Source organism: Triplophysa rosa, linkage group LG10, assembly GCF_024868665.1.
Source record: "Triplophysa rosa linkage group LG10, Trosa_1v2, whole genome shotgun sequence".
Taxonomy (NCBI): Eukaryota; Metazoa; Chordata; class Actinopteri; order Cypriniformes; family Nemacheilidae; genus Triplophysa; species Triplophysa rosa.
This window is the reverse complement of record NC_079899.1, coordinates 12,428,173-12,572,351: the sequence shown is the minus strand read 5'-3', so window position 1 is coordinate 12,572,351 and position 144,179 is coordinate 12,428,173. Positions and strand designations below refer to the sequence as shown.

The window sequence follows — 144,179 nt, the reverse complement described above, 5'->3', positions numbered from 1 at the left end:
AACTGATTGGTAAAACTTTGGGGAAAGGGTGTAATGCATGTTTAAGGAAGTTTAAAAACAGAAGTGTGAGATCTTTTAAAGTCTCAATTCTGTTGAATATTTGACATTAAACTAAAGACCGTTACTTACTGTAAGACTCACATGTTTTACCATATCTCAGCAGTCTGCCCAGATTTACCAAAATGAATAGCAAAGTTGTCAGTGCAAATGTGTTTACTTGTCTTTACATTTTACATTTTTAAATTTCTTGTAATAAAAAAAACTATGTATCCATATGCTGTCCATATACACTGTTCACTCGTGTTGTTAAAGATTTCTGATTCTCTACTGGAACAAAAATTGACATAATGTTTTTGATTTAATGTCTCATTTGTGTTTTTAATTTCTTCCAAAATTGTAAAAGAACTGAAAACATTTTCTTTTTTAGATTTTTTGTCTTGCATAAGACCCCAGTGTTCTCCCATGTGAGTTTCAGGAGAGATTTCAAACAGCGTTAATCATAGTTTGTTCTTTTGAGTCCAAGCTCATATCTCTATTTTTATTCCTCACAAATAATCTGGAGAAAAAAATTGAGATCCACTGAAATAAGTTCACACTTGAATGAAAAACAAATGACATAGCAGGAGACGTGCGGCAGAATGATTTAGTGGGACAGAGGCAGTTCGCGGGCTCGAGCAGCGCGCGTGTGTTCACAGGACAGGAGACTCGAGGTGCGCGCGGAAGGGGTGAGTGAGTAAAAGTGTCTCAGGTGCGAGTCAGGAGTTTCAGCTCAGCGGCTCTCTGATCAGCCAACAAGCACATCACGCCGCGTTAGCGCTGGGTAGGTGAACAGACTGTCGCATCGTGTAAAGGAACGGACATCGTTTCCTGTGGTTCTAATGCCAGAACTGAGTGGGGTGCAGGGGTGTGAGAGAGAGAGAGGGAGGGAGTAAGATAGATAGATGGAGAGGGAGAGCGCGTGCAGACAGATGGAAATTACCCTGGCAAGGTATCAGAGAGAAGCGGCAACAAAGACCTTTGTTTAGTTGCTTTCGAGTCCTGTGTTTTTCGCAACAAATAAGATGACGGACATGCATATTCATTCGCTTATTTGCATGCGAACTTCTGGTCGTATGAGGATTTGAATTACATTTTTTTTTTTTAATGCCGTTTCATGTGGCGCGTAACGAAGCGAACCACCTTGGGCAGCCTCGAGCGTCTTTTCAATTAAACACAAAACGAATGTCCGAATTTGACTCTTTTCAAGACTTTGTGTTTGATCGCCTCTTATAGGCCTATGCATAAGTATGCATTGCAGCTATTCTAACTGATGTGAATATTTGAATGCAGCTGTTGTGAACGTGTACAAATACGCAGTCCTATCAGAAGAACGATGTCATGCGTTTCACTTTAAAACAATTTGAGCTTTCTTGCCTCCAGGGTTGTAATGTAAAGGCAGGCCCGGTGTACATGGCAAAACACAACAAGCTATTTCACACTACCAATTAGCAAATGTAACATGCTGGCTCTCAAAGCCCCATTAAAATCGCCTGTGGCGTAGGGTACTTCCTCCGTTTTAATAGCTTCTGAAACCCTTTCGGTTTCAGCAGAATGAGCCATTGAAACCTCAAACAGCATAAAGATGGACTAGATGTTTCGTCGCTGCTCTGCCGCATACACTCGGACATCTGGTCAGTGGGACATTTGAGAGCGGGCCTGGATCAGAGAAGCAGGACACCTAGACTTCTGTCCAAAGTCAAATGAGTATTTAGAGAGGCTTAATATGAGAGTTCAAATGGCTGACTTCACTCTAATGCTGCCTGGTTTGTCAAGTACCGAGAGTCAGAAGTTAGTGACATTACAGGAAATTGATCTGGCAATGGAACAAGACTGACACCAAATGTAGCAGTGCGTTAGCAGACAGAGTGCTTCAACAATTCCAACTCAACAGCCAACAAAAGCATGATTTCAGGGCTTTTAGATGTAATATAAACTATATAAATGAAGAAAAAAAAACATTCAATTTAGCATTAAGTAAATGGTGGGTATCCACCTGCATGCACGAGTCCCTTAATGTGCACAAACCCTGTGTTTAAATGGGATGTTTTGGATAAGTGAAAGTGAGTGGTAAACAAACTTTCGTAACATAACGTTGATTTAAATGTAAATATTCCTGCCATTGCATCAAGTTATAATATAAAACTTTAGCGGAACATGTTTTTTTTATATTTGAAGTGAATGTCAAGTTGCCATTACTTATAACACTTAAGTTAATAAATGATCAACTTATTAGACGTGTGCAATGCATTCATGCAGTATTTATTAGTCAAGCCCCAGTGCATGCTGGGAGGAAACCACAAAACAACTTATCAGTCATGCAGGTCTGTGTGACTTTGAAAAAACAAAACTCACATGCAATGCTTGTTGCTTCTTAAAAACCAGAAAGAAAATCAAGGTGCATTAAAAATGTAATAGTAATACATCTGAAAATAAAGAAATGCTATAAAAAAGATTTTGCTCATATTCAGTATTATTGACTTGATCAAAGAATTATTCTGGCAAATGACACAATCTGACAAATCCTGAATACACACAGGTAATGTGTTCTGAGATGGAAAAAAAGGTGTGAGGAGGTTTGATTTCTCTCTCTCTCCGTTCCATTTAGCCGCCGTTTTTCAATTCACTCTTACGGATATATAAAAAATGTGATCACAGGCAAGTGTCCATCTTAAACACACAAAACACACACACACATACAGATGAAAAATATACACAGTTTTCTCCATGCATATCCAGCAGAAGTGAACTGTAATTATTCCTTTGTAGCTAAAAACAGTATCATTAAGAATAATGGCATCATTAAGTACTAGAAGCTATTACTGTGGGTGAATTTGCTGCATTGATAATGAGGCTTCAGACAGGAAATGAAGATACTAATTATGGGATAAACCGCCTACTCAGTTAATTGGAAGCAAAGAGCGAAGTGAAAAGAAAAGCATTTGCACAGAAAGGGCAAAAACTGTACAAGATAAGTTCTTGACCTTTTTCTAGCACAGAGTAATGGTACAGTACAGATCGCAGGCTGTGATTCACATCTGTGACCTGATGTTATGCTTAGAAAATGACATTGTTGTGGCATGTTCTCCTCAACAAGACACATGCAAGTTTAGACCATTTCGAAATTACATTTTTAAGTTAACATGAAATCAAAATGGGCCCACTTTTTTATATTGGATGTTTCTAACTTTTTAACATTTTTATATTCTGCTGATGTCAATTGGCTGTCAACAGGTTCCCGTTGCGTACAATTTAAAAAGGTTGCCGCCGGAACGTCATCTTCGATTGTGAAATGGCATTGGCTCTCATGTGCATTAATAAATAAACTACTAGACAAGTTCTACCCTTGTTTCTTAATATGTCTGTAAAGAAGTCAAGGATTCTGTCTGTAGTTCATCTATGCATATTTTTCAGTCAGGAACAGCTGTCACTGTGACAATATCTCGAAAACCACTGACAGGTCTTCAATCCCCATCTGTGTCCCAGTCTCTTTAAGGTGTCAGACGCTTCAAGCAATTGTCACTGCCCAAGACGTAAGACTCTTAACCTCACCTGCTCTCTCTCCTCGCGTCATCTGTATCACTCAAGAGAGGTGCCCAGCGCTGGCATATGCCCGAGGGCACCAGTGTTCTACTTATACTTTCTTTGCCTCAGTCAGATACTCAGGAATGTCCTTAAACTTGGCAGCCCCAAAATATTACTATTAACATAATTCAGAAATACAATAGATACAGTGTAGAGGCATGTTAAAACATTTAATGTGGCTGACATTAGTGAGGAGTTTAGCCTAATAGTTTTATATTCTGATGCGACTAATTTTATCTTTGGATATTATATGGCTTCCTGGAATACTTGATTCTGATTGGTCAATCATGACAATTGGCAGTATGATCACTGATCATTCATGTCTTTTGTATCGCTTCCTGTTATTTCTCATTTCATACCAAAGCAATCTAAAATAGCTAAGTGGTCCTACCTCAAAGAATTCTTAATGTACTCTAGTAAAAATGGCCGTGGACAACTTCTGTATTAATTTTAATATTTGGTTCTCGTTCTCGTTTAAAAAATGATGTTACATTGTAGCTACTGTAAGTATGTTAGCTAACTAATCTATAAAAGAATGTGATTGTAGATTTAAAATGATATATAAAGTAACATTGAAATATTATAGCAGTCTTCGCCTTGTTAAGATGATTGTTTCTTATGGTAGAAGCTTAAAACTAATCTTGCAAGTACAGAACAAAAATTCAACAGAAACCTCAAATCAATATTCCATGTCAATGTAATTTATTTATTTGGTAAGCAGTACTGTAGTATATGGCATTTAGCGTAACATATAACCCTTGTAGTTTATTTTGCAGTAATGACTTGCTGTACATTATCCTTCAGCGCAGAGTTTTGTCAAATATTGTCTTTATGAATACATAAAATAACTCAATCATATCACAATTTTTTTTCAACATTTCCATAACTGCACTGTTTTCCAAGCAAGAAATCTGTGATAAATAAAAATAGTTAGCACTGTTCCAAACGCGCCCCACACCGATGCAAAACGTGGCATGTGAAATGGAATGTAAAAAAACAAATGAGAGAAGGTCAGCCAGGAATTCAAATGGAAGACATTTGCAGTTCCAACAAGACCGGGATTGTGAGCACACATCTGAACCTCAGTCCTTGCTGGAATAATTGCGGGAGCACATCTGGTGCACTTTGAAAATGAATTGGCCCAGCACTGCTATGATAATGACTGCACGGGAGTCTAATAAGTTAGGGAATGCTGCATTCCAAATGTCACCCTGGGTCGGTCCAGCACTTACTTAGTTCATTTGCTTGCATATAGTTTGATTCCAGCTCCCTTAGCTACAAAGTCTATTCCCTGCTGCATCTGTTTTGCCATTGCATTTAGCAAAAACACATATTTTGCCATTTTCCCTCCACAGGTTTGATTCTTAATTACTTCAGTTTTGTTTGTTTATTTTTTTTGCTTTTTAAAAAGTAGAAAACAAAGCTGCATCCTAGTTCGCCTACTTATACTACGCCTTTAAAGTATGTACTGGTTTTGTTATGGAAATGTATATGCTTTTAATTGTGTAGCAAAACAGTATGTAGACATTGGGCCATACACAGCAAAATCGCCAGTGTTAAAAAAGGTCAAATTAACATTTACAGTGTTTATATAATCCACACTTTGAGAGTGCAGTGTAATGTCACTAAACTCCGTCCTCTCATGGGGGTTGTAGGTATAGCCATTTGAGTCTCCATGGATCTACACAAATTTTCACCGAAAATAGTAAAGCATCCGGGTATTTTAGGAATACTCGTTTCAACATACTATGATTTGGGACATACTAATTTTAATTTCAAACACAATTTAGGATGGATAGCATGCGAATTGGGATGCAGGGCAAGTCAACACTCAAGTTTAAAGTCCCCGGGAACTTGAATTTGCGATCGTTTTTACTTCCGTATTTAGATGCATTTCGGAGTGAAATGGAATTTCAAAAGAGAAAATTTTCGTCTTTCTCTGGATGTATATAAACAGCTGTTGCATTTTGAAATGGAACTGGCAGCAGACTGACAGTTGAAGAGGAGGAGTTAAGAGATGACCCGCCCAAACCGTCTAACATACGTAATTTAAGATGGACAGTCATTACAGGAAGGAAGTGCATTTTCAGATTTTAACTAAAGATTATGAGAGCACAATTTTAAAAAGAGAATGACCCACATTGATAATCTATTTATAATAAACGCTACAACATTTCATGAAAAAATAAGCGTTGTAATTTTTTATTTCACTGGGACTTTAATGCGTCTGGAGCATGCATGCTAACTGCTATTCCAGTGCTCTGTCTTCAGTAATATTAATGTGTGTTAAAATAATTTTGTCATTATTTATTTTACCTCATGTCATTCATGTCAATAACAATTGTTTTTCAGCATTTATTAATCCTTTTTAATGTTAGTTAATGTCAATACAATTGTTCATGTTAGTTGTTGCATGTTAACAGACAGACACAACGTTTTATTTTGAAAATGTTTTGGTAAATGTTGAAATTAGCATGAACTAAGATTAATAAATGCTGTAGAAGTATTGTTCAACGTTAGTTCATGTTAGCTAATGCATAAATTAATTGTTAACAAAAATAGCACCTTATTGTAAAGTGTAACCTGTTTTTTTCTGTTAAATACAAAAGGTGAATTTTTAGAAGGAATTTTATGCAGTTCTTTTCCTTACTGTTTACAAAAAGTAGGGGAGTGGGGCACAAAGTAACGCGGGGTTAACTGTAACATGGATGTTTTTCATAGTTACACGAGTTGTGCTTTCGGTCGTTTTCTCTCATTGCAAGATGACGATCATCTGTATATTTTTGAAATGTTTTGATGTGTTTTCATGGAGCTATTGGACAAATTGTGTTTTGGCAGCATGTAAGTACATTTCTTCATCATACAGTGTGTCATACATGTGTTTTTCAGTTTCTCATTTGTAAGTCACCAAATCCAACCTTTTATTATCTTAATCACTGTCTTGTTGCCTTAAACATAACACCATTGAAACATGTCAGATACTCTTAGCAACTGTAAACTAGGCTTCGAAAATATGTTTACACATCGGGGTTAGTTGTAACACATTGTTACAATTAATCCCAATTTGTGAAAATGTATACAAGACAATGTGATTAAAACAATATAAATTCCATTAATCAAAATCATAAATCTCCATATGTATAATAGAAGGATGGTTAGATATATGGGTGGATGCATGATAGATGTGTAGATATCTGTCTGCTATAGACAGATGTACAAACAATATCCACCTTTAGATTATAGACAGAATAATATTGAGTTATTTATGTTTGAATAAAATCATCTAGCAAGGGTAAATTGTAACGTTTGCCCTTCTGTCACTTTTGCTGTAATTGTACAAGAACAGTATGTTCTAGAAACACACTTTAAGTGTTCATTTATAGCAGAGACGTGTATGTTGCTTTTGTAAGAAATCTGATTAGTCAAGCTTAAATATTTTTTGAGTGATTGAGCTACGACATTACATTGTACCCCGCTCTCCCCCTACTACAAACCTTACAATGAATGAAATAATTTATACTAACTCAAGTATTATATTCAAAATCTTCTGAAACAAAGCAATAGCTTTGTGTGAGAAACACTAAAACTGAAATTTAAGTAACTTTTAATATTTATAAATCAGATAATTTATACAAATTATAAAGCGCCTTCAAATCAAAGGCAAAGTGTGTCTCTTTTTTTGTATATGTGTATGTTTTACTGACAACATTACAGCATTCAGATTTGAAAAAACCTGGGTGTTTGTACAGAATGTCAGTATATTCATTTTTGGGTCAACTATTCACGTTATGGTTATGCTTTCATAGCTTAGTGGTTAGAGCATGGCGCTAGCAACGCCATCCCAGGGATTTCACATACTCTTCTACAAATGTAGAGTATAATGCAATGTAGGTCGCTTTGGATAAAAGCGTCTGCCAAATGCGTAAATATGAATGCTTCACTACTTAAAGAGCACGTTGAGAATATGCCCAGACTGCCTGCACATTGCACAACATTAAGATTTGTCAAGTTCCTAAACTTCTTCAAATCTGCAAAGAACAAGCTGCAGTATGTAATTGTAAAGCTCTAATTTGGCATCAAATGCAGTTGTAATGTGTTTGTTTGTGAAGCCCAACACAATATTGGTTTAACCAGTGATGTGAGTTTGGGGCGACGCTACCTGTTTGCTTGTTTATGTCAGATGTGAGGGATTGTTGAAACTTCAGTTGTTCGTTATTTGTCTAACGATTATTTGGCAGTATTTTTTGCTACTTGTGCAATAAGTAATGCTGAAAGCTGCTTGAGGCAAAAACCCTTACTCAATCTACACATTCACCATTTGTTCCAAGTCAACACATTCCTTCATCCATGTTTCCAAGTGACTGTGCCAGTTCCAGTGGCATACTTTCACTTTAAGGCCTCAGTGAGGGTCCATGTTGGCTGTTGATCTGCAGTGGGCCGCTTGAGCTCTGTTAGATGCCCTGAAGGCAGCTACAGTCCCAGTGAATACCACCAGTCCACTGTGCTTTGCCTCTGCAGGCTGGCAAGCATCTTTATCAGCTCACTCATTATATCATCATCCACGCTTGGTAGTCTTGCAAGAAATCTTGTCAGGCTGTTACTTACCATCCAATTAGACAGCTCATCTGCACTCTCACTGAGCTGATAATCTCATGTGTGTGTGCGCTAATGACGACCCGCTGCACCACCTGCCGTAGGGAGCGGTGGCCCTGTGTCACGACGCCTTCTCCATACAACATCTGGCCGGGCCTAAGGCACTGGTAGAAGAGACCAGCAGAGCAGAATAAGAAGGAAGTGGGTCCCCTCATAGCAGCGCACAGACCCGGGCGAGAACCCCTTCTGTCAGATAGCGGTGCCGTGGATGTGCCATTCCCCACGATGCCTTCTCGTTAGTCCATGCAGTAAATTAATACAATTAAGCACAGTTTTTCTACAGGGCCACGTGGGTATTGTTCTGAGCGTGTGCACACTGAAATCTCAATCCCCCAAGCCCACGTGTTTTACAAGGAGAGAGCGTGCGAGAGAGAGAGATTGGGGGGATAAGGTGAGTTGAGGAGGCCAGCCGTTCGTTTTCAATGTGACACAGATGTGTTCATTTGTAAGATGAGCATTAAGTGCTTGCTAATTCATCTATGTTCGGGTACATCTGGCAGACATCAAGCAAGGTAAATTAAACAGCAAAGTTGTGCTCGCGAACTTAGCAAAACGCTCACGCCTCGCCTCATGCGAAATCGTTCCACCGGCGAGCCGCCGTTACGATTTTCACCTTGACCTTCCCCCTCCATCTTTGGAATCGTTCGCGAGCTCGTAATGTTGTGTGTGAATCTGGCCGCTGGAACTTTGTCCACATTGCTTTGTAAAACGTTTAACTGGATCAATGAGAAACGACAGCACCTGAGCTTTTTCCACAATCGAGTCGATATCATTGGCACTCCCTGGGTACTTAGCAGATGTAAACTATCCCACGGTCAGGCTCATGCTAGTCTTAACCTTCATTTGCTCAGTGTGTATTTAAGTGTGTCTTTTTCACCCCGCCAAGAGCTATGGAAAGCGATAGCAGTCAACAAAAGACACAAACAGTGTGAAGCACTTAAAACAAGCGCTCCTTTCCAGGCGTGCGCTACTTCCCCTTTGGCTAAAAGCTGCCAGGACACTGGAAGTACCAGGAGAAGGTGGTGTAAATAAAGCCACCCCCTGAAGCCTGTAGCTTGCATCACACTGTGTCAGCTCTCTCCAAGTATAATAGAGGTGGAAAAGCAACAGAGGCCCGAGAACAACGACGGCACGTGAAGCGCAGTTTGTGAACAAACAAGAAGCGCAAAAACAGCGGCTGTTTGATGCAGTTAAACCGCCGCGGCGTATCGCTAGGCTAGGTCCTTGGAGACGCCGTCGCCGCGCAGCGGCTAAACGTTGTCAGGATTCGCGGTTGGGGAGGATGGTCTTTTTTGTCCCCACCGAATCCCCCCCTCCCTCTCTGTCGTTTCCTCTGCCCCTGACAGAGAACAAAAAGGTCAGTTGTACCCTCGGCTGCCTTTGGAGCACGCTGCGCGCCGTGTTTATCAAGCACGCTAATCTATTCTTGTTACTCTCCACTTCAGAGGCAGGCACTCATCTGCGCCCTCCCTCCGCCCCAGCCTCCACCGGTCCCCCAGGGGCGGCGCTGATGGCATCTGGCCGGCGTCCAGCCAGCGCGGGAAAGATGGCACAGAGCTGCCATTAAAATCAATTACATGGGTCAATGTTTTTATTAGAGGATTTCGACTCAAACTAAGTCATCAGGATGGCATCGCGACTGCTGTTTCCCCCATCACAGACCCCCCTCCTCACCCCCGCGACCTTTCTGTACCCGCCGCTAAAGACTCAGTGAAGTGGAGGCAGGAGGAGGATCTGAGGCCATCGAAGGTCGCGGCGAATCTTTTGTTTTGCTTTGTGCGATGCCGTGACTACAAAGCAGGTGCGGATCTGATGCGTGGTGATGTCATTTGCATTTGAGTCTGGGCTATAGCTTGTGTCTTTAAGATAGTGTCCTCACTTGAGAATGAAAGAATATGATCATTCCTTGTCTTGGTGTACACACGCTGCCCTTGCACATTGGTGGACGATGTTTTGAAATGGTTACTGTATATACGTATATTGTATACAGTTAAGTCACATACACAAATAATTTAATTAGAACGATCCAGAAAAATCTATATCAAAATAACAATCTAACAAAATTTTTTCAGTTTTGATTGATCTGTATTGTATTGTATTTTTTTTTTCTACCAAATAAACGCACAATACTTCTATCATCGGGGTTTTCTCATAGGTTTTTATGTGTTTATATCACCTCTAGATCACTACAATCACTACCACATGTAAAAGCTGCCCCACCTCCAAAAGACAAGAGACTGCAATGGTATGGACAAAAGAAACGCGGTATGCATAAAACACCGAAAATTTGAGACTTAACACATTATCGGAGAAGCGTTGTGGCCTTGAATTAAATTTATTACTGTTATTACAGTGACGGTTGTTTTTTTCCGCATGTTGAAAGCCAATTACTCACTGTAGAGTTTCGAGAGCATTTGTGATTACTTTCCTATTGTTGTAGACACATACATACATGCCTGTTAGGTGTGAATCCAAAGAGGCGCTTTGACCAAAAGAACACTCATAGACCATTGTGGTCCGTCTGTCTTTTATTGGAGTATGTTTCTATCGTTGAAGTGCTTGTGGTGAGCAGGGACAAGTAATCCAGCAGGACCTGGATTCAAACCACAATTATTCATCTCATGGTGCACAAAAAGATTATTCTAGACAATTGTTGATGTGTTCTTACTCTGTACGACTAAATTCCACACCAATTGTTCTGTTATTAGTTTCAATTTCCCCGTTTTGGCTGTTTTCTCTTCTTTTGAGCCTGATATTATTTTGCATCTTATCAAAATGAAACACGGTTTTTAATGGGTGGGACATTTTATGAACTTCTTAGCTGATGGAAAGAGATTTAGAAATTTTGCTTTATCGGAGACACAGATGGTGAGTAAATAATGACAGAATTTGTACTTTAAAGCGACAGTTCACCCAAAAATAAACATTCTGTCATCATTTATTCACCCCCACGTCATTAAAAATCTGCATATGACTCTTTTTTTTCTGTGGAACACAAAAGAAGATTTTTTGAAAAATGTCTCAGTGGTCCATATAAGTCAGTGGGGAAAAATGTTGTTTGGTTAGCAACATTCTTCAAAATATCTTCTTTTTTGCTTGGCAGAACAAAGAAAGTCTTACAGGTTTGGAAGGACTGAGTGAGTAAATGACGAAAGAATTTTCATTTTCGGGTGAACTATCCCGTTAAAGTAAATCATCAGTGGCAGGAGTCACTGAAATATTCTAATTTGATCTCACAGGAAAACTTTTGTGAAGTGGCATTTTCATATGGATTTGTTTGTAAATTATACAAAAAAAACGTATGATTATTAGAAAGGAAACAAGGGTAAATGCTTATCTCTAAGAACCACTGGGGTGAAAGTACAAATGACATTGTATGAATGTGAATGCTTGATTTCTGCCAAAGCATTTTGGACAAACACCTCTCTGTACTTACAATAACTTCAATTTATGAGGATGTTGCAGTTAAAATCCCCTTACAGTAGTTAAAAACTCAGTGGGGGCACATGCCAAGTCAGTTTGAATGGGCATGACGCTGATGACAATTTGGCTGGCCTCTTTCTCGCTGAGATCTTTTGTCTCAAACTGGACATCCAGACACCTCTCACATGCACGCCAAATAGGGGGCAGCAGGATGGGGTCAAGGAGGTAAGTAAATTCCCCTTTGCGGGTCTTCCAAAGTCATCAAGGCCAACAGCCGGGGGGTGCGAGAGCGTTCCTTTTCCCTGTGGAGATCACCCCTCCTGTGCTCTGCAGAAGGCCATGCTTCAAACAGACCCACTCGGAGCCCTGACCTTTGAGAGAGCGCAAAGATAGAGGGAGAGCGCAGGAAAAGTGAAAGACAGACGCTTATATGGAGAGAGAGAAAGAGCACGAGCGAAAGTGAGAAAGAAGCATGACTCCATATGAGATTTCTCAGCAGTGACAAAAATCTGTCAATAACTCAACATGATAACTCTACATTCTTCCCCGAGGCGCTGATAATGGCAATTTGGAAAGGATCTACATTCAGAAGACTCTGATCTGCACACACACAACTACCAGACTGTATGCTGTGACTGAGAAAAGCTGCTGTAGGAATGCTGAGGGCACGTCTGAATCCAGTGTTTGTGCCACATTACTGTACTATAGGTCAACTGGTGGAGAATGACACAAGTAATGTCAATGTCAAAGAAATGGGTTTGATTCCCAAGAAGCACGTGAAGTACATACAATATATACATTGAATATACTGTCACCTTAAATAAAAGTAAATGTACAGATTGTCTGCTTAATTGTCCTTGATAAAGGAATAGTTCACCCAAAAATAAAAATTCTGTTATCATTGCTTCACCCTCATGTCAATCAAAACCTGTACAATGTATGACTATTCAGTAGAACACAAATGAAGATATTTTGGAAAATGTCTCTGTGGTTTTGTGTCCATAAAATGGAAGTCAATGGGGACAAATATTTGTTTACCGACGTTCTTCAAAATATCTTCTTTTGTGTTCTGCAGAGGAAAGAAAGTCATACAGGTTTGAAATAACGTTAGGGTGAATAAATGATGAAAGAATTTCCCCTTTTGAATGAACTGTCCCTTTAACTGCTTGTGTAATCCCACAGTTCTGTGCATGTTGACAGGAATAAATAAATATATTAATGTCTAATATTATAAAATGATGACATTTTTTATTAAGAGAAAAACAAGAAAGTTGACTTGGCGATCTTTGAATTATTAGACTAATGTTTTGGTGTTTTGGAAGTCTGTCTAAAGCCAACGTCCTTCATACACAAAACGCTTTGACATCATCAACTGACAATGCAGCAAGGCATCTGCCTTTACATTCGAACCAAGATCAAGCTCTTCTTCAATCTCGCAGGTCCCACAACCCTTGGACCTCCTCACGGTCACCATCCTCATCCCTCTCAGCGCACGCAAGTTTCGCTGTTCTCCTTGTCTGGCCTCTGACCCACTCTCCCTGTCTTTTTTTGACTTCTAAACAGGTGTTGGCTAAATGATTATAAATTGGTGGCTGAGTAAACATTCATCGTGGATCCGTGCAGGGTCTGGGCTAATATAATTAGAACCCAAACATCAGGACAGTGAGACCGCCCCATCTGTCCATTCTGTCCTCCGCCATACAACTTTAAGGAAAAACGGATGAAAGGATGGGGAAAAAAGATGAGCGCCCGTCCCCTGTCGCCCTCTGCCAAAGCATCGAACAGCATGCTCGATTTGTGAGACGTGGCAGCTGGCCTATACCTGCGAGCATCTTGAGGAAGGACGTTAATTGTCTGGAAGTGTGTGTTCGGGGGAGTGTGTGCGCGTGTACGGTTCACTCCACAGCCCAGAGGATGGGCAAGGAGATGGCAGGTTCCTAAGGGATGAGGAGGAGATGTTTCTCAAGGACACGCTGCTCATCCTTCTATCTCACCCTCCCTTTACCCCTCACTTTCTCCCTCGCATGTGCCTCACCTTGCCTGCATTAAATTACACTCTGTCAAAAACTTATTTTGGGCCCCATCTCCCAAATGCGCTTGACTTCATAAGTCACTTTCACAACATGAGGGAATATAATTCAAACCCATCAAGCCAATTTCAAAGTTTTATCGCTTAATTATTTTAGATAAGGGCAACAAAAACAAGCCATTGATGAAAACAATGTTAATCCAAAATAGAAAATGATGACCCTGCCGACCCTACACCAGCTCAGCTGGTTCAGTGGTTGACCAGCCAAAATGAAGTCATTTTACTGATGATTGCAGGTGGATTAAAGTAGTTAAGCCAAGCATTCAGGGTGCTCATGGAGAAATTATTTTTATTATAGTATAATGTATGAAGACGACCCACAGTGAGCTCCAAGGTTGTGAATTGATGGTATATGCCTCTATCAAAGCCATGCCTTATTCAACTTCAAGCTTCAAGCACAAGTTTAACAACAAAGCAACAAAAGTTTAACTAAACAGCACCACCCATGATCCTGCACAGAAGGATACAACCAATCTATTGTGGCAACTAATGCAATGCTTCATGGATTGTAGTTAATTGCTTTTATTAAACATTGTAAGGTACACCATAGATATCATCTATATGTCACATTATCTATTGGTCACTATATGTAGGCCATTTTTGAACGCGTCTACGTAACTGAAGCGTTCATGGCATCTAGTTATTGATATCTATGAGTTACAAATTAGCTGCATCCCAATTCAGAGGCTACATTCTTCAAAGGCGGCATTCCAAGACTGTATGCATCACAGGGGCAAGACAAAGGACGCGAATGACACAACGAATGGATCCTTCATAGCCTAGCCTATCCCAAGATTCATGTGCTGGTGACGACTGGATATATTTAAAGGAGTCATATGGCGCGAATACGTGTTTTTCTGTGTCTTCGGTGTGTTATAAGTTGCCCATGCATGTATTAGATACGTAAAATTGCAAAAATTTAAGTGTCGGAACAAAAGATGCATTCTATCTAAAAGCGAATGCTCACCCAGACCTGCCTGAAACGCCTCGTGTAACCACACCCCCACAAATCTACGTCAGTTCGTGGTATGATTTGACTAAGACCGCCCAAATGTACACGCAAGTAAGGTGGGCGTACCTGTCAGTACAATTGCTTTGGAACCTGATGTTCCAAATATGGTAAGAGGCGTTGCATTTCCGTCACACGCTTGCTGTATTCGACCAATCACTACGCACTGGTTAACTGGCCAATCATAGCACACCTCGCTTTTCAGAGCGATGAGCTTTGTAAAAAATCTGCGCGTTTCAGAGAGGCGGGGCAAAGAGGAGATACAAACATGCACGGTATGTGGAAAATACAGCGTTTTTAAAGAACCTTAAATCGTGTAAACACACATTGCATTACATCTAAAACAAACGATAATATTCGTTTTAGCCGTGTCATATGGCTCCTTTAAATAAACACTGTTTCACTATAACTTATGATGTTTTTACATTAATATTACTGTTGGGAGGGGGGCTGTTACACTGTTTATTCCTGCTGGAACCAAAACACTGTTAAAACTGGACCAAGCTCTTTTATGGTTCTTTCTTTCTCGTCTGGTTTTCTAGCCTTCTCAGACTACAGTAGTTTAATCTGCTGGTTTTATGGGGTTTTCAGACCAGTTAAAACAGATAAGCCAGATATAAAAGGGATCAGTCATTCAGAGAAACTAGCTAGACCAGCTCAACTCAAACCAGTGTTGAGACCAGCAAACCGACTTAGGCTGTCAGTTTTTTAAGCTGTGGTTGAGGCACTAGAGAACAGCTTTTTGTTGTGTTCAATAATAACTATATCTAGTGTTAAAGCCATTATTCAATGTGATAAAAGATAGACGTTCAGATGTTCAAATATGCATGTACATATTTTGAATATAACTGTAGACTATTTGGTTGCTGATGAAAAAGCCACTTGGTGCATCAATGTAATATGTCACTGTTGTGCATTTATCTGTATCTCACAGTTCATCTGATCAGAATTTAGAAGACTGACAGACTAACATACTACACTACACTAGCGACACTCTGGTCTGCTCACAACATTAACCACCTTGTCCCAGTCACAGAGTGATATAAAACCAACAAAGACCATATTGGAATCCAAGCTGTGTTTTTTCAGCAGGGCAGAGAGTTGGCTTATCTACAAACCACCACTTTGATCATCTAAAGGCATTTTCAATACCTGCTTCACTTTGTTTTTCCTCAAAGCCACCAGCCTTTTTCACCCACTGCCACCATGTGTCTTTTGGTCTTCCACCCCCTCCCGTTCTTTCTCGTACCAGAAGAAGCTCTTCTGCACCGCTGAATCTTCCTCTGAAACACTCAGGCAGAAAAAAGTTGGGAAATGAACACCAGTCTGACCAGCGGAGGCCTGAAGGTCTGCCATCTGCCACCACGGCTGAGTCGCGGTGGCGGCCACCTTCAGAACATATGCATCAAAGCCTTGGGTGAGTGGACTGAAGGAGTCCCGCAGAAAGCCAGCAGAAGTCCCGCCCCAGGGCTGAGGGACGAAACCGGGCAGCTCGGCAGAAGGAGGAGCTGACGGTCTCTTTTTCTCCAGTAAGGCCCACCAAGGTCAGAGGGACGAAGGCCCGCCGGCGGAGGAGGAAGAGAGCTTGGCAGCGACTGTTCTCTGTGTCTGTCGGGGCCTCGGGCGTTCTCCTTAACAAAAAGCTCACAGAGGGGAAAAAGAGTGAAACTCTTTTATCAGTTTTTTTTCTCTCTCATGCTTGCAGAATGCGAAGGTGGTGCTGGGAATGCGGCGAATGCGGATTGGGCTATTTGTTGCAGTTACAAAGAAGTTTTTGTTGTGTTGTTTATTAGTTATTAAGTCATGTTTATTTGTGAGCTGCTTGACCTGTGGTGTTTGTGTTATAAGAGGAGCATCGTGTGTACTTCTGAAAGAACAGCTTGCTGTTTTTTTAAAGTATTATGGATTAAAATGCTTAAAACGCTGCAATTCCAAAGTGTCGTGTCCTGACAGATTTCCTGTATCTTTGGAGAGGTTGAAATGTATTGGAGCGTCTCCTCAGAGACAGATGGGGGTTTGTGGGTGGCATGGCAGTGGGCAGTCCTTCCTGACTTAAGGGTTAATAGCCAGTCAACGGGGCTGATCCACCTGCTTTTTAATTAGTGTTTTCAGTGCTCATTGGTCCATGCTCGTGTGTCAAGTTTGTGTGTTAATATTACAGGTTGAGCAGTGGAGATAAAGTTATAACCCAAATCAGTTTGACAGCTGGTGGTACTCCTTCAACAAATAGCTCACAGTTAAGTCTGTCAGTTAATTTATAGAAATGTGATGCAATTAATTATAAGCAGTTAATTAAACAAATTAACTAAATGAATCAATTATGTCAACTATGTAAGTCCACAAAAGATTATTATATAAATGATATATTATAGATTAAAGTGCTCAAAATGCCACAATTTGCGACAGATTTCATGTATCTTAACAAAATGAATCGAATATGCCAATACTTTGTATATTACTTTTGTATATATTTTGTAGGTCCTTAAACTATTGTTGTGGAGGTCGAAAACACTGAATTGACAAGACCAGAAGTGGCTTTAAAAGTCAATATATTGATTGTTTTATTTCCATACAATCAGGGCTGGAAATCAGGAGGTCTTTAGGGGGGACTGATTCCAGTGCGAGGGGTCCTAGTGGGTCTGCTGTGAATCGCACACAAGTAAAGAAGTTTAAATAATGACTAGCGATGCCAATGGTTTTTAAATATTAACATTGAGTATTTTGGTATTGAAATTAAAATTAAACGTCATTAATATAATGACAAGGAAAATAAAAACTCATTTTTACTAAAAGAGAATGAATGTGTATTTTTACATTTAAAGTGGGTTTTGGTGGGTCTCGAGACCATCATGGGTCTTGGAATAAAAAAGACACTGGTTGGGGGGGAGTGATTTTCAAGGATGTTCCAGATCAAACTGTAAGGATTTTCATCCTTTATCTAGTAATAGTCTCCAAAAGCTATGCAAATTTCATTGATAAATAATGGGCTCTATAGTTTATGGTTAGAATCTATGGTTTAAAAAGTATAAATCATAACCCTGACTTGGGTCCCACCAGTGAATCTCCACAACTGAATATAATTAAAATAAGGCTATTTGTTTGTTTATTTATTGAAATATGTAGAGAAAACTATTTTGCAAATAATGTTTGTAACACATTGACAACAAGGAGACTGTGACAGTAACAACAATCACAACAGCAAAATGAAAAGCCAGCTATAATTGAACATGCTCGGGTAGTTTATCCACATTTAATTGTTGCATCACTGCCATCATTTATGCTTTTTGACTAATGACAGACACAAGTTTTGTGTATTATTACAATTATACCTGAATTTGAATTGTACTGATAATAAATATAATTTAATAAAAAGAAATTAAAAAATATATTATTGCCATTTCTCACATACGTATCTATCCATCAATATATAATAGAAAGATGGTTTGATTATGAATAGAATAGATGGATCTTTTAGGCAGATGCACAAACAATATCCACCTGTAGTATACAGAAAAAATACTTTTGAACTATTTGTGTTCAAATAGAATTAAATAGAAACAGACTTTAAGACTCAAATATTATTTTGGATGATTAAGCCAAAACCAAAACGTGTTAGGATGCGCCTTGCTCTCCCCTACTTTTCATTCTGTAGTACCATCCTTTCAGAATCAAACAGTGACTTCTTTTTTTTAGACTGCCAGAGGGGTACAGGTGAAACGTTTGCCCTATGTGGCACTAAATAAATCAGCACAACCTTTGGCTTGACCTTTTTTCATCCTGCGAACTTTTCCTGACCTTACAAGACATGCTCGGATTAAAAGCTCTTTTCTTCTAGCTCACCGGTGACCCAGCACCTCCGCCCGTCCACGCCCCACCTATCTCCCGTCTGACTTCACTGTCTCCCCTCCCCTGTAGGCAGATGAAGTTCAATCCGTCCCTACTTTTGTTTCATATCCTTAAGATCTATCACTTCAAAAGCCGTGGCTCGCTGCGGCCGCCACTGAACGCCGCGAGAGGCCACTCAAGAATCACCTCCATCAACGCTGTCAGGACCCTGAAGACCTTCAGCTGCACGCTGGGGGACCCTCCGTCTGCCTCGGGGGGCCCCCTAAGCCCTGTGGCACCCGGGGGCCCTGTAAAGGATATCAAAGATGAAACATCAATGGGAGCCACTTGAAGGATGCGCAACAGAGCCGGAGAAAAGGCCACGGCAGAAAATGTGACGCCATGATACACGGCGGGAATCGAAGAGGGAGGAAACATTCTTCTTTTGAAACACCCAAGTGAGGATCATGACACATAATACGCATGACACCCTAAAGACATCATTTAGGTCAACCTTTCGCTCACATTATATCAAATGTTAAATATCAATGATCTAATTGCAGCTAAATGCGCAAATATATTTTATTGAATGTCTTACAGTATCTTGAAATATCTTGCAAACAACACTACCGGTCAAAAGTTTGAGTGAGTTTTTCATTATCTCAAAAAGCCTTTGATCTGAAATGTCTGAAAGTTTCGTAGACAAAAATATTATTGTGCAAATATAAACTTTTCATTACAAACTAAAATGTCTTTGAAGTGGATGACTTTGACTGAATAATAAAAAAGCAGCCAATAAGAGCAATTGTTTAAAAAGAAGCACCAAGAATCTGTTTAAATTCCTTAGTAAAAATGAAAAAATCTGTTATTACAGTAAGTACAATAAAAATAATGTTTAAAACTGTCTCCTTACTTTACCTACACTCACTCTTAAGAAAAATGGTTCTAAATGGTACCAAAAAAGGGTTCTTCGGCTTGTAACAATAGCAGAACCCTTTTTGGTGCTATATAGAACCCTTTTTATGAGGTTCCATAAAGAACCCTGCCTTGAAAAGTGCTATATAGATCCTCAGTGGTGCTGTGAAGAACCCTATCTTTATCAGAAAACAGGAGGGGTTTTAATTTAGGTGTTTTTATTAATTAATTAATTTAATTTTTATAGATTTTATGATTTTGTATTTCCGTTTAACCTTATAAAAACAATAAGCAAGACATGTAAATCAAGTAATACTTTTATTTCCTACTGGTCACATCATTAAATGTCATGCAACATTCAATATATTTGTACATATTAATACCTTTTACAATTTTGCATTGTTGCAAAGCTTTACAGAAAAAAAAACATATTAGCCCTAAACAGAGACATAGGAAAAAGTAAAGAAATAAGTTTTAGCCCATTTTAGCACAAAGGCAGTAGAAATGTGAGAACAAAAAAAGTAAAAGTTTTTGAGTTTCTGGCCAAACAAAAGTAGGGTCTGGCATGGGGCTCAAATTGCAGGCCATGATCATCGCAGATTTCCACCACTTTCCATCTATGGCTGTGGCCGAACCAGAGCTGTGTCTGTCAGTCTCAGGTGTTTTCAGGAGCCTGAAGATGAGACATCAAACAAGCTGATGTTAGTGTAAAGGTCACTCTCATATGTAAAAATGATGTCATGGCAGAAGTTTGGTTGAGCTGACTCCTGCAGTATAAACATATTTTTGGTAATAAAGATAATGTTTGGCTAAAGATTAATTCGTAAATTTTTATTACTTACCTTTGAATGTGTCACTGAATTTGCCTCAACCTTTAGAGTACATATGTACATACAAGTACTATTAGAACACACAAAACTTAATTTCCAAAATTATTTTAACTGTAAATTGCTATCATTTTACTGTGGAAAGGATATCAACTTTAAAAGAAACATGAATATATCACCTTTAAAACATTAAGTATGACACAGTTGTCAGACTTCTGAGCTGAACTTCTACTTGCTTAGCACCGCGAGAAATACCCGTCTCTTCCAAGTTCACTCCCAGCACAAGGTCATATACGAAACTCTGAAATATCAATAAATAAACCTAAATACAAGTTGTACAACATACTGTTGAAGAAACATCAAGATAATGTGCATGCAAATATTTTAGAAAAATGGTTTATGGAAGTTCAGCCAGTAGAAGTAAATAATGATTGATGCTAGGATAATATTGTTAATATAATATTTGTTTTAAATATTAAGTAGAGTATATACATTTTAACTATCCTAAATAATTGGTAAAGCAGATTCCCATAAATTATCTAACCATAGAATATCTTAAATGATCAAAAAACATCAAATATATGATTAAAAACAGTCTGAAGCTTACCTGTGGGGTGTATCAGTCTGCAGGCACCTCAGCAGGACTGTTAAATCAGGACTTTGGTTCAGGACAAACGACCAATCAGGAGGCAGCTTCTAAATAACTGATTTACTTTAAACCAAAAAAGGCGGGAATAAAGAACCCTTTCCCAATACAAAGAACCATTTCAGCTGAAAAGGGGTTCTTCAGAAGACATGGTTCTAAAAAGAACCTTTACCATCATTAAAGAACCTTTTAAGAACCATCATTTTTTAGAGTGTAATATGCGAAAGTAAACTTATAAAACATTTTTTCAGTAATAAATCAAGTTGATTATTAATTTAAGTTAAGCTTAAATTATTAAGCATTTGAGTATCATGCGAATAATAATAATAGTACGATATCATGTGACTCAGAAAGATAAACAAGCAGCTAAAGCAACATGTTTCTGCAATGTTTCAAACAGAGATGGCGACAGAGAGGCAAAAGTTACAGAGTGCAGCTTTAATTAATTTAAATAACACAGAAGGCTTGTCTTTTCTATACAATAAACAGCCACATTATGTTTTTTAATCAGTCAATAAGTTATTAAAAACGCTGATTACATATTCCAGAGAAAACAGGCAACTGTCATGAAAAGGCAATCCTCTCAGTGTTTTGTGATGGCCTAGTTTATCTAAAAGTTCTCCCCAAGCAGCGGCTAAAGGAGTCTGTCCAAGCATTTGGAAAGCTGCTAAAGGATCACAGTCCTCTGATTATGATCCTCTGCTATTCTACTCCAGCCTTCTGGGTCGGCCTGCTTGCACCCATTTTTTCATTCAGGCAAGTGAACAAAGAACAGATCTGGCATTGTGGATTAGCAATGTACCTTTTTTCACCTGACTTGGAAGCTTTTAGCAGAGAATGTTTTATCGTACTATCCTATTAATATGGCTTCTTTGTTTTTTGATGTTGCAGCCCTGTGTCCTATTTAAACCGAACATAGCGGTGGATGGAAGGGAAGAATCAGTGATCTGCTTGGCCGCTCGCTGCACCTCCCCGCAATCCTTCGGAGGGCGCAGGAGGATCACAGCAGAAATACACTGATTAGCCGATTGCTAACACCTTCAGGGGTGTCGGAGGGCCTCTCGAAAAGCGTCCTATCTTGTGTTGAGCTCTGAGAGAATCTTCTCTCCACAGGTCCCGCCGCAGTCTGCTGGTGTTGTGATAACATTGTGAGTGTGTCAATAAAACGATTGCTCTGAATTTACAGATCGGTCGAATGCTCTTAGCATTACTGCTCAAAAGCAGCTCATGATTTTAGTGAAGGAGGGTGGAGGGCAGGCAAGTGAGAGGGCCATGTGTTTGTGAGAGGAGATGGCTCCCCTCACAAAGCCGCACACACACACACACAAGCCAGACTGCACCGGCCAAGATGAGCAGCTTTTTCGGAGCCAACGGAGAAAACATGGCACAATATGTTGGGAAGTCTGGAGGTGACGAGAGAGGGAGCTGATAAAAGATGACCCGTGAAATCCTGCATTTGCAAACAAACACACGGCTGTTTGATAAAGCTTAGCGCGACACAACAGACGCAGAGAGAGGGGAAACAGATATTATGACGAGGCGTCTCTTTCTGTCTCTCTTGCGATGCCGAGATATGGCTGTGCTTCTGATATCATGCCTAAACTTTCAGCCAATGAGAGATGGGGAGAGATTTATGGGCTGAAATGGAGTCTGGTTCATTCATTTTCATATTTGAATTGTTGTGAATGAGTGTGTGCGGGTGGGGAGGTGTACCGTGAGGAGAACTTAAAATGTCCTAGAATGTTGAGCGCTGCCAGTTGTTCCCACAGAAAAAAAGATTAGTAAACAAACTGAAAATGTTTATTTAAAACCTAAAAATTGAAGGGTTTGATAAAATGCCCTCATTAGCTCAGTAAAGAATGCTCTGTGATAGAAAACAAATTACAGGATTTGAAATTTAAATGGATAGTTCGCTCAAAAATACAAATTCTGTCATCATTTACTCACCCTCAAGTTGTTCCGAACCTGTACAAATATATGTTATTTATTGTGTTGAACACAAAAGAAGATATTTTGAAGCAAACCAAACAGTTTTTTTTACTATGGTAGTCAATAGTGCCCCAAAACTGTTATAAACATTCTTCCAAATATCTTTCTTTGTGATCAGTAGAACAACAAAATGATTACAGGTTTGGAACAACTTGAGTGTGAGTAAATGAAGACAGAATCTTCATTTTGGGGTAAACTGTTCCTTTAATGAGGGCCAATTTTTTTCAAAGGCCTCACTAATATCAAACATGTGAAATGTGTTGAAAACCAACATTTCAAGACTATTTGAAAGGATCAAAAATCATCCAAATTGTAAGTTGCTTTAAAAAATAATGTCCTCAGGTCTGTGTCAGGTTTAGGATTGTGGGTATATAGTAATATCATCGTCATAATATAAAAAACATTTAATTCTTAATAGAAAAATATATAATATGCTTGATTTTTAATATACAATAATATCTATCTTCTTACTGATATAGCTTCTAAGAGTGTGCGTGCGTGTGTGTGTGTACAAATACCATGGAGCAGGAAGATTTAGCTGTCCCATTATCTGTGTGTTGACTAAACATCTAAATCCTTTTTTGACAAGAGACTTTATTTCCATATTCCAGAAAAGGAAAAACCAAGCAGTGCCAATAGCATCTTGCCTTCTTCTTCTTCATTCTTCTGGCACCTCATTCGGCAGGCTGCCACACAGAATGGCATTCACTTACTATAGATACAAGCAACCATCAGATTTGTATGTGTGATTTGATATAAAGGATTTCTCGGTGTGACTCTGCACCCAAGGACCCAAAAAAGTATTTAGACACTTAAAGGGATAGTACACCCAAAAATGAAACTACAATTTATCCTCATATTTGAAACAGAAATTACGTTCTTTCTTTAATTCAACACAAAAAAGCAAAATGTAAGGTACTGGCAGCCTCAGAACCTATTCACTTTCAGTTTTATTTCATCTTTTGCCCATACAATAAAGGTGAATGGTGACCCAAGACTGTAAATTGAAAAATATTGCATCTGCTTCATTCTTTCACACGGGACATGTTCAGAAGGTCAATAGCATATACCGATGACATTAAAGTTAAAGAAATGGACTAAAAGCTATGAAGTCTTTAAGAAATATTAATTAAGAAATAATATTATTACATTTAATCAAATGTTTGAATTACTCTTAACCAACTTGCGTCAAGGTCACTTTTATGCATGTGTGAAGTCAGTTCCCCTCATGTTACATGCGCATGCTGTAGCTGTCACAGATAAATAAGCACAGCCCGAGTTCACCTGAAAACTTAAATTATAACAATTATCCAAATGGGTTTTTTTGTGTTTTTAATGTGTTACGCAAAATAAAATTAAATACTTAATGCAATGACGTTTACAACACATTTTGACACCGGTACTCTTATAATGGCCAGTCACATAAAATGTTGTTTTTGGTCTTTTATCATGACGCTTTTTATTCGTTCACATTTGAATAAAATGCATTCCCCATCCTTCATGACGACGCCTAGAAGGCTAAAAGGCACAATCTGTATCCTTTTGTGAAGATCAGCATTAAAACAAAGCCATCTCTGTCATCCACTCTGCCATAGGACAAACAAAATGCTGCTTGCCTACATTGCAATTAAGATCTTTTAAAAGAAAAGCAGCAATGGAAAACAACAATCCCTCGACTGTGAGCACCTACGATTTGCACAAATAAGCATAAAAACAAACAAATAGTCCATTATCTCCTTTTGAAATCTATAATGTGTAATTTCTTTATCTTCCTGATTATGGTACTTTGTGATGCTTGAATGGGAAGCCTTACAACCTCCCCCTTTCTCCCCACTACAACAAATCGCCAAAAAAATAAATAAACGGAGAGTGCATTGAGATCCACGTGGGTAGAAAAAAATGCTGGGGTGAGAGCGAGTATCAGGGTGTAATGATAACCTTGTTGGAATGATCTCTCCGCTTGGGTTCCATTTTCTCCAGCTGCATCGCTCGGCTTTCTCTGCATGAATGAAGGTAAATCTGCAAGAAACCTCCCACTTATTTTGTTTTCTGCTCACTTTCCCATAATTCCTCCCCCTAAAATTGTTTGCACAACAATGCGGCAAAACATCTGCAAAAACAGATAATTAATGTGTCAAGTCAAACTAATGCATTTTATGTGAAGACTATGCTTCACTGGTTGTAATTATAACACATTTCTCTCTCTTTCTCTCTCTCTCTGTCTCTCCCCACATACACCTTCTACCCCTTGGAAATGATTACTTGTTTGATAATGCCTGGCATCACATGGAAGCACTTATTCATGGTGGTTGTGTGCTAAAATGTGTTAGTCACCTCCACCTTGATGGTTCGCTGAGCAGAAAATACACACTCCATCTCCAAACCTGTGCTCTATGCTCAACTAAAAAACCTGTCGTCTCCGAACATGTGCTCCATGCACAACTAAAAACTTGCTCTGCTCTTCTCTTTAAACGTGCTCTGTGCTCATCCCCAAACCTGTAACCCATTTTTCGAAACCTTTGTTCTGTGTTTGTCCTTAAACCTTTTCCTAACAATACTAAATTTCATTTAAAAAATAATTAGCTAATTATATTTATTAAATATTAAATTATATTTTCATAATTGTCAAGCACACATCTAATTGTAATTGTAATTTTTTTTCATTTTAATAAGATTGTTGAGTATACATTTCATAGATGCAAACTGGCTTCTGACAAATAAAGATGTTTTTATGATATGTAACGCTAAGTACCTAGTTAGATTACTTCTTTTTCTAAAACCGTTTCATTAACTTTAATTTCAGATAAATTACATGTTTTTCACAAATGTATAACATGTATTTTCACAGTTATTCATACATTATTAGTCATACTATATATACCTTTTACAAAATAGTTATTATTATTCATTTAGAATATATCTGTTGTTTACCTGCTAAGCCTGATTTGTAAAAATGAACACATGAAGTTTAAATATTTTCAAAAATCATGAATAATGTTTTTATTGTGCATTCCATGTAATGTCAATCAAACTGCAGTTGAGTTGTTTTGATTAAGTAGTAATAACTAAAAAAAATACAACTAACACAATAAAACAATAAAAACATGATAACATAATAAACAACATTTTGAGTTATCTGTTTTTGCAAACAAACTCTTCATGCACAAATCCATGATAAGTGCCTAACTTACTAAACACCATGACAACAGTCTTCATAAAACACTCTGGTATTTCCTCTATCAAAAATGCTATATGTTTCTTATATCGCACAAATATTTTACCCAAAAGTTCCGTCACCACACAAATTTACAGCTCCAGGTGTGAGAGTCATTCGTTGAGTGCAGGAATCCAAAGCAAGCGGATCCCTGGCGAGTGGCTCCTTTTCACCCGATCTGTAGGACAGGAGCCGAGTGAGCCAGCGGCCCAGCAGGAGTCAGACCCTCCTGGGGTAAAAAGCAGCTCCTGCTGCCCCCGCTACACAGCGTGGTTCCAGAACTGGGGGTGAGACAGAAGGAGGCCACATCTATTGGGCAGGAGGTTCACCGTCAGCCAATAGGACAGCGGGGAAGAATCTAATGCCAGGTGCTTCATCTCCAACTACAGGTGGCTGCAAATACATAATCAATTTTGTTATTTCTCACCTACAACTGGGAGTTTGGATCGGTGTTAGACAGCTTGAGGTTGATGTAATGAGCCCAGGGATGTGGATATTTGAGAAAAATTGTTTTATTTGTGAGTTTCTAGCTTCTGTTAAACATATTTATAATTTGGACATTGATTATTTTTGAAGACTTTTTTACATGTAAAAGGGTAAGGGAGGGGCTTCTGTATTGTTATTTTCTAGTAATATTATGTTTTTGTACGTTTCACATACATTAGCCACCCTAGTGAAATAGTTATGAATTCCCGTGAGATCAGGTTGATTTCTCACATAAATGAATAATGTGGTGTTGGAAGTGTTCTCTGCGCTGTGGGTCATTTCTTAAAATCTATCTATCAAATATGGCAATTTAAAGTCCGTTCTGCATCATCACCCAAATACTAAGGTCACAGCAGGCAAATGAATTTAACACAAATTACATATGTTAGCCAATTAAAGAGGAGGTCAACCTCAAGGGAGGGCCTTTTATGTATTAATACACCCCTCTATCTGATGTATAACAAAATTGTTAATACAAAACAACCAGAACTGCAATGATCAATTGAGGTTGCATGTAGCTATAGTGCAAAGGAATAATGAAAAACATGCTATTATATTTCTCCGTTTGTACATCTATTTTGGATGTGTGAACAGTTTTACAACATCAGGTTCTCCATAGGATCAGTGTATGATACATTTTTTGAGGTTACAGCTGCCACAGAAATATTCACAAAATACATTTTCACATATAGAACAACCAAACCAATACAAAGAAACATTTTCACATGCACTAAAGCATATCCGAATACAGTAAAAGCACATATTTCGATAATTAGCCACATTAATTGCTACACGGCCATCCTCAAGGAAATTAAACGTATAGTCTAAATAACAAACTACTCGAGTAGACACATTATAATGCTTATGTTACACACAATCAGAAACCAGTTGGTACAAACATTCTGTTATAACCATCCAGCACCAGAAAACATTGAGATTGAGGAGAAAATGAAGAGAGACGCTCTAAAATATCATGACAACATTCTCACATTTAAAATGACCGCAATTTGCATGTAGCTGTGAAATCTGAAAATAAACAGAGGACTTACTGAATTCAATATATTTTTGTTTCATTGTCTGACTTTATATTGTCACGTTCGTCTGTTGAATACACAAATGTTTACATTTGTGCCAGCATTATTCTAAATGCATTGATTAGTCACCACCAGGACTGCAGATCAATGTTGAAATAGGTTTCTTGCATATTAAACATCTCTCACCAAACCATCAATCAAACCATAATTAAACATTGCTGCAGTATTCAAAAGCTGACTGAAGAAAGCAGGTTTGTTTGTTTAGATCTATGATCGATAATAAAAACTTTGCTTTTAAACATGATGTGAGCCAAAAAGAGTTTTTCTGTAAGTGGAACATTTGTAAAAATAAATGGAAATTTAGCACACCAGAGGCATTTAGTATAGGTCCTAAAAGGACCAGGAGATTATTTTAATGGCATTTCCACAAAAATCAGATCCACTCACACATACAGCTGGGTGAAGTTTAATGTATTTACTAAACTTCTGTATGTACCTGTAAGTTAAGGGGTAACGGGACATAATTGTGTATCTGTCTGCAACCAAGCTGAAATTAGTAGAATTTGTGTAAAGTGTGTTAAAGACATTTTACAGGAAAGAAGTGCAGTTAAAAACTCGGTTAGTGTTTAAAATATCGAAATATATTCAAAACAAATAAGAGAATAAATAAATTCACTGTGCTCTTAAGATGCAATGGATCAATGAATAGAGAATGCCAAGAACCTCATCTCTAATTACAGATTTTGCGCCAGCAAACTGCATCCATTACCCATTTAATCCAAATCTTTTGCCTGTACTGAATGAGTGTTTATTTATTTGATGTGTATTAGCCTTTTTAATGCTGAAGGAAGATAATACACCTGTGTAGCGGCCAAAGATGCCTCATTGATACAAGTGCTCTAAAACTGAACACAATGAACTTTTTGGCACACTCAATTCACCGAAAGTAATTTATGACCTCCACACACAGAATTTTCCTTGGCAACACGAGAGCGTTAATTAATATGCCTGAGGTAATTTGCAGGTGCACATCTTGATTTATTCTTAGCCCTTTCAGTACACAATACCCCTGAAGGAGCAGGGACAGATAAAGAATAACATTTCGAAATCAATTCAGTCAGGTATATATATATAAACATATATAAAAGCCATTTTAGCTGAAGCGCACTTTAATAAACTGACTGTCCAGCCTTTATTTGGGATAATTTATTGTGATAACAGAGGTTAAGCGACACACTCAATGTTTTATTAATCAACAATATGCAGATAGTTACCGACACATTAAAAACTAGAAACATTTCATTAAATCAAATTAAAGTGCATACTTCATCTGTTTTTGCAAGCTATTATCACCTCATAAATAATACATAGTACATACTACTCATGCTCACAAGCACAGTTTTGTGAGTACAGCTCAGCGTATGGGGATTGAAAAAGGATTGTCTTAGAGAGACCTCTGCTGTTCTAAGCTTATAAATGCAATATTAAATCAGAAAATCTTTTTCATGCCTCTCTGAGCACGCCTCTAAAAGTTTATTCTCACCTGAAGAGTAAAATGTTACACAATAATCTATTATGGCAGTATGTTTTGTATTTTCAATTTAGTTTTTCACTTAGTTTTTGGTTTTTAAAATGTCTGTACTTTTGCCAATAAAGCGTGATCTCGCAAGAATTCAGAACTATTTTACGAATTGGCTAAATCCTCTACTTGTAACTGAGATCAAACTAATTTACACAAATTAGCTATCTCGTAAAATAGTCACGTATTGCCGTGAGATTTTTTTATAAATCCTCTCATCATTTACTCATCCTCATGTTGCACTCATGTTGCTGTTTCCTCTGTGGAACATAAAGAAAAAATGTTGCTGATGTGTTGAATCTGCTTTTTTTCCATGCAATGAAAGTCAATGGAGACTGAGTCTGTCTCTAAAATTTTGTTAAACACGTCGTTTTATGTTACACAAAAGATTAAGTTATTTGGGTTCGGCATGACATATGGGTGAGTAAATGATAACAGAATTTTCATTTTCATTTAGGGTAAACTGTCTCTTTAAATCCAATAGCTCATATAATTTAGCAGATTCACATGCCTAATTTTGAAGCAGCTAATTCGGTCAATAATGACTTACAAACTGGGCTATAAAGCCATGGATATAACCTTGCAGCAGCATCTCATCCAAATCTTCTTTTCACGGATTAAAAATGCATCAGCCAGCTGTGAAGCCACGATGAATAGCAAGAATATGTAAATGTTGCTTAAACATTGTGTAATTGTATTGAATTTGTTAGAATTCCAATAGCCATGCGATTAAGCCACATACAGTATAACTGAAACAAATATAACCAAGATTTAATTGTGAATTATTTTATTTTCCTTCATCTCATTCAACTTTTTCATTCAAAGTTATACCCCGCTGACTCTGAGAAAGGGAACAAATAAAGATCACTGAATGTAAAGGATGCATTAAATTAGAAACACCCTGAACCTCCCACCACCTGCATCTCTCATTGACTTCCATCTCTCAACTCATCAGTATTCCATAACAAGAGAGCATCTCTGTTTTGGTGCTCTCCCTCCTGTGTCTCCTCAGACTGATGTGGAGGACGGCGAACAAAAGTGGAACACAATCAGTGCCGAGCAGCTGCTGGCATCATGACCCCCAACCCCCCCAACCTCTCTGTCTCCCTCTCTCTCACACACACACACACGCACGCACGCACGCAAACACACACACACAGCCTTGAAAATGACCACATAACCTTCACCAAACTGGGAATCTCCCTAGGCAACTGACGGGGTTCTGCTCCAGTGGGACTGTATTCCAGTAAATCATCTATGTCATGAGCTTACTGTACATGCTGTACATTCACCTACTGCATGTACTTCATACTGAATACGAGAGAGAGAGAGAGAGCGAGAGAGAAAGAGAGAGAGAGAGAGCGAGAGAGAGAGATAGGACAGACGGACTATCCTACTATGGGAGTCAATGGGGGGCAAAATCTGTCTGGTTATAAGCATTCTTACAAATATCTTTCTCTGTGTTCATCAGAACAAAGAAATTTATACAGATTTGGAACAACTCGAAAGTGAGTAAATGATGACAGAATTTTCATTTTTGGGTGAAGTATCAAGGCATAGTTCACCCAAAAATGAAAATTCTGTCATCAATTACTCACTCTCTAGTTGTTGCGAACCTGTATACATTTCTTTGTTTGGTTTAACACAGAGAAAGATATTTGGACGAATGCTCGTAACCAAACAGATCTTGGACCCCCTTGGCTACCATAGTAGGAAAAATGACAATAGTAGTCAAAAGTGCCCAAGAACTGTTTGCTGTCCTACATTCTTCAAAATATCGTATTTTGTGTTCATTGAGTGCACACTTTAACATACTTTGGAGATCTTGAACATTTCTGTTTTGTAAAAAAAATTGATTCATCTTTGAGAAAATATTCAGATTTTTTGAGAAACTGGATTATTTATTATTTTTTTAGCTTTAAGTCGTAGCAACTTTGTGCGTAAATGAATCTAGAATATAAGAAAGTTTGCTTTTTGGAATTAAATTACAAAAGAAAAAGATATATAATATTCTATTTTTTAGATGCACTTTAAACGGGGTCTGGGCCTTTGACTTTGCCTTTTAAATCCAGTAGATGGCAATCTTACCTCACAATGGGTGTGCTCAAATATTTTCCTCACTCATGTTTGTTTTTAATCCACACCTGAAGTCTACCCATACTATATACATAATTCTATACTGTATCCACACCTACATCCACCTTTAAGTGTCACCCATAGCGATCATAGGAAAGCCTGTTCTTCTGAAAACCTGCACTGACACGCCTCAAACACTTCCACAACGTTTTACTGCTAAAAAGCACAATGTATTTAAAATAAACCCGTATTCGCATGCGTCAGTGTTGGAAAGCGTGTTTTTTCCCCCAAAATGTAATGAAATCGTGATATGTAGTGTTTCACTGCACTGTGTCTCAACAGTTGTTTACATGCTCTTGGCTGGGCGGTGAGTTGGAGGACGATCCTTTTGGCATCTCAAGAAGTCATTTCTCGGCCAATGTGCTCAAGTTTTCCGGCTCTGGGTCTGGGGAAGAGGACGAAACGTCTACATTTCTAACGCCCATCGGGTTTTTATGGGTCAGATAACAGGATTTTATCGAGCGAGGTTTCGCTAAGCGGTAGCATACATGTATTGTATTGCTGCTGCATAACCGGGGCAAGCAAACGCGAAATTCTTGCTGCGTTTAGAGATAGAAAGGGTTGTTTAACAACGTTTGCTGATGTCGCATGTTAATGGTGATTAAATAATCGATACCACGATGGCAATGAAGGTAAGTTTTTACCACATCGATATAAACACTAATGACGCGGCGCGTTTGCTGGTGTAGCGAGTCGACGAAATGCACCTTGTGCAGTTAAGTCACAACTGTGTTTATGTGAGTTTTTCTTAAAGAATTATACCAACTTTATAAAAACGTAAACATTTGAAATAAATGTAGACTATAGGCAGTAAGTTTTTTTTAAGTCGTTTATGCTTATCAATGTGTTTATGTGACAAATTCAGCTGATCTTAGGACTTGCTAACGTCATTACACCGCGCTACACTGTTTGAGAAAACGGTTTCTAACATGCTTGGGACATTTGGCAGCTGTATAGCAGGAAAACAAAATACATATTTTACTAACCATTCGCGTAAGTATTTATTCAGCATGGGTAGTTAGACGCGGCCTGTCAACAACAAACTGTCACGCACAACCCTTAGGAAATAACCATATTGTACTAGTGAATGTGAACCAACGATCGCTAGGTGTTTCTGGCAGATGGATTACCATTTGTTTTGACGTAGTTTAACTACATATATCATGTTTAAACTATGGGTATTGTACAGTGAGAACGTAGTATTTTACTACAAAAATGATGGTAATATAGAAAAAGCATGGTTGCCATAAAAGGAGCGCTTAACGCGTCTAAAAATACCACACTTTTATATTATTTGAGGTAATAATATATACTAGTCTAGTAAGTAGTCTCTTTAGACAGCATGTATGGATATTATTCTGAGTTGGATCGCGCGCCAGTTACCCCACACATCCATTTCACGTCTCCTGCATGTGTCCAGTCTGTTGCTTTGAGCAGGAACATGGTGCATCCTGTTTGGAACAAAGCCCGAGGGAACTTGTCATTCAGTGATAGTCAATTTTGTAAACCGAACAGTCAGCCAAATCATTCCAGTAAACATGTCATATTGATCTGAATAAACACTGAATATGGAATATGAGCTAGGTCAGAGGCCGTGTCACCTAGTAAACCACTTCTTCATATTTTTGGCCTGCATGCTTGCTTTATTGTTTGTTGGTTGCTGGTCATTTAAACAACCCTCATGTGTGTGTGCATGCGGAACTTTCTGGAGGTGTGACATTGCCGTCAACAAATGAAAGGCGCAAGTGTATGTTTCTTGACTTGGGAACTGTTTATAGTAAAGGCATTAACAGGATCATTTAAATCGCTTACATTTTTGCTTAGTTTTACATATTATTTGATGTCATATTTATATATTTAACCTGCATTTAAACAAAAAATGAAATAAGTAAGGGATAATCCACAGCTAGCCGTGCGTTAAAGGGTTATAATGCACGACGTGGAGTCCAAGAACCACCCGACGCGAAGCCTCTGCGAAGTGCATTAGAATCCTTTAACACACGGCTAGCTGTGGATTATCCCGCTTATACCATGGTCATTTGCCAAGTTAAATCTTTTATTGATGTTTACAGTGAAATTCAACAGGGTGAAAATTACAGTGATTTTGTCAGTTACATTTCAAATGTTATCAAACTTACTGGAGCTACCTGTGCGTTAAAGGGTTTTAATGCACACCTTCCAGCCAATCAGAATCGAGTATTCAAAAAGACCATGGTATAAAGCCTATTAATGTTTATGAAAGGTTTATTTCAGCGTCATTCTACATAACCTGTTGTCTATACCACACTAAAATATTCATGCACTTATTGTTAGACGTTACCCATATGTTTGGCTTGTGCTTTGTCTACAGGCCCAGGTATTGTATGACTTCACCGCCGAGCCCGGCAACAATGAGCTTACTGTTCAAGAAGGTGAAATACTCACGGTCACTAACCAGGTGAGTAAGCTCAGCGATGTAGTTCTAACATTTGAAATGATGCTGTCAGCTGGACAAGACTGAATGATATGCGTGTATATTACTGTTTATAGGTATGGTAAAATTATCATATTTGTTTCATTGTGTGAACTCTTAACAATATTTCCCTTCAATTTCAAATAAAAAATATTCCATTCCGGTAAATGAAAACTGGAGAAACAGGTCAAAATAGCAGACCTCAAAAACTGCAAAGAAAACAAATTCATATTCACTTTTAAGCAATACAGCACCACATGCATTTAGCGAAAGTTCTTTTTAATTTTATCACAGTTTTCATGTGTCTTGTCATGCTGTCAGTCTTTCACATTGCTGTTACTTTGAGGTTTGATTTTGTTGAAATTCAACTGACACGACTTGAATGGCCACACTGCATCTAGAAATGCTGATTCAATTAAAATTTGGAGTGTTCTGCTCATTTTTTTCTGTGGCTGTTTATTTTGTGTTGTGTAGATTGTTGGTGGTGGCTGGGTTGAAGCTCGAAACTCCAGAGGAGACACAGGCCTGGTGCCAGAGGACTATATTGAGGTAAAAGAACACTGTAATCATCATCTACAACAATTAAGTGTGGGTTTATAGTATACCTGGGATGGGAAAAACAAAAATAAAGTAAACATCTCTTTACTATCTAGAGACCACCCCACTGAGAATGTTTTCTAAGGAATTTTACTGGTTTTTTATTTCGTGCATTTTTTCTTTAATACCGTCACAAAACGTTATTCATCATATGAAATCATATCTGAGGTGTAACTGGCAGGGATATGACAGAAATACACTTAATTTAGTATTGTCATTTACTGTATACCACTCCAAATGTCGAATATATTGAATATACAGGATTCTCAAATATATTTTCATGTTTGCAGCTCAACCCCGGTAGCGCAAATGCAGCGCCGACGGAGCACAACGACGCTTACAATCGTGATCACAACAACAGCTCAGCAAATACTCAGGTACCATTGTAAATGAATCCACACATTAGTTAAATCAGTTTAGTTACATTTTTTGGAGAAACATTCCTAGGTTTTGAGTCCACAGATAGTTTTGAAATGTAGTTTGAGATATTTGTTACAATTCCAGTAATCAAATCTCCCTGTCGTGCTTCAGTACTTCCTCAAATGAAATGTAAAGCAGGTCTCTATGAATAGCCATGATCACAACTCAAATCTCGGTTTTTCTTCCTCATTTCCCCTGCCACCTTTTACTTGAAATCTGCATTCATTTAATCAGCACTGTGGTGAGCATAACATTGCATAAAGGCCCTGTGTGTCATCCACAGTTGAAATCCATTTCCTGTGGAAGCAGGAAAATGAGAGTAAATGGGACTCATTATAGCTGTAGACATTAGGCACGAGGACCGCTCTCTCTCTCTCTCCTAGTAGGTTGTCAGATGTCCACACTTTGTTTTGTGCACTGCAACAGTGCGTATGTAATGGCGTTTGATTGTTCGGCAGTCTGTTGGCAGTCTGCGGGGATGAGAAGTGAAATCCATTCTCACCATTAAGCTTGGGCCAGGTTGGTCGCAGATGGAGAAAAATTTGGCAGAATTTTAGCAAGAATGCAGTCAGTCTGATAATGGTCTTTTTAGACGAGAAATCTACTCTACCAGTCATGCTTGGTCACACTTCCCTGAATGTGTGTTTCTCAAAGCTTTTCGGTCTTGAATCTAATGCATAAATGATTGAAATTAGTTTTGTAGAACAACATAAAATGTGCCTATGAATTGATTTTTTATTCAACTAAAATTGTAATTTTGCTATGTTTTAATGGATAAGTTGGAGCGGATGGTGAAGGAAAAGCAGCCAACAAGTGGCCATCATAAATTGGAACACCCTCAGTACTGTTTAGAAAGCAGCCCTGGTTGGCACATGTAGTTGGTTGATAGAGTCCAGAAGATATAAGATTGTTTTCATTGGTCATTAAAAGAGTCAAATACTTTAATATATGCTTTATTTATTTAATAAATGTATTTAATTGAAATGTATTGAATTGAATAATGTCACCATGAAATAATAATGGATGTTCACTTTTAGTATAAAATGTGAGGTAAACTAACTGTTTTAAACTAAAAACTGAAAATGGTTAATGCGTTTTGGCTGTTCATTTACTTAACAGCGTTTTGGGGACTGAATGCGCAAACTTTTGAAAACGGGTCTAAAAAGTGCAAGTTTTTGAAGACGACTGCGTTATCGCCTCCGTGTAAACTGGCGTTTTTCAAAAACGATGACGTTATACGCATGCGTAAGGCATTAAGAATGTATAGTATGAGTTCATTTAAACTCTTGCTTTTTGTGTGCATGTATTTAAATAGGATGTTTTGATTTTATGCTGTCTCTGTAGTTTCTCTGTAGTGATTCTCTGTCTCTGTAGTTTTTGAGTGTTTATTTAATTTTTTCATTAATTAAAGTGACAGGTTACAAATTCTGTCATCATTTACTCACTCTCTTGTTACAAAACCAACGCAAGTGAATGGGTGCCATTGCTTTTCGATTAACAACATCCTTTAAAATATCTTCTTTTGTGTCCTTTGGAAGAAAGAAAGTCATACAGGTTTGAAATTACAAGGGAGTGAGCAAATGATGACAGAATTTTCACTTTAAATCTACACATTGTCATTTGACACATTATACTACGTATAAATATATAAAGTGCCCTGATGGAATATTTTTCACATTTGATTGCCATATTTTGCATTTATCTCAATGGGTGGAAAATTGTTTCTTTAGTAAAGCACATTTGCAGAGAAATTGAACAAATTCTCTAACGTTTCCATCAGCATCTGAGTCAGTCACATTTGGGGGGTCCACAACACCAAAGCATTAATGATGATAAACACATGAGTAATGTTGTGTTCAGGGCAAATTGGTGTAGGCTGTCTTAATAAGTGAAGCCAGGAAGCAAGAGAAATGGTTTTGCGGGGCTGTGACTTCGTATTTACTAGCATCAAGGTCAGGTGTATTGATGAAATTGGCCATTAAGTTGTAGACTAATGGACAAAAACAGACTCGAGAGCCTCTGGCCTTTAGTACCTAAAGCACAACTAGCCCTTTTCTCAGCAGGCAACTTTTCGAGAGACATATTTTTATACCTTATGTGCAACTCATTTGTGACCATTTTTCCAGGTATGGAAGCTTGTTGTTATTGACTTCTTCGTAATGAACGAACAAAGTCATGGTTTCAACAAACAATTTTCCGCGTCTTGACATAAAAACAGAAGTACTTTGGATTGTGGTGACATTAAAAGCATCTCAGAAACTTTCCGTCTGCTTAAAGTAGGACTAGGAATGGCTATAAGAATTTGATTTTGTAATGAATTATAACTAGTTTAGGTTACAAGGACCATTTTGATGACTGAAACATGCAAGAAACTGTGAGAATTTAACAGTGTAAACCATAAGGCAGCCATGTTTTTGATAATGTCCAAGGATTGTATGCCATATATAGACAGTGAATTGTTGTAATCTAGTTTTGAGAAACATTTAGCTCTAGTTTTGTTAAAGGGGTCATATGACTATTTTCGAATATTTTCGTTTGTTTTAGATGTAAGGCAATGTGTATACTAGGGTTGGGCAGATAGACGATGCCATCGTCCATAGACGATGCCATCGTCCATCGCCGATGGCTGATAGACATCACGATGGTGAGCCGGTATCGTGATTCGAAAAAAGATTTCACTTTTGTCACGTGACGCTCGCTTCTCTGTGCTGCAGGCTTCAAATCGCGTTGTAAACAAATATGAACAAAGCTAATGGGCATAAAACCTGACACTGTACAGATCAGACTAGCCTGACTTTTTAACTGTGGAGCTCGCGCTGTAAAAAAAAGGATGCGCAGTTTGCGCTGACCCGCCTGACTTAATAACTGTATAAAGAAGACGCTTGTCTTCGCAGCCCACGTTGTATAAAGACATCGCGTGTCTGCACAGCTCGCATTTTATAAAGAAGATACGCCTCACTTAATAACTATTTTATTGAATATAACATCACAATAACAGTGGAGCTCGTGCTGTGTAAAGAGGACACGCAGTTTGCGCAGACCCACCTGACTTAATAACTGTATAAAGAAGACGCATGTCTTCGTAGCCCGCGTTGTATAAAGACATCGCGTGTCTGGACAGCTCACGTTTTATAAAGAAGATGCGCCTCACTTAATAACTATTTTATTGAATATAACATCACAATAACAGTGGAGCTCGCACTGTATAAAGAGGACGCACAGTTTGCACAGACCCACCTGACTTAATAACTGTATAAAGAAGACGCGTGTCTGCGCAGCCCGCGTTGTATAAAGAAGACGTGCCTCACTTTATAACTCTTTTATTGAATGTAACATCAGAATCAGTGTTGGGCAAGTTACTCTGAAAAAGTAATTAATTACTAGTTACTAAATTACAAATTCAATAGTGTAATTAGATTACTGTACAAATTACTCTCTCCAAAAAGTATTTAATTACTTATTGCTAATAACTTTAATTAGTTAAGTGATTCAAGGATAGACATGAAACGGCTCTTTTAATTCATTCAAATAAATACTATAAAACTACATAAAGCAGTATTATTAACTGACCAAAGTATTACAAATGTGAGAATTATACATTAAAGCACGATTTTAAAGTTAGATTTTGAATTTTGATGTTAATTCCACTATTTCACACACATATTACACAAAGTATTTAGTTTAATTACTGTACATCAGAAGTAACTGTAATTAAATTACAGAAAAAATAAGAGAAATCCCTTACTTTACTTTTTCAAGGGAAAAGTAATTAAATTACAGTAACTAATTACTTAGTACCTAGTTACACCCAACACTGATTAGAATAACATTGGAGCTCGCTCTGTATAAAATTTATAACTGTATAAGGAAGATGCGTTTCTGCGCAGCTCGCGTTGTATAATGAAGACGCGCCTCACTTTATAACTCTTTTATTGAATATAACATCAGAATAAAAATACAATCTAGCCTCACTTTATAACTGTGAAGCTCGCAATGTACAGATGAAACACGCCTGATTTTATAACTGCCCAGCTCGCGCTGTACAAAGAAGATGTGTCTCTGAGCAGCTCGTGCCACATGTGACTCACTTTATAACGCTGCAGGGCGATGTCATCGTCCGTCGCGATGTTTCACTGTAGCATTGTGTGATGCCAATTTGATAGACATCGCCCAACCCTAGTGTATACACGATTTAAGGTTCAAAAACGCTGTATTTTCCACATAGCGTGCATGTTTGTATCTTCTCTTTGCCCCGCCTCTCTGAAACACGCAGATTTTTTACAAAGCTCATCGCTCTGAAAAGCGAGGTGTGCTATGATTGGCCAGTTAACCAGTGCGTAGTGATTGGTTGAATACTGCAAGCGTGTGACGGAAATGTGACGCCTCTTACCATATTTGGAACATCAGGTTCCAAAGCAATTGTACTGACAGGTACGCCACCTTACTTGCGTATACATTTGGGCGGTATTAGTCAACTCATACCACGAACTGACGTAGATTTGTGGGGGTGTGGTTACACGAGGCGTTTCAGGCAGGTCTGGGTGAGCATTCGCTTTTAGATAGAATGCATCTTTTGTTCCAACACTTTCATTTTTGCAATTTTACGTGTCTAATACATGCATGGGCAACATACCAAAGACACATTAAAACACATATTCACACCATATGACCCCTTTAAAGCTAAATTCATCTGATGTTTTTTATTGTAATGGGTGAGGCATCTAGGATAATAAGCTTTTTCTGGCCCTCATATTAAACTACCTGCATCTTATGTTGGGGTTTGTGTGATCAGATTCAGGAGCGGTGTAGAGTGGGTACAGTTGATCTTTTGTATAATTTAGCTGAAAGAAACCACTTGAAATCCAAAGAAATAATAAGCTCCAGAAAATACCGGATCAAATGTCTAAAACGTCAGCACGTGTATAGTGGGGGATGATGACATGAATGCTTTTCATTTAGGGGGTTAATGGAAATGAGGCTTCGACCGCCACGACATGGTCCAACAACTGCACTGCAGACAACTGGAATTACACTGAACAGGAAACAGCAGGCAACAATGGTAGGAGAAATAGCCTATCATCAACTACAATCTCAATGAAATATTTGAAATCTGAGCTTTTTGTTATAGGAACTTGGAAACTTCTCTCAGTTATCTGAAACATTCAGCATGCCTCAGAAGAAGTCCTTTAGGTTTCTGAAGTAGTCAAATATAAGCAGCAAGTAATTGTCTTTGCTTGTGCTTCCTACATTTGAGAGAATTATTTGTGTTTGAACTTGGATTCCCGTATGAATATGATTTATCTCTAATTTACATCTATATCCTGAAGGGGAACTGAACTACGGTAGCAGACGGTGTACAAGGATGTTAGTTAGTATGAAAACTATTAATGCAAATGTGTATTCCTATGTGTTTGAACTACAATTATTCTTTGTGTTTATAGGCACAATTATTTATTTTTAAGAATAACAGGTAAAAAATTTTAGGTAAAAAACATTGTAAATTCTGATTTGATGAGCTGCCTTTAAACCTGCGAACACGCATTCTCTATTCAATAGGTTTTACATATTATCATACATTTTATTCCCTGTGTCAACTTGAAATCAATGACCATATTTTTTCTCCATAAATTAACAACTAAAATGCTTTAAGAAAGGCCAGTTTTTAAATGTGGTAGTGTATTATTCCTGCTGTATGCTATGTTGATAGGTGCTGATGTTGTGTTGTGACCCTCAGGTTCTCTCTATTCCTTTGATGACGAATGGGACGATGATTCTGATGATGGAAAGTCCACTGGCGGCTATGGCGACCCCCAAACAGATGATGGTGGAGCAATGCAACGGGGTGGGGCTCACTCCACAATGAAGATATCTCTAAACAAGTAAAAGCTGTTTTAATACTGTCAAAAATGATTACAGTCTGGTCAAGAAATATAAAGTACACATTTCTTTAAAGGTTTGACTTCATTTTGTTGTAGGTTTCCAGGGTTCTCAAAGACCCCAAACCCAGAGGTGTATTTGCTTACCAAGCACGTTGCCAAAGGAAATGAAAGACTCCCAATTTATGCAAGTTATTTTTGGTTTTCTCACATTTAAGACGTGTACTATACTTTATACATTGTTATACATTCAAAAATCTTAAGATTTCAATACTGCATGATGCATAAGAGAAAATGCTGTTCTTTAGCTTTTCATTGTAATTGCAGTCGGGTGAGGTGGGTCCAGTTTGGTTGTACCCACAAGCTCAGTTAGATTGTATGGTGGCTGATCCCAAAAAAGGTTCAAAAATGTACGGTCTGAAGAGCTACATCGAATACCAAATCACACCTAACGTAAGTTTCCTTCCAACACCCCTCTGGAACTGCTTCTTTTTTCTTTAATGTTATTTATCTCGGTTTATTTGAATGTTTTTCAGACTACAAACAGACCAGTCAATCACAGATACAAGCACTTTGATTGGTTATACGAGAGGCTTGTGGAGAAGTTTGGCTGCGCTCTGCCCATCCCATGTCTTCCAGACAAGCAAGTTACAGGTGACAAAATGAAAGCAAAGCTAGTCTTTTTGTTTTTGTTCTTAGGGATGCCTAACATCTGCTGTCCATTCCTGTTTAGGTCGATTCGAGGAGGAATTTATCAAAATGCGCATGGAACGCCTGCAGGGCTGGATGTCCAGGATGTGCCGACATCCGGTTATCTCAAACAGTGAAGTTTTCCAGCTTTTCCTTAACTACAAGGATGAAAAGGTGCATTTGCTGTAATACAAAATACAGAACATGTGCAATGCATAGGCCTACATTCTGACATAAATATGAAGTCTTGCATTCAACCTAAGATTTGAACATTGAATTTTTTTTAAATGTGGCCAGTGATTATGTTAAATGTGATGTGTTGTTTTTACAACGTTAGGATCCGTTGCAAGTTGTGACATCAGCTGGAAACACTGTGGTGCTTTCAAAACATTTCTCTGTTTGTTTGGCACATAAGCATACATTTGGGGTGGGACTAAATCTTTACCAATCTCTTGAAGTTTTCAGGAAACCTGTTTTAAAACAGGTTTCTGTGTATTATTATTTTGATTTAGTTTGGCGATAGTGACTTGAAAATGACACGCTCCATTTGAAAAAAAGAATGAATATGAATGGATTTTTTTGAATGATTTGTCCACTTGTTAAAAGAAATCTACTAAGCCTCAATTACACAAAAATGAAAAAGGTAAAGAGCTCTTGTAATAAATACACACAGGCAAAAGTTCTTCCAATCTTTCAAGTTCTTCCATAGCTTGAGTATTTCCATAATCAAACTTTTGAGATCAAGTCCTTGATAGTGATGATCTTATACAGTATATTGTATGTTGTATAGAATTTATCCATGTTAAAGTAAGATTTACTTGTATTTTTTGTATTATCTATCAGGATTGGAAACTAGGGAAGCGAAAAACGGAGAAAGATGAAGTGGTGGGCGTAAAAATATTCTACACGATAGATCCAGAGCTTCCAGAGCTTGATCCAGCTCAAGTGTGAGGCAATATTTAACTTTACGTAAAACTTATTTAAAAAACTTTGGTTTGACAACACAGTGGTCTTCTCTGAATTTGATTGTAGGGAGCAGAAGTGTGAAACGTATAATCAGTTTACTAAATCTATGGATAACAGTGTTAAAGAACTTCTAGCTGTTGGTCATCTTCACTGGAAGAGATGTACAGGCCGTAAGTTCTTAAATCTCCTCCAACATTACAGTATATGTCTCATGCCAGGGTCCTGAGATATTTTATTTGGATCATGGTGGTTTTGATTCGATGAATTAATTCATTTATTAATTGTAACACCATGTAGATACTTCATAATGTTTTGTGCTAATGTTTTATACGTGATACATAATGTTCTGTTTTTGATTCAACAGCATTGCAAAAGGAGTATCGGCAGATTGGAAAAGCATTTCAGAACCTGTCCTCCGTTTTCAACACCAGTGCATACCCAAGTATTTTTACTTACAGTTATCTTATTTAACTTATTGTCAATTATAACGCTACAAAAAAGCCTATAGTATATTATTATATTTCACATCTAAAGTTGTAGGCAACTCGGACTACTTTGTATTTTTATGATTGTTTGTTTGATATTTGCTTGACGTAATTTGTTTCCTTTTTAAAGGGGAATCGACACTTACCGAAGCGTTAACCGCAACAGGGAAGACGTATGAGGAAATAGCAGAGATCGTTGCTGGACAGGTATCATGCAGTAAATCCAATCTTTTGAAGTCCTTGAACTCTTAACAGTTCCCTTCGTCCAAATCGTTCTGCTTGCTTGTATCCTGCTGCTGTTTCCAAATGTGATAGAATTGTAACAGCCAAGGCCGGCCAATAATAACGCAACCCCTGACTGCTGTTTTTAGAGCGTAAGCCCTTGTTTAAGAATAGAGTAAACCACTCATTTTGGAATTCTTTTTTGTTTATCAGCCAAGAAAAGATCTACACTTCCTGATGGAAACAAACACCGAATATAAGGGACTACTGGGCTGTTTCCCTGACACAATGGGAGTTCACAGGGTACGAAACTTTCACCTCTTTGGTATTTTTACTGATTGCTTGTTCTATTAAAATGGTCATAAATCTAGTGTGTATGATAATGTACACTGAGGCCCAAATGTCTGAGACCACATTACATTGAAAATCTGAGAATAATAATCCACACGAAGTTCATGCTACTAAAGAAAAAAGGGAATAGCAAATTATTTAATTTAAAATTATACATTTTGTATTAAATGAAAAGCATGTTCTCAGACTTCTGGACCACTGTACTGTGAGTCTCATGAACACATTTTAGTCTTTAACAGATAAAAGAAAAGCTGCTATTTTTATATTTCCTCAGGCTGCCATTGATAAAGTAAAAGAAGCCGATCATTTGGTGGCGACGAACAAGATCAGTCCACAAGATAAACGCACAATGGAAAAGAATCTTAGCACGATGTCTTACACATTACAAGGTACATTTGTACAACGTTGTCTGTCAGCCCTTTTATATCTGTGGTTTGGTAATATTACGTTTATTTGTGCATCTGTGTGCTTGTAGTGTTTGTCCCACGCGTGTAATCTTAGTCTTACCATCTGTTTCTCTAGCGGAGATGAATCACTTCCATAGCAACCGTATCTATGACTACAACAGACTGATGCAGTTCTACCTGGAGGAACAGGTGAAATTCTATGAGACGGTGAGTAACAATAAAACACAACAAATATACAGTCTACATTGAATATATATAATGCACTGTGTATGTGATGTCCTGTTGTGTTTTTGTTGGGTAGATTGCAGAAAAGCTGAAGAATGCTCTCAGTCAGTATACTACCATGTGAGGACACGCCCTCAAACCGTGTTTTGTGAATTTTTTACTTATGGCTGCTGGTGTGCTTTTTAACACTCACAATTAACCATCTTGTTTTCACGTAACAAAATAAATGATGCTTTATTTCTTTATAATATAAAACACGTAAAATACAAGGGAGCAAATAATATGTGTACGCATACATAAGATGGAAATCATTAACCAAACATTCCATTCAGAGGAATAGAGGATTATAACTGTTACCGCGGCTAACATGAGTTAACACGCTCCTGCGTAAAGACGAGGTCTCTCAGGGACGCATATGCTCAGGCTGGGCCTTCTACCAAATTACTTTATTAACTTTTAAATTCAATTGTAAGACATGGTTTTATTCTCTGGCAGTGTGTGATTGTAAACAAGTCAGATGTTTATATGTGGTATGTTGTGGATAAAAGCAGTATGTATTTTACCTGTGGTAAAACATTCTATGCAAAAAATCTAAAAATGTCTCTGTCACATATTTTAACTAGCCCTCCAATGTGTAATAAATCTTTCTTTATACTATTCATTGTGCTCCGTGTTGCTTGTATTATTGTCAAAATAGATTTTGCATAGCACAAAAATATCTAAATGTGACTTTTCAGTCTAATCTGCGAGTTGTTTTGACATTACGTTATGGTCCTGGTCAAGGAAGCTGGTGGGTCAGAGTCAGTTTTAGGGAATTTGAAAGAGGAAACAGATCTTTGGCCTTAGAAGGGAAGGGAGGAAATAAGGAGTATAGCGATCTCAGTGTGTGTGTGTGCGCGTGTACAGGGTTTCTGTGGTGGTTATACAGTAAGTTTAGGGGTATAGTATATTAAATATCTTAGTGTAAAAACCTCTATGAAAGTCCTCACACATATAATTAAGCGATGATGCTGTAACAATAATCAGTAATAGTAATCAGTTTTGACTTTATTGAATTTTTTTTCAATTTTGACGATAAATGTTTTTCCGTTTTTGTTTTAACTGATGGTTTGTGAAATGAAATGGTAGAAAAATGTTGAGTTTCTAATCCGCTCCACCCACTTCTGATGCTGTGTGATAGGCAGTTAGTCTTTATGCATGGTACAGATACAGTATGTTATCATAGCAGAGCAGCACAACACAGGAAGTCATCCAATATTACTGTAATACAGCTGCTACATTTGTCAATTAAAAAAAAGTAGGTACGAAATGTAAACAATATTGTGAAATATACATTTAGGCAATAAGTACATGAGCATATGTTCTGCACACATAATAACATTACGCTGTCAATGCCAGTAATGCACTGAAATACATTGTCTTGAGTGATGTCTATTAACCCATTTAATCCCAATGTTATATATTTATTCAATTAAAAAAGTTATTGGGTCTTATTGAGCCAATCTTGGTGGATTTTCACTTTAGTTTCCAACCTGTTATAGTTGTGACCAAGAACACAGCAACTTGTAGTATCTCATACTTTGGCCTTTTAAAAAAAAGGCATACAGTTTGTTTAATTGGGTTCAATCCAAAATACTGTGAGATTACTGTATAACCTCACTTAGCACAGAACATTTTGGGATGAAATGGTTTCGTAGAGCTTTTTTAGATTCGTTGCCATGTCCTCAGACAATGCTGCACTCATTTTCACAAAAACAAAATATATATATTTTTCTCAAATAATCTGAAAACATACCAAATAGACATAACTGTCAAAAAATTACATGAAATTACATTCAATAACGGGATGACTGGAATGCACTGAATTAACTCATTGTGTTTTATAAAAACATCCTGGTATTACATCGTTTTATTGAATTCACATTGTAGTAATTTTGTACTTCAAGCAAAAGGATTTTGAAAATGATTGATAAAGGTGGATATTTTAATCTTAATGTGCAGTTAAAACTTTAACTACAGTTTGCACAATTGCTTTGACATAAGAATCAGCAATGGCCCTATGACGTCACCTCAATATTGTTTTACCTTGTCCTAAAGTGATGTTATGGAGAGAGGCGGGGCCTGTATGTCCGTGGGCGAATCATCATGCTCACTCTCTTCAGCGAGTAATAATCTGAGTCCTTCCATGAGTACCACACAATCCCATCAGGCCCCAAAAGATTCTTCCCTTTGGCAGAATAGCGCCCCCACTGTTCATCCAGATTAACACAACGCCAAGTCAGATCAATTATTTGGGATACATGACTTTAATAGATGAAATTAAAATTTTGATTGCTTTATTGGTATCCTACCTTATAATAAACTCCATTCAGATGTGCGAAGAAGCACTGCTTGTACCACCAGCCTCCGTGAGATATCTCAGCACAGATGTCACCAGTGTCAGGTGTGCTGAAGCTTTGCTTGTCGTGATACCAACCAAACGAGTCTTCAAATGTACCACTAAACCCAGACACATGGAGACGGTAGTGGTTTTCCACATTCTCCACCCTGGTAAACCAAGCAAAGCATTATCTTATTTGGCCAGCTTGTGGAAGAAATTGTGACACAAACATATGAACATTACAAAGACAAAGACTACATTTTAGACCAGGTGCCCAGAACATGATCACACCTAATCTGCATATAAGTGATGTTTTTTCTGATACTGCTTTATTTTATTTTTTATTTCCGATCTGCGTTGCGTTTACCAGAAGTTTTGGTACAGTGCATGTTTGTGCTTGCCATTCCAGTCCTCAAGGTCAATGCGAAGGGAATATTCTCCCTGGCTGGAGATGGCATGAATGTGGTCGTTTCCCAGCCAGAATTCTGCATGCAGATCTCCAAAGCCGTCCCTGTATTCTGTCCATTTGCGTAAAAATACCAGATCTGTGGATTCCATTGTAGTATAGGGATGCACAGTCGATTGGGCAGTTTCTTATGTGTTGACCCTCTGAATGAAAAAACATTTTTTACATTATAACACTATAATTTTACGCAAGACTGAATTAGATTCAGCTTTTGTCCTTAAAAAATCAAATAATATTACAGCATATACTGTATTATGATATATTATACAATAGTGCAACTGTTAAATGTAATAAGGGTCCAGTGTATGAAATTTAGCAGCATCTAGCAGTGAGGTTGTGAACTGCAACCAATGGCTCACTCCACCCATCCCTTTTGAAAGCACTATGGCGACTGACACAGAACTAAGATGTAGTCAAGCTTTCACTTCTGTGCCGAAGGAGATAACGTATTTACGAAAGGCGCTCTGTAGAGCAGTTTGTCCATTTAGGGCTACTGTAGAAACAACATGGCGAATTCTACGTAAGGGGACCCGAGGTGTATGTACAGTAGATAGAAATAGCTCATTCTAAGATAATAAAAACATAAAACTTTATTATGTAAGGACTTTATACACCTCTAAAGACATAGTTATGTATATGATATTGCATTTCTGTCAATATAGATCCTCCAAAAAATTACATATTTGATCTTTAAATTACTACTTTATTACAATACAGTGCAAGTGTTCAGAAGACCATGTATGGTACAGAATGTATATGTATTGTTGTATAAGTGTATTGTTTATACTGTAAATGTTTAAATGCATGTTACATTTTATATTTAGAAATTTTATATAATACTGTATGCTGTAGAATAAGTTATGACATGTAAATATAAGGCAGTGTATGAAGTATTCATATTTATGTTCTTTAAATATAGAATGCACAGAAATAATAAAATGTGTAAAAGGAAGAACAGTGGCAATAGTAAACACTTCTTGTAATAAAACTAATGTTGCAACTCCACTTTTAAAATAAGAGTCCTGCTATATAGACCACTTTGCAAGATTGATCCAGAAGCACCTCCAGCTTCAGTTATTATTTATTTATTGAAATCTTACTTATATAATTATATCATAAATACATTTGTTTTACATTTTAAATAGGTTATACATATTCTGTTGTTGTATTTTGTGTAGTAAAACAAGAAGTTCTTCTGGACCAGCAAGGGTTGATTATGTCATCCGAAGTGGTCTATAGCAATAACTCAGTGTTTGCTAATAATTTAATTGAACATATTTAAACATGGTTGCGACAGCAGTTAATGAGCTATGAATCACATTTCAAAACATAGTGTTGTAGATAAGCTCTTCAGTATCGAGTCATTCTGACCTGGGTGAAGGGTGTCTTGAGCACTGAGAAGCTTGTTCGAGCGGATGATGTTGATCATACAGCCAGGATTGCGCCGTGTGCGATCCACTATCTGTGTTAGGTTGCGGATCTGTGCTTGCATGTCATAGATGAGCGATCCGTGGATCTGCAGCACTGTATTCGTTTCTTCATAGATTTGCTGCAGTGTGTGCAAGTGATGCTCTAAAGAAGAGTTTGTGTCGTATTTCTCTTCACTCTGCCAAAAACAAAAACAAGCACGTTAGTTCTATATTTCCCTTTTAGCGCAGATATTTGAATGCATATTATATTGAAAATATGAAAAACTGCATTTTGAGGACATATGTTGTACATAAGTTGTTAACAAACATGTACACTTGAATGGAAAAGTGACGCTGACTATTCTAATCTTGTCAATTAGTGCAGGGGATTTGAAAGAGGTCCATCCCTTTAGAATATCAGCAAATACGAGCATTCAATAAGGGAGAAAGGATATCTATTTCACTCAGTTCCCATTAGGCCAAGAATGCTTAAGATAAAAAATAAGTCTTATAATTATTTACAATGCATGACGCAAAACACAGTCTTGTGTATTAGGTGTAAAATATGTCATAGTATATCATTTAAGCAGTAGAAGAAATACAAAGTAAAAATTTAGAGAGAAAATTTAAAACAATTTCATAATTGTCAGGTAAGTAAAAAAAGATATTTACGTATATATTAGGCATATAAGAGGTTTATGTCATGATGACAGATATATAAGGTTGAAATGTCCCTTGAAGAATGTACCTTGAAGATCTTGATCTTGAAAGAAATTGTAATGAGCAATCGTTTTCCCTTGAACGGGTAATTATCCGCAATTATTCATTAGTACTTGAGTACTTAAGTTCATATTCCTCTGAATTTTCAAGAGTACAACTGAAAAAAAAACGTAATTGTAGGCTACATAATTTTTCTGTTCTTTTTTTTACATTTTTATATATCCTATTATTCTGTAATTTTACAGGAAAAATATATTCCAGCAGGCAGAAAAGTTTTTTTAACTGAATTTTTTTACCGTGTAGGAGTCAAGTCAATAAAGTGCTATACATTAAAGCAATAAGCCCCAAGAAGCAGTGGGTTACAGTGCATTTTATATAGGGCTGTCAACGTTAACGCGTTAACGCATGCGATTAATTTTTTCAAATTAACGCGTGAGAAAATATTTATCGCAATTAACGCAGCATCCGTTTGTTTTGACATTCTTTGTCTAGCGTTACATTATGTAATCACGCTCTTATTCGTGTACAGGCTTTTAAACCACTTAAGCGCGATTTGAAACAGTTGCTTTGACGCGTTCAATGAAGATAGACAGCTTCTAAACTGTGGGACGCGGCAAAACGCAACGCGAGGTCCAGTCTGGTGTAAACAGTCATGGGCTGAAGGCTGCGTCGGTGAATCTCTGTCAGACAGCGCATCCGTGTTCAGTTCACTTTCGTGCTTGAATGGATAAAACCACACAAGATTATGTCAGAAAGCCCGTTTTGTCTAGCATTTTCTTAAGCAAGACCTCAAAGTGTAAAATAAAATCTTAAATGAATGCAAAGAGTTGTGAAAATGGGAGTTCGGTGACGGTCAGATCTGCGTACTGAGACAGCTCTTAAAGGGGCCGCGTTCTTAAACGTGCTGCTGTGACTCCTGTCACTAATGTTAATCAAAGAACAAAATAAAAGAAGAAATCAATGTGATTTTATAGCTTTATTGAGAATTCTTCTGCATTTAATTTATAATTTAGCATTAAAGACTGTAAAGTGTCCTTCAATTTCCTACATGAGCTCTCAATTATGCTGTTGAATGGCTATAATTAATGTTAAAATAATCAATTTAATAGAGACATCAGTTACAATACTAATATCAAAATGTTAGCTTTCATAAAATGATGCTGTTAAATAAATATGTTGTTTCTACATCAATTTGAAGATTAAATGTGAAATTATTAAAATGTAAAAGTATATTTTAAAATAAAATTGTTGTGTGCGATTAATCGTGATTAATCACAGAAAAAATGTGTGATTAATCCGATAATTTTTTTAATCGATTGACAGCACTAATTTTATAACAGCTAAGGGCGTTGTGGCACGATGCGAAGCGGAGTGCCTAAAACCCCGTAGCTGTTATAAAATGCACTGTAACCCACTGTTTCGCGGGGCTTACTGCTTTTATAAAACGGTTATTCCATATGCTTAGCAAGGTTTCATAAAATAAAGTAAATAAAATGATATTTAGGCTATGTGGTGCGGTCAGCCGTTATATATTGAGGTATTTGTAACGGCTTAGAACTCCTCTCAGCCAATCAGAATCAAGGACCAGAACTGACCGTTTTATAATCTTGAATTTTGTAATTGTAATTGTCATAATTGTAAATGTGCAGGAAAAGGAGACCCCATGGTGTGAGTCGGGGTTGTACATGGGTGGAGTTTCAGTTGTAAAGAGGTGGAGGCAGAGTCAGGTCTAGGGGGGGGCTAGGGCAGCATTTCCCCTCAGATTTTTCTTGGGCCCCTCCAAAAATATCCAGATGACAATTAAAACAATTAAAAACGAAGTACTTCTTATTTGTATTATTTATTAAATAATGTTTGTAATATAATGCATGTAATGAACAATATCAGCCCAACCAGAATGTATGATTGCCCCCCAGTTGAGCCAGGCTAGTACCAGGCCTGGGTGGAAGCTATCATTTGTTTTTCATTTAAAGCTGTACATAACTGGAAACATTTGAAAATACTCCTGTTGAGATGGACAGATTAGTAATGTATTTAGATTATTTACACTACAAATGCAATTTCTGAACCCATGACAACATATTTAGTCGCCAAAACGCATCTCAATACAAGGCATTAAGGGTGTCTGTGTTATATATATGTGGTACATGTTTAAATTGTTGTTACTTGCTCACTGCTGATCATGTGGTCATTGAACAGATTCCTGCTCTAATCCTGTAATTGATCAGGGTTAATGAGGCATTAGTACAGATCTAGCGTGCTAGAGTACTGAAACATTATTGTCTAGATTCTGTTTAACTGCAGTGAACAATGTAGAAGATCATTATTTTTGCATGGCCAATAAACCATGAAAACTCATTTTAACGTAAAACAATTGAATTTTATAGTGGGCCTATTTTTTATATCATCAATGATGACACAAGACTTTCAGGCTGGACAAGTGGACAGCACACCAGGACCCACACGCCACTTCACACCTTCAGATCTTACCTGCAGTTCCAGCACCTTGATGCGATGCCTGTGGTTCCTCAGCTCCTCCTGAAGCTCTGAGATGGTTTCTTTTAGGTCCTGCATTTGCTGTTTGCGTTCCTCATTCTCATGCAGCCAGAAGGAAACCTCATCCGTACATCGAAACATATCAGGGCATCTCTGCTCTTCCAGCTGTGGTAGTGTGGCTATTAAACGGCACTGCCCGTTTGGCATCACTTCATTGCTGTATTCACCACACTGCATTAGTGCGCTGCTAACACGATATGTGTTAGTCCCAGATGTGTCTGTTTTAGTGGAGACTGCGTTTTGAGACTCTTCGACGTCATCTTTAGATTTGACAGCATTCAGGGCCCAGGCAGACATGAATAACAGACCGTACAGCAGAGATAACTTCATTCTGCTGTAAATGAAAGTTCTCCATATAAAGTAAAGAGCAAAATCCAATATAATCCGGAACTTGTTTTGTGAAACCTGTTTGGGTCCTCCTGATTAAGCTTATTTCCTCATGGTTCAATATTGTCTGCAGACTTCTTCGGGGCAGATGGGAAGTAATTGAGATGGAGAAAGCTGATTGGTCAGACACTGGCCGGAAATCCTCAACAGATTGGAAAGCAGCATTCTGCGTAAATAAATAATAGAATTAAATAATAGTATCTAAGCCTAAAAATGTTTTATATACCCTGTAAAAATATAATAAAGTGTATTTTAACCTCTATAAACAGTTGATTTTATAAACATTTTAATACACATTTTGTGAAGCGAAGACTGAAAATAGTGGTAAAGCAAAATGCTAAAACATTCTGAAATAAAAATATCATTATATATTTTTGAAATTTGGAAAATGGTTTGAACCTGTAAAAAATGTGGCTTTATATTCTTTTGTGTTATAAATCTTTCATGATTTGCAAAATGCAGCATATTTATTGAGTCATGCTGACCAATGAGTCAAACATTTTCTGCTGTTACAACACAGAGAGTGGGTGAAATATTATAAATTCACATCACACATTAGGATGAAACTAAATTAAATTAAAAGCCGCATGGTGAAACGCAAACAGCTGCATAATAATAAACTGACTTCGAAAAAAGATTTTAAAAAATGCAAATTGATGAGATAAGCAAGAGTTACCTTTCACCAGACAGGCATATCCCTCATTATTAGAAATGTGACACGAAATCTGCCTCTCATTCTCTCTCTCTCTTTCTCTCCAGTACAGTAACGTTGTTCTATGAGCCATGCAGTGTTACTATGGATTGACAGACATCCTATCCTGTAAATCTTTTCTAATAGGATTTCTGTTCCTAACACTGCGTGATGCCGGTGAAATACGCACACCCTGTTAAATATATGCTGGGTCTATAAAATACACATCCGCAGGGTTCTCCCATTATCACGCATAAAACTTGCATTTCATATTGTGGTTCATTTTATTATAGCTATATAAACTATTTCTATATAAAAATATTTTAATGTATATCATTCATTATGGAAAAAGTGCATTCTTGCTTGTTTCTCAAACAAGCTCATTTTACATTTAGATCAAGTGTACCCCTCTAGAGCTTTCTAAAGGGCTCTCTGAGACAAAGCAACCAGTAACATAAAAGCCAGCAAGGTCAGGCCTCCGATATAATGATGTGGCCCTAATGGAAAATTCCCTTCTGAAATGTTTTGCTCTAAGCAATAGTTACCAATGTAAAAACACTTTCTGAATGAATAGAATCACTTAGCTGAGTGACTGAGCACATGTTTATGTGTAGCTGAAATATGGCCAGTATTTGACAATTGATTCCAGGATTTAGTTTTGGCCACGTTATCATTAAATGCATCCAAACCAATACTTTTATCAATCTTTTTATTTTACTGTCTGAACTTTTAGCACCCAAATGCTTTCCCAGATGGCTTCCCTTTTTAAGTCCCTCACCTTCCAATTAATTTTCAAAGAAAGATTAGCACCTGTGTGTCCAAACACAAGCAAAACACATGCACTATAATTGATTCGATGTGAATTGTCACCTTTCATGACGGAAGTCCGGTAAACCGACACGTGTGCCCTTCAACACAATGGCCATCAAAATTATGATTTGACAAATGGCACGTCCATGTAGATCCCGCACTAATCTTGCATTCATTCACATGGGGCCATTTGGACGTCGCCTGTCAATCTTCCATCGATTACTCATCTGCAGGGCAGATGATGCATTGGAGTTTCCTACTTTGCACCACCCATAAAAAAAAGTGACATGACATATCCTAGAGTTTGGTGGCCTTCAGGAATTGACGCACAGGTAGCTTATAAAAGACAAGTAGTGAAGAGTTTCAGACAGCATAGACGAGCAAACGCTCATACACACCCAGAGAGAAGAAACTGAAGCAGGACCATTAGAAGACTGATTTCTCGCTGTGCCACAGGTAGGTAAGTTATGATCTTAACTTGACAAACTTCAACTTTGCCTTTTCAACTTCAACTTGAAAAATTGTTTGTTTGTTATTTATGAAAAACAAGATAAAACAAAATCTGTGTTTCTGATTGTTTGTCTCAACAAACAGTACGTTTGAAAGATGGAAGATGTTAATTTCATTACTAAACTTTCATTATTATTTATGGATTTTCTTTTTTTCGTTTTTATATCTTAAAAATGATGCATGAGCTAACTTTTTGCACGTTAAAATGTATTTAATGCGAATGAGCATACCTAAGGTTGTTATGTTATAAATACTGTCATTAAATATGGTGTGTTGCTGTGTGGTTGTACAGATATGGTCAAGGGATTGAGGATGTTGTGCCCACCTTGGCTCTTGGTTTTGGCTGTGCTGTGTGCGGGTGGATCTGACGTTAGAGCTCAGTGCTGGGAAAGCACTCATTGCCGGGACCTCAGCACTGAGGAAAGCATTTTGGTGAGTTGCAATGTGAATACTTAAGAAAATAATCAGTATTACTTTTGCCTATATTTAACATTCAATTATCATTCAAAGCCTGTAGCGCATATGGTAGGTTATGGTATGTTATGCACCCTCATGTTGTTCAAAACCAGCAAATGGCTCTTTCTTCTGTGGAGCACAAAAGAGGAAATTGTGAGAAATGTCTCAGTGGTTTTGTATCCTTACAATGGAAGTCAATGGGGGCCAGTGTTGTACCAACGTTCTTCAAAATATCTTCTTTTGTGTTCTGCTGAAGAAAGAAAGTCATACAGAATGACATGCTGGGGAATGAATGATGAGAGAATTTTTATTTTTGGGTGAGCTATGCATTTATGGTTGTTCCAGTCCCTGACCCTATAGGTATTAATCTTTCATAATAACTTTATGTGCTTCGGACACACAAAAAAATCTTCAAATGGCTTTATCATCTAATTAATGAACAAATGCTACTTGCTTTGAACGGAAGGACCTGAGTCTTATCTGGGGATGTCCAGAATATATTTTTAACTTGAACTAGTAAACAACCTTCCAGAACGCCCGATAACCATCTAACAATGCTTTAGCAACCATATCCCTGCTGAATAAAAGAATAGAACCCTGCCCAAACACAATAGAAACTTTCATGGATTTAATGATGTGAATTGTATTGGTTTTAATAGAAACTATATGTCTAGTATGTGATGGATTTTATTGGTGGGTAAATCCTATTGGAATAATACCCAAAACACACCACAAAAAGGAATTTTTAATGGTTTTAATGGAAACCATTAGAATTTATGTGATGGTTCCTATCGTTTTTAGCAGGTGCCATTGTGCTAAAATGCCACGATTTATGTAAGGTTTTTAGAGTATAATGTTGCTAAGATTTTTAAATACTTATAAACAATTATTTGGAAGTAAAAAATTTAAAAGCAATGCTTTTAAATCTCACTCTAGCATCATGTGAGCAAGTTTTTAAAATGTAAAACTTCACTTTCTTCTTTTAATGCTCTATCTAAGGAATGCATCCAGCTCTGCAGGTCTGATCTCACAGATGAAAGTCCCATATATCCAGGAGAAAGCCATTTGCAGCCTCCTTCTGAGTCAGAGCAAAACGAGATCCTTGTACCGCTATCCCCCCTTACATTCACCCCCACCCTGGAACAAAGGGCCCCTGAGTCCAGCCCCCGGCACGAGCACAAGCGCTCTTACTCCATGGAGCATTTCCGTTGGGGCAAGCCAGTGGGACGCAAGCGCCGGCCCATTAAGGTCTACACCAACGGCGTGGAGGAGGAATCTGCAGAGACCCTCCCAGCTGAGATGAGGCGTGAGCTGGCCACCAACGAGATCGACTACCCCCTGGAAGAGAACATCTCTAACCAGCAGGAGAAAAAGGATGGGTCCTACAAAATGAACCATTTCCGCTGGAGCAGCCCGCCCGCCAGCAAGCGCTACGGAGGATTTATGAAATCCTGGGATGAGCGCAGTCAGAAACCCCTTCTCACGCTCTTCAAAAACGTCATCAATAAAGACCACCAGAAGAAGGACCAGTGAGGGGATGTAGGGATTGTAGAGAATGGTTTTAATATACCCAAATACATTTCTTCCTAGTAAGCTTCTAGATCATAAAAGAAAAGGAGGTGAGATTTTTAGAGTTTATTTGCATTGTAATCAACAATAAATTCTGAATACTGTACATAGAAATGCTGTGGTGATTAAATACCTGTTAGGCTAAGGAAATCATTTTTATCTTATTTATTGAAATGTACTATACTGTAAATTTTGAAAATGCGATACATAAAATGATTCTGTTTCAAGCAGAAAAGAACAAATTGATTCATTTACACATGAAAATTACATTCTACTTAAACAACAAACAAACTATGAACACAGGCCAGACTTTCATTTCATAAAATTAGTCTTTAATTGACTTAATCTTGTCACACCACATATGTACATCACTTAAGAATAAGTTATTTTATGCAAACATTTACAGAACACAGTTCTGAAGTTATATCAGTTTGCAATGACAGTACCCAAACACATAACCGTTACTCAATTGACATGAATTACAATCCACAGTGATGTAATGCTCTCAACAGTGATAGAGAATGAAATGACTCATTTAATTTCATTACTACAAATGTAATGAAAAATGGTAAAAGCACAGACAAAACAACCAGTGCATGCAGCAACTGACACAGTTTCTAAGAGGAAATACTAAACTTTTAGATTTGATTTCATACATGCAGAACAACTTCAACAACCTCTCAAGTCTTGAATATTCCATCATACCCACATAAACCGAAAAAGCAAATGTTTACTTTTTGCTTTGAGTTTAAAGCCAACGAATCAATTCACTGCAAGAGGAAGGCATGAGAAATGAGAAAATACAAGATAAAACATAACGGCATCAAACGATAAAGATATAAACATAGAACATAAATTAACACATTCTTTACACACATGCCAAGATTAAATTTCACACAACATGTATCGCATTTTTTTTAGCATATGTCACATTTACACAGTGAGCTTTAAAGTGCTGCGATATATTAAAAGTGCGCCCATTTAATCTAAATAATAACCAGGATATAAAAGCAGCCTCTTCTTCCCAAGGTCGGCTCTTTCGGCATCCCAACTCCTCTCTTTCTCCCCCTATATACAGTATATATATATTTTTTTTTTGCTTAAAATCATCAGTAGTACTCCAATGGGGGGATTTGAGCTCGCTTAGTGTATAGCGGACAGCAAGCCAAAACTGTTTACCACATTACCGCACTAAGATTACATGGACATACAAACTCATATCCAGAGAACAAAAACCTGACATGATTTATAGAGAAAAAAGGAAACAAAAGCAACAAAAATGAAACAACAATGGCCCCGCGACCCTGAAAGTAGGAAAATACTGTATAAGACATATCAGTTTAGAAAGGAAAACGGTTCATATATTAACCAAATAAAACTCAACATTCACTTAAATTCAGTCAGGTTTCGATGCACACAAATTTTAGGAAGATGTAGTGTATTGCTGTGACTGTGGGACTTACTAATGTACTTGTGAATACACAAGGTCATCAATTCAGACTGCTTTTTCCCCCACATTGTTTACGTTTCATCCCTCATAATGTTTCCTTTCTAAAGTCATTAATTATTGCTTTAAATACAAATGTTATTGCAGCATGTAAATACATTGGAAACATGCAAACAAATGTAAATAAATTGGCCTTACACGTCATTAACTTTCATCACTTTCACTTTCATCATTCAAATAATGGACACATCTGAAAACACCATTTCTTAAGACAAGGACCTCAACTTAAAATACAAAATTTAAGGCAGCTTCACTTAATTTTTACAAGAATCCTGACCGAGACCACACACTTATAGTACACAGTAACCTGGCGGACATATGAATAAGAAAACTTCATTCAGCTATGTGCTATCAGACAACAGCTTGATAGTATACAGATACCGTACATTCAATCCTTTTGCATGTAGACTAAGTTTTTGTCACGTTTAGTTTTAGATCTCTAGTGCATATTGATCCAACATAGAGTATATTTTGTATTTGTTTTTTAACACCACCTGACTACAGTCAGAGATTAATATAGAGGACATGTTTCTGAAGTTTACATCTGGTTGAGCACCTGGACATTATGAAGGATTGGTATTAGCGAGATGTGTGTAGTTCGGGGCTCTGTCAGTACACACACAGGTCTGGAAACTTCATTTCATAGACGGGTATGGAGCGTGTCCGGCCGTGTCCGTTCCCGACAGAGCCAGATGGACTCGGAGGAGGCCTTTCCACCACAAAGAGAAAGAAGAAGATTAAACTTATTTGTGTTTCAATCAATAAAACACACAATACAACCTTTTTCAGCTGGCTATTTCCAAACTAATAGACTGAAGGAAGCAGACAAACCTATGAAAAATAACAATTTAGATGAGAAAGTGTCAGAATAGTGGTCAGGAAGCAATTCAAATTCCAGCCGTATACTTACTTGTATATAATAGTACATTTATTACTATAGACCAGTGGTTCTCAAACTTTTTCGTTGTAAGGCCCCCTTCGTGTTAAGTGCATCGCTTTGCGGCCCCCCATATAAAGACGTATAATCTTAAACTTAGAATTTTTATTAAACCAAAAACATTCAGTTATACAATGCTGGAACCTCAATTCTATTGGTTGGTGGTGTCATTTTTCTGATGTTTGATTGCATAAAATCTATGATAAATTTCTATATTTCATAAAATGCCACAAAATCTGTGGCCCCCTGGATCCATCTTGGGGTCTCCCAGGGGGCCACAGCCCCCAGTTTGAGAACCACTGCTATAGACCACTTCAGAAAACGTAAACAGCGCTGGTCCAGAAGAACTTCCTGTTTCAGTTTTTTATACTACACAAACGTTTGAGCAAAATGTTAAATGTTAAATTATATTTGTAAGATTAAAAATAAAATCAATGAAGTAGTTCTGGAACAGTATTTGTGTATATGGAACAACTTCTTGCAAAGTGGTCTATACTACTATCCTACTATATGCATATATACATGTTCTTTACAATTGTTAGTATGCATATATACATAATACATAGACTGTATATTTAATCTAATAACATCAACTATTATATATAATAGTAATTAATCACAATGCAAATAATGTATGTTAGTATTTACAAAGGGGAGCAGACAGTGGGCTACCACACTTATTCTTAGCAAAAGAGGTTTCTGTCTATTTTTTATGTACAATAAATGTCTTTTATGCTTGATTAAATGTTGATGACAGCTAGTATATAAAATGTCTGTGTGATGTTATATACCTGATTGTGATTTCAAAGATTTGGTTGAGTTTACTTTGCAGCAGGGAAGCCTAGAAAGAGATTTTGTCATTGTTGTTGTTTGTGTATTGTTTATAAATATTTATATGCAAATGTTTGAGAGTACAAACAAACAACACAAACTCCAAATATCCAAAATATAACAAAGATTAAAACTTTGGGATAAGTGCACTTTGCAGTCAGTCCGCACAGACTCACCCTGGCACCACAGTGAGCGGCGATCTCCTCAAACGGAGCATTTTGAAACCTCTCCACCACCTGCCTCCTGCGCTCTCTCTCCAGCTCCTCCACATTCACACTGTCTACTGAACACAAACACACACACGTAAGGCATTTTCCAAACGGCATTCATGGGCCCTTGAAGGGCCCTTGGCGAAGGGGACGCCATTTGTAGGGGCGTTCCGAACAAAAGTGAACACCTGAATCCCTTCGCGAAGGGCCCTTTCAGAAGTCCGTTAGCGCAGGGTACATGCCATGGTCACTCCGAGGAAGTGAGCTACGTTTGTGATCACGTGATCTTGGATTAAGAGTTCTCGCGACGCATTCTGAAGCAAATATGGTGCGGGATTTTGACGTTGCCTAAATGTAAGTACAACAATTTAGTTTGTATTTGTTTTACACCATTTTTGTCAGTGATAAATGTGATTTAAGATGGTTAAAATATAGTATAAGATAATTTTGTTATTTAAGAAAGTCTGTTTAATATGTTTAAATGTTTATAGGTTTCCTTTATCATACATTTCCTTTATTAATACCAAGTGGAGTGAAAAAACATGGTGAAATAAGACATAATTACACAATATTCAACAAGAAATATTACAAATTTAGTTTATTTTCAACAAACGAGCGCTGGATTCAGAGTGCACGTGCGGCGTTGTCAAGGTTACATTTGGCCAGTCGTTCCCTTTGTGACGGGAGTTCCAAACACACGAGAGACAGTAATGCCCTACACCCTTCAAAGAGTTCACTTCAAGGGCTCAGAGTAGGGCATAGCGATGCTCAATTCCATCACCAAAATGCCTTTTAATGTAATGGCAATTTATTTGGCAGGATTGTACCATTAGATTTTCATAAAGGACCTTTACATTTTACATTTTACAGATTTATTGTAGTTCTGCGCCATAACTGTAACAGGTAAATTACTTTAATAATTCTGAATTTGCAGTTTGGTGAAACACTTACCAATGGCTTGTTTAAGGGTTTCAAATGTTATCTGCTCTGCTGTCGATCTCTGTAAAGATATTGACAGTCACAATAGAGCTGAAATAGATCTGAATGTACTGTAAGGCAAGCAGTTATATACAGCCACAGAAAAAATTAAGAGACCATTTCAAAATTATGTTTTTTATATTTACTATTTATAGGTATGTGTGTTTAGGTAAAATGATCATTTTTGTTTCCTTCTGTGAACTACTAGTATTATTCTCCCAAATTTAAAACAAAAATATTGTTTCTAATTACATTTATATGCAGAAAATAAAAACTGGAGACAGGTCAAAATAACAGAAAAGATGCTCTGTTTTTTTCAGACCTCAAATACTGCAAAGAGAACAAGTTTATGTTCACTTTTAGGTATTACAACAATAATATTTGTACATGTATTTAGGAAAGTTTCAAAAATTAACCTCGATATTTCTCACAGTTTTCATGCTGTCAGTTTTTCACATTGCTGTTGGATGACTTCATGTCACTCCTGAGGTTTAATTTTGTTGAAATTCAACAGACACTGGACTGAAATGGCCACAATACATCTAGAAATGCTGCTAAAAAGAAAATTTGGAATGGTCTCTTACTGTAATTTTTCCCACGGCTGTAAGTAGGAAGACACATACACATTGAGCAATGAAGGTGAGGATGTGTACCTGCTCTTTTTCTGGACTCTGTCTAGACTCCATCTCTAACTGCAAAGAGACTGTGTCTCCAATGCTCTTCCTCTTAGACAACCTGTCTTCATCTGTGTTTAAAGTCAAATAAAAAATCACAAAGAAAGATGACTACTTCTGTTCGTATTAATTGCTGTATGATCAATAGCATAAATACTAATCAATTAAATCCTTGCCGCATTGAAATATTAAACTGTAACATGTATTATCTAAAAAGGTTTCATGTAAAAAATCAAAACACCAGGGGCCAAGCTGAGGATCAGACCTGTGATCTGAGGGATGTATGGGGTGGCCAGTCTCTCCGTGTTATATCCAGAGCCGCCCAGCATCTCTGCTATCTTAGCCTGCACAAACAGCACCTCACCCTCCACCTTCTCCAGCTTCTCTGGAATGCTGAGTCAGTGAGAGACGGACAAAAAGGTAAATGTTTCATGAGTCTAAGACTTTTTTATTAGCATTACCTCAGTATATCACCGCCAAACATGACTCCAGGATGATCATATTAGCGTAATTCAAATACAACGGAAAGACCAGTGTTCCTTAAAGGAACAATGTCGATATTTTAGCGGCATCTAGTGGTGAGGTTGCGAATTGCAACCAACGGCTCACTCCACCCCTCCCTTTCGAAGGACAGCGGAGACTGACACAGGACAAACATGTCATCACGTTTTCGCTTCTTTACCCGCGGTGTATGTAGATAGAAATAGCTCATTCTAGGGTTCTTCATACACCTCTGAAGACATAGTTATGTATATTGTATAGCATTTTTGTCAATAGATACTCTTGAATATTACACAAAGCACCATTGAGGTTACGGTTATAAAGCGATGTACCTTATTATAAAATACGGCTGTTAGTGTCAGTGTGATGTAAATAGAATTTGCTTTATACACATATCATAGCTCACTTTGAGGTTTCAGTGAGCACATCCTCTGGTAGCAGGAAAGAATGTTCTTTCTTTCTGGATTCAATCACCTGTGGAAAAAGACAACACATTTACTCACTCCATCGTACAAAATGAAATGAATTTTCACGATAGTCCTGACTGGTTTATACTGGTTATTGTTAACCAGCACAATGTATATGGTGAATCTGGCATTGATGAAATGAATTTCACACAAGTCACACAACAGATTTGACATTATCTAATTAAATGTTCATTTCATTTTCAATAGTGGGTCTTTTTCTATGTTTCTTCTGCACTGTATTGTACAAATGCTACTAACTATTCTCTTCACAGTCATGTGATGTGACGGGTCTCTGTATAGCTGACCTCATGGACGTGCTGACAGAAGGTGGGCACAGTTGTCAGCTGGCTGATGAGGTTCAGGTATGCTGCTGACAGAGCATGGATGGCACAGCGGTTATACACAGGAAGTGCTTCATCACACAAGGCCAGATCCTGAGGAAGAGGAAACATCAGTGGAAGCTTAGTCATATTGTTTAGTCTAATAGCAGCTGACAGACACCTTTATGATGTGTTCACATAGCACAGCGTAGAATATTTAGTACGTGGGCATTATGTAATGTGAAAAATGAGATGTGAAAATAGCCCGGTGGAAGCCCATTGATATGAGGTAAAGGCAAGAAGAACTTTTAAAACTTTTCAAAATGAGTTGACAATGACTTTGGAGTTTCTGGTTGATTCAAAGCTTTGTTTTGTTTTACTCTTACTTCAGATATGAAACAGTTCACGTGGTTTTATTGTGGGTATACGTTGCATAAAACTGTATCAAATGATATAATTTGGAAATTCTAGATAAGGAAATGATAGGTTTGCATTTCTCACATGAATGTACTGTACATTAAATCCAGTGGGGTACTAAAGTCAACGATAACTACAAATTCTTTTGCATTAAAAATGATTCAATTACAAATGATATTATTATCAATGTTCTTGTGCTCTCAATGAAAGCAAGAAAATCTGACAGGCAGGAACTCCAAAACAACCATAAGCACGTGTTTACAATTCTGTATGAACAGCAACAAAAAAGCAGGACAAACATCAAGTATATTTATTTGCTTAGTTTATACCTGCAGTCATGCACATATCTACTCTGATCAGGTAAAAGAGTGCAAGAAAGACCTGTAAGGCCAAAGCCAGTCGAATGAGATCCCCCACCACCTCCTCATTGGCCAGCTCCACACACATCAAGCCCAGCAGCGTATACTGAGACTCAAAGTGCCGCTGGCTGCTGCTCTCCTCTTTGCAGGCCAGGTAAATGTGGCGGTAAAGCCTCTGACTGTGTTTCTTCATGAACAGGTTATCCTGTCTAGAGCATTTGTCTACTTTTAGCTTCAGTACGGAGATATCTGATATAATCCTGCAGAAGAAATACAGAGAATAAAAACAAATTAAAAATGTTTTGTCAGGTAGCCTTCAGAGACACTTGCTTGGATAGTTTACCCCAAAATCACTTCATGATTATATAATATTATACATAATATGACTCAGTAAACCAGACCACATAACATTATAAACCAGTGAATGAGCTGCCGGGCAGCTCCATAACAATTTCACTTTTTCAAAGTAGTTGAAGGAATAGTTCTCCTTCAAAATGTAAAAAAAAATAATTGTGCGTTAAAGGTCTGAAAACACTGAGATTGTCAATAAACATACCTGACAGGGGAGAATTTCTGGCGGTTGTCATGGCGATCGATGATGCTGATGAGGATATCAAGAACGAGCAGACGGATCTCCGCATCCTCCATCAGAGTAAAGGACAGCAGCGGATCCAAGAAGGACGTTGGCAGAGCTGTCAAAATATTTGTAGACTTGAACCCTGCTGTTACCTGAAAGAGAAAGAAAGAGAGGGACTGACGTTCAAAGGCACACAGGACGTTTTACATTACATCAGCAAGTGTGGGCAGTGTGAATCAGCAGGGTAGTAATTGGCAAACAGCATGCGCTCAAGGATCGACTCACCTGCAGCAGAGATTTTAGCAGCATAATCTGTATCATTCTGCTCCCTTCAATCCTACAAACAAAAACACACGTTTAAAAGCAAACTACGAACGAAATCTATTTCGCATTTCATCTTGGCTTAACAAAATGCAACTGAAATGCGTCTGAATGGTCAAATCCAGGTGGTGATCTGTCTCACCCTGTGTTGGGTGACCCCAGAGCAGGATACATGCCTGGCACAGGAATTTTACCAATAATGAACAACATGACTTCAGAACGCTGGTAGGTGGGCAGCGTGTTGGCAAATGAGCCTTTAGACAGAGAAATACAGTATGTGAGATAATAAGAATAAGAAATAATAATGTTCAGTCCATGGATTGGATAAACAAGACCTCTCTGCTTCATATATAAATAAATAGAAACACCAACACATGTAAGAAATCGGATGCCTCTGTTAACATTCAATCGACATACAGCGTTTACTTACCAATAGTTTTAATGACGGCTTCTTGCAGTTGTCTTTCCTCGTGTATTTTAATAACCTTGGACCCCATGTTTCCAAAAGAATCATAGGACCCAGTGAGCTCGTAATCAACGCTGAGTCTGAGCTGCTTCAGTAGAGTATTAAACACTTCCAGTACTGTAGGTCCTGTGGAGAAGAGAGTTACACGGTCAAAATGACTTTTTAAAGAACGATGCATGTTTGTACAGTAGTCATATAGCTAGAAATCCCAAGATTGGGGGTGCATCTTAGGATATGCATATACTGATAAAATCAATAGCCTAAAGGGAAAGTTCACCCAAAAATGAAAATTCTGTCATCATTTACTCACCCTCTTGTCATTTCAAACCTGTATGACTTTCTTTCTTATGCAGAACACAAAAAGAACATACCGCCGTCGTTCTTTCTTCTTTTGTGTTCTGCATAAGAAAGAAAGTCATACAGGTTTGAAGGGACAAGAGGGCGAGTAAATGATGGGAGAATGATCCCTTTTAAGTTGTTTAAGTGTCTGCCATACAGTATATACAGGTAAATACAAAATGAAGAGAGACCACTCCAAAATTCTTTTCAGTTTTAAGTCTTTAAACTTTAGGTATGTTATCCGGTAGTGATTTTGTTTCATTCCGTGAACAACTTACAACATTTCTCCCAATTTCCAGATATAAATTAGGTTTTTTATTATTTGCATTTATTCGTAAAAAATGAAAACTGGACAAACTGGAGATGCACTATTTTCAGACCTTGCAAAGAAAACAAGTTCATGTTTCATATTCATGTCCATGTATTTAAAAATAGTAAAGAAAATGAATGGATACAGTCTTTCAGTCTTTCATATTCCTGTTTCCTTACAGAAAAGACACATTTTTTTGACATGTGATCACATGTGGAGACATATCACCACATGTTGCACATGTGACCCCATGGTTTTTTTTACATGTGATTCCATGGGTTTCACATGGGATTCACACAAAAATGTCCCAAAAACGCACATTTCACGTGTCTTTTCTGTAAGGGTTGGGTGACTTTATGTCACTCCTGAGATTTGCTTTTATCGAAATTCAAAGACACTGGTATGGAATGACAACAATACACACAGTAATGCTGAATAAAGGCACATTAGATTTTTTTCAGAGCTGAGCTATGGGTTTTGCAACGTTACATCAAATTAAATGTTAAACATACTGTATAAAGATCCATGAATATGAACAACATGGTACAATGAGAGAGCTGTGTTTCTGATGGTTTTAGTGGTCCCTCTAGTGGTCTTAAGAAAGTCTGATACCTATGGAGCCACTGGCCTCTATTACAGCCGCCTCGGCGATCACCTCCACTATCCCAGCACGCACTCTGGCTGAGTTTTTACTGTTGGCATCCAAGTGGCCCAATAGCTGCTGAATCACCAAATGTGAATGCTGAGACTAACCGAGACAGAAACGGTACATAAGGTTAATTCCACAGACGGAAATGCAAATCACTTTTACAGCGTACTCTGTACTGACAGAGAGCCTGGTGTTCATTTACTGTACTTAATATAAATATTGTAAATATTCAAGCAATAAGCATTTTAAGCAACTGTTTGGCATTAAATCCTGCACAACACACAAATGGTCTTGTATGCCAAATCAGAAAGTTGCATTATAACATTTACAACCACAGCTGTTAGTAACTACCTGAATGGAATACATAATGATTTTGAAACAGCGCACTGCAAATTGCTTTCCCTCCCATAGTGAATGATTATCGAGGTGCCTGGAAACATACATACAAGAAAATTAATGATTAGCTTCAGCAAACAAAACTAGAGCAGAATACAGCACACAAAAAGGTCATAAAATAAGGAGTGTAAAAATAAGAGAAATCTAGGTCAAATCTAAAAAGATGCTTTTAGCTAGTATGTTCGGTAACACTTTAGTATAAGGACCAATTCTCACTGTGAACTAGTTGCTTACTGTATTAGCATGCCTATTATTGGCATATTGGCTGTTTATGAGTACTTCTAAAGCACATATTCTGGATGACCATATTCTATATCCCAAATCCTAATACCTAAACCTAACTACTACCTTACTAACTATTAATAAGCAACAAATTAGGAGTTTATTGAGGCAAAAGTCATAGTTAATGGTTTGTTAATATCGAAAATCGGACCTTAAAATAAAGTGTGACCGTGTATACAGTACGTTCGGTCTTTTGTGACTTGTGAGTTAATCAATTATTTTTATTATTCTATTATTATAGCCTAAATATATTTTTTTCATAAAAAAAATAATAAATATAATAAAATAAATAAATATGCAAACATTTCAGTCAATGAATAACGATTGAAGATACTACTATTTCAAACTGTTGCCTTTTTCATTAATAACAGTTACTCACTAAACACTGCCAAAATAATTTTGTCCCATGAAACAATAAAATAGTTAAAACGTTGTATAAAATGAACTGAAAACATACACAAATGTAAATAAACATATCTGTGGTGCCCTCTTGTGTTTGAGTACATGAACACTCACATAAGCACGGGTTTCACCGCATTCTTTATATTGCCATATACAGCTCGCCCCAGCAACTCTCGAAAGCACCTCTCCGTCAGCTCCACTGGACTTTCCTTCTCGGTTTCTGGGGAGGGAGATCTATTGACAAGAATCAAAAACAAAAAGACGCATTAAAACACAGCTTAGTCAATAGACCATGTGTCGTTGGCAGTGCAGTTATTGTGGTCAGTGATTTCCTTAAGGGCAAAGCTGCTGTGAGATCAGGTTTTACGGTCCTAATTTTATCACACAGTTGAAGTCGGGTTTTCATGTTGTCTCTGCCCTCAAGGCACGTTGGACGTATTAGGGTTTTAGCCAGTACAGCAGTAAAATAAACAGGTCTGATACCTGAGCTCAGCTGCAGTCAGTGTTTGGTAATATCACAGCAGTTCTGGTTTGCATTCGATTAGCAGTTCATTAGTTTCATTACACACACTGGCTAACGGCTATTAACAAGACTTAATTTCTCAGCACCTCTCTGGTGGAAAATTCACTTTATCCATTAAGGCAAAAGGGGTCTGTTTTTCTTGATGTGTGATAAAGTGTAGGCAGTGTGTGTGTGTGTGCGCGTGTTAGACCTTTCTATGCCTTCTTCCTGTTGTAGGTTGAATAAGAGAGATGGCACAATTTTGTCCATGTGCTGGGGGTCCCAAATATTTGCTTGGAGCTCATCATTAACAGTTTTTCTCACCACCCCTTGCAGGCCTCTGATACCTGCCATGCGAATCCTTACATACAACAAAACATTACTTCATTTTTTTATTTCATATAAAAACACAACTGCTGGAATACAAAAACATTCATTTATATGAATATGTAAAAAAAAAAGCATGCAATAAAAAGCACGATGACACACAATCTGGAAGACGTTACAGTTGCAATGCAACTCACTTTGTGCGGATGTCTGGATCTTCGTAACCTGAGTGGCACATTTCACTAAAGCGCGAGACAAAGAAATCGTAGCTACGATGGTATGATGGTGTGTCCTCCTCGATGTTTGCAAACTTCACAAACTTAAAGAAAAGAGAAAAAAACTGTATGAATAAACATTACGTTAAGTCTAAGCATCTAGAAAATGGATGCAAGAAATGAACATTAAATTGTTTAAAAAAAATAACAACAGTATCTTCTATGTTTTATAATCACAGTACCAATGAAAATTTATGTTTTAAAATAATATAAAATCATTTACAAAACAGATGTTGTGGATGAGAATAATACGCAGAAATTTCTGATTTTAATTCCAACCTGAGAAAACAAAAATCTGACCAATATGAGTCAACATTTTTTCCAGTACATTGAATGCCTAGAATGAGGAGGACACTGCACAAACTACTGACACAGTTTACATCCTGTATTTATTATGTTAAACTGTATGTACTTATCTGGTTAAGATATACATTACAGTGCTACAGATTAGTATCTTCCTGATTGGGATATCTAAAGATTTATCCAGCCATTAAAGTTATACAACTATTGCGGACAGTACAGTACAGAGCACAATACCAAAACAATACCTAAAAATAAAAAAACTCTCAAAGGGCGAGATGAAAACTCTGCATAACCCATAAATTCTGTAAACATGCACACAGCCACGTTTATAGAAAATAGGCTTTAAGCTCTGCCCCATCTGGCCTAGATAAGAGAAAACTAATCTCGCTTTAATCTTTAAGCTCTTATATTTCAGAACCATCACATGTGAGTGTTGGTGAACCCTGGAAGATGATATTCATGCAAGAAACAGCTGAAGTTTCGATTTTGGCTAAAATGAATCTTTGTGTTCAATTTTTGGGAACGTATAATGAAGTCAAACATGCTTGGGGGTTAAAGGTCAGATGAGGGGAAAGGTTTGAGGTTATGAAGCGGATACTGTTAAAAAAGCGTTCAAAACTAAACACATGATATGCTAAATATGCAATCACAGGAAAAAATAAGAGACCATTTCCAAATGATTTGCAGTTTTTTCTGAATTTACTATTTTCAGGTACGTGTTTGGGTAAAGTGATCATTTTTGTTTCATTCTGTGGACTACTTATACAATATTTCTACCAAATTTCAAATAAAAATATTGTTTTTAATTGCAGATTTATTTGCAGAAAATGAAGAAACAGGTCAAAACAACAGAAAAGATGCTCTATACTTTTTCAGACCTCGAATACTGCAAAGAAAACAAGTGTATATTCACTTTTAAGCACTGGATGGCCACAATACATCTAGCAATGATTAAATGAAAATTTGGAATGGACTCTTAATTTTCTGTGGCTGTAATAGTAATAAACTATAGTAGAATACATTATATAAACAAGAAGCTGAATATAATGCTATAACATATTCTAGTAATAGTTGTAAAAGTATAGACAAGCACATTAAAGAAAATGACAGAAAAAAACAACAATACTTTCATAGCAATAGGGAGTCTGCAAATGAAATGGCTATTTCAATTTAAGGTTTATTCATTTCCTATCTTTACTTGTAGGTTTGAAACATCTTTTCTGATTTGGAATAGTTCGATAGATACAGAATGTTACTGAATACGTTTCTAAAGGTTAGATTCGATTTCACTGGGTTTTCATAGGGTCTTATTGTGTTTTAAAATGGAAATGTTTTTTTTTAATGAAAAGTTTCATCATCAAAATATGTTTTACATACAATTTACTTCTTTAAAGAACTTTGAACTTGAATTAGAACTAAATTAAACTGAGAGTCCAATCATTTTAGAAGACATGACACTGTGGGGACTTTATTGGCAAGTAAGGCTTTATTTTTAATAGAGTTTAGATGATCTTGACAGAGGCGAGGCCAAATTTTGAAAGCTCTTCTACCTTTTCTACTTTTTTTTTGCTTACACAGTAAACAGTATTAAAAACATTTATTTATTAAGCAATCATGTTGCTAATTGTAAGTCTGTGAAATATCAATATAGTCCATAATTGTATTTGACTAAATACACTTGTATTTGACTTCACTACACTGTGTGTAGTGAAGTAAAGAATACACTTCACTTACCGAGTTAGTGCCCAGGATCTGTAAATTGGGTTTGTAGTCTGTGAAATATCAATATAGTCCATAATTGTATTTGACTAAATACACTTGTATTTGACTTCACTACACTGTGTGTAGTGAAGTAAAGAATACACTTCACTTACCGAGTTAGTGCCCAGGATCTGTAAATTGGGTTTGTGGTCTGTGAAATATCAATATAGTCCATAATTGTATTTGACTAAATACACTTGTATTTGACTTCACTATACTTTGTGTAGTGAAGTAAAGAATACACTTCACTTACCGAGTTAGTGCCCAGGATCTGTAAATTGGGTTTGTCTGCCTCCAGTAGCTTGCGCACCATAGTGAGGAAGCTCTCCACAAAAAGATTTATACTCTGACAGTGACAGGCCATCAGAAGCTGGTCCAAGGCCTCCATAGCCATACAAACATACCTGTGAGCCACACAAAAACAATACTTGCCCACTAATCGCCTGATTGTATTCCAGAAACTATTTTCTTTTATATATATTAGCTTACCCCTGATTAAACAGAACACAAAGAACAAACACCAACAAAGAAACGGCAAAAATAAAAAAAGAAAGAGATCTTTGAAACACTTCCCTTATTGAGACAATGTTACTGTCAGGATGAACAGGGTGCTTAAACCAAGTGTTGTTGGTGCAGTTTTTAAGAAATTAACCTACAAACATTTGATTTACAGTTGACTCTGCACATTAAACTGGGATTGATGCATTCATCAAAAAATGCACACTTCACCCCTAAGTGCACTCTAAATCTTACAAATATAATTTCTCAGAAACTCTATCATATCTTGTTACATAATCAATGCCGTATTAAGTGTCCTTGATGTTGACCCCCTTGGTAAATGAAAATATTATTTCTTCCTGATTTTACCCATATCTGTGGCGAGCCACATCTCTGGACAGTCTCTCTGACAGGTAGGCACCGATACGATCTAGTTTCTCGGGAGCAGACAAGGCATAAAAAGTAAGTTTCTCCATGTTTGCCTTCACCAGACCATCCTTGAAAGAGAAAGCCAGGAAAAAAACAAACAAAGATGAGCTTCCAAAAAAGAACTTTCCATATCACAGTTTTCCCTTTGTTCTGAGTGTAAGAAAGATCCAAAATTCAACAGAAAACAGATAAGACAGATAGAGTCAATCACTGTTCTATGTTATACATTTTCCAGATCAAATAGAAAACACGTGCAGTGCATCTGCTCTTAGCAGCGTGGCTTTAAAACTAATACACGTCTCTAAATCAGTGCATTGATCACTTATAACCACTAGAAATCTCAACTCAGCACTCTTTATATAACCTGACTCTGAGAATGAGGTCTAACCTCAGGGTCTTCTGGAAAGATGTTATCCACCAGCCTCTTATAACGGGGTCTCAGAGCCCCACAGCACCCGCAAACACCTGAAGCAAAAATAAGAGTGAATCAGAGCTGCGGTCACATGAAAGAAACATGACCACACACACATAATCTGTTTGAAGGATAAGTAACATTTGGTGAGCATCATCAGAGCTCATCTTTTTCTCATGTCTAGGTTATAGGGCCCTATTGATCAAGGGCCTGTGTAATTATACTTAATGTGAGGTTTATTTATTACATCCACACATTAAACAAATTAGACTTGCATGCTGTAATCTAGTAAGTGAGGCCAGTCGATCTGGGGGAAAGGCATTAATCTGTATTTAGAAGACGTCTGGAGCTTGGTGTGCTGGTTAAATGGATTCGAAAATAATCTGTTGAAAGCATTTAGAATTGTTTTGGTTTCACGCTGGCAACTGGAAGTGCATAAAAGATCTTATGAAGGTTTATAAAAGCACACATTGTAAGTCACAGAAAGAAATGGTAAAAATTGAAGACACTTCAGTTGTAAAAAATTATAATATGTGTTTTTATTATTCAAAAACATATCCACGGCATGACTCTAAAAATCCCTTTGTTGTTAAAATTCTTAGATATGCAAGATAAACTCAATTACGTATCTCCATTATTTTACTCATACAATGATGCCAAAATTTTGATTAAAATCGCTGAACTGTTAATATTTTCATAAACTATCTGACTTAGGCCTAATTTTCAAAAATGTTTTGCTGTATCCCATCTTTTGTGTGCAACCGTGTTATCCCATATTTTTTCCACTACAAAAAAGGTATATTCCTTAAAATTGTGACAAACAAGAAGTAACATCAGTTAGACTCTATCAACAGTATGACAGAAAGTCAAGTCTCATTTCAGACTGTTAACTTTTACCAAAACTGTCTAAATGCTAAACGTCATGCTTAACCATTCACCCCTGTTACCCAAGTCATTGTTTTATTACTACAAACTCAATAACACTCCTTCAAAGCTTCTTAAAAGAACCAGTTCTTTTCTACTTTTTCATAGTCTAAACAACATTTTTCTACAACATAACCTTGGTAAAACAGAACGTTAAAGGTTCTTTATTTAGTTAGTTTGATTTTGAAGTTTAAGCATAAGTGTGTGATAAAAAAATGACTCTATTATTTTAAGAGTTTGTAAAGTGGCACACACAAACACATTTAACCCAACCCCCTCTGGGCTTATGAGTCAGAAGCAACACCTTGACAGGACTCCTGGGACGGACAGGGCTGCTATTATCAGCGCGTGTTAGACCTTTCTATGCCTTCTTCCTGTTGTAGGTTGAATAAGAGAGATGGCACAATTTTGTCCATGTGCTGGGGGTCCCAAATATTTGCTTGGAGCTCATCATTAACAGTTTTTCTCACCACCCCTTGCAGGCCTCTGATACCTGCCATGCGAATCCTTACATACAACAAAACATTACTTCATTTTTTTATTTCATATAAAAACACAACTGCTGGAATACAAAAACATTCATTTATATGAATATGTAAAAAAAAAAGCATGCAATAAAAAGCACGATGACACACAATCTGGAAGACGTTACAGTTGCAATGCAACTCACTTTGTGCGGATGTCTGGATCTTCGTAACCTGAGTGGCACATTTCACTAAAGCGCGAGACAAAGAAATCGTAGCTACGATGGTATGATGGTGTGTCCTCCTCGATGTTTGCAAACTTCACAAACTTAAAGAAAAGAGAAAAAAACTGTATGAATAAACATTACGTTAAGTCTAAGCATCTAGAAAATGGATGCAAGAAATGAACATTAAATTGTTTAAAAAAAATAACAACAGTATCTTCTATGTTTTATAATCACAGTACCAATGAAAATTTATGTTTTAAAATAATATAAAATCATTTACAAAACAGATGTTGTGGATGAGAATAATACGCAGAAATTTCTGATTTTAATTCCAACCTGAGAAAACAAAAATCTGACCAATATGAGTCAACATTTTTTCCAGTACATTGAATGCCTAGAATGAGGAGGACACTGCACAAACTACTGACACAGTTTACATCCTGTATTTATTATGTTAAACTGTATGTACTTATCTGGTTAAGATATACATTACAGTGCTACAGATTAGTATCTTCCTGATTGGGATATCTAAAGATTTATCCAGCCATTAAAGTTATACAACTATTGCGGACAGTACAGTACAGAGCACAATACCAAAACAATACCTAAAAATAAAAAAACTCTCAAAGGGCGAGATGAAAACTCTGCATAACCCATAAATTCTGTAAACATGCACACAGCCACGTTTATAGAAAATAGGCTTTAAGCTCTGCCCCATCTGGCCTAGATAAGAGAAAACTAATCTCGCTTTAATCTTTAAGCTCTTATATTTCAGAACCATCACATGTGAGTGTTGGTGAACCCTGGAAGATGATATTCATGCAAGAAACAGCTGAAGTTTCGATTTTGGCTAAAATGAATCTTTGTGTTCAATTTTTGGGAACGTATAATGAAGTCAAACATGCTTGGGGGTTAAAGGTCAGATGAGGGGAAAGGTTTGAGGTTATGAAGCGGATACTGTTAAAAAAGCGTTCAAAACTAAACACATGATATGCTAAATATGCAATCACAGGAAAAAATAAGAGACCATTTCCAAATGATTTGCAGTTTTTTCTGAATTTACTATTTTCAGGTACGTGTTTGGGTAAAGTGATCATTTTTGTTTCATTCTGTGGACTACTTATACAATATTTCTACCAAATTTCAAATAAAAATATTGTTTTTAATTGCAGATTTATTTGCAGAAAATGAAGAAACAGGTCAAAACAACAGAAAAGATGCTCTATACTTTTTCAGACCTCGAATACTGCAAAGAAAACAAGTGTATATTCACTTTTAAGCACTGGATGGCCACAATACATCTAGCAATGATTAAATGAAAATTTGGAATGGACTCTTAATTTTCTGTGGCTGTAATAGTAATAAACTATAGTAGAATACATTATATAAACAAGAAGCTGAATATAATGCTATAACATATTCTAGTAATAGTTGTAAAAGTATAGACAAGCACATTAAAGAAAATGACAGAAAAAAACAACAATACTTTCATAGCAATAGGGAGTCTGCAAATGAAATGGCTATTTCAATTTAAGGTTTATTCATTTCCTATCTTTACTTGTAGGTTTGAAACATCTTTTCTGATTTGGAATAGTTCGATAGATACAGAATGTTACTGAATACGTTTCTAAAGGTTAGATTCGATTTCACTGGGTTTTCATAGGGTCTTATTGTGTTTTAAAATGGAAATGTTTTTTTTTAATGAAAAGTTTCATCATCAAAATATGTTTTACATACAATTTACTTCTTTAAAGAACTTTGAACTTGAATTAGAACTAAATTAAACTGAGAGTCCAATCATTTTAGAAGACATGACACTGTGGGGACTTTATTGGCAAGTAAGGCTTTATTTTTAATAGAGTTTAGATGATCTTGACAGAGGCGAGGCCAAATTTTGAAAGCTCTTCTACCTTTTCTACTTTTTTTTTGCTTACACAGTAAACAGTATTAAAAACATTTATTTATTAAGCAATCATGTTGCTAATTGTAAGTCTGTGAAATATCAATATAGTCCATAATTGTATTTGACTAAATACACTTGTATTTGACTTCACTACACTGTGTGTAGTGAAGTAAAGAATACACTTCACTTACCGAGTTAGTGCCCAGGATCTGTAAATTGGGTTTGTGGTCTGTGAAATATCAATATAGTCCATAATTGTATTTGACTAAATACACTTGTATTTGACTTCACTATACTTTGTGTAGTGAAGTAAAGAATACACTTCACTTACCGAGTTAGTGCCCAGGATCTGTAAATTGGGTTTGTCTGCCTCCAGTAGCTTGCGCACCATAGTGAGGAAGCTCTCCACAAAAAGATTTATACTCTGACAGTGACAGGCCATCAGAAGCTGGTCCAAGGCCTCCATAGCCATACAAACATACCTGTGAGCCACACAAAAACAATACTTGCCCACTAATCGCCTGATTGTATTCCAGAAACTATTTTCTTTTATATATATTAGCTTACCCCTGATTAAACAGAACACAAAGAACAAACACCAACAAAGAAACGGCAAAAATAAAAAAAGAAAGAGATCTTTGAAACACTTCCCTTATTGAGACAATGTTACTGTCAGGATGAACAGGGTGCTTAAACCAAGTGTTGTTGGTGCAGTTTTTAAGAAATTAACCTACAAACATTTGATTTACAGTTGACTCTGCACATTAAACTGGGATTGATGCATTCATCAAAAAATGCACACTTCACCCCTAAGTGCACTCTAAATCTTACAAATATAATTTCTCAGAAACTCTATCATATCTTGTTACATAATCAATGCCGTATTAAGTGTCCTTGATGTTGACCCCCTTGGTAAATGAAAATATTATTTCTTCCTGATTTTACCCATATCTGTGGCGAGCCACATCTCTGGACAGTCTCTCTGACAGGTAGGCACCGATACGATCTAGTTTCTCGGGAGCAGACAAGGCATAAAAAGTAAGTTTCTCCATGTTTGCCTTCACCAGACCATCCTTGAAAGAGAAAGCCAGGAAAAAAACAAACAAAGATGAGCTTCCAAAAAAGAACTTTCCATATCACAGTTTTCCCTTTGTTCTGAGTGTAAGAAAGATCCAAAATTCAACAGAAAACAGATAAGACAGATAGAGTCAATCACTGTTCTATGTTATACATTTTCCAGATCAAATAGAAAACACGTGCAGTGCATCTGCTCTTAGCAGCGTGGCTTTAAAACTAATACACGTCTCTAAATCAGTGCATTGATCACTTATAACCACTAGAAATCTCAACTCAGCACTCTTTATATAACCTGACTCTGAGAATGAGGTCTAACCTCAGGGTCTTCTGGAAAGATGTTATCCACCAGCCTCTTATAACGGGGTCTCAGAGCCCCACAGCACCCGCAAACACCTGAAGCAAAAATAAGAGTGAATCAGAGCTGCGGTCACATGAAAGAAACATGACCACACACACATAATCTGTTTGAAGGATAAGTAACATTTGGTGAGCATCATCAGAGCTCATCTTTTTCTCATGTCTAGGTTATAGGGCCCTATTGATCAAGGGCCTGTGTAATTATACTTAATGTGAGGTTTATTTATTACATCCACACATTAAACAAATTAGACTTGCATGCTGTAATCTAGTTAGTGAGGCCAGTCGATCTGGGGGAAAGGCATTAATCTGTATTTAGAAGACGTCTGGAGCTTGGTGTGCTGGTTAAATGGATTCGAAAATAATCTGTTGAAAGCATTTAGAATTGTTTTGGTTTCACGCTGGCAACTGGAAGTGCATAAAAGATCTTATGAAGGTTTATAAAAGCACACATTGTAAGTCACAGAAAGAAATGGTAAAAATTGAAGACACTTCAGTTGTAAAAAATTATAATATGTGTTTTTATTATTCAAAAACATATCCACGGCATGACTCTAAAAATCCCTTTGTTGTTAAAATTCTTAGATATGCAAGATAAACTCAATTACGTATCTCCATTATTTTACTCATACAATGATGCCAAAATTTTGATTAAAATCGCTGAACTGTTAATATTTTCATAAACTATCTGACTTAGGCCTAATTTTCAAAAATGTTTTGCTGTATCCCATCTTTTGTGTGCAACCGTGTTATCCCATATTTTTTCCACTACAAAAAAGGTATATTCCTTAAAATTGTGACAAACAAGAAGTAACATCAGTTAGACTCTATCAACAGTATGACAGAAAGTCAAGTCTCATTTCAGACTGTTAACTTTTACCAAAACTGTCTAAATGCTAAACGTCATGCTTAACCATTCACCCCTGTTACCCAAGTCATTGTTTTATTACTACAAACTCAATAACACTCCTTCAAAGCTTCTTAAAAGAACCAGTTCTTTTCTACTTTTTCATAGTCTAAACAACATTTTTCTACAACATAACCTTGGTAAAACAGAACGTTAAAGGTTCTTTATTTAGTTAGTTTGATTTTGAAGTTTAAGCATAAGTGTGTGATAAAAAAATGACTCTATTATTTTAAGAGTTTGTAAAGTGGCACACACAAACACATTTAACCCAACCCCCTCTGGGCTTATGAGTCAGAAGCAACACCTTGACAGGACTCCTGGGACGGACAGGGCTGCTATTATCATTACCATAGTGAAGGAGCATCGTCATTGTGAAGAATAAACAAACAGAGCAGGTGGAGTTATCAGACAGCAACCATCACAAGTTAAACTGGGTTTTCATTCTGGTCATTAAACAGCATATAAAGGCAAAAGTATAGTCCGGCCGTATGACGTCATTTTCATCAGGAGGGTCCACGGTCGTCTGCACACCCTGTCCGCGTGCAGCCCCTCTTTTTGAGGCCGCGCCTACAACAGCGCATGCATGAAAAAATGTTGAATCAGCAAAGTCCACTCGGTGACGTACTGCGCATGTGTCGAACTCGTCTTTCGCGTTTATGCACGAGACGGACACGGAAAGTCAATTATACCCGGCCCTTAAGTATAATATGACCAAATAGAATTGAACAGAAATCAATTATTAATTATGTCTAAAATTACACTGTACTTTTTCAAATTAAACAGAAAATACACATGAATTTCACATGTTTTTACATGTGTTTCGCATGTGATCACATGTGTTTTTTGCACATGTTAAATGTGTGTTTTTTGGAACATTTTTGCGTGAATTCCCTTGTGAAACACATAGGATAACATGTAAAAACCTATGGGATGACATGCAACATGTGGTGACATGTGAAGAACATGTGACCACATGTGGTGACATGTGAAGAACATGTGACCACATGTGGAGACATAACACCACGTCACACATGTCATCCCATGGGTTTTACATACTATCCCATGGGTTTCACACCAAAATGTTCCAACAACAAACATTTCACACGTGATCACATGTGTTTTTTGCACATGTGAATTTTGTGTGTCTTTTCCGAAAGGGTTATTATGTCGGTATACTGTGAGTTTAATGAGTCAAGCCCTGCTGTCGAACTATCTACAGTCACGCTTTACTAAGATCGTGATCGCAACTACGTTGAGATCGGACGGATGGAAGCGGAGCTGTGAGTCACACGTCGGCCCACCTGCCAGTGTTTTGACACATCAGCGTGACACCCTCTATGCCTGAAGCACTAGAAGCAAGAGGCTTGAGTGAAAAAACACACTTAACAGTTGACGCTGGATATTTCCACCCACACTGCAGTGAATTCTCGCTCGCCCTATTTCTCACTCCCAGAGTGTTTCACAGTCAGGAAAAAATCACTAATGACTTTAATGTGTAATCACTATAAAACTGATAAGTAAACAAACAATTATGGACTTTCACTGTCCAGTGGTTCTGCATGTGTGTGTCTGCTCAGCAAAAATACTTTTTTATTTAATAGGTTTTGACCTTTGACCTATGTTTTGCTTTTTGAAAATGAAGCACAAAAAGATCAAAATCATTTAGCACAACAAATGTACCAATCCTTCAACAATGAATCAAAATATAAACAACAAATTCATACACTGAGTTCCTTTCAAGAGCTTCAGGAACTGTTTTACCAGACCACACAATGTTATAGTGTTTTATAAAAGGCAGCTTGGGCTTTCTATCTCTCTGACAGGGTGGTAAATATTACCTTCTCTCTTTCCTCTCGTTTACACTCTCAATAATTTCTTTTATGGCTGTATACCAACCTCATTTATTCACCTTTCAGGTTTTGGAGACTGACTGTCCCCAGGGGCGAAAACTCCTGCTTTCAACATTATTACTTTTGCTCAGGTTGTAAGTCAATCTTGCCATAGCATTTAAGTTACTGGCAGATGTGTATTTTAAGTTGAGGTAATAAGATGTTAACAGATAATTGTAAAACGTTAGGCTCATAAGGCACAAACTCAATACAGTCAGTAATTTAAATCTGGACAGCACCATCTACACTCCATAGTAAGTGCGCACTTTACTACCAAAAACACATTTATACGGTATGCAACTTGAATACACTCCAACACAATGACTACAGTTGGCACTGAAACAAGAAGGATCAGGTCATAATAAAGACGTTATGCTCGGATGTGCTAATGTGGTAAATATGATATCAGCAAAACTGAAGGGAATCCTAGAAGACATTTAGCTTTAATATGACTTTGTCAGTGCAATTACATAGCATACAACCCCATGCATGTGAATAAATCAAACTTCAGTCTGTGGCAGTCAGTGCACGGAAAAAATCTATCTTTCCAGTGCACAAAGAGCAGACTCCGGGCACCTCGCTCTCACTTGTTTTGACGCAGTCACTCTAAATACAGTTCCCTTGAATTATTAGAGCCTCTTGAAATGGCAGCTAAATGTAGAACTGCAACCATCACAGATGCCATATCCCTTTAGAATGGCCAAAACAGGGCACGATATCAAAGCCGCTCAGTTTTTACAGCGGTTTCATAGCGAGAAACACATGGAGTTTACAGTGGCAGATGCACACAAGGGGAAATTGTTTTTCCACAGGAACAAAATACAATAAGCCAACAGGTAATAAACTTCCACGGAACGGGTACAGAACTAGTATCACAAAATACAACTAGACCAGACAACAAACCCTGGGTAAAGGGAGAACATATAGTGTCCGGTTGATGAGGTGCAGGTGAAAGTCATTAGCATACGGGTGAGCGGGAACAATCGGCCGGAGGAGTGCAGGTGCAAGGCATTATGGGGGATGAAGTTTGTGAGTTATTACAGTACTCCTCCTCCCGCAGGCGCATCCTCACGCCACAACGAACCAACCGGGGAGGGGGGGTGGGGGTTCAGGAGGTGGGTGAGGCATAGCCAAAGGGTAGTCCATAGGGCTGGGATGGTGAAGATAGAGTAGGATCCAGGGGTGAGTCCAGTGCAGGAGGAGCAGGGTGATGACCCAGAGACCAGCCAGGAGGAGGAGGTCCCAGGGAGGAGTTGAAGGAGGGAGGAGCCACGGTGGAAAGCAGACAGATGTAACCCTGGGGACGAGCGAAGGAGACGATGACGGTGGAGTCCAGGGTGGAGCCACGCAGACGGAGAGCCTGGGCGACACCGACGGTCCGGAGGGCTGAGGCGAAACCGATGGCTCAGGCGACAGAGGAGAAGGTGTGGCCAAGGCAGACCGCGGCAGAGCCAGAGCGAGTGAGGATGTAGGTGGAGCTCGAGGGAAGGAGGAGCCTGACGAAGACAGAGGGGCGGATAGACGGAGCGTAGTTGGATAGGACCCCCGAGGTGGCTGATGGTCGACGACTGACCAAGGCTGAGCCGGAGGGACGAGGGAGCCTGGTGGAGCTAGAGGGAGGACGGGTATGAGCCGAGGTGTAGCCGTTGGGTCGGAGGACCGAGGTGGAGTCTGGGTCTCGGAGGCCAGGGGAGGAGACATGGGATCTTCAGGTGTAGTTGACGGCTGGAGATCCACAGGCTCAACCAACCCAACGGCGCTGACATGCTGAGGGTGAGCTGAGGGATTTCCAGCTGTCAACACCTCCAGAGCTGGACAGCTGGAAGACGAAGGCAGAAGAGGCAGAGGGAGGGAGGGTGGGAGCTTGGGGACTGGCGAGGGAGAGTTGGCTGTAGAGGAAGGGCTGGGCGGGACCAGCAGGGGCACGGACAGGCTGGGTGGGACCAGCGGGGGCACGGACAGGCTGGGCGGGACCAGCGGGGGAATGGACAGGCTGGGCGGACAGCGGGGGCATGGACAGGCTGGGCGGGACCAGCGGGGAAGGGAGCAGCCAAAAGTCAGTTTCATCTTTCCAGTCTAGGAGTTCAGAGCCTGTCTGCAGCTCACCCTCGGGAGTGTGGACGGGACTTCCCTCGAAGCCCTCAAAGTCCACCAGAACTCCCACGGCGGCAGACGATGTTACCGGCTCACGAACCTGGTCAGATGCACCTCGGAGCTCCGGCCCCAGGACGAATGCTGGCTCAGTCGCTGTGTCTTTTGCCGGCTTCTGTGTCGCTGTGGTTTCTGCGTCTCCATCTGCAATGACGTCCGACGAGTGCTCCGTGATGAGGGGTGGTGGCTGACTGGTCTCTCTGATTCAGGGCGGGATCCAGGGGGTTTGGAACACTAGACTGTGGAGGTTGGAGGCACGCATTCCGGGTGGGCCGAAACAACCCCGCCATTTACGGCCAGGACCGGATGACTACTGTACCCGCACTCACCCCGATGCAGAATTCACACCCCGCAGCCTGGAGGACTAGGTTAATGAAGTCCTCCAGGGGGTACTCATCCGCGTTGGGAAGCATAATGAGGGCGAGTAGCTCATCATCCAGTCCCAACAAAAATAAATGGTTACATGCGGGGTCGTTCCAACTCACCAGCGAGCACGCCTCGAAAAAGTCCTCCGCATACCTCTCCAGAGACACGCCGTCCTGGCAGAGCTGCAGTAACTGGTTCTCTGGAGAGGTGAAGTCGTCCAGGTCCGAATAGGGGTCAGTGAAGGGTTCTAGGGTGGTTAAGGGGTCCGGTGATGAATATGGTGTTGCCATCACGTTGTTTAGGTCTGGTCTTCTGTAACCGTTCACAGATAATAGACGATGCCACAGGGGTAAAGTAAAAGGTGAAAGGTTTCAATATTCAAAAGGTGAACTCAGGAACAAAAATAGGGTAATCCAAAAACAGGGAAACATCCAAGGGAAACAGTACAATCGACAAACATCCACGGGAACAAAGTACAATAATTCAACAGGTAATAAACGTCCACGGACCAGGGGGTACAGAACTAGTATCACAAAATACAACTAGACCAGACAACAAACACTGGGTAAAGGGAAAACATAAAGTGTCCGGTTGATGAGGTGCAAGTGAAAGTCATTAGCATTCGGGTGAGCGGGAACAATCAATATGACCGGAGGAGTGCAGGTGCAAGGCATTATGGGGGATGTAGTTCGTGAGTTGTTACAACGTGCACAAATTGCACATTTACCATTTTAAATCGTTTGCACAATATATATGAGAATTTTTGCTTCAATTGATGCACACATTCTAAAATCATGGCTGGGACATCCTCGGATCTTTGCTGGAATAACATGGATCATAAGGTTTTGCTCAAACTTGTGGGGTCTATGCAAACTCAGGTGCTGCTGTCATTAAAGCAAAATGTGTGACATAACAAATACCAACAAATTCTACTAAAATGGATTACTTTCAATTTAACTTTCGTTCAAATGGTGATGCTGTTGATGAAATTTAAAATTGTTAAAATGCAAAACAGAAGTATTTCCACGTCTGGTCTCACACACACTTGTAGTTCACTATTTAGAATGTACTAAGTAATATAAAAAGTGTAATCTTTTTAGAAAAGGGGACACTTAATGTCTAATTAGCATTTTTTCATTCTAGCATGATGCACAGCATGATAAAAATATTTAACAAGTATTTATTAAATGATTTGTCACTGCTGATGACCTAACCTCTGAGAACTCTTGTAATGAAAAAGAAGCATGACAGCAGCATAACAATCTATCAATGTGGATAGTTGTGGCATGTTTCAATGAGTGAAAAACTGTTGGAAATGCAATCGATTCCATTTTTATAAGCTCTAGATCAAGTCGCTTGTTCTCTGAGGTATCCACGCTGTGAGGATTCAAAGTCACAGAGTGACTGCCTGCAGCTCGCTCAAAACATCCTTAACCATGCGTGCTGGTAGCTCTCACACTGGGCAAAATCATATGAATAAAGCAGGAGAAGTACATGTTTATGTAAATACCCTTAGAAACAGTTACAGGAATGACTGTATTCTCATTGCAGTATAGATCTGTAGATCAATGTGTGTTTGAATATTGGGTGCAAATATACATGAGTAGCATGAGCCTAAATCAATGATGCACAGAATACAATACGGCTGAAATAAATACAGCAGATCTGAAATACCGCATGCAATCTGTTGCTTCAGAATCCTTGTGCTGTCAATGCCATAATCTCTCATGATGCACATCAATTCTGTATACCCTAATACAGGCAGGAAATCTTTACCATACATATGCACATAATACACACACACACAAACGCATACACAAATTCTCTTACCGTACATTGATGGAAAACCTGATGAAATTGTCTATTCTTTGCCTGAAGCCTTTTTCTCTGTCACATAGCCAGAGAGAGACACACACACACACTCACAGACACTCAATCACACACATGCACGCTCGCATACGGAGCATGTGACTAGGCTCCAATGACCTTGGATTTTCTAAACAGCACGGCACAGCTTTCTCTATCAGGAACAATGCTGGTTTAACACACAGGTGCACACACACAACAGACACACAAATACACACTCACACTCGTGCAGCCCCTCCTCAGCAAAAATGAACACATGCACACACCTCCTGACCATTCAACAATGAGAGAGGGAGAGGGGAGGAGATGAGGAGGGCGTTAGATGGATGGAGAGTGAGAAGACACACGATAAGAGGGGGAGAGAATCAATAGGTGCAGCCATCCATCAGTCAGCTAGGAGACCGCCTCCCACTGGCAACTCTCGCTAGATGTAGATACAGTACATGTATGGTATTTGATTGTTGCCTATTATCTATTCTGTAGCCAACAATTCAACTTCATTTTTGCAAGCCATAAAATAAGTAATTCAACAACATTCTTAACAAACATTTTGTCAAAGCTTGGAATATTATATTTGATTTACAAACACAAGAAAAATTGTGTACATTAAGGGGGAAATTCCATTCGCGTCTAGCGAACATTTATAATTATTGACAGGCAAACATTTACATTACTTGCCCAAAATGAAATATAAAATGTTCGGTAAAACGCTAGAAACTAAGTTAAGTTTTATAATTATTTAATAATTATTCTATTTTAACCATTTGAGGGAAAATTCAGATCAGGAGAGTGTTCTGTGCGTGTTTCTGACCTGATGGAAGAAACCTTGCGTCTGATCCCTGGCATGTGATACGGCTCACTAATAATCTGGCTAAGTTTTAGTTTTACATACAAAACTGTGTGAACTTTTCATGAAAACACAAAGATGATCATACTTACAGTATGTTAGAATTGTTGCAGGTACTAAATGTTTCTTAAAGTATTTCAAATGTAAAATCACAGTCCATTTGTTTATACACTGAAATCCATGTTATGTATTTCTTTGCAGAATGTACATATAGTCTCTATACACTCTAAAGATGCTTGGTTGTTCAGACAGAAAATGTTGATTTATAAAGTATCCTGTTGAAGATACTTAAATATTTTTAAATACATAGATGTTTACCTTCCCCAGTATTGTTGCACTGTAGGAATAGTGGTTTAAGCAAGGGAAGTTTGTATAGTGCATTGTATTGCATACTTGCACACAGCAGGTTTTTAAGAATCCTACTGATCCCCTTGATCCTACGCTAGGTTGTTTCAACCCAAAATGCTTGGTTGTCAGAAAAAGCATTATGTACTGTACAAATTTTACCCAACAATATTTTAAAAACAACCTAGTATTTTTTCTGTATGCATCCAGTACAGTGTGTGCATGTTTTGTGTATGCATCCAGAACATTAATTTCTGTTTTAAAACAATCAAAATTCTTGGATCATGTAGAGACTCAAAGTACAGATATTTTAGTTAACTACTAATCTGAAACATTTAAATAAAACTCATGTGTTATATATTATGGTAGGCCTATAGGGGAACAGGTAAACAGATTTTATATAACCTACAAAAATACTTACCACCTCCAACCTGATGATCCAAAAGAACACTACAGTCCATGCGTAATCTTCTTGGACTTCTTGGAAATTAAGGAAACTTGGCAGAGGCATCTCCTTAGGTATTTTTTTGCCAAAATCACTTATCAGGAAAAAATAACTCTTCAGGGTTGTTCCAAGCACCCTTTGTCCCTTTAGGAAAGCACGTGAGTCCTGGACTACAAGAAACTGACTTGTAAACTTTCATCCACTGTAAGCTTTTTAATCAGAGTTTACAACCCCCTCCCTATTTTTATACTGGCCTGTATTTCGACCTTTCTCTCTTTCCATTTCATTGTCAATCACTTGGTCAAGAAATCAATTTAGGGAAGACAGCAGACAATTCGTCATTCAATTACTTCGCAAATGTATCGAAATATTTTAAACGGCGGTCTATGGCTTGTTTGATTGACGAATCTGTCATATCTTTACTATAATGTGTTCGACTTCATGCGAGGCTGCGCAAACCGATCGGTCTATGACATTATAGTACCGCGAGAGCGTATCGAAACCACTCCTTACGAATCGCTCTCGCGGTACTTAGAATGCCATTCGATCGGCATACGCAGGACTGCATAAAGTCAGCCAAAAGTGTTACTGTCGCCATAGAAACCCTCATCAGTTTGCCATATATGGGGGTTGTTTTGTTAATACAAGTTACACATATTTATTAAAATAGTCAGTACAATATTTAGCATACTATATTTTATACGAATTATTACAGAAACGTACATTTGAAATAATTTATATTTATCACGCAAACGACTTTGTTGAATCAGTGGTTTCCAATCTTAAACCAACAGAGACAGCTGATCAAACAGTCGTTGCTAAGGCAGCTAGCACGTTAGCACATTAAGTTTAGCTGTTATATTCGTTTAACCAGCTAAAATTCCTGTTGTTATTGTCAGCGACTAAAGCATGTGGTATATGTGCTCAGAGTTTATGGAAAAATGTCCATAATTAACTGTAACATGTTATACTTGGTTATGTGTTGTTAGCCATATAACGTTACTGTACCGAGCTGCTGCTCACTTTTGACAGATCGATACTACCGTAGCGCAGGCATTCGTGATATTATAGATCTATATTTCGGTTCTTTCGTTTAATCGAAGTTCGGGAGTAAGTGCAATATGGACACGAATGTTCAGAAAAGGCGAGAAAATAAGAAGTCGTTACGGGTGAAGGTAATCAGTCTGGGGAATGCAGAGGTGGGGAAGGTAAGAGTAGACTGTAGACAAACCTACAGAGACCACTCTTTAACAAAAAAGACATATGTTTGCATCTTTTTATTCATACGCATTGGTGTTATATACCAGTATGTTCTATGTGAAATGTAACAATTTTTTTAACCAGATTTTCTCATATAACTGTCTTTTAGGGTCTTTGACAGCTTTGATCAGGCGTAAATGGTAGAACATGTGTTACACAGATTGTAATTGGTCAGTTTTTATACCATAAATCCCCGCCAATAATATGTTGTTTTGGATGATTCTGCAGGTTTTTTAGGTTATTACACTACTTGCATGTAGAGATACTAACATATTTATGGTTTATGTTTAAGTAACCATGTTAGAAATATTTCCATAAAGCACAACCATTTTATTATTTCTTCATTTTTTACAGAGTTGCATTATTAAGCGGTACTGTGAGAAGCGGTTTGTGCCCAAATATCTGGCCACTATTGGAATAGATTATGGAGTAACTAAGTAAGTGATGTGGGTTTGGCAAAGTGATTGATCCCTGTCCCTGTTTTCTCAGATGGGAAATTCAAGAAGCAATATTGTAGAATTGTATTCAACAGCCTTCATTTGAACTTCGTTTGTTAAAATTTGTGCTTTGGTTAATGAGAATTCTTTAAAAGTTCTTTAAAAGATGTTACAGCATCTTCAAAAACAAATAGGTCTTTTGCCAATAAAGATAATATTAAAAATTACAATTTCTTTTAATCGTTATTTGAGTTAGCTTATATATTTACTAGGGCTGTCAAACGATTAATCGCGATTAATCGCATCCAGAATAAAAGTTTGTGTTTACATAATAGTATATGTCTAAATCTAAATCTATATGTCTGTGTGCTCTGCATATTAATTTTGTATTTATAAACACATACACATAGGTGAATACATATTTAGGAAATATTAACATGCACATTTATTTATATTTACCAATAATTTAACTTGTATATAGGGCTGTCACGATTATTAAATTTGGCTGATGATTAATTGTCTAATAAATCGTTGCGATTATGACGATTAATTGTCTGTTTTAGAGCTTTGACTTTTAATTCTCATACATTTTTTATTCAGCTTTGAAATTACCATATTTTTCTGAATATAAAGACTATGTTCTTTTTCTTGGAAATACATAGGAAAAAATTGGGTCATCATACTTAAGGTTTAGGCTTTTACCTGTCAATAACACAACCGCCAAATACTTGTAAATTGATCTGGAGTGAATTTAAGCCACCATTAAAATGCTATCAGTCATAGAAAAGCTTCTAGTCTGTTTTTTTCTCACTTGCAAGACTACAATAAAAGTTTACTTCTATGTTAATGAGATTTTGGTTGTGGTTTTCACACTGAAATAATATTAAATTGTACTGCAGGTTATTTTTATGGTATATGCTTTAGTTTTTTTTTAAGTGATTGTGTTGTGGTGGTACATTTTACAAGTATTACCATGCTTTAGTTACAATATATACAATAAAATATGCAATATGCAGATGCACTACAGCTCCCCCTAGTGTCTTCTATAGAGATGTGCAATAATTGCGATGATCTGAAACCATCGCGATGAGGTCAAACAATCGAATTATTTAATAATCGTGACAGCCCTACTTGTATATAAATGTTTATTGATTTTTATATGTTTCTTAAATATATGCGTGTATGTGTATGTTTTTATAAATACAAAATTAATATGCACAGTACACAGACACTTATTATGTAAACACAAACTTTTATTCTGGATGCGATTAATCGCGATTAATCGTTTGACAGCCCTAATATTTACTAGTTTACTATCTGTGTGCCTAAATGTATCATTTATAATTTACATGCTATGTGTAGGCTATTTATTATTTATGATGAAATCATGTTATTATTGAGATTCACTGTAATGCAGCTTTTTCTTTCAACTCAAGGGTTCAGGTTCGGGACAGGGAGATAAAAGTAAACATTTTTGATATGGCTGGACATCCATTCTTCTATGAGGTATGCTTTACTTATTTTTATGTGTCGGCACATGACATGCTGGTGTGTTTAAAATGGATACAATGTTTACACAAGCAAACAGCAATGTTGTTTATATGTATTTAGTGATCATACAGTGTCAATGTTAGTACTGTATGGAGACAGCTAACTGACCACAGTGTGGTAGTATTGAGCTGCTGTCAATATTTTATCATGCCTGAAGAACCTTATTGTTGCTGCATGAACATTTGACCTGTTATCATTATAGAACCAAAACCAGACTATTGACTTGTGTGGGACTTGTGATATTAGAGGGGATTGACGCTGTGTGTTTTACAGGTTCGCAATGAGTTTTATAAGGACTCTCAGGGGGTGATTCTGGTCTATGATGTTGGGCTGAGGGAGAGTTTTGACGCTCTGGATAGCTGGCTCACAGAGATGAAGCAGGAGATGGGGTCACAAGCTAACATGGAGAACATCATCTTTGTTGTGTGTGCCAACAAGGTCCACTTAATATTAATTACCTTTTATTACCTATCTATAGTAATGTTGCTGAATTTTCACTGCACATCAAAATTGCATAGCAATATATATTGAACAGTATAGTATGCAAACCTAAAGTATGTACTGTAATTGTAATAAAATATTGTTCTTGCTCATAGGTTGACCTGACGAAAAGGCGGGTTGTAGATGAAAGTGAAGGAAGGCTTTGGGCCGAGAGCAGAGGATTTCATTACTTTGAAACTTCAGCCCAGAGTGGTGAAGGCATCAATGAAATGTTTCAGGTGTGTCTTCACACACGTTGCTTATATCTGCACCTGCTCAATAGAAGTAGAAATGATGGCATTGTAACAACATTTCTGTTTATTATGTTCAATATGACTACAGCATTCTGTTTAAAAGAATGACCGGTGTTTATCCCCAAAGGCCTTTTTCTCCTCTATAACGGACATGTGTGAGAATGGAGGAAAAAGACCCACTCCGGAAGTCAATGTAGGTTTTACAAAAGAGCAGGCCGACACCATTCGACGAATCCGCAATAGCAAAGACAGCTGGGACATGCTGGGCGTCAAACCAGGGGCAACAAGGTCAAACAAACACCCTTTTATATTATTTATTATTTTTGTGACTACTGTGATCACTATACACCTTAGTTTGTGTTTTATATGTAATCTTATGCAAAATGACTTCACTAGTGCTGTTAAACTTTTGTACTTTAAACTCTTTGCCCCGGATGAATGAGTACATAGATGTTAACTGTACCATACGCTGTGTTGCACAATAGTAAGGGCAGTGACAAACACACACGTGTACTTCTCAAAGGATAAAAGCTTTCTCCAATTTAAAGCATGTCATTTAATAATAATGTAGTGTTTTTACTACATTGCTATGCATGTATTTATGAGTGGGTAATGCAACTCTTAACACTTTCTTTTATTTACGTTTGTAGTGTTTTGACCTGTGTTTAAACTAATTGTAAACTGATTTATTATGACATTTTATTTGGTACAAACTAGCAGTGAACCAGTACGTGGTTATGGCCACTTTATATATAGATACACGAAGGAAGAGCGAGAGAGAGAGAGAGAGCGAGAGAGCATATGCACAATGGCTGATGTACCATGCCATAAGTTACGTATAAATATTTATAAATAAATGTGTTGATTTGTGTGTATAGTCCTATTAAATGTAACTGTATCGTACTGGCTTTTTAAATCTTGAAATTCAAAGTGGCTATCTAAAGGTATTTTCACATAATTGCTGTGGAGGTTGTAAGCAACTTTAGAACTTTATGGCATCAAAAGTCTGGCTAATGATACTAATGAGACAAACAGGAAGAGTTTTCACCTCATGCCAAAGATTTAAAAATAACAGATATCACCTTGAATGAACCACTAGTGTAAAACCTGTTGGTGTTGCATTTGGATTAGGAAGTTGATTTGGCTCTGTCCTTAAACCCCACTTAAGCCCTCCAAAGGTATAAGAGCCAATTGATGTCAATACGTTTGTCTTCCATTCTGAAATCCTTTTATCTTTTCCCCATCTCTAAGGAATTCTTTGTTTACAGTATACACAACCCAGTGGCATACATTATACCAGCAACAGAGAGTGTGATGTTTTGTATACATTGCATTTATAACTGCACTGCCAACATGTGGTTTATGCACTGTTGAATTGTATAAAGAAGAAAACAAACATGCAACAAACATCACATTGGTAATAAAGCAAAAGAGCAAATGTTATTTAAAAAAAAATTTAACACTATGGGATGCTGCATTTACACTGCAGGGTTGTATTAGCTAGGTTTAATCGTGTGGGTCAGATCATTAGAGATTCCCTCCAATCCAATTATTATTCCTAAAATCAGTCCTACCAGACTAATCGGGCTCTTTGTGACTTTCCCAGCACCGTGATGAACCAATCGTGAGCTTGTGTCATTCCTCCTGACCATTCAAGGCCCTCACACTGTGTGCACAAGGACAAGCTTGTTAACATTGTCTGATTCTTCATTGTGATCCTTCTTTATGTACTGCAGTCTTTTGCAGTTTGAAGGCCTGTTTGATGTGTCTGTCTAAAAGGTTTGTTTTTGATTTATGCTTGTAGGGAGGAAGTCAACAAGGCATACAGAAAGTTGGCTGTACTGTTGCATCCGGACAAGTGTGTGGCTCCAGGCAGCGAGGATGCGTTTAAAGCCGTGGTCAATGCTCGCACTTCCCTGCTCAAGAATATCAAGTAGGACATATGCCCATACACACGTGCATCTCTTCGCCTCCACTATTTAAATCATTAACATGTCTGGGATATGACATAAAACAGAAGATTTTCTTTCATCTACTGTGTGCCACAAGAATGTTATTGTAATGAATTTTGTTTGTTTGGTTTGTTTGTTTGCTGTGGTGTTTTGTTTTTTTATTTGTGCTGTATTTATTTATTATGATTCATCAAGGTGCATTTAAAAGCTTTTACTAACAAGAAAACTATTAAGAATATCTACAGTTTAAATATATATACTGTAAAAATGAATATATAAGTGCAGATAATATTGTAAGGCCAAATATGATGTTTTTGACCACCTTTATTTTGGGGGTAAACCAGTGATCCGGGACCCCCATAAGGCATTAGGGGCTCCCTATAAGAGGTAAAAAATTGACTTGGGGATCCCTCAAATAATTTTTTTAAATAATAATAATGACAAATCTAAAATTTGATAAGATATGGGAAATGTTGTGAATACATTATTTACTATTTTAAAACAAGCGTCAATATTTTTGGTCCCACTCAAGAAAAAACATCACATAGTGGGGACTCCCCATAAGACATCTGGGGTAAATATCCCTTTCCTGACACTTAACCATGTTACATCCAACCTAACCAACTTGTTCATGTCAAGAGTTACAGTTGCCATAGATGTTTACTAACTGATTACCTATTACAAATCAGAGAATTCAAAAACACCTCACAGGGACAAACATGGGAAATCCCCTTTTTTTTACTATTAGTGCAATACAATATGGTCGTCTATCTTATGACTTTAAAAACCAGATCACTCACTGGAGTGCTGTAGTTCATTCGTCTGTTTAGAGTATATGTTTAATATCCTGTATTATGCAGCTCCATTTGGTAATTGCACCCGTACAAGTTAGTAAACTTGAGTACAATATTTAGGTTTTGTGATAATGGATTTACATAGTACAGGTTGTGGTCACTAGTGCCAAGTCTGCTGTATTACAGTATACTGTATGTGTTTGAGTATATACGGTTTACCGGTCCTTGAAAAACACTTGGTGTTTTGGAAACTATAAAACCATTGATGTTGACATAGTAATTTAGTTTTACTGTAAGTGTGTTAAGCATGAAAGTGAGTCTGTGTCAGTGATGGGATCTGATCCCAGGATACTGTAGGGCAAAGGGTCTTTGTTTACACTTTAAAAAATGTATTGAGAATGAACTGTTACACTAGAAAAGTGTCCGACAAAGGTGTGTAGATGTGCCAACATGCATTAGCTTGACTGCTTTGTTGGTTGTTGTATATTAAAACTTCTATGTAGGTAATCACTGTAATGCAAGTATATCAAATATTGTATTTTTTTATGAAATTGTGTCGTTCATACTTGACGTGAGTGTACATGTTGCAATGTCAGTGCAATGTTAACATTATTTATATTTTCAAAAATGTATGTGAACATACACACGCTTTTTGTTTCTTTTATTTTGAAGCACATTTTTTATGGCTGTTTAAGAACGTTCAAATGAGATCCTGCCTTATTCACTATGTTGGACTGTGTGTCTTGAACCCAAGAGATGTTAGACAATTACCTCACCCATAGTGTACAAAAGCGAGTTGTCTATTCTGATTCCTTCATGTTTCATTATGTCCCCCATAGGGATCAAACACGGATCACTTTTTTCCTCCTTTTGTTTTATGTCATGACATGGATTTGTCTGAGTATAAAGGTGTTTAAAGGCATGAGCAAGATGCATGAACAAACATGTTTGTGATTATGCCGAACTCAAAGATCAGGCCTGTTTACAAGAATGTCAAGGCCACTGCTCGATGGAAAAAGTTAGTGGCTCTGTTTTGTGCACAGAAGCTGTTACTTTCTCCATGCATGTGGCACAATGTAATAAAGAATAAACTCAAAATGTTTCTTTGTGTTTTATGCCTTCTAATAATAGAGATTCCATTTAATTTTTTATAGCACTTTTTGAAGCATGATTACAAGAAAAATATTTCAGTGCAATGTTCCTTAAGTTCTCCTTATGTCAGATTACGGAAAAAGACCAGATAACATGTAATTTTAACAAAACTGTTATTTTAAAGTATTTTACTGGTGCCCTATCTGCCGGAAAATTACCTTTTTTACAGGATTTTTTTTGTACTCTGCATTTTTTAAATATGGAAAGAAAAGTCAAATTACTGCAAATGTACCAGATAACATGTCATTTTAAAATACAAAACTGTTATTTTACAGTATTTTACTGGTGCCCTATCTGCCGGAAAATTGCCTTTTTTATAGGACTTTTTTGTACTGTCTATTTTAAAACTATGGTTAAAAAAAAGTCAAATTACTGAAAAAGGCTGCAAATTTACCAGATAACATGTACATTTAGGTGACAAAACTGTTATTTTACTGGCACCCCATCTGCCTGAAAATTACCTTTTTTACAGGATTTGTTTTGTACTGTTTATTTTTGAAATACGGTAAAAAACTGTAAAATTACTGAAAACTCAAAATTTTCCAGATAACGTAATTTTAGATGACAACTGTTATTTTATGGTATTTTACTGGCGTCCCTGGATTGTTACTGTTTTTACAAGATTTTTTTACAGTAAGAAAGCAAGAAAAAAGTGAAATGTCTTTTTAAAATTAAAACTCTTTTTAAAGCAATAGATTCAGTTTATTGTTTTATATAACAGTATATGAAAATGAAACCTTCAGGTAACAACTTCACCTTACAGTATGTAACCTAGAGTTTGAGGGGCCTGATTGCTTCCATGTGCAGAGAGAAACAGATGGCTCAGTCACTTTCTGACCTGGCACATATTGCTGGTAACCAGATCAGTGAGAAGCACTTTATCCCGCTTACTTCCCACATTCCCTGAATCAGCCTCCTAGCCTGCTAACTAAAACACTGCACTGTGGCTCCTCGAGAGCAGATGTCAACCAATCACAACGAGGCAGCAAGAAACTTCACCCATCTCTCCCCAAAGCAATTTATTCTAACAACAGATGCGTGCTATAGATATTTCCTGGATATCAAACAACATTTTTAAAACACTATTTTATACACAATAAGCCATTAATAGTAATTGCAATAAATGCACCACCAGAATACAAATTTCCAAATTATTACCTCCAAATATAAACTCACCTGTTGTTAACATTATCCTGTTAGCTGCGGCCGTGAGCCTTAATGCATCACGTGCACTGATGCTGAGTAGATAATCCCTTATATTTCACCCTATTACAAACTGTGTGTGTGTTTGTGTGCATGTGCATTAGATCTCTTACTCTTCTCATTGCTTCAGAATCATTCAATTCTACCTTTACATTTTCCTCATCTGAGATCGTAGTTTCGACTAGTAGATAAGCTTCAGCAGATGGGGTCTTGCTATCTTTCGGAAGGGTCAAGGCAGATTTTCAGACCATCTGGCCAGCAATCGTTTCATTACCTGCAGAAAGCACAGCTCAGCGTTTGGACAGTCAATGGCAGTGGAGACGTCTGTCCAACTCAGACTTGACTTAAGTGTTTTAGGTGAGGTAACTTGGCTAGATGAATAATTTACATAGGCATGGCAAGGAAGAAGGAAAACCTGTCAAGAAGAATCATTCAGCGACGAATTGCCAAGGATTACACCTCTGAGAGACAATGTTCCATGTTAAATATTTGTCGGGACTGCTGTTCATGGATGAAGATAAAGTCTGTGCATCATTATGAGACTGCAACGCCACATTAATGGCAAGTTTTTTTTTTGTTTCTTTTTATTGCATTCCATCATGAAATAATAGTGTGCTTAAATCCATTGCTATAGGGATAGTTTACCCCAAAATAAAAAATCTGTCATCATTTATTCTCCCACATGTCGTTTAAAATCTGTATATGAGTCTTTCTTCTGTGGAACACAAAAGAAGATGTTTTGAGAAATGTCTCTGTGGTTTTGTGTTCATATAATGGAATCAATGGAGGCCAGTGTTGTTCGGTTACCAACATTCCTCAAAATATCTTCTTTTGTGTTCTGCAGGGGAAAGAAAGCCTGTTTGTTTGTAATGACATGAGGTTAAACAAATGATGAAGGAATTGTACTTTCTTTTTTCTAATATATAATTTATCAATAATTTTGGAGTCTTTCAGTTCGCAGTTTAGCTATTTTAAAACTCTTGTCGTCAACTTGTTTACATTGTTGTGTTACATAACTTGTATTTGGCTGTTATGCATGTTACAATAAATTTATTATGGATGCTATTTAATCCTTGCTACTGACTAGTAAATCTGTTTCCTTTCTTTATTGGGTTTCATTGCAGGTTTGTGCGGCTGACAGAGGTCTTGCGCAGAGATTTCGGATCTAAAGCCTGCATGCATTTAGATCAGATCATGGCTGTCAGTAATACAGATGTGATTTCCCAGCCTCCTGAGTGCCCGATCGGCCCTCTATCCCCCATTTTGAAGCGCAAACTGATGTGGCAGAATGCAGTGCATCACATTATCGACCAGAGAGGAATGCAATGTGAGAGGCGAGTAGCCAATTCTCGCAAAATCATCGTTACCGATGCCTACATCGAAGACATCAACAGACAGATCCGTAACAAAGCTGCGAGGGGCAATGCCGGCCTGCACAAACGCCGCTCCTCTGCAGCCCACATCCATCCCTTGCGAGACCGCAACTCCACGTGCACCCAAAAATCCACAGATTCTCTGAGTGACGCCGACTTCTTTGTAAGCTGGGGCTCCACGGTTCGTGGGGTCTTCCTGCCCGCTCTCCACCACAAGTTCAAGTCTCAGGATCTAGAGCGCCTGTATCAGCAGCACTCCTCCGGTCAGCGCAGAAATTCCCTCATAGTCACAAATGTTATTGATATCCTTACCAAACTCCATATTCTCTTCATCTACCTGGCTGTAGCTCCTGAGATGGTGGATTCTCAGCGAGGGTGGTTGGCGGGGCTCTTCATGGCACTTGGAGCAGTTATATGCGCCGTAGTCCTCATCTGTAAAGATCTGATGTCTCTGGTTTACCTGCGCTACTTTGGCTTAGTGAGCTGGCTGTCTCAGACTGTGCAGGCGCTGGGTGGTTTGGTGTATGGGTTGGAGACGGACCAGTCTTGGTATGTGCTCTTCACCCTGTTTGCCACCTACACGTTATTGCCGCTACCTCTACTGTGGTCCATCTGCACAGGATTCATCACTGCTGCCTTGCACCTGTTGGTGGACGCTTTTAGAAATTACAATGACCTAAAAGAAAGGTCATTGTAATTTGCTTTTAGAAATTACAATGACCCATTGTGAGAAAGGTAAAGAAACACAACTTTTGTGCCATCAGCGACTCCACAAATGTTCCTGTAAAGAAACACAACAGTACAATAGTGTAAAAGGAATAGTTCACCCAAAAATACATTTTAATGCAAAATGTATTGCCGATTTCATGCAAATGTCAACCTTAAGATGAAGTTTTTACCAAAGGTTTTCACCATACTGTTAGGTCAGGTGCCAATATTTGGTCGTTTGAATGCCCATGTGAAGTCTCTCTTAAAGCTTTTAAAGCATTTTTCCAATAGTCAGGTAAGTGAATCGTCACATTCATAACGGTCCATATTCTTCATAAATGGACACATGAAAATTAAAATATAGTAGCTATTTTATATGCAATAAAGAGTCAACTCTTCTCCATTTGTTGGGTACTGTTGCTTCTTGTTTGGACATTTTAATTCACAGAAATCCTACAAAGTATGTTGTCTGTCAAAAAAACGTGCATCCATTTTTGTCACATCCATAACGCATACATTTTTCTCCCTTTGAAATAGAAAACTGAAATTTGAATTATTCCTTTTAAATGTCATTGTTCTAAGCAAAAATCACTGATATTTATCATGGGTTTGGTTCTCAGTGAACCTAAAAAATGATCAAATGTGCTTTGAACGAACTGTGAATCACTTAATAGCATCTGTCAAATGCATAAGTGTACTCTAAATCTACGTTCTCTGTTATGTCAGCAACTGTTTTCAATTTTACCCCTTGTTTCTTTCAGTTACTGGCAAAAGGTCTTTTGTACATGGTAATGAACACTGCAGGGCTGTTCATTCATTACCTCTCGGATCGTGCCCAAAGACAGGCCTTCCTTGAGACACGCGATGCATCGAGGGACGTGTCAGGATGGAGCGAGAGAACCAAAGACAGGTTCAGAGGCAGTAGGCTTTTTATCATGTTTTACATCACAGTTTAATGCAAATCCCGACTGCAGAATTTTTATTCACTGAATATATTTGAAGAGTTTGGTTCCAAAATGAGATAACTCCGTTTTAAAAGAAAATCATGTTATCATGATTTTCATTAGCTGTATTTTTTTAGTTATTATGGCTTAAATCAAAACAAACCAACTGCAGTTTGATTGATATTAATTGGAATGCACAATAAAAAAATCATGATTTTTGAAAAGTTTTAAAAACAGAGTTATCTCATTTTGGAACCAAACTCTTCATTTATAACTTCTAAAGAATTGGATCATTTTGCCGTAGGAACGATTGGTGATGTCCATACTTCCCCGATTTATTGCCATGGAGATGATTTCTGACATGACTTCCATAGATGATGGATTGCTCTCTCAACAGTTTCACAAGACCTACATCCACCAATACAAAGATGTCAGGTACACAATGGAATTTAGGTCACACAGATGATGTATGAAATATGAAATACACATCTGTTGTTGTTTTAGTTGTGTTTTTCTATCGCAGTATCCTGTTTGCTGATATAAAAGGCTTCACTTCTCTCTCGATGACCATGCCGGCTCAGGAACTGGTGCGCACACTCAATGAGCTGTTCGGTCGCTTTGATCGCCTTGCAGAGGTGAGAGAGATTCACCTTTTGAGACTTACAGACTGGAGGCTTTGGTTAGAGCTGTCAATCCCTTAAAACATGTAATTGAATTAATTACATGACATGCTTTCAATTTGCTGTCACACATCCCTTATCAAATTTTAGGAGAATCACTGCATGAGGATAAAGATTCTGGGAGATTGTTATTACTGTGTGTCTGGAGTGCCAGAGCCTCAAACGGCACATGCCCGCTGCTGCGTGGAGATGGGTCTGGCCATGATCAACACTATACGGTGTGTGTCAACATAATAATTATTATTGCTCTAATTCTGTTGATATAGAATAAATATATATTTAAAAAGAAGACAATACAGACCATTTTCCTAGACATAAACAACACTGTTCTGTTGGATTCACAAACTGAAACAGGAAGTGCTTCTGGACCAGTGTTTATAGGTAATACTAAATCAAATAAATGTTTACACTTTCTCACTATTCCAGATATGTACGCAAAGACTTAAAGACAGATGTTGATATGCGTATCGGGATCCACTCTGGCTCGGTTCTGTGTGGGGTTTTGGGTCTTCAGAAATGGCAGTTTGATGTGTGGTCTTGGGATGTAGATGTTGCCAACATGCTAGAGGCTGGAGGCATTTCAGGGCAAGTACACGAGATCATTAGCAATCGCCACATTACGTAACTCTTATACACATTTACATAAAAGCAATTTATAATGGAATAATAACTCGAGCTGTGTAATATTAGGAGGATACACATATCACGAGCAACCCTGGACTGTCTAGAGGGCGTATATGAGACTGAAGAGGGCCAAGGCCATGAGCGAAACGAGTTTTTACGCAAACATAAGATCGATACGTTTCTGATCTGCCATACGCCGCAAGAAAACAAGGAGGCACCCAAAGTTAGGAGGACCAGCAAGGACGAGACATCGTGGAGTGCTGAACTTCCCTTTGACAATATCATTGGCATGAACTGCGTGAGTGCTATGAACTTTCATAAAATGCTTGAAATACACATTGAATTCACTGAATAACATAGTCTGGAACTTTTTGAAAGACTTGAGAACTTTACATTCTCAAGAAATGTAACCGTTTTTTTGTTAGTCATAGGCTAAAATTCTAATGTTTATTTTAAATACTAAAACTAAAATTTACATTTAAAATGTAAGTGCATTACATTGGAAGTCTATTGAGCAAGCAAACATGTTAGTTATTATTATATACAAAATTTCTCCACTGATACCGATAGCCGATTATTCAGTGAATAGTCTGAAGATAAAAGTAATATTTCCTAACTTTCTGAATGTTATTAATTCATGTGACTATTTATATTGAACATCAAACTGATGATGTTTCTTAATATTTTCTATACACAGAGCACAAATTCATTGCATTTTCCTGCCCTCTTTTGATGGAAAGGATATATCGGCTGTTTTGAACTATCGACCGATATCAGTCTGGAAACTAGCTTTTATCAACCGATACGTTTAATGGCCGATATATTTGTGCATCATCTTTATCATCAAATAATTATATCATATGATGTCATCTTTCAGATCTTAGCTACTTTCACCAATGGCTCCCTGGTGCAGCTGTCCAATCATATTACAGCTCACTGTGCCAACTCACGAGAGATCAACAAAAGAATCAAGCAGGCCATCGAGGTGCGCAGCAGTGAGCAAATGCGCAAAGAACACATCACACCGTTCACGCTGGTCTTCAAAGACGCACACATCGAGGGCAAGGTGGGAATTTTGCGTTGGGTACTACTTGCTTAGAAGCGCATAAGCACCCGTGATTTGGGTGTGACTGATAGTCTACTGCTTATAAAACGTACAACTGTTTTTCAGTTTTCTCAGATGCGAGATGAGATGTTCAGGTCTAATTTAGCCTGCTCCTTCCTCATGCTCCTCTTCATCATGGCTGTTCAGGCCCTGATTCCCTCACCACAGTGAGGCATTCTCATGGTCTTGTGTATACTTTAGTTATATATTTTAATTGGGACCGGATTATATTTAAATAAGAACTCTTTGTGTGTGTCACCCACAGAATCTGTCCAATGGTCCAGTTTTTAGTATTCTTGTTTGCCTACCTGCTGTTGCTTCTGGTCACACTGGCTGAGGAGTTTAAGTGCTCTCCTCTGTACCTGCAACTTCTGTGCTGCTGGATTCACGAGACCAAGAGCATCCGTAACCTGCTGACCCTCACTGCTATTGCTATTAACTTCGGTGTGGCCTCCTCTGATATTGTAAGTGCCATTTTAAACAGATTTACTTAAACAGACTTTTCAGTCAAGTTAAAATGGATCTATGGGTCATGTTGGTTATTTCATTGGACAGTTGTGGTGTAACACACTTGAGGTGGGTGAGGAGGACCACAAAAGCTCTGAGGACCAAAGCACTCAATGGCCAGTGAACATCTGCACCCATCCTGAGGTACAGCAGATACTAAATGAAACATTGTAACTAATGTGTCAAAAAAAGCACCCACTGACTTTTGTCAGTCATTTTGTCTGCAGTTCTTTGTCTTGGGTGGTGTGGTTGCCATGGTGACGTGTGCAGTGTTTCTAAGGCTCAGCTGCCTGTTGAAGCTGGCTGTACTGATGTTAGTCATTGCTGTTTACACATACCTCATTGAAGTAGCCTTCAATGTGCTCTTTATCCGCCAAAACCAAAATGGCCAAATTCAAAGGTATTTTTACATTGCACTTGTTGTTTTGCATGGCCCTGTTCTGATGTTCATATTTGTGTTTTGCACAGATCTCAGTACCTCAGAAAAAAAAGCATCTCTGTGCTGCTAATGGCTATGTTTGTCGTGGTTGTTCTTTATAACAGTAGACAGGTATTGTATAAAAATATTATGTAATTATTTAGTGTAAATCATATATATTACATAAATTCAACTTTTATAATCATTTTACTGCTATACACTACCAGTCAAAAGTTTTGAAACACTTGACTGAAATGTTTTTAATGATCGTAAAAATCTTTTAAGGTTTGAAATGACTTTTGTTGGCAAAAAATATAATTGTGCATATTTGTGCATATAATTGTACATATCAAGTTCTTTCTTTAGAAAACCAAAATATATTTATATTTTTTTAAATGGATGACTTAGACCAAATAATGAAGAAAAGCAGCAAATAAGAGTACTGAATATATCGGGAACTCCTTCAATACTCTTTAAAAAGCTTCCCAGAGTGAGAGCTCAAGAAGCTGAATGATAAAATGACAAGACAACAAAATTTAGTCAAAGGGTGGCAATTTTGAAGATGCTAAAATACAACAGTTTTGATTTGTTTTAGATGCTTATATCCACAACATAAACCCCACAGTTACAATTGGGCTAGTCTATAGTTGGATAGATGGATTTCCTAATATTCTAAAAGTAAATAAAGAAAGAAAGAAAGAAAGTGTAAGTGTTTCCAAACTTTTGACTGGTAGTGTATATTATGTTATCATTTATAACAATTAATAAGTTAGTAAACATTTAAATTATGAATGGCAGTATTATACATGTAACATAATTTATAGTCATTTATGCTACTATTGTACTACTGCTGATTTTGTTATTTAGATATATTTTAACAAATGTATATATTGGTTTCATTGGTGTTTAAAACATATACTGAACACTTTATTGAAAATCAATCATAATTGCTGTCCCTAATGCATTCACAAAACATAGTAAACATTGATGAAAATTCTTTGACATTATCAAGAATTTGATCAATTTTGTTTTCAAATGCACAAATGTTTAACTCTTTTCACTAAACTACAATATTTAATAACAATACTTAATAACATCTAGTTTTTACATACAACTTTCAGTGTTCAAAGTGTATTAGTATATTTAGAAACTGACACTAATCAATATGACTAAATGCTGTAAAACTACAGATCTTAACTACCATACTTAAAATGCAAACACAGTGCACTCAAAATTGGATGTATTCAAAGGTCATTTTAATGTTTCATATAATATTTTTTTTCTCTGCTCACAGTTAGAAACTACAGCCAGGCTTGACTTCCTGTGGCGTCTGCAGGCCAGACAGGAAGTGGAGGACATGAAGGAACTGAGGGAACATAATGAGTGTCTGATCTACAACATCCTCCCTGCCCATGTTGCTCGCCACTTTCTTGAGAGAGACAGGAACAATGATGTAGTTGAGAGCTTTACCTATAGATGACTGGGAGAAATGGGAACATGTGTTAATTTTAAGTTTTTTAAGTCAGACTATGGTAGTTTCAACTTTGAAGCTTAATAATGTAACACTTGAAAGAGAGAAAGTGAGTAAATGTATAATTTATATAGTATGTATCGTATATTTTTAGGTCGTTTCTAGGTTTTGAACATTGATGGTCTCAGACCTTCAAACCTCACCGTTTAGCATATAAAATAAACTTATCCAGCTATTTGTTTTCAAACTTAAAGGGAAACTCCGCCGAAAAATGAAAATTGATAAATGAAAATTGATATAGTTTTGAAGAGATCCGGGAGCTTTCTGACCATACAGCAACGTAACAAACATTCAAAATGCAGAATGGGCGGGAGTCAGAAAGCTCCTGGACCTCTTCAAAACTGACCTAATTTGTGTTCCGAAGATGAACGGATGTCCTGGGTTTGTTGAATGACTTGAGGGCGAACTGTAAACCCAAATGCTCAAAATAATCAAACAGATTAATTAATGTAAACTTAATTTTTTTTTTAAAGTTCTACTTACTTAAATATTTTTAAAGTATAATGATTATTTTTGATTAACTTGAAGTTTTGACAAAAAAAATACTCCTTGTTCAATTGACTTAATTTGAAGACATTAATTCAACGCAATTGGTCGAGAAGGATTTCCAGTTCCCAGCATGCTTTACGTCAGACTGCATTAGGAGAGTAAATTGTGACATGTCACAAGTGAGCAATGACTGTGTTAATGCCAGTTCTGAGATCAGTCTCTTCTTGCTTATTTTGGGTTGCATAAGTCAAGGTGTTTGCTTTATGCATGTTAAGACTAAGAAATACGTACAACCCGATTCCAAAAAAGTTGGGACACTGTACAAATTGTGAATAAAAACAGAATGCAATGATGTGGAAGTTTCAAATTTCAATATTTTATTCAGAATACAACATAGATGACATATCAAATGTTTAAACTGAGAAAATGTATCACTTTAAGGGAAAAATAAGTTGATTTTAAATTTCATGGCATCAACACATCTCAAAAAAGTTGGGACAAGGCCATGTTTACCACTGTGTGGCATCCCCTCTTCTTTTTATAACAGTCTGCAAACGTCTGGGGACTGAGGAGACAAGTTGCTCAAGTTTAGGAATAGGAATGTTGTCCCATTCTTGTCTAATACAGGCTTCTAGTTGCTCGACTGTCTTAGGTCTTCTTTGTCGCATCTTCCTCTTTATGATGCGCCAAATGTTTTCTATGGTTGAAAGATCTGTACTGCAGGCTGGCCATTTCAGTACCCGGATCCTTCTTCTACGCAGCCGTGATGTTGTAATTGATGCAGTATGTGGTCTGGCATTGTCATGCTGGAAAATGCAAGGTCTTCCCTGAAAGAGACGACGTCTGGATGGGAGCATATGTTGTTCTAGAACTTGGATATACCTTTCAGCATTGATGGTGCCTTTCCAGATGTGTAAGCTGCCCATGCCACACGCACTCATGCAACCCCATACCATCAGAGATGCAGGCTTCTGAACTGAGCGCTGATAACAACTTGGGTTGTCCTTGTCCTCTTTAGTCCGGATGACATGGTATCCCAGTTTTCCAAAAAGAACTTCAAATTTTGATTCGTCTGACCACAGAACAGTTTTCCACTTTGCCACAGTCCATTTTAAATGAGCCTTGGCCCAGAGAAAACGCCTGCGCTTCTGGATCATGTTTAGATATGGCTTCTTTTTTGACCTATAGAGTTTTAGCCGGCAACGGCGAATGGCACGGTGGATTGTGTTCACCGACAATGTTTTCTGGAAGTATTCCTGAGCCCATGTTGTGATTTCCATTACAGTAGCATTCCTGTATGTGATGCAGTGCCGTCTAAGGGCCCGAAGATCACGGTATCCAGTATGGTTTTCCGGCCTTGACCCTTACGCACAGAGATTGTTCCAGATTCTCTGAATCTTTGGATGATATTATGCACTGTAGATGATGATAACTTGAAACTCTTTGCAATTTTTCTCTGAGAAACTCCTTTCTGATATTGCTCCACTATTTTTCGCCACAGCATTGGGGGAATTGGTGATCCTCTGCCCATCTTGACTTCTGAGAGACACTGCCACCACTGGTTTGTATACATTAAAGAGTTTAGTTTAGCTTAGTTAATGTAAAAATATTACCTACTAATATACACTTACTAAGACTTATTAAAGGAGTCATAAGACACGGCTAAAACGAATTTTATTGTTTGTTTTAGATGTAATTCAATGTGTATACACGATTTAAGGTTTAAAAGCGATGTATTTTCCACATACCGTGAATGTTTGTATCTCCTCTTTGCCCCGCCTCTCTGAAACGCGCAGATTTTTAACAAAGCTCATCGCTCTGAAAAGCGAGTTGTGCTATGATTGGCCAGTTAACCAGTGCGTAGTGATTGGTCGAATACTGCAAGCGTGTGACGGAAATGCAACGCCTCTTACCATATTTGGAACATCAGGTTCCAAAGCAATTGTGCTGACAGGTACGCCCACCTTACTTACGTATACATTTGGGCGGTCTTAGTCAAATCATACTACGAACTGACGTAGATTTGTGGGGGTGTGGTTACACGAGGCGTTTCAGGTCTGGGTGAGCATTCGCTTTTAGATAGAATGCCTCTTTTGTTCCGACACTTTAATTTTTGCAATTTTACGTGTCTAATACATGCATGGGCAACATATAACACACCAAAGACACATAAAAACATGTGTTCGTGCCATATGACCCCTTTAAGAACTTTAATTTAACAGTAATCAAAATTTGAAAGTTCTGATTACTTAAACTGAGTTGCCTTAATTTTTTTGAGTATTGCCAACTTGTTCGTGTTTACAGTGTGGCAGAATTTTCATTTTCGGCGAAGTTTCACTTTAAGTCTAATTTAAAGCATCGTCTGTCATGTATTAATACAAATGTTGTTAATAAACAATTTTATCAATTAATATTAAAATACTGTATTTTCTTTGTATATATTCTTTAAGGATCTATTCTCTGAATCGTTTGAGAGAGTCGGGGTGATGTTTGCTTCCATTCCAGACTTCACCGATTATTATGAGAAGAAAGAGATGATTCATCAAGACGTTGAGTGTCTACGACTTCTTAATGAGATTGTCGGTGACTTTGATGAGGTACATAGATTTAAGAAGCATCTCAATACAGATTTTGTCAAACGCCCCTGGACTACAGTATGGGCTAGCAGTTTACACTACTATTCCTAATGGAATGTGTTTCAAATGCACAAATGTCTAATTCTTTTACATTGTATTTGAATAAGTACATTATAATTCATTTTCATCCCCAACAAGTTGCTAGCAGAGCCTTATTTCCAGGAGATAGAAAAGATCAAAACCATTGGCAGCTGCTATATGGCTGCATCTGGCTTGTCTCCTGAAAAGCAGGTATGTCCTTATGTCAGTTATGTTTAATTAAAATATAACTGTATTTATTATAATTAAATAGATCAAATATGAAAAAATAGAAAAATCATGTTTTAATTATAAAATATCATTTTATTATAAATACATATTTTAAAATATTTATTAGATGCATAATATACTGTATTTGTGACCATACTGGTATCAGCCAATATATAAAAATGAATATATATTTATGAACACATATGTGATATACCTTTTAAACTACACTGCCCATCCAAAAAAAGTCACGCATTCACTGTGGCATCGATTCGATAAGCTTCTGCAATGTCCTGAATGTCAATTTTTTCCCGTCCAGAGTTGCATTCATTTTTCGCCAAGATCTTGTATTGATGATGGTAAAGTCCGACCGCTGTGCAAAGTCTTCTCCAGCACATCCCAAAGATTCTCAATGGGGTTAAGGCCGGACTCTGTGGTGGCCAATCCATGTGTGAAAATGATGTCATGCTCCCTGAACCACTCTTTCACAATTTGAGCCTGATGAATCCTGGCATTGTCATCTTGGAATATGGCCGTGCCATCAGGGAAGAAAGAACCCATTGATGGAATAACCTGGTCATTCAATATATTCAGGTAGTCAGCTGACCTCATTCTTTGGGCACATAACGTTGCTGAACCTAGACCTCCAATCCTATGGGAGGCTCTTACCTATTTGCTTAGTTAAATCCAGGTGGTGACCTTTTTTTTGGATGGGGAGTGTATAAATTTATGTTTGTATAAACGCACATTTGTATTGTTTGTTATAGGAATGTGAAGATGAGTGGGCCCACCTCAGCACACTGGTTCTGTTCGCTTTGGCCATGCAAGAAACACTGAAAGAAATAAACAAACGTACCTCAAACAATTTCCAGTTGTGCGTTGGTAAGATTGTGCTAGAATTTTATCACCTCCACTGTTAACAAGTAAAAAATCAAAATAATTGTGTCATATGCGTGTTTGGTCACTGCGTGCTATGTAAAGAATTAACACATCTGCTCACTGCTGGTTCGGACACACTTATAAGCTTATTAATAAGCTTAAGCAATGCCATTGATATGATTGACTGTATATGTGATTTGAGAAGACTCTTACTGTACTGTACATATTTATGAAGCAGTCAAGTCCCAGACAGACAACATAGTCATACTTATTTAAAATCAGTGTGGTTACATTTATTTCATTGTTGGCACATCTTTTATTTTTCATGATTTATGATAATACTTTACCATTACAAAATCTTCTTCATCCTATAGGTATTTCTCACGGGCCTGTAGTCGCTGGAGTCATTGGAGCCACCAAGCCTCAGTATGATATCTGGGGAATGACTGTGAATCTCGCTAGCCGAATGGACAGCACAGGGCTCAAGGGCCGTATTCAAGTCCCAGAAGCCACGAGCCGTATCCTCGCTGACCGCGGCTTTGTGTTACAGCTTAGAGGAGATATCTTCGTCAAAGGGGTCAGTGAACGGCGGGGAGGTGTCCGCACGTACTTCGTCAGCTGCAGAGAACAGAGTTCCAACTATGCTGAGAGAAGCACCAGCAGAGGGATCTCTCACGGAAGGAACACTCTCGCCGCTATGGTATTTAACATGGTGCTGGCTCGCAAGAAAGAGGAGTTACGAGAGGCCAACGGAGGCTTTCATCTAATGGAGATGTCATGAATTTGGATAGACTGACCCAGAACTGGACAACATTCATTATTTAATAGCTCTTTTAGAGACTCCTGTGTCTCCGTCATTTTTCATTGCCTATAAGATATTCAGTATGTTTTTCTTTATGAATTTTCATTGTTTCACAAAGGTTTCTTAAAACAGTCATCTTCAAGCGTTTATGAAATGCCTGTCCTGAGCTGGGTCTCATTCGCTCTTTAGTTCCCATGTGGTGAATCAGTATAGGCTATAGTGAACGCATATTTGGGTAACACATGGGCTGTGGTTTGTTAAGCATCAAGACACTATAAGTTATTATACGATTATGAGGTCACTGTGTGTGAGATACTATAAGGGATATATTGTGGGAACTGTTGGTTTAAATTAACCTGGAAAATGTCCATTTGACCCAGCGATGGTTTGCAACAACTAAACTTTTTTACAACTGTAGAATGAATAATGAACTTGATTGGATATTTAATTTCTTCTGGAAAGATTTTGATATTTATGCCAAGATTAAAGAATTTTAAAGGGCCAAAATAAACAGCTTTAATTGAATCATCAAAACTTTTCTCATTTGTCTCCACTCATTACCATTTCACTATTATTATTATATAAAAACATGACAAAAAAAATCACAGGATTATTGTTCTAATATAAGGGATGGTCTTTGAGAAATGTAATGTAAGTAGTATTGAAAGGGCAGTTCAAGTGTCAAGTTGTTCCAAATCTGTATACATTTCTTTGTTCTGATGAACACAGAGAAAGATATTTGTAAGAATGTTTGTATCCGAACAGTTCTTGGCCACCATTGACAACCAGGAAAACTTACAATGGTGCCAACTTACAAAAGTGCCATAGAAACTGTTTGATTTATACATTCAAAATATCTTCTTTTGTGTTCAACAGAACAAAGAAATTTACAAAGAAAATGTTCTTACTATAGTAGTCAATGGTGGCCAAGAACTGTTTGGTTACAAGCATTCTTACAAATATCTGTGTGCAGAACAAATAAATGTAAACAGATTTGGAACAACTTTAGGGTGAGTAAATGAAGACAGTTTCATCTTTGTCCCAGTAACTGCGTTAGGATAAAATAATAAAATGCTATCATATAATATGTAAAGAAGGTGAGTCTGTCCGGATGCCATAATAATGTCTGTAACTTTTTGGCTATATTTAACTAGAGGAACACTTTTTATTTTGATGATAAATTATTTAAATAATACAATGTACGTGTAGAATCTATGTATAACATTAATTACCGCTCTAAACGAAGTATGGGTGAATAGTAGTAAATATTTGGTGCCACTGCAACTCACTCGCGCGTCATTCTCCATTTAACCGCACTGCTGCTCGTCAGGAGAGCACGTTTGATAAGAGCGCTGTCACGTGACGCGGCGCTCACAGCTCTATATTCACAGCTCAGCTCTCAAACTCATCTGAACTCAGTCTACAGAGAAACAGTGGGACAATATTTCTATTACAATGGACAAGATAAAGAACAAACTTCAAGATCCAGGCGATGACCTTGTTTTCTTTGTTAACGGCAAAAAGGTATTTGATGATTGATGAAATTGTCTTAATGTTTCGTTTAAACGTATTTGGAAAAGCAAATGAAAATGTACATTTTTACAGTTATGTATAAAAAAAGCTGTACAATACAGTGTACATTTAACAACTTTTAAAAACCCAAACGAATGCCTTAATGATTGTTTGACAATTAATTCTGCACAGATCACTGAGAGAAATGCAGATCCTGAAATGACGCTTCTGACATACATCAGGAAAACATGTATCCTTTTTCATCTGTGTTGAACAGTCTCTGTGTGTTGGAACGGAATGCTTCTTACAATAGCCTATTAAGTCTTTTAATATCTAATGTTAACACTCGTGAAAAAAACTGATCCCACAGATTGGTCACTCTCTTTAAAGTTATGCAGTTTGCACAACTGTTTGCTTCATGCTGGTGTGTGAGTCACTGTAAAGCTTCACCAGATCTGCTTGTTTGTTTAGAACATTTGATTTGTCTGTAGGCCTAATTGCAACACTTGTTTTTCATGTCTGACATTAAAAGGGAAATCTATTAGACTTTCCTTTAGAATTAGCATATATTTCTGTAAGGATGTAGCTTTGATATAACATCAATATTTTTTAAATGTAAGTAGGATTTTGTTTATTTTGCTATTTCTTGGTTAATCTTTGATTTGTCCTGTAAAACTTGTGGAAAGACATCAATCATTTACCCCTATATCATCTGATCTCAAGCATCAAAACAGAGATTGTCACCAGTTAGCATTATTGTATATTTACCTGTACTTTATTGAGTAATTTTGTATTATAGTTTTTTTTCAATTGCTAACAAGCGTTTACCAATACTTAAAGTACTTTTTCTAAACTCTTAACACAGTAGCACACATCACAATTAGCCAAATAGTTAATCTTCTTGCCAAAACCACATTTTGTTAAATAAATACAAACTCTACATATTAAGATGCTAAATGGCTTTTTCAATATAGATGCTATATCCAAACACAGCAAACCCATCATTCAGTCAAAACATTAGCACTAGTTTTCTATAGAAAACAGGAACATATGGTAAGGAATAATTGATGACGGGCCGTTCAATTATCGAAAGTTAATGCACACTTTTTCATGTGTTTTATTTCAAGAGATTTGTTATGTTTCCCGCGCTTATAATGCTATATAATAGTGGGGGACTATTTTCTCATCCGAAGCTGCCTGTAGTGACGTCATTTTAAAAGCTTGAGAGAGAGCGCGCATGCACATGTGATTGTAGTAATGACAAAACCCTGTGAACAAATAGGCTTGTCAAAATGTATAATTTACTTTGTTGGTATTTTATAGTTATAAGCATGATGTAAAAAAACGGAACAAGTATTCAATCGATGTTTATCTATTCATTTAGTGCCAGCTGCAGTTCTCACAGTTGCATAGAAAGCTTGCAGATAGTTGTTTAAAGCCTTTGCCCCCTCTCTTTCTACCTCTTCAGCAAACGTAGTTTTTTGTTTTAAGCCAATCGTTGAACACATTTATTGCCCAAGCTGTTGTCTTTTTGGTGTTTTCTTCGTGTTTTTCACCTTCAATCTTGTCTAGTTGATCTTCAGTGACCGTTTTATGACGTTTGCTAATGCTGTCTGCCTTTGATGTTCGCTTTCTTTTTTATCATCTTCTTGACTGTCAAGTACAGCTTTTGCCCAATTGTTGAAATTTTCGTGCTTTCCTTAATTATTAAAAGTTATTTCTGGAAATTTAAATCGTCTTCCATGTTGTTTGTGGTGGACTGTAGCTACAGTATAAATCCGTTATAACGGTAAAACTTGGCGCAGTGATATCGAACTGTAATTCGGTCGACAGAACTGGAACTACTTCATAGGTGTGCGTTTGACTGAAAAATAATGCACACCTGTAGAACCTTCGGCAGCCAATCAGAATCAAGCATTCCACAGCCCCGTGGTATAATCAATCTTATACCACGGGGCTGTTGAATGCTTCATTCTGATTGGCTGACGAACGTTCGACGGGTGTGCATTATTTTTCAGTTAAACGCACACCTATGAAGTAGTTCCAGATTTGTCGACCGAATTACAGTTCCATATCACTGCGCCCAGTTGAACTTAAATGTATCCTACTGTCCACCAGTGAATACGTATCTAACAACAGACAAAGTGACAGGCAAATTCCATTGTCTGAGAAGAAATAACTATTATTTATGGACAGCATTTGAACAACAATGGCGAGAGCACTGTACAGGACTGTTCAGACGAAAAACTAAAGCATATATCAAAGGTAACGGCAAACTACATGACACAATCATCGGGTTAAAGATAAAACACTAAGCACAAACATAACAAAAACAACATGTTAAATTCGTCTGTGGAATGGGTAAACGGGACTTAAAACACACAGCAGGAAGCTTTCTATGCCACTGCGAGAACCGCAGCTGGCGCAGAAACCTCCGTGTCACTTTTTTCTCTTAATACTTTTCTTATACGACAGGGGTGTTAAATACGACGAAAACAAATCAACTGTAGATACTTGTCTTTTCACTCTCAGTGAAGCAAACGCGTGTGCACGTGCACTGTCTGTCTTCCTCTCGCTCTCGGAAAACTGCATATGCAGGCTCAAGCAACGCCTTCAGATGAGATGCGTAAGAAATTAGTTCTACCAGCAAGAGCATTCCGGGACAAATACCATACAAATGTCTTGACATAAAACATCGTAACAACGTCTTGTGGTATCGGAACAACGTCTTGTGGTGTTGTGACCGTGGTATAAGCGGAATAATTGACTCCGGTCCTTTCAATTATCGAAAGTTAATGCACACCCGAGGTGTAACGGCCACTCCGCTTTGCGTCGTGGCCGCATTACCACCTCGGGGTGTGCATTAACTTTCGATAATTGAACGGCCCGTCGTCAATTATTCCTTACATAACGCATAGACTGTCAAAATCAGTGCTCGAATTGAATTACTTTTGTTTTTTCTGTAATTTAATTACAGTTACTTTTGATGTAATTAAACTAAATACTTTGTGTAATATATGTGTGTGCAACAGTGGAATTGACATCAAAATTCAAAGTCTAACTTTAAATCTGTGCTTTTATGTATAATTCTCACATTTGTAATACTTTGGTCAGTTAATAATACTTCTTTATGTAGTTTAATGTTGTTTATTTAAATGAATTAAAAGAGCCCTTTCATGCCTATCATTGAATCACTTAACTAATCAAGGTTGATATAGGATATAGAAAGTAATTAGTAATAAGTAACTAAATACTTTTGGAGAGAGTAATTTGTACAGTAATCTAATTACACTTGAATATGTAATTAGTAATTAGTAATTAATTACTTTTTGAGAGTAACTTACCCAACACTGGTCACAATTTATGTTTTTAATATATAATAAATTAGTTTCTTGCATTTAAACAAGTTTTTGGAACAAACATTATTATCACAGTGTCAATCATCCAGTTGTTTTTAGGGAAAATAGTAAATACTACATTGGTAAATAATGCTAGAATTATTCTGTTGGACATACACTACTGTTCAAAAGTAATTTCTGTTAACCAAGCCTGCCTTGATTTGATCCAAAATACAGTAAAAGAAGCCTGTTCTTTTATGTAAGCCTGTTTTTAATAAATAGTATATATTTATGCATATTATGATCAAATATATTGTGCATTTTGTATAAATTGTATATTGCGAGACTAACTCCCACCCCCACCAAAAAAAGTGGGGACCCCCCATAAGACTTGATTCAATTCGAGCACTTGTCAAAATGCTAACAATGAATGACATTACAAAAACTGCATTACTTGTCATGTTTCAGTTCGACCTGTATAGAACATACAATATGAAAGTCTTTTTTTTATTCAGTCAGCTGTAAAAAAAATCTATTGTGTTGTAAAATAATCTTGTATTTTTCTTTTCTGTATCACAATTCCTCTGTGTGGATTAATTTTAGATAGGGTAGAGTGGGGGGTACAATGTAACGCTTTTTGATTTTAGCTCAATCACTGAAAAAATATTTGAGCTTGATTAATTATATTTTTACACAAACAACATACACATCTCTGCTACCAATGAACACTTAAAGTTTGTTTCTAGAACCTACCGTTACCATACAATTACAGCAAAAGTGACAGAAGTGCAAACGTTACCATACAATTACACCAAAAGTAGGTGGGGGTGGGGTTCATTGGGAATTTTCTGTCAATAAACTAAAGGTGGATATTGTATATACATTTGTCTATATAATAATCATAATTGTCAATTACTCTTGCTGATATTGTAATTTCAGTTTCAATATGGTGCCATATTTTAGAGGATATAAGGTTGGATGTGACTTACACACCCAACTGAAAAATCGAAGAAAAAAAACATATGATGAAAAAGTTTGCTTTGTCCAATATCTCCATGAAAACACAAACTTTCAAAACTTTCCAAAAGCTCACAGAAGACAACATAGTGAAGGAATCGTCAGTAGAATGTACAAAAAAGTAAGTGCACTGCTGCAGTAAAGGCTTTATTAGCACTATGTAATTGCTGTCAGTGATAAAAATGCATGCCCTTTGGTTCAAAAATAGCAAAAATAAAACAAAATAACGGACAAAAAAAAAGTTCTGTGTACGTACAATTCTAATCTATTTGATCTTCAGCATTTGGATGCTCATGATCATGTGATGGAAAGACTTCAACATCTAGCTATGTCTCAGACTGAGATTGGAATCAGCTATTTTTCAATTATCACTAATTAGAAAATTCTTATCAGGTCTTTTACTGTAAGCTGCTGTTGTTGCAGCAGAAGAAGAAGAAGACGCTTTTTTACTATATTTAGGGTTTGGAACATCAGGTCTTCGTTTTTGTCATGCTGTGTTTAAAGTCCCTGTGAACCGGAAGTTGCGATCGTTTTTACTTCTGTATTCTGACACATTTCCGAGTGAAAAGGAATTTCAAAGGATAAAATTAGTGGTCGTGGCTTGTGTTTTTCACTGCGAATTGATTGGATGTGTAAAAACAGCTGTTGCATTGATTTTGAAATGAAACTGGCAGCAGAGTGACAGTTGAAGGGGATGAGTTAACGGATGCTCCGGTCCATGCCATCTAATTTACGTCATTTGAGATGGATAGTCATTTCAGGGCGGAAGTGCATTTTCAGATTTTGACTGAAGATTATTTTAAGGTTACATGAATTTTAAAAAGAAAATGACCCACATTGATAAGCTATTTACTATAAACGCTGCAACATTTCATGAATTAATAAGAATTGTCATTGTTTATTTCACTAGTACTTCAAACATTTGTAAAAAAGATAAGAAAGATCCATAATTTTGGTATGGGGTAAGCTTGTGTGAAAAGAAAATGTAAGCATTTTAGAAACGTGTTAATCGACTGAGTATGTTGTGAAAACAACATGAATTTTGTTAATGCTATGGTCACAACAGACGGATGTTGTGCTAATTGTGTTTAGAGTTTTGAAAATGTGACTACAGATTGGTCAAAAGGATGTTAGCAATTGAAAAAAAACTGTAATCGTTCACACTTAATGGAACAGTTCACCCAAATATAAAAAATCTGTCCTCATTTAAACTCATTTAAATGCTTGTAACCAAACAGTTCTTGGTCACCATTGACTACCATAGTAGGAAAATCTACAATGTTATTCAAAAGTGCCCCAGAACTATTTTCTTTCCTACATTCTTCAAAACATCTTCTTCTGTGTTTGTGTTCAACAGAACAAAGACACTTACAAAGCATTTTTTCCTACTATGGTAGTCAATGGTGGCCAAGAACTGTTTGGTTACAAGCATTCTTCAAAACATCTTCTTTTGTGTTCATTATTCACAAAAAAAATACAGAATCTGTATACAGATTTGGAACAATTTGAGGATGAGTAAAAGACAGAATTTTCATTTTTGGGTGAACTGTTCCTTTAACACTATTGTTTTCCAAGTTGCTTTCCTTAGTATTGCTTGCAGTGGGTCTGAACGGAACCAAACTGGGATGTGCTGAAGGTGGTTGTGGAGCCTGTACTGTCATGGTGTCCAAATACCATCCACATCGAAACCGGATTATGTATCTTTTTCATTAATTCATAAATTGTGCATTGCTGCCTTAATCTGAATCTTGAGCAGGTTTGTCACGGAAGTGTAGTAGCTCAATTGATACAACCAAGATCTATAAATACTATTTACCTTGATAGCACTGTAAGTCGCATTGGATAAACTCCCAAATGCATACATGTGTGTATTCTACAAGATAATTAAAAAATGAGTGAATATGATTACATTTATGTCCTTAATAGCATTCTTTAAGTCACCATGCGGTTAATGCCTGTCTGGCTCCTCTGTGCTCTCTGCATCACTGTGCAGTAACAACTGTGGAAGGTATCGGCAGTGTGGCCAGCAAACTCCATCCAGTACAGGTCTGAGAACCATCAAAGTTTTGCATCTTATTTTCTTATTATTCCAGAGAATGAGGATGAAAGCATGTCACACTAATGACTTCTTTCGTTCATTAACTATTTTTCTACTGCCTCTTGCTAATTTAATTCAATAGTGTCTTCCCTTTTAAAAACAGGAGCGAATTGCAAAGGCTCATGGGTCACAGTGTGGATTCTGCACTCCAGGGATTGTAATGTCTATGTATGCTCTTTTGAGAAACAACCCTCAGCCCACCATGCACGACATTCAGGAGGCTTTTCAAGGTGTAGTGATGATTACTATCTTTGCATCAAATGTCTGTGTTTACTTTAATGTGTATGTTTTGAAATACATATTTTTATTTCCTATTTTGGTCGTTCCCAGGCAATTTATGTCGCTGTACAGGGTATAGACCTATTCTGGAAGGCTACAGGACGTTTACAAAGGTAAAAGAGCTTGTGTGATTTACTAACACCACACGCACACAAGTATTTCCGTAAAGGAATAGTTCAGCCAACAAAATTTCCCCATTGACTTTCCATAGTGGGAATAAAGATTACTATGGGCAAGTCAATGGGGACTATTTTTGGATGAATTTTTCCTTTAAGTTCACTAACAGGCATAAATGATAACATGGTGCGTGACTGAGAAACTTTACGAAAGATCTAATTTGAATAAAGAAGTGGATCTCATTTCCATTCTAATAGGGATTAATGTACGCAAAATGGAATGCAAAAGTGTTAAACTACTTAAATTATCTTTCAGTCAGTCTAAAAGAAAATGTGTCTGTATGGGTTTAACTTGCATAAAGGCCTACAAACATCATTTTTTTAAACCATTTATTAAAAAGATTGTGTTGATGAATAGGTTACAAAAGTTAAAGACCAGTAGTACAGATTAATACAGTCTCTGTATTTACAGGATGGTGGATGCTGTGGAAAAGGAAGAATTAATGGATGCTGTATGGCAAATGGACACACACGGGATCTTGTCAATGTAAGACATATCACTGCCATATCAATTCTCACATTGTACTGTATATGTACTATTTTTTTCTTTCTAAGAGTAGCAGCCCATTTTTCTCCCAAGGCCTTGCTATTGATAAGCCTGTTGCGACTGCTTAGGAAATCAATGACATGGAATGCCTTTCAATCTCACAGGAAAGCAGTCACATGTCTGAAGTGACACTCATGAGCCTGTGAAATAACAGTAGATGCTTCTTGATCACTGTTTCACAATCTCACATGCCAAATCAGTATTACTAAATGTTATCTGAGGATTGTAACAGCTTCAAAGGATTATCTCTTTAAAATATCAATGTGAGAGAAATGTACTTTCTGGTTTTTTTAGGTAAATTCAACACTTCCAGCTCAGAAATTGTATAACCCATCAGAGTTTATGCCATTAGACCCAACACAAGAGATTATTTTTCCTCCTGAACTCATGGTATGTTTAAAAACTTTTGATCTGCATTTAGTGTTATAATAAAATGTATTATACACATGATGTGGATGTGTGTCAGTTTGAAAGACATACTGTGTGTTTGTGCTCTGTAGAGTCTAAGTAAACAGCCACAGAGAGAGTTAAGGTTTATGGGGGAGCGAGTGCTCTGGATTCAGCCCAGCTCCATCAAAGAACTCCTGGAACTAAAGGCCACCTATCCCAACGCTAAACTAGTGGTTGGGAACACAGAAGTTGGTGAGGCCCATATTCACTGAGATTACATTGAAAACCCCATAGATTTTATTCTGGCTAGATGATCAAATGAAAAATGTTGACAATGATGATGATATCGCCTGTTAACTACTGACTCGTTTATCTAACAAGGTATTGAGATGAAGTTCAAAAACCTTCTTTATCCTGTGATTCTGGCACCACCTTACATTCCAGGACTGAACAGCATCCAACATACCCGAGATGGTAAGGAAAACCCAGTACAAAATCTTATTGTTCAACGGTTGCTGTTTCATAGCTCTGGAGAGTTCTCAGATGTTTCATTAGTACTTTATCAAATATTTCTTGGACAAAAATTGCTCATGAGACATAAAAACAGATATTAACGAAAGTGCACTCTTTCAAACAGAGTAAGGAGATGAAACGTGAATGTAGATTATATAGGTGAAATAATTTGTATTGGATAAATTTGATCAGAAATGTTTGAGTTCATATTGAGATCTTCAATAATAATGCATTTTGTTTGCAAACTTGGCAAATCTTATGAAACTCTAATGGAGACATTTTGCTCTCCATTAATGTGTAGGATAAATAACAGAGATATTATAGAGATCTCATCTATGATTTTTCTTTGTTATGGGATTTTTTTGAGAAATGTACAAAAATGTAACTCGTGTTTAAAAAGTCTGAATCTTCCAATATAGCCCTTCAGTTGCTCGAGTCTGTTAGACATTGACACCATATATGTCATATAGCATTTCACATTTAGACTTGATTTTAATGAAGATAAATCGTGACATATAGTTAAAGCTTACTTTTTAGTAAAAGTAAGAACTTTAAGAAACAGATTTCTGTATTTCACAGGCATTAGGGTTGGAGCATCAGTGACATTGACTCTGCTAGGAGATGTGTTGCGTGAAGCAGTAAAGAATCTGCCTACTCATCAGACGGAGGTCTTCAAGGGCGTTCTGGAGCAGCTGCGCTGGTTCGCGGGACAGCAGATTCGAAATGTCGCAGTGTGTGATTTATTTATAAAGATCTGCTGTTTTTTGTTGTTGTTGTAAAATAACACAAATAAATAGTTCGACCTGTTATATAAAGTGAATATTCCTTTCTGTGTTTTTAAACATGTTTTGCTGTCAGGCTGTTGGGGGAAATATTATGACTGCGAGTCCCATTTCAGACCTCAACCCCGTGTTCATGGCTGCAGGCTGCAAACTTACAGTGATGTCCAAAGGTGCAGTATATTGTTTTTCTCTGTTCAAGGGTCAAAGTTTGTAATTTCATGATCTGATAAGCAGGAATTCCGGGCAAAAAAGCGGCCACTGTAAACAGATTACATAATGTATCAGCATGGTAAAGTAGAGTCATTACCAATTGTATAGACGGTTTTAGCGGCAACAACATAAACAAACGTTGTGTGGTCCAAACTCAACTTCCGGCAGACCTCCACAAAGAATCTATTCCTGATGAGTAGTTTTAATTTAATTTAATACAATTAATATACAATAAAATATTCATACAAAATACAAATATAAAATAAATTGTTATATTATAATCAAACACAGACCAGAAGTTAACTTCAGGCAAGGTGCGTGTATCCGATGAAACCGTCTACCACTATGTCTTTCTACATGTCTCAGGACTATGTTATGCAGATAAGAAAAAAAACACTTTACAAACAGAAAACCTTTACTCTTACTTTTTTTAAAGGGGGAGAACGGGTTCTTGAGATGGATGACAAATTCTTTCCCGCTTATAGAAAGACTGTTTTGAGGTCAGATGAGATTTTGTTGTTCATTGAGATTCCATACACAAGAAAGGTCTGTAGTCTCATTACATATACATTACATAATATATCACACCTCATGATATAAATGTAGTATTCAATGTAAATTGTGAGTTATTCTTTCCGTTTGTGTTTTAGGGACAATATTTCTCAGCTTTCAAACAATCCCCTCGCAAAGAGGACGACATCTCCATCATCACATGTGGAATGAACGTTTGCTTCCAGGAGGGGTCCAACATTGTCCAGAATATCCGAATAAGCTATGGAGGAATGGCTCCTGTTACTGTCATTGCCACGGCTACATGCAACAGGTTGCTCAACAGGTATGACTTGTCTGTGTAGTTCTTTAACCAGTGTTGGAGAATATTATGATAATTTATGGGCTTATAATTGTCTACACCTGGTCGTTTTGGCAGAAGTGTTGTTACACTAGTTCCAAAATTTACCAACAGTGCCTAACTGTCACGTATAGCAGCAGGGAAAACAGGCGAGCGGATCAATGTGCAGTAAAGTTCTTTTAATCAATTCACAAAGTGCGTATAATCCATAATGAAACAAGGAACACAGCAGGGTGAAACAAGGCGTAACAAACAACAACGATCGACCAAACACAACTGAACAAAGGGGCAATATATATGTACACAAGAGAAGAGACAAACATGAAATAAGACACAGGTGAACCAGTTACAATAACGAGACACAAGGCATAATGGGAAATGGAGTCCTACAAAACACAAGCAGAAACACAGAGCACTATGGCACCCTCAGGTGGCGAACAGAGGCGCCAGCCAAAGGACATGACATAGCCCCCCCTCTAAGGGCGGATTCCAGACGCCCTTATATGACAGTCCAGGAGGGTGGAAGAGCAGAGGCGGAACAGGGGGAGGGACGGAGGGCCAGGCCCGTGAAGGGGCACAGGGCTGGGGCCGTGGTGCAGAAGCGGACCTGGGCCGTGGTGCAGAGGCGGACCTGGGCCGTGGTGCAGAGGCGCGGACCTAGGCCGTGGTGGCCATCTGGAGGCTAGGGAGGCGCAGGCTGGTCTGGAGGCCCTGGAGGCGCAGGTTGGACAGGGCCGGATGCCGGCTGGACAGGGTCGGGCGTAACAAGCACGGCTGAAAGCAGCGGGCTCAGGCGAGGTGGCCATCTTGGCAGCGGGCTCAGGCGAGGTGGCCATCTTGGCAGCGGGCTCAGGCAAGGTGGCCATCTTGGCAGTGGGCTCAGGCGAGGCAGCCATCTTGGCAGCGGGCTCAGGCGAGGCGGCCATCTTGGCAGCGGGCTCTGGAGCAGCAGAGCAATGCACAGCCCAAACACACCCCAACGCAGCAACCATCACCAGCGGGGCAGACTCCCAGGACAGGACCTCAGGAGCAGACACCTCCATGACCACCGGACTTGGGACCACCAGCTTGGCAGCCATGGTGGCAGGAGACTCTGGCTTGGCGGCCATGGCGGCGGGAGACTCTGGCTTGGCGGCCATGGCGGCGGGAGACTCTGGCTTGGCGGCCATGGCGGCGGGAGACTCTGGCTTGGCGGCCATGGCGGCGGGAGACTCTGGCTTGGCGGCCATGGCGGCGGGAGACTCTGGCTTCACAAAGGTCCCTTGAGGATCAAAACTGGCAAGTTGAGTTCTGAGGGGTTCATTGAGGCTGCAACGGTAGAAAACAAAAAGCGACTTATCTGGAAAGTGCGTTTGATGAGAGAGGTCCAAAAAGTCCTGGGTATGATCCTCAAGGGAGTTGTAGCCCTGGCGTAGCATGAGTAACCGGGCTCCTGGGGGAACAAGATCTGCTGGATCCATTTTTGGTCGATCGTTCTGTCACATATAGCAGCAGGGAAAACAGGCGAGCGGATCCATGTGCAGTAAAGTTCTTTTAATCAATTCACAAAGTAAGTATAATCCACAATGAACCAAGGAACACGGCAGGGTGACACAAGGCATAACAAACAACAACGATCGACCAAACACAACTGAACAAAGGGGCAATATATATATATATATATATATATACACAAGAGAAGAGACAAACATGAAATAAGACGCAGGTGAAACCAGTTACAATAACGAGACACAAGGCATAATGGGAAATGGGTCCTACAAAACACAAGCAGAAACACAGAGCACTATGGCACCCTCAGGTGGCGAACAGAGGCGCCAGCCACAGGACATGACACTAACCAATTAATAAAATACAGTATATTTTACAAAAAAATTTAAATCCAAGCGAAATTGTTATAATTTAACTATACATATACAGTATTATATCGGCCATATGAGTCACAATTTCTTTGCTGACATTACACTGTATTACACCCTTATGCAAGGAAAATATATTGTCCTATATATTAACTGTCAATATATTAAATCATTTAATATATATTTGAAACTATATAGAATATTTTGTTAATATATTACAATATATAATATTAAAGAAATAATAATAAAGAGAAGTGCCGCTTTACATATATTGAAAAATATAAGCACTTGGTTCCCATATATGGACTTATTTTATATATTGCGCTATATTTTCCAGTATATTGCCATAAATGTTTGTTTTGTAATGCCACCAATGCACAATAACAATAATTTACACATTTTGCGCAATCATTTATCAGAAAGTGATCCCAACGATATCATTAATGACGGTGTCATTATTGTTATCGTTGTGGTGTAAATGCGGCTATTCTTTTAAATTCATGACGATTTTTAAAACGTAATGGTCCTTGGTGTGTCTTGCTTACAGGCAATGGAACGATGAGCTCCTACAGGACGCCTGCACCTCATTGGCTGAGGAGATGAGTCTGTCTCCCTCAGCTCCTGGTGGAATGGTGACATACAGACGCACACTGACCATCAGCCTCTTCTATAAGTTCTTCCTCACTGTCCAGCACAGACTGGCTCTGGACTTGCAGAAGGAGGTCATTTGAATTACTTTTATTTTGAATTTTATATACTTTTTTGTCAATTACTACACATTCATACGTATATGTAATCCAAACCCTGTTTGACTCTGTAGGGTATTGTTTTTGAAGACATCAGACCTGATTATGCTAGTGTTACTGAGCTCTTCCAGATAGACTCACCATCCAGTGTACAGCTATACCAGGTGCACACGCATACAATTTAGCACTAGTTTTAGGTTCTGTGCATTACGTCTGTACAAGGTGCTTAGCTTTAAACTTCATTTCTAGTCAGTTCCATCTGGTGAGAATGGTGAAGATGTCATGGGCCACCCGATTATGCACCTCTCCGCTCTGAAGCAGGCCACAGGAGAAGCTGTCTATTGTGATGACATCCCTTGCTATGAAAATGAACTCCATTTGGCATTGGTCACCAGCACTAAAGCTCACGCCCTTATAAAGTTAATGAAAAAGCACACACATTTATATATACACAGAGTGATTTGGGATCCTGTAACGTTTATGACTTATGCACACACTGCACTCATCATAAGTGAGAATGCATTGTTTTATGACTGGAATGTTATGATGTTATTTGTCAGATGTTAACTCTGTTTTTAATATTGTTGGTAGATCCATCGACACTTCCGATGCAATGGAAGTTCCTGGAGTGGTAACATTTATTTCTGCCAAGGATGTCCCTGGAAGTAACCTGACAGGACCTGTCGTCTACGATGAGACAGTCTTCGCCGATGATAAGGTGTTTTGCAAAATTCCTTGCATTTTCTGGTTAGAAAAAATAAGAGACATTTTACGCCTAAATTGGTTTCACCGATTTTTTTCAGGGAAAAGTTATTTGGCAGATGATCATGCGTGTAGCTCCAGTAACGTAGCTCTGTTGATGTCTCTTACTAAACAGAGCGTATCATTTGTAAGTTGCAGCAAATGAGGTTCTCCTCGTGACTGACTTTTTAAGGCCCTGTACATGTATTTCCATGCAAAATGTCTCTCACATGCATCTCACTTGGAATGTCTGTCAATGGCTGTGTCTTCTGCTGCTGTAGGCGGTTACTTAATTTGAAATCAGAAGTAGTAACGACTGATACATATGCCCCTGAATCACTCTTTTAAGTCCATTCTATTCAATATATTGGATAAATGTGAATGTATACTTTGTATATGTAATCAAAAAAGTCTTTAGTAAGGTGACAAAAGTACCTTAAAAATACCTTAAGTAAAGGGGTGAGAACAAGTTGTCTTTATTTATTCCAGTAATAATGAATTGAACATTTATTCACGCGGTTAAACTTTTACATAGTTGTTTAATGGTTAAAGGAAACTTCACTCAAAAATGAAAAGTATTTTATCATTTACTCACCCTCACTTTACAAATCCAAATCTGAATGACTTTCTTTCTTCTGCAGAACAAAGATATTTTTAAAAATGTTGCTAACCAAACAACATTGACCCCCTTTGACTTCCATTGTATAGACACAAGACATTTCTCAAAATATCTTTGTTTGTGTTCCACAGAAGAAGGAGTCATATGTAGACTTTAAACCACATGAGGGTCAATGAATGATAACAAAAATGTTATTTTGGGTGAAGTGTTTCAGATGTGGTCAAGGTCAATATAATATCAAACTTCTCTGTAATACCGTAGGATTCTTATTTCTGTCTTTTGATACACGTTTTATTGGTTTGGTGCAATGATTTCTATTTACTCTTAAATGATAAAATAAGGAGTTAAAGAATAGTGTGAACTGTGATATGGCTCATTTGCTCATATATCATTTTACGGTGGTGCTTGTGCACAGTCATGCTGAATTTGTGATTTTCTCCCTCACATTGATACGTCATGCTATAGGTCACATGTGTGGGACATATAGTGGGGGCCATTGTGGCGGACACACAGGCTCATGCTCAGAGAGCAGCCAAGGCTGTCAAGATAAACTGTGAAGAACTACAGCCTGTGATCGTCACCATTCAGGTCTGCATTTGTTCCACATGTAAACATGCATGCACATACGCACCACCCTACACAAATGCTAATAAAATGCAAATTTGAAATGATCTCATTTTTCCACGGCTGTATGATATGGTTTTGATTCAGTAGTCAGATTTTACATTGGACATCAACTGCAAGCAAGTGCAGAATACAGTACCTGTTTATTGTACCGCCCTTAAGTCTATCTCCACAATTACATTTTTTTCTATATTGTTACAGTTAGAGTATGGAGCACATTTGATATATTATATGTTCATATTAAAAAAATGAATCTGGGGACTATCAAAGTTTTGTGAAAATGATCAGAAATGCTGGTACTGGCTCCCAATTTCTTTTTAAAAACGCTGGTGGGTAACAAAAACATGAAAATTACTAACAATTGCAAAACCACTAAAAGTATGTTATTCATAAACCTGGTGATCTTTGACCCTTATGCGTTTTCTGTTGTCATCATTACATAATGAGCTTATTCAAGGTCGTCACCAAAAAAGCTTGTCCAAATGTCAAACACCCACACATATGGTGAACTAACTAAATGTTTGCGCTTACTCCAAACAGGATGCTATTACCCACAATTCCTTTTATCGCCCAGTAAGGACTATAGAGAGTGGAGATGTAGCACAAGGATTTAAAGACTCGGATCACATCCTGCAAGGTACAGATACGTCATCAAGAAAGGCCAGAATAAAAACACCAGACTGTGAAAAGAATCACTTGTCGCATGTTTCTCACTTTAACATTTTCTTGAAATACAGTAGCTTGTGTCCTGTTGCTTTCTAATGTGACAAGCTGACTGATTATGTAATGCTTCAGGTGAGATGCACATTGGAGGACAGGAGCACTTTTACCTGGAGACTAACTGCACGATAGCTGTCCCTCGTGGAGAGGACGGGGAAATGGAGCTGTTTGTCTCCACACAATCTGCCTCTAAGACTCAGGTGAACTCCCTGCTGACACCTGGTGGCTTGTGTCTATACTGAAAGCATCAAATCTGCATGTTCACTATTTTCAGTTGAGTTTAGCAGTGATTAAAGTTACTTGTATATAACTTTCAACAAAATCCAATGTGACTTATTATATAATGATGTTTCTCACATATAGGCCTCCATAATATGTAATAGTAACTGCACATGCAATTAGAAAGATGATTTAAATGAATAGACTAGAGATCGTGCCTGATTTTTGTGACGTTTTGATTTTTATGTTTTGATACACATGATATTTGTAAGTAATCGTTAATTTTAGACGAAGGAGTAATAAAATGGCAACAAAATTGAATGGGTCGTTGCATCAACGCTGGTGCATCATTGCAGTAGTAAAAGTCAAACTTTAGAATATCAATACAAATACACTGTACATAAGCAAAAGACTGGCTTTCTGAAATCATCTCAGGCCCTGGTAGCGAAAGCTTTGGGAGTTCCAGCCAACCGAGTGGTGTGTCGTGTGAAGAGGATGGGAGGTGGATTTGGAGGGAAGGAGAGTCGTAGCACCATTCTGTCCACAGTGGTGGCTGTTGCTGCACAAAAGTATGAAAAATAAATAATAGTGACACAAAATCAATCTTACTCTTTGTCTAACTATTTAACCCTTATGCGGTCTTCGTTTGGGATGTACACTCATGGTCTTTGGTGTCTCTAGATGTAATTTTGTAAAAAAATAATTGTGTTTTGTTTAACAAATGTCATTTTACATTTAATTTTAATGTTTTTACTTCACATTTCTGCAGTTTATAGAGGATTTATGATATTTTTAAAATTGATATAAATAAATGTTTTTTTAAATAGGTTTCCATACAAAACAGATTTTTATGTAAAATTCACTTTATAAAAGACCCACATTTCTAACTTTAATTCATGGGGATAACATGGATAATTTGACATGGTTTAGTGTAAGATTTTTTCCCATCTTTTGGAAAATGCAGTTTTAAAAGTAAAAAATTATCACTTTTATCAGTAGATTGCTGCAGAGCTCCACTATTTGCTATGTGCTATTAGACCAACTAAAAGATATCTTTTTTCAGTTGGATTCATATTATGGATTGGACTCATATGATTCATACATATTATGAAATCAAAATTATAACAATAAAAAATACTTTTTGTCAAAGTTTAGCATTTTTTGTAATGTTTGAAAAGTCAGTTTTTCAATAATGTTACATCATGATTAGAATCAAACATGAACAAGATATTACAAAGATAAAAGGTGCTGTGTTGAGAGTTTATCTTTTATTTGAATCATCTGTTTTTCATATAATTCTACAAATTTAATTTGTAAATTTAAATTTAATTAATCTAAACTTCAGTTGTGTGTCTGTGCTGTTTGTAGATCTAGAAAGTGTTGACCACTGTACAAAGTATCATGTCATTTGGACAGAAATAACTTTTTTTTTATTTTAGAAAAAATCATTTGCGGGTCAAAAAGACCCCGAAAGATCGTCGAACTTCGGTGGTTAAATGTTTGTTGTGTGCTAAATCTTTAAGGGTTAAGCGACCAGTGCGCTGCATCTTGGATCGTGATGAGGACATGCTGGTTACAGGCGGTCGGCATCCATTCTTTGGAAGGTACAAGGTGAGAACTTTTTTAAAACTTTATGATTTGTTAAAGACATCAAAATGAAACTCGTCAGTGTCTGTTAGCTTTGAAGCTGTCTTAACAGAATTAAAGGAATAGTTCACCCCAAAATGAAAATGATTTCATAATAATATTTACCCTCATGCCATCCTAAATGTATGACTCTTTAGTTAAACAGTTTTTTAAACTGAAAATCTGTCCCTTTGTATACATACATCTCAACTCAACTTTTATTTATATAGCGCTTTTTACAATTTTCATTGTTACAAAGCAGCTGTACATGAAAACATGTTTAACTATAAGCAATGTATTAAATATCATACACACACTGACACACACATGTATGTTTTATTATCTCCGTGGGGACAGTCCATAGGCGTAATGAGTTGTATACTGTACAAACTGTATATTTTATCCCCTAAACCTAAAGATCGTAGAAAACTTTGCATTTTTAGATTTTCAAAAATTCTCGTTTTGTGCAATTTATAAGCTTTTGTGCCCGTGGGGACCTCAATTTTGGGTTCCCACGGTGACAGGTACACACACACAGGCTTTGGTTGACTATCCCCGTGGGGACAGTCCATAGGCGTAATGTTTTTTATACTGTACAAACTGTATATTTTATCCCCTGTCCCTAACCCAACCCCTAAACCTAAAGATCATAGAAAACCTTTTGCATTTCTAGATTTAAAAAAAATATTGTTCTATACAATTTATAAGCTTTTGTGCCCATGAGGACCTCAATTTTGGTCCCCACGGTGACACGAGTCCCCATTGAGTTGGTGTGCATTCAGTTTTAGGTCCCCACCGGGATATACTGTACAAACATGAACACACACACACACACACAGAGATAGAGACAGAAGATAAAAGAAGGGAAACACAGGTAATATATTATGCAGACTATCAATTCCTATGTGGGGTAATAATAATTCAAGCAAATGTTACATTTAAGAATAATATTAACAAGTACAGAATGCTAAAGTTGATGTCAGCAGCCCCCGGCGAGCAAAACTAGTGCAGCCAGTGTGCAAACAGTGGCGAGGAACACAAAACTCAAGTGGAGAAAAAATCACTTCGGGAGAACCCAGGCCCAGCCAGGGCAGCCAGTTCTCCTCTGGCACTACTGCTGCATCTCTACAAGCTCGACAGTGCTTGCACAACTAGTCTATTTTAGGACATCTATTGGTCCTAAAATATTGATGCTCCAAAAAGCCCATGCATCCATCATAAAAGTAATCCAAATGGCTAATGAATGTCTTCTGAAGTAAAACAACACTTTAGTGGGAGAAAATCATTAATATTTTGAGCATTTTTACCAAAACTGAACCAAAATAAAAACAAAAATGAGAAATGAAACATATTCCTATAACCTTAACCAGAGACACAGTACACTTCTAACGTTTTTCTTTTCTAGGAAAACAAACATAATGATGACTCATCTTGCACTCAGGGACATGTAAATGTTTTGTCCAATAAAATGCTGTCCTATAAAATAAGCAAATACTGTTCTTGCTAGGATTTGTACTTGATAAAACATCTCTTAAATCTATTGTCTAGGTTGGGTACATGAACAATGGAAGAGTGATGGCAGTTGATGTGACTTTATATAGCAACGTAGGCAATTCTATGGATCTTTCCTTGTCAGTGAGTATTGTAGGCCTTCAATGGCCTAAAGTTCATATTGCCCCCTCGTGGCCACTGCTACACATTACAAGATACACCTCCGTAACCCCAAGCATTAAAAATGTTTTCAATACACAGATCTTGGAGAGAGCCCTATTTCACATGGATAACTCCTATAATATTCCTAACATTCGTGGCACAGGCTACATGTGTAAAACAAACCTGCCGTCTAACTCTGCGTTCAGAGGTTTTGGTGGGCCGCAGGGTATGATGATAGCGGAGAGCTGGATGAGTGATGTGGCTCATAGCTGCGGTTTGCCTGCTGAAGAGGTTAGAACTGCAACTGATGCCCACACAGATATACTGATGATGCTATCACATGCTACAGTGTCATGTTCTGCTTCCAGGTGAGAAGACTGAATATGTACAAACAGGGAGACCTCACACCCTTTAATCAGTGCCTGGACCAGTTCACCATTGACCGCTGCTGGGTGGAGTGCATGGAGATCTCAGACTTCAGCAAGCGCAAGGCTGCCGTAGAGCAATACAACAGGTCAGATGTAAGAAATTTAGATGAATCGCATCCAGAATAAAAATTTGTGTTTACATAATATATGCCTGTGTACTGTGCATATTAATTTTGTATTTGTGAACACACACATACATGCGTATATTTAAGACAAATATAAAACCTCAAAATCAACGTTTACTGTATATATAATTTTAATTATTGGTCATGTAAACAAATACATCTAAATATTTCAGAAATATATACATAATATGTGTATGTGTTTGTAAATACAAAATTAATATGCACAGACATACAGTATATTATGTAAACACAAACTTTTATTCTGAATGCAAATTTTAAAAAAATCATTTAACAGCCCTTGTTACTAAAATAATCCAAAATAACCCATCTATCACACATTTTAGCATCTTTAAAGTAGCCAAAAATGTACTATTGGCATTTTGTCAACCTGACAAAAAAGGCATTTTGTGTCAAGCTGAAATGTGTTTTTAAAGGTGTAAAATAAGTTTCCGTCTTTTATAGGCTCTTATTGGCTGCTTTTCTTCATTGTTTGGTCAATGTCATTCATTTTTTTTAACAATTTTTGTTCTTGTAATGAAAGAAATTAAATTAATATGTTGGCACAGGTATATTTCATTCTGTAAAACATTCCCGTTAAAGGGATAGTTTGACTAAAAATAACAATTCTATCATCCTTTATTCATGTTGTTGTAAAACCTGTATATGACTCTTTCTTCTATGTCTATACAAAGTCAATAGGGGCCAATGCTGTTTGGTTACCAACAATCTTCAAAATATCTTCTTTTGTGTTCTGCAGAAGAAAGTGATACAGGTTTGCAATAACATGATGAGTACCTGATGACAGAAATTTTTTATTGGGTGAACTGTCCCTTTAAGAGACCTAAACATTTGACACTAGTGCAATTTGCATACTGCTGTAAACTATAGAATTCTGCTCTAATACAGGCAGCATCGTTGGACCAAGAGAGGCCTGTCCATCATTCCCACCAAGTTTGGCATCAGCTTCACTGCCGTCTTCCTCAACCAGGTCAACCTTCCTCAAATCTCAAATTAAAGACTGTAATAGAGTCTTGGGCATTGTATGTAATGTGTATTTGTAACACAGGCAGGAGCTCTGGTACACGTGTACACAGATGGTTCTGTTCTCTTGACTCATGGTGGAACAGAAATGGGACAAGGCCTGCACACTAAAATGATCCAGGTAAACCAAGTACAGCTAAGCTATACATCTTTATTCTGTATTCTTAATTGTAAAGATTGATAGCCTTTATCAGCTTTTGTTTGTTTTTGTGTTGTGGAGGTGGCCAGTAAAACGCTCGAAATTCCCTGCACAAAGATTCACATCACAGAGACCAGCACTAACACTGTTCCCAACACCAGCCCTACGGCCGCTTCAGCATCATCTGATCTTAACGGCATGGCTGTTTTTGTAAGTCTTACTTACACAGCAGATATTTGTGTCACCGCCTGGGGAAAAAAACACTTAAGATGAGCAGTAATTCAACACGGCCTTGTGTCGTCCCACAGAATGCTTGTCAGAAGTTGTTACAGAGACTTCAGCCATACAAAGACAAGAACCCAAAAGGAGGTTGGGAGGAATGGGTTTGTTGCTCTTTTTTACATATTCAATATTTGAACATTAATAATTAATTTATGGTTATCTTTTGTTAGATACCCTTAATTTGTTTACTTGATGCAAATAAAACAATGCATTAAATATTGTGTTGTATTGTAATCTTGTATTACAGGTAAAAACAGCATACTTTGACAGAGTAAACTTGTCTGCCAATGGATTTTACAAGTGTGTCAAAAGCATTTTTACATCTTTGTCACATATGTCTCAATATTGGTCATGTTGGTGCTCATAGAACTGGGTTAGGTGTTTATCTGAATATATTTTAAAGGACTCCAGATCTCGGCTATGATTTCGACACAAATTCAGGAAGGGCGTTCAACTACTTCAGTTACGGCGTGGCAGTTTCAGAGGTGGAGATAGATTGTCTCACTGGCAGTCATAAGGTAATGTCAACATAATAAGTGTGTGTGTTTACTGTTTCTAAGAGACTGTACACAATGCAAAGTTTAGGAAGTGACAACTACATCAATTTGCATCGATAAATGTGTATGAATGAGTCCCAAAAAAAAACAAAAAAAAGTGAACAAGTTAAAGCAATGGAATGACTGTACTGCATAATAAGCTGCTGGTGCTAGAGGGCGCTCATCCTTAATACGGAACTGTTGGTCGTAATAAGGTGCTTGTACAAACGACCGACTGGGTCGTTTTTTGGGGGAGGACAGTCTTAAATAAATAATGAAATTAAAGAATATATTAATAATGGCTTTACTCTCTCTCTCCCATTTTAGAACCTTCATACCTCCATTGTTATGGATGTTGGCAAGAGTTTAAATCCCGCACTGGATATTGGACAGGTATTTCGTCTGAATTTCCTGAAGTTGTTTTCACATTGATGTTCCTAATGATTAATGCAACTGCTAAATGACAAAATGTTAAAATGGAACACTATACAGATTTTCACTTTATTAGGAATCTGAGCTGTTTTGGGGCTGTGTGTGCAGGTGGAGGGTGGCTTCATGCAGGGTTTAGGCCTGTTCACTCTGGAGGAACTACGATACTCTCCTGAAGGTTACCTGTACACTCGAGGACCTGGAATGTACAAGATTCCTGCCTTTGGGGACATCCCCGTTGAATTAAAGGTGTCGCTGCTGAGAGACGCTCCTAATGAAAAGGCCATCTTCTCCTCAAAGGTCAGACATACTGTAGATATACACAAGTAACACTAAGGTCATGGGTTTGATTCCCAGGAAATCAGCATACTTGGAAAATAAATCTGTATACTGAATGCACTGTGAGTCTCGTTGGAAAATATGTTCATGTTGGTTCAACTATGTTCATGTGAACAATAAGGGCATAAGAAAGTTGGTTTCTGGTGTTTCTCATTTCTGATGTGGTTACATGTTTGTATTCAGGCTGTTGGGGAGCCTCCTCTATTTTTGGCAGCTTCAGCATTTTATGCCATTAAAGATGCCATCGCCTCTGCCAGGGCTGAGTCCGGCCTCACTGGACCCTTTAGGCTGGATAGTCCCGCCATGCCTGAACGCATTCGAAATGCCTGTGAGGACCGATTTACTAAACTGGTATGTAGCAATTTTCACTGTTGACTGTTTTGTAAAAACCATTTGTATGGTTCGGTTCATTTTATGCACACACAAAAAAGACTACACCTTCATGTTTTTATGTGAACTAAATATAAAATGAATGCCCAACTGTGAGTTTACTGGATGTGACTATTGAATTTGTGTATGTTTTCTTCAGTGTCCTCCTGCAGAACCTGGCACCTTTACTCCATGGGCTGTGCAGGTATAAGACCCAGCAAGTCTGATTTAAAGGACTTCAGCATCTAAGAGCACTTAACGGCTGTGTTTGATTGCACAAGGGAACAAAGACATTGTGATTCACAATAATTGCCATAGGAATTGAATACTTGAGGATTTTTTTCTGAGCAGATGATCTGTGGATGCTAAAGCTTTTGTGACCTTATATATTTGGTTTCAGTTACTCTCAATGAAAGTTACATTCTATGAACATATTTTAAGTTTTTAACCATTGATGCATTTATTTGGGCAATGATCAAAAGCTAATTTCACAATCAAAAGTGTTTGGAAAGAAGCTGGTAATGTGATATCATTATGTCAAGGTGCTGTTAAATTTTATTATGTGGATCTATTCATTTTTGTTAATGCATCTTTAAATACAGATTATGCTAACTTACTAATGTTATTAAATAAGTGATTATAATTAAAAATTATTATTACTGTATGATTTATTTCACATATGATTTATTTGATTATGGGTAGTTGACAAATGTGTACATGTGTCCTATGGTGTGACAGCAAAAATTAAATAAATTAACAATGAAAATAAATGCTGTTTTATATTAGGCTAAATATAAATATAAATAATATTTAATATTTAATTGATTTCCATTTTTTGCTATGTCACACCATATATAGGACACAAGGCTATAATCAAGAGATACACCGAGATATCGGCCAATAATCGGTATCGGTCGATAAAAGCTATTTTTCACACTATTGGCTATCAGCCGATAGTTTAAAAACAGCCGACGATCAGGGTCGATATATCCTGTCAGTCAAAAGAGGACAAAATGCAATGAATTTGTGCTATGTAAAATGTTAAATAACATCACCAGTTTGATGTTTAATATTAATAGTCACTATATGAATTAATAACATTCAGAAAGTTATGAAACATTATATTATTCTTCAGAATCGGTATTGGCAGATGTCACTCTGGTGAAGAAATTTTGTATTGGTGTATCTCTAGTATATTTTTCAACTATATTTATGGTGATGTGTAATGCTAATTCATCATTGGCCACAATGCTTTCCGTTTATTACATATAGTAAAGTTTATTCAGTGTTTTAAATGACAACTGCATTTTCTTACAACATATTTTATGTACAGTATTACCAATGTAACCTATTTCCTAAAAGATGTAAAAGATGTTGAACCTGTTCACTAATGCTCAACGTGCCAAATGTCCAATTATAAAACATCTTTAATATTAAATAAAATATGTTTACAAAATAAACAGGATTGCATGTTTGTCATAATGAGATTGGAAAACTGATTGCTGAATAAATTGTATCCAGGAGGCTGGTATAGAGACCCTGGAAACTTTTCCAACAGATCTCATAACTCCATGAGATATGAAAAATAAACTTCTCACCATTTTAGTTCTTATAGAGGCAGATAGAATGTACACATTGATGAAAGTGCTGAATAATGGAAATGACTGTATCTGAAAATGTTCAGTAGAATCCTATTGGATTCTAGATGTTCTGTGTCTTCCTTGAAGGAACAGTTCACCCAAAAATAAAAATTCTGCAATCATACACTCCCTCGAGTTGTTGCAAATCTGCTTAAATTTATGTGTTCCGATGAACACAAAGATATTTGGAAGAATGCTTGTAACCAAACAGTTCTTGGCCACCATTGACTAGGAAAAATTACAATGGTTGTCAAAAGTGCCCCAGAACTGTTTGCTTTCCTACATTCTTCAAAATGTCTTCTTTTGTGTTCAACAGAACAAAGAAATGTATAACTCAATTTCTCCTACTGTGGTAGTCAATGGTGATATCTGATTACTATCTACAAGATTCTATCTTGTTATTGATCCAAAATGATACCGTAGTTTTGTTCCATCTTGTTCATATGCCAACAGTGATAGATCTAACTATCCTGCAGACTTGTATGTCAGAGGGGAAGAACAGCAAGCAGAAGACGAAGTGATGTTATAATAACATGAGTAAAGTTTCATGTAGAGAGAAAATCATAATTGCGTTCAGATACCCATTCTAACTCTGCCTTGAACTCTGTCTGGAGTTCACTCTATCTCCGTCAAACTTTGTCCGACTTCGTCTGACTATAAACACATTGAGCAGTTGTTATTATACCAACATAGACAGTGGAAAGCTATTGCTTCACAACATTCTCGTGACGTTATTATGAACCTTGAGAATGAGACCACCGCAAACTCATATCTACTTGTGAAGACAATACAAATGCAGCATCCAACAGAATGTAGAATAGCATTTAGAAAAGTAATATAGAATATAATAACTAGATAGAAATGAATATAATCTATAACTAATAAAGTAAATATATGGCAAAATAAATAATAATAATAAAGAATAAAAAGGATAAGGAATGAAGAAATTAAATAAGTCAGTAAAATGTATGTCTGTGCTCACAAAGTCCTAATTTCATCATCTTTAGGAAATACACAAACAGGTTGCTTTTAAGAAATTCAGATCCTGCAATCTATCAATGGTGTCCAGGGGCGGACTGGCCATCTGGCGTACCGGGCGTTTACCCAGTGGGCCGCTAATGTATGGGGCCAGAACGGAGGCGGTGGCCGCTAACGTATGGGGCCGTAACGGAGGCGTTGGTCGCATAGACGGACGTATTATAAATGCGAATGCACGCAACGCAAATGCAAAAGACACGTATGCATGCACCCTCCCCCCCCGACAGATTCGGTGGAGGGCCAATGCGGGCCTAAAAATGCCAGGGCCGATTTTCCTTCCCAGTCCAGCCCTGATGGTGTCCAAGAACTGTTTGGTTACAAGAATTCTTTCAAATCTTTCTGTCTTCATCAGAACAAAGAAATTTACACCGATTTTGAACAACTTGAGGGCAGGGGCGGATTGACCAGTAGGACATTCTGTCAAAGTCCAGAACGGCCGTCCCACCGACAGCCTACGGCCTTGACCAGGGGAGGAGTATCAGAACTTTTCCCGGTGGGCTGCATGTATGGGGCCGGAATGGACGCTTGGGCCAGACAGACGGACTTTATTAATGCGAATGCACGCAACGCGAAGGCATTAGCGAGATGGACACGTATACATGTAATGCAATGACACGTTACATACAACACCAACCCCAAGATCCAGAACCTGTAAATTAAAAGATTGTTAAAATGAGTATGCTAGTGATAGATTTGCATTACTTTTGCACTTTGCACTTTTTTAAACTATTTTACATTACCTTTGCATATTATTATTATGCTTTCCTGGCTCGGTGGTTAGAGCATGGCGCTAGCAATTCCAAGGTCATGGGTTCAATCCCAGGGGATTGCATATAGTCAGATACAAATGTATTACAATGCTTTGGATAAAAGCGTCTGCCAAATGCATTAATGTAATGTACTATTTAGTCAACTAAGAAATAAAGTCATTTTTCATTCGATATTCATTTAACATTTTACATTAACGTTGTATTTGTTAACATTAGTGAATGCATTAACTAACATGAATTAACAATTAAAAATATAGTTTTTCAGCATTTTTAATCTTTGTTAATGTCGATTAATGGCAATACAATTGTTAATGTTAGTTATGCATTAACTTATTATTAAATGCTGAAATTAATATTAACTAACATGAATAAATGTTGAATATTGTTAATTGTAAGTTCATGTAAACTAATTGATTAACAACCTCATTTTGTTTAGCCAACCTGAGCTTTCTTTTACATGTACAATGTTATTTTAAAAAATGTAATTAATTCCAGCTCTTTTTTTTATTAAAGAAGCATGTTACAGTTCTAAAATATCTTCAACCTGGGTCTTTCTCTAAGTGGCATTTTTATATCGCTGCTGTCCTTCCATATTTCAGGATTTTTATTTTGTGCCATAAATCATTATTATTAGTCCCCCTTTGGGTTTTGCAAATATCTAACCAACAAATATCTAACCAACAAAAAGTGTTAAAAAGTACTTGTCAACTTTGACAACACACCATTTAATCATTTACAACGTACAATGTTTTTTTTTACATTTCCAGAAAAACAGCAAATTTGGACATCCAAGGTTTTGGAAGGACAGTGACAATATGTTTCTGATCTATATCTACCCAATTGTCAACTATTTATTTTGCACTGATGTAAAATAACAAAGATAACCTTGGCTAGAAACACATGCAAGGATAATTCATGCATTTTGATTGAGCTCAATGGTTCAGTATCACAGCGTTCACTTGGTGCCGCTCAGTTATCATTGAAAATGATCAGTGGACCCCAAATATTTACACAAGAGCCTTATTCTTTTGCCCATTGTATTAACAGTGTTTATCCAGCTATGTGATTTTATATAACCTGACCTGTTTGAGCAGTCTTATGTATCATATAGTAGCAATTCAGAAACTGATAAAAAATCTCAGGATGGCTCTATTACATTTCCCTTTGAAATGAATGAATACTTATTCCACACTTTGATCCTAACAGTGAGTTCACTTTAAAGCACTGCAGAAACATTTACTGCTTCAAAATGGAAGCGTTCTATATTTTTCAGAAATTTGTATGTCGAAAAATTACAAATACGAGAAATTATAGAAATTATAAAATATTTGTATATTTGACCCCTTTTTCAACTTAACCTATGATGTTAAGATCCATATTTATGCCGATGACTATTGAGAGACTCAATACACAATTACGAAAGGTGCAAATATTCACTAATACACCGGACCCAACACAATACAGTAAGAGTATGTAAACCTTTGATCGCTGTAAATTTTAATAATTATATAATTACAAAAATGATCAATTTGATAAATTTGATCATTATAATTTCTTATTTATTCATTTAGTTATGCCCTTTAAGGTACAAAAGTTTTAACATTATTAACATTTTACACTGATCATCCAGAAGGATACTGTATATTCTGTGAAGAGTCCAGAGTCTGTACAATCCATAAAACTTCACTTCAGGATTTTACTTCTGTTTGTACACTTGACTGTAGCAAGGCTCATTCAAATCAAAATTAGAAATTTAAAAACAAGGGTAAAAGAAAATTATAATGGACAAATACACCGTATAAAAGCAACCTGATGGTCCTGTCTCACCAATCTAGTCCTTAGTGAGATTAGCCATTTTGACAATATCAGAATGACCTCAGAAGGGCTATGGGGATGTTTGCTTTCTGTCCAATACTGAGCGAGATGGAAACACATTTTGTTCAGACGAGATACAATATTCAAAATCTTTCTTTACATTTCAGCTCTTAAGCTTAGGCTATACCTTTCCCCAATATTCATACAACGTTAATTGTCATGTAAAAAGTATTTTGTAAACCTGCTGTTTTCCAAAAAAATGGTAGGTTCCTTGAAAAATGGTGATGCTGCCATTTAGATATAAAACACAGTTTTTGAAGTGTCAGAATATTGATAAAACATGTCAATTTTTAATTGCTTTTGCAACTTTATAAGCAAGAAAAAGAATATTATTGGAAATAAAAAATCTACCTAAAAAAAGTGTGTGTGGATAATAGGATTTGGATGTTATAATAAAACCATGGTTCATTGATTGGTGTTTAAGGTTCAGTTTACTCTTTGGAGGTGTAGTCATAACTTCAGTCAGGTAGCTGTACGAAGTTGAATTTTTAACATTAAGTTAAAGCTAAGACTCGCTTTATAGTTGATCCGGCTACCCAGGCGCATGACTCCAGTTAAAGCGGACGGGTTTAAATGAGCTGAATATAACAGAAATCTCAAGGGATTTCCGGTTGAGGTATACGGAAGAGAGGTGTTTCTGTGCGCTACGTGGCCACCTGTAACAGTAGGCGTGTTGGACTTCATGCGAGCTGCGCAGACCGATCGACATATGACATCAAAATACCGCGAGACTGATTCTAAAACCGTGTTTTTCTATCGGTCCGTGTTTCTTTGATGTCATACACCAATCGGTCTGTGCAGCCACACATGAAGGCGAGCACACCTAGTTGCTGCTGCAGCGACGGAATTTGACAGATGGTCGTCATGGCTGCTGAAGTACAGCAGGTGTTTGACAGCAGAATAAACGCGAACGATACGACCGAGACGCACGAGATCCACACTGAAGAATGCTGTCAATCGTGCGAGAAAGATGAAGAAACACAGAGGTCTTGGATCCTGGAGAGGAATTGGGGTTTTACTTTAGAGGAGCTCTTCGGAATTGCGCTGAAATTCTTTAAAGGTAAGTTACACAGCTATAATATAGAAACAAACAAAGTAATACATGCTTTCACTTGAACTTAAATTACCTTCTCTATTTGTTCACCGTTGTCGAAGACACGAGGTGTGTTAAGACAACTGTTAGCCTATCTGTCTAGTAATATTACCTGTTTTGTCTGTTTCCGTATTGCTACACAAAAGCCTCTCTGTTAGTCATTGGCTGCCATAACAACATTCACAAATTGTAAAACGAAATTCATAATAATAATAATAATAAGTTGTGTAAAGGCATAAACAACCAGATAATGTTTCAAATATGTTGTTAACATTGATGAAACTCCTTATTTGATTACTGTAAATGACTTTCATTTCGTTGTCTCACGTAGAGATGAGTGGGAAGGCCTTTTACCCAACATATGAAGAAAACCTGCGTTTGGTTGCACTACAAAAACAAGTCACACTTGGACCTTTTGACCCAAAAGCTTGTCCAGAAATTGGATTCTTTGATGTACTGGGAAATGACAGAAGGTAACATGCTGTATGGATTATCTTGTTGACAAAAAGTAACACACAAAAACACTAAAATGTGTAAAAAGTGTTTTTTTTTAGAAACATTTTTAATAACTACCATGGATCTTAAGTGTATTGTGGTATACACATTAAAGTACCATTTTACTATCTGCTACCAAAACTTTGTTCTTAGCCAACATGGAACGTTGTCAGAATGTTTTCTCAAAGTTCTCTTAAAGTTATCACAAAAAAAACGTTCTTGTGGTTAAAAGAGCATTTTATCAACATCATCTGTAATTCCCAAACATTCTTAAAATATTGGTGTTATTCATACATTGTTGCATATTATAAAGAAAAATCTGAAATAAGGTTTTCTTAACTTCACGGGAATGTTAGCAAAGCGTTCTTAGAACATCATTTGTGACCCTGGACAACAAAACCAGTCTTATGTGTCAATTTTTCGAAATTGAGATTTTTACATAATCTGAAAGCTGAATAAATAAACTTTCTATAGATATATGAGTTGTTAGAATAGGACAATATCTGGCTGAGATACAACCGTTTAAATCTCAGGAATCTGAGAGCGCAAAAAAAACAAAATATTGAGAAAATTGCCTTTGAAGTTGTTAATCAGGGGCACTGTGGCAGACCATCCACTCACAAACTAAAGTTTTTATATATTTAAGGTAGGAAATTTACAAAATATCTTCATGGAACATGATCTTTACTTAATATCCTAATGATTTTTGGCATAAAAGAAAAATCAATAATTTTGACCCACACAATGTATTTTTGTCTTTTACTAAAAATGTTCCCGTGCTACTTAAGACTGGTTTTGTCATCCAGGGTCACATTTTATCTGCTGGGTTTTTGCATTACATTAGCCGAAAAAAAAGAAAGAAAATTCTGTCATCATTTATTCACTCTCATGTGGTTTAAAACCTGTATATGACTCTTCTGTGGAACACAAAAGAAGATATTTTGAAAAATCCACAGTCAATGGGGTCAAATGTTGTTTGGTTACCATATCTTCTTTTATGCTCTGTAGAAGAAAGTCATACAGTTTTGGAATGACATGAGGGTAAATAAGTGAACTATCCCTTTAAATGTGAATTCATCCCGTGTCCCTCCATTTCCAGGAAAGAATGGTTACAGCTGGGCAGTATGGCCAAAGAGGATGCCATGGAGGATTTTGTGAAGCTTCTGAACTCCTGTTGTAATCTGTTTGCTCCCTATGTCCAATCGCACGAAATAGAGAAGGAGGAGCAAGAGAAGAGACGGTAAGTTTTGTACGACAGGACCAGACCCCTTGTTTCTATCCCAAATTTTCATTTTGTAATTGTGTGTGTGTTTAGAAAAGCAGAGGAAGAGCGTCTGCGGCTGGAGAGAGAGGAGCAGGAGCGGCGAAGGTTAGAAGAGGAAGCACGCCGCAGGGAGGAAGAAGAGAGGAGGAAACAGGAAGTGGAACAGAGGAGGAAAGATGATGTCAATAGGTTACAGATAGCGCACCAAAAGTGAGTGTCAGCTATCCACAAACAGCTGAACATGTATTATTTAAAATATGAGATATATATTTGTAAATATATAACAAATTGCCCCTAGTTGTTTTGTTGTTTCTATAACAATTAAATTGCTACCTGCATGTTTATTTAACTGAACTGATTCACTGGTAACAGTATAATCGTAAAGGCTAGTAAATGATTATAATTTATTTAAAAGAATTCAGTTGATTACATATTTTTTTAATACCAGTAAAACGTTAATAAAATGTTTTGAGAACTTTAATGTTTGTGCATGTGTGTACAGACAACACATCATGGCTGTTCTAAATGCACAAACGGCTGTGCAGTTTCAACAATATGCCAAACAGCAATATCCAGACAATCCAGAGCAGCAGCAGATACTAATCCAACAGCTACAGGAACAACACTACCAACAATACATGCAGCAGGCCCTCCGCTTGCAGCAGGTACGAGTTGAACCTGAAACTTACCATTACAGTTATTACAATGTGCCTGTTGCTCAACTAGTCGAGCGAGATGCTAGCGACGCCATTTGTGATATTCAGGCAATACACAAACCTTGTACTTTGAAAGCATTGCAGGTCACTTTGGACAAAAGCATCTGAAAATGTAAAAAATGTACTTGATTAGACTAAAGGCAACAGAACATGTTTTAGATACAGTATAAAGTCAGCCTTAGATTCTCAGGATCATGGTGTTTGATTTCAATACGTGGTGTCCACTTAAGAATGTTGCGTGTACAGATGGCCTTGCAGAAACAGCAAGAAGATACACGTGCACAGGAAGCTCAGCCTCCTGTGGCATCAAATGATACGGTGTCCAATCCCAGCAGCCAATCAAATTCATCACACATTCAGGAAGATCAGGCCGACTCAAAAGCCTTCAATTTGGTAGTAGAAGGCAAACCAGGGGGTATGTTTGATTTACTATGTAGGTTACTTGAAAGTAGACATGATGGTATCGAATTTTCACATCACAATAATTGTTAGGGCTTTTGACACGGTATATAGAATTATTGCAGTATTATATTACATTTAATAATCAGATACAGTATGTTTACTGTTGTCAATAGCAACATGTTTATAACTGGTAACTGCTGTAGCTTTTTATTGATTGATCGCATTAAAAAAGAGAGCATGTTTAATATAAATATAAATATTTTTTGTTTTATTTACATTTACGCTTCAGGAGTTGTAAATAAACTACTGTGATTTCAGAGAATTGTAAGCAATGCGAATAGGTTATGTAGAATTATTCACGGTATTTTGAATTGCTCACTGTAACAATATTGTGCAAATCAATTATCACGATTAAAAGTATTATTGAATGCTGCCAAATGTCTACTGTATTTGAAAGTACAGTATACGCCCTACTGTAATAATAAGATCAAAATAAAATAGTGGTCAAATGTGTGAAGGCACCATGTTTAATGATTAGTTGATTTTTTGCTGTTTTTTGTTGTCCTTTCATTCTTGGCTGAACACAGAGGTACCTGTTGTGGCCCCGTCCATGTGGACAAGACCTCAGATAAAGGAGTTCAAAGAAAAAGTGTTGCACGAAAAAGACTGTGTGATCACAGTGGGCCGAGGGGAGGTGTTGACCGTACGGGTGCCCACTCATGAGGATGGCTCGCACCTCTTTTGGGAGTTCGCCACTGATCATTATGACATCGGTTTTGGGCTGTACTTTGAGTGGAAGGATTTGACCCCACCAGCAAGCAACAAAAATGAAGAGGGATCTGCTGTTGAAATTAAAAAAGGTAAGAAGAAAGATTTATTTGATTTAAGAGCTAGAATTCTGAAGATTTGACTAACTATGCTCATTGATAAAAACCAACAAACTTTTTGCGACACGATTACCTAGTAGTTGCATTATCTTGAAGAAGCAATTTAAAATATAACAATGATTCCCCATACAGTCGTTGTATGAACTTAAAAATGTAATAATGGTTGCGATACACCTGAAATAATGCCAAATTAAATGTATATACAGAGCTTTAAATGGGGATTACCCAGTAAGTATCCTTAGAAGATTTTCTTGAAGTCATAGTATCTCATATGCATTGTTCATTTGGTTTAATTATTTAAGGGGCAGCACAGGTTGAAGGAGAGAAAGACATGGAGGAGAGCAGACTTCCATTGGTAAATGAGGTGGTTCCTGTTTCCCGTCGAGACAGCCATGAGGAAGTGTATGCAGGCAGTCACCAATATCCTGGACAAGGAGTTTACCTTCTTAGATTTGACAATTCCTACTCGCTCTGGAGGCCGAAGGTAGTCTATTATAGAGTTTACTACACCAGATAATGAACATCACTACAAAACGTCTCACAAGACCAGATGGTGAATTCACACATACAAGATGTTGAGCATTTGATTGCAACAGTAAATTCATTTTTGTGGTAAAAGTCTGCTCAGGAAAAGTAGCCGGACCACAGATTTTAAATAGGGAATGGATACAACAATATGCTATAGTACAAGGTGTTTAAACCAAGGTATCTGTCTTGTTTACTGAAAGATAAATCTTGAAAGTCATGATGTGCACTACAAACATATTTTTTTTATTTGTGTAAAACTACCTTTTCATTATCTTTTAGTTTAATAAGTTTATTGTGTTTAATCAATGAAGGAATGGTGTAGAATATCTCGTTAATTGATTTAGTTAATTTTGGCACTTTTACGTTATGCTTTCTCACCTCATTTTTTACTGGTTTAAAGGATTTCTTTGTTTTTGTTTGGGGTATTGAATGGATCAAAAAATAAATTATTTTTTTGTTAAGGTTTAATCTAATTCTGAAACATGATCATTCTTTTCATTTATATGATAATTGTTACGGGAAATATGATATTAATTTTTGAAAGTTGCTTAACAGTTTGTTCTTTGTTTGCCTTAATAAGAGGTCATATTAAAATGTTTTGTGTTCTCTTAAGCATACATGTGCTCCAGTACAGTCAAATACAAGAAAAAATACTGTTGCTGTATAACTTTTGCACACTACAGTAACAGAGAATGTATGGAAACATACAGTGAACTAAACACTAACTAAGAATCTTACAATAGATGACAAAATGTCATTTAATTCTCCAAGAATTAAATCTTTGACTTGGTGTAACCACGTAACTTGATGAGGGATCACTGTCTGTTTAATTGCCTTTGTATTTTTGTATGAAGAGTTTGAATGTCCCATCGATATATAACATGTTATCACCTATCAGCTCCATCCAAGTTTTTTTTAAATCAGTGTATTTGATATAAAATACTTTTATACCAAACATGCAAATTGTATAATAAAAAACATATTGAAATGGACGCGTTTACAACTGTCAGAGTTTCTTCCTATTTTTTAACAAGAAAAGTAAAAATATTGAGTTTAATATTGAAATCGATATCTCAATTATAATCAAAACAGCATAATTTCATTTGATTTCCTACGGTAAATAATGTCTGTCGTGTGCACTTTCAGTTACGCGTAATAGCAGCATTTATAGCACTGCATAAGGCAGACATCAGCTTGTTCTTCTCCTCTTCTCTGTCTGTAGCACAAATCCATTGGCGCTTTGGGCTCTCCAGCTGAAAAGTGTTCTGAACATCTAAAGAGTTAAAAAGTTTCTTGGTAAAATACAGTATTTGTGTGCATTAAAATGTTATAATAATCACATGTACACTTTGTATCTGTGATTTCCTTGAGGTTCAGACAATGCAGTGCAACCGATGCCAGAAAGGTGTGAGTTGTTTTCGCTGCCAGACTGAATGGTAAATGTGCCACGCTCTTCTCAGTCAGCACTAAAGCATCATTAAACAGAAACAATCCCAGGTCACTCACATGCTCATACATCCTGTGAAAAGAATGAGAATGAAAACAAGTTTTTGTGTGTGTGTGTGTGTGTGTGTGTGTGTGGTTGTAAATATGTGGGAGTAAATATGCTTCCCAAATAGATATAGACATGTTTAATAATGCAGTATTATTCACACAAAACAGACAATATTGCTATTGTTTGTTTTAAAAGGTTCAAGATTGTTTCACAACAGAAAAAGAACACTTTTTTTCTCTATAATTTGATTCTGGGTCAACAGTTGTACCTGAGAGAGGAAGTGATGTCTCCATTTAGGCAGGTCAGTAATGCCACTTCCTGTGTGGTGATCAAATATCTGCTCCCCTCTGACAAATTCTACATATAGTACAAACATAACCATATAAATGTTTAATAACACCATAATTTGTCATTTGTATATATAACAGTAACAGTAACA

General features: G+C 37.4%; 9 protein-coding genes across 9 annotated transcripts; 6 read left to right on the top strand and 3 right to left on the bottom strand.

Annotated features, from left to right (window-relative positions):
* Positions 1 to 31,615: 31,615 nt before the first annotated feature.
* snx9a (sorting nexin 9a) lies at positions 31,616 to 44,796 on the top strand. Its single transcript, XM_057344442.1, has 18 exons — positions 31,616 to 32,078; positions 33,797 to 33,883; positions 34,373 to 34,447; positions 34,786 to 34,872; positions 39,875 to 39,974; positions 40,650 to 40,794; positions 40,891 to 40,978; positions 41,119 to 41,244; positions 41,328 to 41,445; positions 41,525 to 41,655; positions 42,325 to 42,428; positions 42,514 to 42,617; positions 42,812 to 42,889; positions 43,063 to 43,139; positions 43,368 to 43,457; positions 43,780 to 43,894; positions 44,028 to 44,119; positions 44,214 to 44,796. The coding sequence occupies exons 1-18, from the start codon at positions 32,067 to 32,069 to the stop codon at positions 44,259 to 44,261; spliced, it is 1,677 nt and encodes a 558-aa protein (XP_057200425.1). The 5' UTR covers positions 31,616 to 32,066; the 3' UTR covers positions 44,262 to 44,796.
* Positions 44,797 to 45,995: 1,199 nt separating this feature from the next.
* LOC130560617 (angiopoietin-related protein 7) lies at positions 45,996 to 52,813 on the bottom strand. The gene is given in 7 exon segments (XM_057344521.1): positions 45,996 to 46,386; positions 46,489 to 46,684; positions 46,885 to 47,049; positions 47,051 to 47,126; positions 48,355 to 48,589; positions 51,603 to 52,221; positions 52,732 to 52,813. Coding segments are annotated over 6 exon segments (1,215 nt in total). The 5' UTR covers positions 51,999 to 52,221; positions 52,732 to 52,813; the 3' UTR covers positions 45,996 to 46,239.
* A 1,070-nt stretch (positions 52,814 to 53,883) lies between these two features.
* pomca (proopiomelanocortin a) lies at positions 53,884 to 56,311 on the top strand. The gene is made up of 3 exons (XM_057344067.1): positions 53,884 to 54,016; positions 54,359 to 54,498; positions 55,522 to 56,311. Exons 2-3 carry the CDS (start codon positions 54,361 to 54,363, stop codon positions 56,053 to 56,055), a joined length of 672 nt encoding a protein of 223 aa, XP_057200050.1. The 5' UTR covers positions 53,884 to 54,016; positions 54,359 to 54,360; the 3' UTR covers positions 56,056 to 56,311.
* A 116-nt stretch (positions 56,312 to 56,427) lies between these two features.
* Positions 56,428 to 71,591, bottom strand: LOC130560349 (protein EFR3 homolog B-like). The gene is made up of 21 exons (XM_057344066.1): positions 71,517 to 71,591; positions 71,069 to 71,196; positions 70,455 to 70,605; positions 68,060 to 68,181; positions 67,747 to 67,896; positions 67,148 to 67,267; positions 66,305 to 66,383; positions 65,917 to 66,052; positions 64,620 to 64,781; positions 64,332 to 64,443; positions 64,154 to 64,205; positions 63,848 to 64,020; positions 63,314 to 63,551; positions 62,501 to 62,629; positions 62,135 to 62,202; positions 61,493 to 61,620; positions 61,207 to 61,298; positions 60,527 to 60,575; positions 59,543 to 59,649; positions 59,327 to 59,376; positions 56,428 to 58,307 (listed from the first exon to the last, which is right to left on the bottom strand). Exons 2-21 carry the CDS (start codon positions 71,173 to 71,175, stop codon positions 58,208 to 58,210), a joined length of 2,325 nt encoding a protein of 774 aa, XP_057200049.1. The 5' UTR covers positions 71,176 to 71,196; positions 71,517 to 71,591; the 3' UTR covers positions 56,428 to 58,207.
* Positions 71,592 to 72,805: 1,214 nt separating this feature from the next.
* LOC130559805 (protein EFR3 homolog B-like) lies at positions 72,806 to 83,971 on the bottom strand. Its single transcript, XM_057343083.1, has 6 exons — positions 83,636 to 83,971; positions 76,452 to 76,528; positions 76,004 to 76,131; positions 75,390 to 75,540; positions 73,135 to 73,256; positions 72,806 to 72,971 (listed from the first exon to the last, which is right to left on the bottom strand). The coding sequence occupies exons 1-6, from the start codon at positions 83,640 to 83,642 to the stop codon at positions 72,806 to 72,808; spliced, it is 651 nt and encodes a 216-aa protein (XP_057199066.1). The 5' UTR covers positions 83,643 to 83,971.
* A 2,136-nt stretch (positions 83,972 to 86,107) lies between these two features.
* On the top strand, positions 86,108 to 93,165 carry dnajc27 (DnaJ (Hsp40) homolog, subfamily C, member 27). Its single transcript, XM_057344828.1, has 7 exons — positions 86,108 to 86,516; positions 86,923 to 87,005; positions 88,442 to 88,511; positions 88,830 to 88,994; positions 89,153 to 89,275; positions 89,418 to 89,578; positions 91,095 to 93,165. Exons 1-7 carry the CDS (start codon positions 86,430 to 86,432, stop codon positions 91,225 to 91,227), a joined length of 822 nt encoding a protein of 273 aa, XP_057200811.1. The 5' UTR covers positions 86,108 to 86,429; the 3' UTR covers positions 91,228 to 93,165.
* Positions 93,166 to 95,446: 2,281 nt separating this feature from the next.
* Positions 95,447 to 107,838, top strand: si:ch211-132f19.7 (adenylate cyclase type 8). The gene is given in 20 exon segments (XM_057344813.1): positions 95,447 to 96,444; positions 96,486 to 96,499; positions 97,234 to 97,330; positions 97,333 to 97,382; positions 97,721 to 97,851; positions 97,940 to 98,051; positions 98,187 to 98,314; positions 98,523 to 98,681; positions 98,787 to 99,018; positions 99,598 to 99,786; positions 99,892 to 99,992; positions 100,091 to 100,289; positions 100,381 to 100,476; positions 100,560 to 100,732; positions 100,801 to 100,882; positions 102,045 to 102,203; positions 105,221 to 105,367; positions 105,545 to 105,637; positions 106,420 to 106,534; positions 106,906 to 107,838. Coding segments are annotated over 20 exon segments (3,561 nt in total). The 5' UTR covers positions 95,447 to 95,567; the 3' UTR covers positions 107,313 to 107,838.
* A 919-nt stretch (positions 107,839 to 108,757) lies between these two features.
* Positions 108,758 to 132,162, top strand: xdh (xanthine dehydrogenase). The gene is made up of 36 exons (XM_057343914.1): positions 108,758 to 108,857; positions 109,038 to 109,095; positions 114,801 to 114,897; positions 115,138 to 115,246; positions 115,402 to 115,528; positions 115,629 to 115,690; positions 116,166 to 116,240; positions 116,595 to 116,690; positions 116,801 to 116,942; positions 117,072 to 117,164; positions 117,783 to 117,934; positions 118,062 to 118,155; positions 118,632 to 118,741; positions 118,846 to 119,030; positions 121,449 to 121,623; positions 121,722 to 121,811; positions 121,897 to 122,066; positions 122,239 to 122,365; positions 123,473 to 123,595; positions 124,172 to 124,268; positions 124,427 to 124,551; positions 125,006 to 125,139; positions 126,094 to 126,181; positions 127,745 to 127,831; positions 127,949 to 128,140; positions 128,218 to 128,363; positions 129,309 to 129,390; positions 129,469 to 129,564; positions 129,664 to 129,792; positions 129,891 to 129,965; positions 130,112 to 130,164; positions 130,268 to 130,382; positions 130,728 to 130,793; positions 130,941 to 131,129; positions 131,352 to 131,519; positions 131,698 to 132,162. Exons 1-36 carry the CDS (start codon positions 108,789 to 108,791, stop codon positions 131,746 to 131,748), a joined length of 4,047 nt encoding a protein of 1,348 aa, XP_057199897.1. The 5' UTR covers positions 108,758 to 108,788; the 3' UTR covers positions 131,749 to 132,162.
* A 5,518-nt stretch (positions 132,163 to 137,680) lies between these two features.
* On the top strand, positions 137,681 to 143,231 carry zgc:162964 (uncharacterized protein LOC560569 homolog). Its single transcript, XM_057344038.1, has 8 exons — positions 137,681 to 137,920; positions 138,285 to 138,426; positions 139,548 to 139,688; positions 139,764 to 139,922; positions 140,215 to 140,377; positions 140,675 to 140,843; positions 141,418 to 141,690; positions 142,020 to 143,231. Exons 1-8 carry the CDS (start codon positions 137,716 to 137,718, stop codon positions 142,232 to 142,234), a joined length of 1,467 nt encoding a protein of 488 aa, XP_057200021.1. The 5' UTR covers positions 137,681 to 137,715; the 3' UTR covers positions 142,235 to 143,231.
* Positions 143,232 to 144,179: the final 948 nt, after the last annotated feature.

Excerpts from the sequence above, each read along its gene's own strand:
- snx9a (XM_057344442.1), top strand. Across the intron at positions 42,618-42,811 it reads CTGGAAGAGATGTACAGGCC|CATTGCAAAAGGAGTATCGG; the intron begins GTAAGTTCTTAA and ends TTGATTCAACAG. Across the intron at positions 43,458-43,779 it reads ACACAATGGGAGTTCACAGG|GCTGCCATTGATAAAGTAAA; the intron begins GTACGAAACTTT and ends ATATTTCCTCAG.
- pomca (XM_057344067.1), top strand. The coding sequence starts at position 54,361 with ATGGTCAAGGGATTGAGGATGTTGTGCCCACCTTGGCTCTTGGTTTTG. Across the intron at positions 54,499-55,521 it reads GCACTGAGGAAAGCATTTTG|GAATGCATCCAGCTCTGCAG; the intron begins GTGAGTTGCAAT and ends GCTCTATCTAAG.
- LOC130560349 (XM_057344066.1), bottom strand. The coding sequence starts at position 71,175 with ATGGAGAAACTTACTTTTTATGCCTTGTCTGCTCCCGAGAAACTAGAT. Across the intron at positions 67,897-68,059 it reads GATCCAGACATCCGCACAAA|GATTCGCATGGCAGGTATCA; the intron begins GTGAGTTGCATT and ends GTTGTATGTAAG. Across the intron at positions 63,552-63,847 it reads CAGAAATTCTCCCCTGTCAG|GATTATATCAGATATCTCCG; the intron begins GTATGTTTATTG and ends TTTCTTCTGCAG.
- LOC130559805 (XM_057343083.1), bottom strand. Across the intron at positions 76,132-76,451 it reads TCTTTCCAGAAGACCCTGAG|GATGGTCTGGTGAAGGCAAA; the intron begins GTTAGACCTCAT and ends TTCTCTTTCAAG. Across the intron at positions 72,972-73,134 it reads GATCCAGACATCCGCACAAA|GATTCGCATGGCAGGTATCA; the intron begins GTGAGTTGCATT and ends GTTGTATGTAAG.
- dnajc27 (XM_057344828.1), top strand. The coding sequence starts at position 86,430 with ATGGACACGAATGTTCAGAAAAGGCGAGAAAATAAGAAGTCGTTACGG. Across the intron at positions 89,276-89,417 it reads GCATCAATGAAATGTTTCAG|GCCTTTTTCTCCTCTATAAC; the intron begins GTGTGTCTTCAC and ends TTATCCCCAAAG. Across the intron at positions 89,579-91,094 it reads GTCAAACCAGGGGCAACAAG|GGAGGAAGTCAACAAGGCAT; the intron begins GTCAAACAAACA and ends TTATGCTTGTAG.
- xdh (XM_057343914.1), top strand. The coding sequence starts at position 108,789 with ATGGACAAGATAAAGAACAAACTTCAAGATCCAGGCGATGACCTTGTT. Across the intron at positions 126,182-127,744 it reads CATTCTTTGGAAGGTACAAG|GTTGGGTACATGAACAATGG; the intron begins GTGAGAACTTTT and ends TCTATTGTCTAG. Across the intron at positions 129,793-129,890 it reads TTAACGGCATGGCTGTTTTT|AATGCTTGTCAGAAGTTGTT; the intron begins GTAAGTCTTACT and ends GTCGTCCCACAG.
- zgc:162964 (XM_057344038.1), top strand. The coding sequence starts at position 137,716 with ATGGTCGTCATGGCTGCTGAAGTACAGCAGGTGTTTGACAGCAGAATA. Across the intron at positions 140,378-140,674 it reads AGGCCCTCCGCTTGCAGCAG|ATGGCCTTGCAGAAACAGCA; the intron begins GTACGAGTTGAA and ends TTGCGTGTACAG. Across the intron at positions 141,691-142,019 it reads TGCTGTTGAAATTAAAAAAG|GGGCAGCACAGGTTGAAGGA; the intron begins GTAAGAAGAAAG and ends TAATTATTTAAG.